At 54.6% G+C, this 125,721-nt stretch overlaps 3 protein-coding genes, 1 long non-coding RNA gene and 2 pseudogenes across 7 annotated transcripts; 4 read left to right on the top strand and 2 right to left on the bottom strand.

Moving 5' to 3' along the window:
• Nucleotides 1-21,311: 21,311 nt before the first annotated feature.
• LOC150014139 (uncharacterized) lies at nucleotides 21,312-22,476 on the bottom strand (annotated as a pseudogene).
• A 34,109-nt stretch (nucleotides 22,477-56,585) lies between these two features.
• Nucleotides 56,586-72,124, top strand: GPR157 (G protein-coupled receptor 157). Its single transcript, XM_090268539.1, has 4 exons — nucleotides 56,586-57,130; nucleotides 67,726-67,939; nucleotides 70,753-70,947; nucleotides 71,433-72,124. The coding sequence occupies exons 1-4, from the start codon at nucleotides 56,748-56,750 to the stop codon at nucleotides 71,625-71,627; spliced, it is 987 nt and encodes a 328-aa protein (XP_090124665.1). The 5' UTR covers nucleotides 56,586-56,747; the 3' UTR covers nucleotides 71,628-72,124.
• A 2,736-nt stretch (nucleotides 72,125-74,860) lies between these two features.
• LOC150014137 (small ribosomal subunit protein uS13 pseudogene) lies at nucleotides 74,861-75,958 on the top strand (annotated as a pseudogene).
• An 8,263-nt stretch (nucleotides 75,959-84,221) lies between these two features.
• Nucleotides 84,222-101,898, top strand: SLC2A5 (solute carrier family 2 member 5). The gene is made up of 12 exons (XM_090268538.1): nucleotides 84,222-84,548; nucleotides 89,927-90,025; nucleotides 90,574-90,734; nucleotides 93,192-93,316; nucleotides 97,232-97,384; nucleotides 99,014-99,139; nucleotides 99,242-99,429; nucleotides 99,516-99,626; nucleotides 100,046-100,147; nucleotides 100,377-100,452; nucleotides 100,889-101,016; nucleotides 101,111-101,898. Exons 1-12 carry the CDS (start codon nucleotides 84,516-84,518, stop codon nucleotides 101,309-101,311), a joined length of 1,503 nt encoding a protein of 500 aa, XP_090124664.1. The 5' UTR covers nucleotides 84,222-84,515; the 3' UTR covers nucleotides 101,312-101,898.
• Nucleotides 101,899-105,886: 3,988 nt separating this feature from the next.
• LOC150014134 (uncharacterized) lies at nucleotides 105,887-124,987 on the bottom strand. Of its 4 annotated transcripts, none has more exons than XR_016509621.1 (3): nucleotides 124,931-124,987; nucleotides 107,540-107,650; nucleotides 105,887-106,014 (listed from the first exon to the last, which is right to left on the bottom strand). It is a non-coding gene; the product is annotated as an uncharacterized LOC150014134 (long non-coding RNA). The 4 variants fall into 4 exon arrangements; XR_016509624.1 differs by having other exon boundaries at nucleotides 107,540-107,647; XR_016509622.1 differs by lacking the exon at nucleotides 124,931-124,987 and adding an exon at nucleotides 107,930-107,983.
• Nucleotides 106,135-124,045, top strand: SLC2A7 (solute carrier family 2 member 7). The gene is made up of 12 exons (XM_090268537.1): nucleotides 106,135-106,229; nucleotides 107,315-107,413; nucleotides 107,510-107,670; nucleotides 109,746-109,870; nucleotides 110,775-110,927; nucleotides 112,288-112,413; nucleotides 112,826-113,013; nucleotides 114,401-114,511; nucleotides 116,301-116,402; nucleotides 119,205-119,280; nucleotides 121,076-121,203; nucleotides 121,740-124,045. Exons 1-12 carry the CDS (start codon nucleotides 106,200-106,202, stop codon nucleotides 121,959-121,961), a joined length of 1,521 nt encoding a protein of 506 aa, XP_090124663.1. The 5' UTR covers nucleotides 106,135-106,199; the 3' UTR covers nucleotides 121,962-124,045.
• Nucleotides 124,988-125,721: the final 734 nt, after the last annotated feature.

Below are 125,721 nucleotides of genomic sequence, written 5' to 3'. Positions count from 1 at the left end.
CATTGGTGGGATGGGGGTAGGGAGGCCTCACCCATCACTTTATCCCCTAGCCTTACACGTGCCTGGTACTAGTAGGATGTAGACAAAGCCGGCATTGAACGACAATTTTGATTTACAATCTCTGCAGAAATCCACGGAGACCAGGAATTTATTCTTCGAGGAGTTTACTCTTCTTAAAAACATTCCTTTTAATTAGATGTTAGGTATTTTAAAAAATCAATCTGCTGCTTTATTTTATTACTTTTGTTATATATGAATTGTGTCCTTGGCGGCTTAGAACTGTAACGAGTGAAGTCTACAAAAACAAAAAAGCAGGCACATTAAAATTGCCAATAACTCAATTCCCAGTCGGGGCACATGACTAGGTTGCACATCAGGTCCCCAGTTGGGGGCGCAAGTGAGAGGCAACCACACAGTGATGTTTCTCTCCCTCTCTGTCTCCTTTCCCCTCGCTCTAAAAATGAATAAATAAATAAACAACTTAATTTTAAAAATTGCCTATGATTGTTAAAAAGTGGGCTCTTCACACCCTCCTGTGGACAGGCCAGGTGTTCTAAAAAAACAAGGAAAGAAGAATAGTGTTTTATTGCGTCTATTCACCTCTGCAATATCTATTCTCCTCTTCTGGTAACAGAGCCTTGATGCTATCCAATATGGCAAGGTACTACTATAACACTACATCGCTGAGTTCTCTTACAGCTAAACATAAACACATAACTAAGTTCTGGCCAACGAGATGAAAGGAAAAGTCATCAGACACAATTTATGAGAAGGGGGACAGACAGAGGGCATGTGCTTTTGTGATATTCTTCCCCTGTCTGCTCCTTGCTTCTGACCTGGAATGCTGATGTGATGGTGGGGCTCCAGCAACTCTATTGGCTCACGAGGCTCTTGTGAGACTGGAAATGATATGCCAAGACTGACAGGAGAGAAAGGCAGGAGCCCTGGTCCTGGGTGATGTTGTGGCACCACCATGACATCCCAGGACTTTTAACCTCGGGGAATTCCTTCTAATGGGAAAGAGAAATAAACTTCTATTTTGTTTAAGTCTTCTTTATTTATAGCTTATGTCATTTGCCCAGTTCTTTCCTGCTACATCTGTTATAAAGGATCACTTCAGCACCAATTTTTATGTTACCCGTTTTGGAAGGAAATCTCTCTGGAATGCATCGCATACTCTCGCCTTTTTAAACCAAGCATATAATGAACACGAGCTTGTAGATAAAATATGATACCCAGTAAATTTGAATTTCAGATAAGCAACGAATACATTTTTAGTAAAAGCGTGTACCAAATATTGCATGGGACATATTGATATTAAATAATAATTTGCTGTTTATCTGAAATTCTAATTTGACAGAGAACCCTGCAGTTTTATTTGCTACGTCCGCCAGCCCGCACTGAACACTGTGTTCCCGCCGTTACCCATAATGAGGTGTCTGGGAGAGCCAGTACGGCTCTTAACCCTTCTGTGAACTGGGCTCGGACGGCCATGCTTTGCATTCTCATCCTGCAGCTGGGAAGGTTTCTGTCTCTTCTTTGGCTATCCGTCTAACAGTCACCCTGTCTGTTGCTCTTGAAGCATGCTCCTCTGTCTGTCTGTCCCAGCCGCTGTCCTGCTGCTGATGTGCCCTCAGCACCTGCAGGCAAACACAGTGCTCCGAGCGCATGCCCTGGGGCTGAAGTCCAGATTCCACCCAGGCTTCCCCCACTGTCAGCTCTCTGACCTTGGGCGACTCCTTTAACCTGTCAGAGCATGGATCCCCTCCTGTGATGGTATGGGCAGTCAGAGCTGCCTGGAAGGTGATAGGACCTGGAGGGCAGGAAAGGCTGGGGCAGTGCCTGGCCCGCACTGAGCACTCAGCCATCGGGGCGGCGCTGTGTGTGCAGGGGGCTTAACAATTGGACAACCAAGCAGAAGAAAGGAGGATCTAAGGAGAAAGCTTCCCAGAGTAAAACGTGAGCGGCAGGAGCGCTGAGGCTCCTGGGAGGAGGGGCTGAGGCCAGCGGAGAGCGGGGGAGCTCAAGCAGCCAGCTGATGATGGGTAGGGAGGTTTGGTGGCCAGCGTGGGTATTGTTAGGTGTCCCCCAAATTTGTATGCTGAAGCCCTAACCCCCAGCCCCTCAGAATGTGACCATTTTTGGAGACGGGGCCTTTGAAGGTGTGATGAAGGCAAAAGGAGGTCACTAGGGTGGGCCCTACTCCAGTACGACTGATGTCCTCATAAGAAGAGGAGACGGGACACACGGAGGGGCGACCATGTGAGGACACAGTGAGAAGACAAGGCAGGGGGAGAGGCCTCAGGGGAGCCAACCCTGCCGACACCCCGCTCTCAGGCTTCCAGCCTGCGGGGCTGGGAGACAAGCAGCCTCTGCTGTTCGTGCCAACCAGCCTGCGGTACTTTATCATGCAGCCCGAGCGGATTAATGCAGGTGTCAGGACGGAAGGCGGTGGAGACTGTCTGGACACCGTCATTCCTCCCCGGGTCCCACAGACATTCCCGTCGTCATTGCTGTTGTTATTGATGCGAAGTGCTCTTCTGGGCGCAGGGAGTTCCGTGAGGGGCGCCACCTGAGAAGACGCAGAGACGAATGTGAAAGGATGGATGAGCCAGAGAAGGAATGGGGGAGGGGCAAGGGGACAGGGAGCTGTCAAAAGAGGCTGTCAGCCCTGGCGGGTGTGGCTCAGGGGCTTGAACGCTGACCTGTGAACTGAAAGGTCACCTGTTCAATTCCCACTTGGGGCGCATGCATGGGGTGTGAGTCAGGTGTTTCTCTCCCTCTCTTCTCTCCCTTGCCCTCTCTCTAAAATAAATAAATAAAATCTTTTTTTTAAAAAGGAGCTGTTAGAGGCTGACACCTGCTGTGGAGTGGGCCAGCTGGCAGAATCTCCAGAGGGAGGGAACTGAAAGGGGCATTTCAGAGACCCCCCAAGAAGGCTGGAGCCGCTGGGGCTGAGCAGGGAGAGGACAGAGTGGCCAATGGGAGGCTGGGGGGATGGGCAAGAAAGGCAGAACCCCGCAGCCTCCTGGGTCTGGGCATTTGCATTTTATTCCAAGCCAAGGGCCGGCTCTGAAGAGCGAACAGTTGCAGAAGGACGGTCCGCTCAGCCAGCCCCTCCTCCCAGCCTGTGCGTCCTGGCTTGGCAGGTGTGACTCCCATGACCATGATCCGCGGGGCTACAGTGTGGGCTTGTGGGAAGCCAGCTGTCACTTACGGGGGACATGAGAAGTCCCTGAGAATGGAGGTCATAGGTTTGCCCAAAATTGAGAGAGAATTCCATCGGCACAGGTAGAAAAGACAGGGAATGTGTTCGCTCATTCATTCACAAATATATCTGGAGCCCTACTGTGTGCTGACACGGCTCTGGTGCTGGGGAAATGCCAGTGGATGAAACAGCCACCTTCTCTGCTTTGGAGAAGTTGCACTTCACTGCAGGGAGCCAAATAATGACAAATCAACCCATACGTGTACAATGTCAGGTGCTGACAGACACACCTGCGCGGAAGGGAAATAAGGATGGATAAGGAGCAGAGTGAGGAGGTGGTGCTGGCGGCCCATTTTGAAGGAGGAAAAGAACTCTAATCAGGGGACATCTGGGCACAGACCAAGAGATGTGGGTTCCACAAGCCAACATGGTCATTCAAGGACCCCAGGCAAGAGGCTGCCTTACGCTGAAAGTATTTTTCATCTGGCAGCTAGGGCTGGGAGGCGTCTCTGTCAACCCTCTGCATTAGCGTCTTCATCCATCTGTAAACACAGGCACCTGTGGGAAGAATCTCAGCTTAAGCCAGTGAACCTCCAGCATCCTGCAGAGATACATTAACAACCCATGGAGGGGAAGCTCACCTTCAGTCCAGTGTGGGCAGAATTTTATCTGTCCATTGCTCTGCACATAGTAGGTGCTCCATAAACACTTTTGCAATGAACAAGGGAGAAACCCCACAGCATGCACATGAAAGCTGGTGGGCTGGGTACTTGAGCGTTTAGAACTCTGTTTAAATATACTGAGAGGCAGATTCGAAAGGTGGGAGATTGCCATCCCATAGCAGATGACGAAGGTGCCATGTGACTGTTTGGAGTGGAAGGGCTCTTCCTAATTATAAAAAGCATTTGGCTTTGTCATCTCTGTGCCCTCACACGGCCAGCCTTGCCCAGAGCAGGATGACTGAGCACAGCGCAGCGATCAGCGCAAACCACCGAGGAGACTCAGGGCGGGAAAAGCCTTTATCTTCCGTTGAAGATGAGAGCTGCCCTCTTGGACCCATCCCGGGTGACAGTGGTTGGGAGAGAAAAGACCACCCAACCACAGGACAGCCATCACAGAAGGCTTTGCTGCCCCAGAAAGAAAAGCCACTGGGATGGATCAATGTTCTCTGGTCCCAGCCCAGAGGTCTTGCTACCTTAAGGTCAGGGACATTGATGATTTCAGAGGCGGGAATGTCCTGGTCAGACGGCCATGCACAGCGCAGCCCTGGCCCTCTCTCCTGGCCTTCTGCCTCATCCTAGAAAGGGCAACCCCTGAAAGCCACTCCGGAGTAATGTTTTAGAACAACTTCCAGAGAGAACATGTTCCCGAGGTCTAACCTGGTTTTCTACAGTTGTTACTAAATATGAGACAGTATGATTATTGCATATTAGCCCCCCGTGGGGTCTCCAATGAAAAAAAACTGGGGCCGTGCCTTCCCCCCCACCCCGTGTGGGCAAACTGCTCACTGCCGTGGAGGAGACCCAAAAGGGAGCAGACGCATGTGCCGTTTATCCAGGCCTCAATCCGCAGGTTGTGTGCTTGCCAGAGCCATGGGAGTCGGGGTAAGTGGGAATCTAACAGGTGTTAGAACTTGTTCCGAAAGAGAGAAAGAATGACCAAGTTCGCTGAAACAGCATGGGCAGAGGTGAAGCCCGAGGACCTCTGGGTAGTTCCAGAGGACCGTCGCTGTTTCTAAGTTTCTCCTTCTTCTCCTTCTCCTTTTTCTTCTCCTCCTCCTCCTCCCTCTTCTTCTATGAAGATTTTATTTATTTTTAAGGAGAGGGGAAGGGAGAAGAAAGAGAGGGAGAGAAATATTGATGTGTTTGAGTTGCCTCTCACATGCCCCCAACCGGGGACCTGGCCCACAACCCAGGCATGTGCCCTGGCCGGGAATTGAACCAGCAACCTTTACGGTTCACAGACCGGCGCCCAAGCCACGGAGCCACACCAGCCAGGGCAGTTTCTTCTTATTTATCGATTTAAAAATGAGTGCTTGTTGCATGTTCATTATTGGCCTGGCAGGTGTTTTGTTAATCGCTGGTGACAAAGCTAGATGTGCAGGGGCAGCTCCTCTCCCTTCCGAGGGTGACCTTATGCGCGGCTCTGCAATATTAACTTTCCCATGGCCCTCCCATGTGTTTCAAGGAAGACGCCCGACGTTAGATCAACACAGCAGCACACATCAAACGTGCCCAAAAATATCCATAAAAGAAACAGATCGGAGAGACGTGGGTTGGGTAGAACATCAAGGTGTCAAGCAGAGAAAGAGCAGCCCCTGCCCCGGCACGTTCCGGAGCCAGAGGCTGAAACCCGGCCACCTTGTGGCCGTGTGACTTAAACCCCCGCTCTTCTTAGTCTCCTTGACTGTGACAAGGAGGTGATAGCGCAGTACCTGCCTCCGAGGGTTGCTGTAAGAATCAAATAAGCCAGCACAACAGAAGCAGTTAGAAAGAGGCCAGGTGGTCCACCAAGCGGGGCCCATGGGACAGCGTCTCTGAAGATTCAGATGGGATTGGCGGCCACCCCGTTTCATTGCTGTTGGCTCTCACATGAAAAACTTGCCCTGGACGGTGCAGGAGGTTGAATAATGCCCCTTCCCAAAAAGGTGTGTCCAGGTGAAACCTGGGAACATGACCTGATTTCAGGAAGAAAAAAAAAAAGTCTTTGTGGGTATAATCAAGGATCTAGAGATGAGATCATGCTGGATTAGGGTGGGTCCTAAATCCAATGACAGGGGTCTTAATAAAAACAGACAAAGAGAAAAGGGGAGAAAACACACCAAGGAGAATGCCATGTGAAGACGAAGACAGAGGTCAATGTGTCTACAAACCAAAAAAACGCCAAGAATGCCAGCAGCCACCGGAAGCCAGGAGGAGGCAAGGGATGATTCTCCCTCTGAGCGTCCGGAAGAGACCCCCCGGCCGACGCCTGGGGTTCAGGCTGCTGGCCTCCAGTACTACGAGTCAAAAAGCAGCTCTGGTTTTTAGCCACCAAGCTTGTAGCCGTTGGTTACAGCAGCCCTAGGAGAATCGTGCAGGGGACAACCTGAGTCTCCAAATCGGAGGGGACTGAAGAGCTTGCTTTGGCTCCCACGCAGGTGCATGCTCTTGCCTGGGCCGATGAGAGAACTACTGGGTATTTTTCTTGCTTTCAGAGAGTTGAAATTCCTTGGCCTAAGTCTGCATATTATGATGAAGGGGAAACTGAGTCACAGAGCAGAGAGGTCATCCTCAAGGTCACGTGAGAAAGCGGCTTGTCTAACAGGGAGCACATGGCCATGACAGGTACAGAGAGATCACAGGATGAAGACTCTGAAGACCTAAGTTCAAATCTAAGCTGGGCATCTTCTTGGCCAGGGGGCCTCAGGGGAGGCCCTGCCATTTCTCGGGCCTTGGTTTCTCTGTCTGAAATGGAGGGTTTGAGCTGCATGTTGTCTGAGGTCCCTTTCACTGTGACACTCCATGGATCTGTAGCCACACACCCCCCCATGCCACAATGTGGGGGCGTGCAGTATGGAGGGGGAACGTGCGGATGGACTGACTGTGGCCAGGCGTTGGACCTGCCCACCAGCCCAGCCCAAGCAGCACAGCCTCACCTGGCTGCCAGAGCCCAGGAGGAAGGCGGGGAGGCAGCGGGCGCCATGCGGTGGCCACGCTGGCCTGGCCATGGTGCACTGCAGCAGCGTGGCCGTGCGTCCCAGGCAGGTCCAGAGCCTCCCCTCCCGGTCTGTTTAGAAACAAGTCACACACCAGGTCTGACTTCAGTAATGAAATGTACATGCAATTGATGGGTGCAGTTGGTCCCTCTGAACAATTTATTTAGGGGGTCTCAGTTGTCTCCCCCACCCCATATTCTCCCTTATTGTCCTTTCTCAGACACTGAGTTTGCACTAAATTCAAAATCAAGTCTGGGAATTCCTTCTTTTCCCCTCACCCTCGTCTGCTTCTTGGTTTATCTATTCTGCATTATCTCTTGTGCATTATATTAGAATGCACTATTTTTAACTACATCCATAATTATTTTTTATTAAATGTATTGGGTGGCACTGGTTAATAAGATCATATAGACTTCAAGGGTACATTTCTATGGTCCAACATCTGTATATTGCATCACATGCCCACCACCCAACGTCAGATCATTTTCTGTCTCCATATACTTAGTCCCCGTTACCCTTTACTGCCCCCCAAACCCTCCCCTCTGGCAACCACCACACTGTTGTCTGTGCCCATGAGTATCAGTTTTATGTCCCACCTACGAGTGAAATCATATGGTTCTCAGCTTTTTCTGACCGACGGGCTTTGCTTTCATATCTGCATTGAAAGTGCTTCTCTCCCCTGGAATTTTGCCAATTAAACTCCTGTCTCCACCTAAAATGACATTGACTAGCATGGAGGCAGGAGCAAAAACTTTAAGAGTCACAGACACACAGGGACAAAACCTGCACTTTGTGGCCATCTTGTCTGTTTCACGTGCATACATATTTTTACAGGGGATCTGGAAGGAAAGCAAACAGATTTCCCAAACTGTCGAAAATTTGCCAGCAGACAGAGAGGAATTTTCCTACCCTCCTTACCCTGGGTGGACCTCTGTCCTCTTTTAGGAAAGGGATGGTAGGGACTTGTCTGAAGCCAATCAGACCGTCGGTCATTGCCTCTGTTCCTTCCCTGGGCACCAGGCTGCAGTCCTCAAACTTCTGAACAAGTCGCACTGTCTCTGAAATGTGGTCTCGGAAAGGAAGGAATTAAGAATTCTGCAGTCCCAGCCTCTCTCTCTCTCTGTCTCTCTCTCTCTCTCTGCCAGAAAAGCATCTTAGGTGAACCAATGTGGGAGGTGGAGCAAAGCCTTGGACCTGGCGGTGAGGCAGCGTGGGGAGGGAGGAGGTCCTTTGGAGATGTGTCTCAGGAGGAGCAGGCATCTTGCAGTGTCAGGGGTTTAAATTAAACAGGGGGGAGGGGGAGAGCCCATCCCCGCCGCCTGGCCTGCAGTGTTGACTCCAGCATCATTTCGGTGCAGGGACCCAGCTGACACTTCTGATTTCTGGGGCTGCCTCCCCGGCAGCCTCCTGCAACTTGCCGGCGCCGGCCCCGGAGCAGGTCGGCAGCCGCTGAGAAGAGGAGAGAGGTAACTTTCAGGGAGGGGTGCGTGGGTTTCTTGAGGCTGCATCTGCTCCTCTTCCATGCTCCTGAGGTAGGCAGAAGGATGCCTTTTCCTTGGGATTTTAAACTGCTTTCTCCACTAAGAGGCTGCAGCCCTCTCCCTGCACTTTGCAGAAACTCTGGGCTCCGTGAACTTCCTCCGGGTCCTTCCCTGCCTGGCTTTCCAGTCGCCAGTGTGCGGAGAGCTGAGTCAGTTCACAGGAGCCAATTTCTCAAAATAATTTTAAAATGCAGCTCAAATTCTTATTTTCAGATGGGTTTCTCGGCCGTGTTGGTTTGCACTTTGCATTTGAATTCAGCTTACAAAGAAGCTAAGTTTGTGGCCGAAATTTGAGGGGGGTGGTGGTGGTTCAGATTTTAAGAAAAATAATTTTCCATTGCAGCCCTGCTGCGGTCCGGCAACCAGGCAGCCCAACTGCAGAGGCTGCCGGGGTGCAGGCAGCCTCTCCGCTTCCCCCCTGCTGGAGTCTGAGCCTCGGGTCCCCAGCCACCTGGTTCTCCAAGGCCCCCCCTCACCCCCGTCTCCTTGCCCACCGACCTTCGGCAAAGGACCCTGGTAAGTGAGCGGGTGTCCGTGACACTTGGGGTTGGAAGGGGAATTTGGACACTGCCGCTTTAAGAATGCCGTACTGCGAAATCTTTCTCCTTCAAGTGACTGCAGAACCGCAGCAGCAGCAGCAGCAGCAGCAGCAGCAGCGGGAGGAGGGGGAGGGGGAGAAAACGGAGGGGTACCCACTCTCCGTCAGCCTGTTGGGTACCCGGGACTGGGGAGCGCTCAGCCCTAACCCCGCAGAATCCAAAGCACCATCAGGACGTTGCTTTGGGTCGGTCTCCCTCCTACACGCTAGGGGCGGCGGGCCCCACCGACTTACTGATGAGTTGAAGCCGAGTCCTCATCTGGGGGTGCGCCTCCCAGGCTGGCTGACCGGCTCCCTAAGCCGTGTGGGATCCAGCTGTAGAATTCGGTCCGATCTCTACTGTGATCTTTCCAGCCCGGCTAGCACCCTGGGGATACAGACGCAGCCTTCGCTGCCTTATTAAATGGAGGTGGAGCTTTTATTCTTTGGGGTTTACTGAGCCGAGCTTTGGAGGGAAACTCAAAACAGTAATTTGTGACTGCAGGGGCCGGGGCTGCAGCACTGAGGAGGGGAGGAACTCCCTTCTGTGCTGGTAGGAGATGTTGCGTGGTGCTGCCCGGGGCGCCAGGCAGTCGTGGGGGCTCCGTAAGGGGCTCAGTAAGCGGGGATGGCACAGGAGCAACAGGGAGCACACTTTGGGCAGGGGCTCTCTCTGGGCAAATGCACAGCCCGTGCCAGGCGTCTAAGCCCTGGGCTTCGAGGTCTCCGGGGCCAGACTCTTCCCACCCAGCCAGAGGACAGCCCCGAAGCCCGTTGGTGCCTCAGCAGGTGCCCGATGGAGGAGCTCCCAGGATGGCGCTGCCAGTGTGGCATTCCCAGACTTACGGAGTGCTTGGAGGGGGGTCGGCATTGGGGTGATGTCATTCAGAGTCCACGGTGGCATCGGCGCAGGTGGTCCCAGGCGCTGGAAAGGCTGAGCTCCTCAAAATTCCTCCTAAAGCACAGAGTTGTCTTCGTACAAAAAATTTAGGGCCCACCATCAGTCAGTTCTCCCTCTCAGGTGCAGCGGCCCTCTTGGATGTAAATATATAAGTGATGCAGGCAAGCCCCCGAACCGGCCGCTGGGCCGAGGCTGGCTGGCGGCGGGTCGTGGCCTCCCAGGGTTCCCGTCTTGTGCTCTGGTTCTTGCTGTAGACAGGAGCCAGGCCCAAAGGCTCATCTTTGGAGAGGAGCTGTTGGAGCTGAAGGTCCCTGGGACGTGAGGCATGAGAGGTGCTCCCCTCAAAGCTGTGTGGGCAGGAGGGCAAACACATCACAGGGCCTTCGACCCCGACCGCACAGTTGCATAGGCTGGGAAGGGCTCTGGGGGTGAGAGCGGCCCTCCTTCCCCAAGTTCAGAGCGTCTTTCGACTTCTCTGCTTTCAAAACCCCCGTTCTGTCCCTCCTCTGTCTGGCTCCACCCATTTGATACGTTCCCTGTCTGTTTAAGGCCACCTCTGACCTCTGCTCACTATCTGGGGCGTGGGTTTGCAGAACCCCTTCGATGATATGCAGCAGCTTTATATTTCTGGACGGACATCCCCACACGTGAAGGGTTTCTAGCTGGATGCATCGTTGGGTCCCGCGCGCCAGGGTCTTTTGAGGTCAGCCTTGTGTGAGGCTGGAGACGGAGCCTCATCTGTGCATCAGGCAGAACTTGCCTGCGGTCCCCCCAGCCCTGCCCCGCCAGGAAGCTGCTAGGAGCTGCCGTCTGGACAAATGATGAGTTTTCTGTCATCAATGGGACGGGGTGGGGTGGGGTGGGGGGGGTTGTTGTAGGTGGCCTCGCCACCCTGGGGCAGGAGGGAAGGGAGCTGGTCTGCCCAGGCAAAGTCCTCTGCCACGCGGTGGGTCCCTGCCCAGCCTGCATGACCCAGGAGCAGCCTTCAGACCTGGAATTAATCCCTTTATTTCTGGAATCAGCCCTGAGTCAGGCCTTGTCAATGGCTGCAAAGCAAATGGTGCTGTTGGCCCCCAACATCTCTGGTCCCCGTGGGAATGCAGGTGAGACAGAGACTTCACAGCATGCTTTGGGGGCGGGCAGAGCGGGAGACCCCTGAGCCCAGGGCTCCGGCCTCCCTGGAGCCGGTGACAGGAGCTGCAGATGCTGCCAGTTGCAGTGGGAAGAGGGGCTTCTTCTACAAGCTTTTTGCTGGGAGTGGCCTCAGGCAGCACTGTCTAGCCAAAGTGACCACATCAAGGCAATCGGGACGAAGCAGCCAAGGTGACACCAGACCCTCAGGGACAGTCAGGCAGGGGAGGGAGGGCCTTAGTGTCTGCAGGCCCTTGGATGCCCTCATCTCTGGGGCAGAACAGGGAAGCCAGCTGCCCAGAGCTGGCCCAGGCTGGCGTTTCCAGGTTATGTCAGCTGAAGAATCTGATGCAACTGGTGACGACCACCACCTGCCACCTGTCCCCCCAGTAGCTGGGGGGCTGCAGGAGGGTGGGAGAGAGGAGCAGATCCCCCCCTGCCTGGTCCTTCCCTCCCCTGGGTACTCAGAGCAGGCTGCATTAGAATGGGTGCGGGGGGAAATGAGGCTGGAGCTGAGCTCGGTGTGTGTGTGTGAGGGGGGGTTGCCTGGAGGGGCATGTTGGATGGGCGGAAGGGGGCTTGGCCGTCTTGGCCCGAGGCTCTGGGCGCCTCAGCATGCACCAGTGCTGACTCAGGGTTTCCCCGCTCTCTCCTTTCCCACCTCATCAACTGCCCCAGCCTTGGCCAGCCCAGGGCTGCTGGCTGCTGGTCCTCCAGTGGCCTCGCGCAGGGGCAGTGGGAGCCCAGGCTGCTGCAGGCCCTCCCCCGCCCCCCGGCTGCCCAGGGCCAAGTCAGCAGTGCCGGCTGCGGGGCTGCAGCAGCGGGTGCGGAGGCCCTGCACCACTGCTCCGGCTGGCGCCTCTGCCGCTTGTCCCCGCGGTCACCTCCCCGCGGCTGCGCACAGCCAGCCTGAGACAGGACCGAGTCCCTGATTGGTGCAGTGAGTGAGCCTCTGGCTTCATCTACACAACCTTTCTTCACGACTCTACTCCATCGGAGTTGAGGGCTGGGACCGGAGGCAGCCGTTCCCGTGGGAAGGATGGTGACAGGGCTCCTGTACCTGCTGACTCCACGCATCTGCTTCCATAGGCACTTCGGTGCTGAGCGCCGACCAGGTACGGGGCACGATGTTCAGGGACCTCTGTGGAGGTGAAGGCTTTGAGATGAGCCGAGGGGAGCTGTGTCCGGAGCCTGGCTTCGGCTTTCCTTTGGATCGTGGACACCGGTCTGGAAAGTGAAGCTGCCTTTCCAGCTGGTGGGTAAAGAAGAGACCCCCAACTCAGGCATTCTCTTGGGTGAGGGCAAAGGCACCTTCTCGGACCGCATCCTTGAATGCTCGCCCTGAAGATTTCTGGGGCAGCTTGGAGACGGTTTAGGTACAGAGGCGGTAGGATGAAGGTTTCCCCCATGCCACGGAGTTGGTTGCAGGTGCCAGTTGGACGTGGAGGGAGTCCAGTCTCCGCTGCAGAGGCAAGCCGAGCCAGCAAATGTGGGTGGGGTCCTGTCGCCGCTGACCCCCCCAGGTGATGTGAGGGCCTTCACTGGCAGGAGCAGGGGCCTGGGGACAGAGGGGGGCAGTCCCAGGCACCCAGACAGCACCGTCTGCCCAGAATAGCAGCCTTCGGTGCAGGGCCTCATTTACGCCGGTGTCATGAAAATGCTGCCTGACTTGTCCCCAGGGGCCTGTTCCTGGCACAAGCCTTGTCTTCTGGCAAGATGCAAAGTGACGTCACGCTGTGCACATGAGCCGCCTGCTCCTCTGGGGCTGTTCGTGATTCTGCGACAGTTCAGAGAGGGACGCCTCTCTGTGTCCTGGACCCCGGACGCCTGCGGGAAGAGCCCCGGCACCAGGGGCTGCTTCCTCCTGTCCCTCGCTCGCTGGCGGGTCTCCGGCTCGGAGTCTGCCCTTGGAGCCTGCGCTGCCCTGGGAAGGAGGATGGAGATGGGGCAGAGATGGCAGGGCAGGGATCGTGGGGACTGCGGACCCTGCTCGAAGCTGATGTCATCAGCTTTTGGAGCTGTGGCTGCCCAGGCCTGTGGCTGCCTCAAAACTGACAGCAGGAGCCCTCTTGCTCAGCCTGGGACAGTGACAGCACTGCAGTTGCCAGACTGCCTGCCAAGGACACAGGGACAGGCAGCTCTCCAGGGGACTGCCTGCACCCTCCAGGCAGAGCCAACTGGCCGGCCCTGAGTCCCTGCGGCTCCTCCAGGGACAAAGGTACCAGGCAAAGGAGAGGGCCAGCACCGCAAATGGTGGGCCTGGTTTTCAACTAGAGATGGGACGCTGATGGTGTTCAGCTGGGAAGGCGGCGGCACCCAGAATCCCGAAGACAGGGACCACCAGGGACGCCGGTGGAGGATGGGGGAGAGATGCCCAGGTGCTGCTGGGATCCGAGGACCAGGGCCGGACCCTGACCCGTGGCACTTTCCCACGGACTGCTTGCTTTTGCTTCTGCACACAATGCTGGGTCAGCAGTTCCTCAGCTGTGCTCCTTCTCTGCAGGTCTGATTAAGGAGCAGAACCTGTCCTTCCTCCTAGGCACGTGAACTTGAGCCTCATGAGCGAAGGATAGACAGGAATCATCCAGTCCAAGCCCCAGGCTCAGAGAAGGGGGACAGCGAAGCCCCGAGATGAACGCATTTGCCCAAGGACACGGGAAGCTCGGCGCAGACCCGGGAGTCCCTGGGCCATGTTCTGATGTGGGACAAGGATGACGTCACCAGGGCTGCACCCATTGGGCACCCTGACTCAGGCGAAACACCAAGGTAAGGAACGTGGGGCCTGGGAGGTGAACCGGGGGCGAAACTCACCGCCGTCTTGGGGAGCTGAGCGCCGCGCTGCCTCTGAGCACGTCTGCAGCGCCTCTGGTTTACGATTCTCGCCGGGCGAAGCGCCAGGGCGAGGAAACGCGGCGCCTTCATAGTTCCTCCTCTTGTCACTTCTGGGAAATTGCGGCCACTTGAGTCTAGTGGCTGTCAGGTTACTAGGGTTGTAATTCAGGCTTTTCCCAGCAGAGGGCGGCTGAGGACGGGGAAGGAAATCCAGCCGCTGGGGCGGGGTTTTCGGGACCCGGGGTTGCGCTTTGCAGGATCCCATGCATTCCGGAGGAAGAGTTTTTCAAGGTTTTGTTTTGACTCCTCCCAACAGAATGCTTGCTCAGAAATTTCCCTGCTGTTCAGGATCTGTGTCATCTCCACGTTTCACTTGGTTTCTTACAGAGCTCCGACGGAACGTGCCGGGGCTTTCACTATTGTTTTCATTTCTGAGAACAGGCTGAGTTCGTTGTGCATACAGCTGTTATCTGAGGACGTTGAGCAATATTCCCAGGGAGGGCTGACCCCCTTTGAATGGGATGGCAAAGGACAGACGGGACAGCCCACCAGCAACGCTAAGCTGAGCATTCTGGTCCATTTGCAAGACCCACCCCCCCCCGCCCCAGGTTACAGGTGGATTCCAGACCTGGCTTGGGAAATGTTACAGAATGACAGTAGCAAATCCAGCTAGGGGTCCACGTGGATCAGCCACGGGGTTTGGTCTCATTCTTTTCCCACCAGCCTGGATGATTTTTCTGTCTTTGTTTGGGGGTTTCCACTCCATGTCTCTCTCAGCTCACTTTGTGCCCAATGAGTTTAATGCTGATTTGTGTTGAGTACAATCTGAATAACCTGGAAATTAACATGCTGTGTCCTCATGACCTTCAGCTACTTGGAGTGAGTTCCTGTGATCAGCTAGAAGACAGCCCATTTTCTTGTATCATGAGAGTTCCTCTCTTCTCGATGGTAAAATATGGTTTCTAGGTTGCAGCATCATCCCCAGGTGGTAACTTCTTAGTCCTCCAGCTTAGGGCAGAGGCTTGTGGCTGTAACAGCTGCCAGACCCCTTGGTTAAAGAGTAAGTGGTACGTAGGTGGACTTAACAGAGGTGGAGACAGTCAACCCAGAGACCTGACTAGGGCCGTCTCAAATGGGACCTATAGGTAACACATAGCTTTTTTGACTCTGGTGGGAGAGAGAGACTCTGGGTCCCTCGGAATGGATGAAGAAACTACTCAGACACTCACCATCTGAGGAAGAAAGGGAGGGGCTTTTTTCTGAGGAAAATCACCCCCATTTCTTCATTAGCCAGGGTTTTAAATCTACTTTCCACACGCGGAACTGCATAGGGGAAGCATGCAGCCCTTCCCCAAATGGTAGGGAGTAAAAGGGAAATGCAGATCATCAATACAGGGTTGAAACGCCCAGGTAATTTACACAAGGTCTAAAGCACTTCCTCTTACTTAATCGTTCTGTTCTTCACATTCTACTGACAAGGATTTGAGGCTATTCAGAGAAAAACAGAGCAGGTTCCCTTTTCCTTATAAGCCACTTTGTATTTCTATTCTATCTTTAAAATCCCCCAGAGGGTGGGATTCATAGCAAGCATGAAGGACAAGAAGCCAGCTGGTTAAGACCCAGGTTCCTGTTTTTGGGCTGGGCTCCACACAGGGGTCCTCAAAGTCTTTTGAACCATGGCTGCCTGTCTCCCACACTGGTGGTGTAAAATTACTCTATCTCCCCCCAAATTCTTTTTTCTTTTAAGATTTTATTTATTTATTTTTAGAGCGAGGAGAAGAGGGGGAGAAAGAGAAGGAGAGAAACATTCTGTTGCTTTGCCTCTGGCACTCCCCCAACTGGGGACCTGGCCTGTACCCCAGGCTTATGCCCTAACTGGGAATTGAAATGGTGACCTTTCAGTTTGTGGGGCAATACGTAATCCACGCGTGAGAAATACTCACAATAAAAACCGGGACACAGGACTTAGCAGCAAGGCAAGGCATTTATTCACAAGTCTGCAGAGTAGGCCGCACCCTCAGCCAGGAGAATGTGCTGCAAAGTAGAGAAAGAAAACTGGTTTTATAATAATGTGATTATCTCCCCCTCCCTAACGTGATTATCTCCCCCTCCCCTCTCCTTCTTCCCTGTTTCTCTGTTACTGGTTACTCCAGTTGGCCCTGGCTGGTTTAGCTCAGTGGATTGAGCGTCGGCCTGCGAGCTAAGTGTCGCTGGTTCGATCTTCCAGTCAGGGCACATCAGAGAAGGAAAACTCTGACTCCAAAAAACCTCCGCTGCCTTGCGGCATACCTCTTCAGGGGAAAGGCTAAGGGAGTAAACCCCGACAGAAAATCCGGAGCCGGAGTCCCTAAGGCGGTTTGACGTTGTAGTCAACACCGGCAACTCCTGCGGCGCACCTGAACCCAAGCTGTATCGACTCCATCTTTCCCTTGGACCCTTCAGCTGCGAAGAGAGGGGGGGTCTGCTGCATGGGCAACAGCAGACCCTCCATATCACCCTGCCCAGGCTCTGTAGCTTCAGCTTCACTGGAGAGGACACTCCAGCGTCATCGCAAGATGTCGATTCAACACGAGAGGAGACAGATACCATGTCACTCCCGAGTCGGACTGCACAGCCATTCTCGGCGGTGCAGATAGACTCTTAGGAAGCTACACCATCGTCTCTTGAGACGGACGGCTGCCAACGGTTACTCCAGAGTTACAATCTAACACAATTATCTAAATGCCCCTTTTGTGATTTGTAAATATGCTACTACTGTCAACTACCTTCTCAGAGATCCTCTAATTACATTTGCCCTTAAGACCCTCTAATTACATTTGTCCTTTGCTACTAATGATTTTCTACTGGTTTGGGAGTCACTATGTCCTTGTTCCTTACATACTGAGCCTCACCAGTCAGGGCTCCTCAAAATTCTTGACCATTCAGTTCAGCCCAACAAGTACTTACTGAGCACCCATTGACATGAGCAACAGGAGGTACAAACAGTAAAAGGTATAGTCCCCCCGCCTTTACCACTCAATAACATTTCACTGTATCACAACACGGTGGTGGAGCCACCCAGGGACAGGGGCTGCAACTCAGTGACAGGGTGGACAGTTCCAGTTCTGCCCTTTCTCCTCCTTCCTCCTTGAACCAAATCCTGGTCAAGTCCTGGTCCAATTCTGGGCACATGGACCCTTGCTAGATCTCTCGAGTTTAGAAGCATGGCGGGTTGACCCGTCCAGCCTGGGGCCTCGGGCTCCGTGCTTTCTTGGGCTATCCTGACCCATGTCGGTCTGCTGGGGGCAGGCCATTCCGCTTGAGTCTCATGTTTGAAAACAGCCTTCAGATTTTTCTTTTAATGTTCATTTTTTAAATGAATTTTTTATTGTATTTGTCCATTACTATTTATCCCCCACCGCCCCGCTCTTCCACCTCCACCCACCTAGGACCTTCAGATTTTTTATTTTTTTTTATAGTCAACAGTCCAATGCTTTTGTATTGGCCGTGTGTGTGTGTGTGTGTGTGTGTGTGTGTGTGTGTGTGTGTGTGTGTTTTAATTTAAATGTTTAAAAAGCACTTTTATAACTAGGTTTTGGTGTTTCTCCCCTTTGGAAACCCGCAGGTCCCCTAAGACGTGGCAGTGACCTGGGTGGCCCATGTCCTCTGAAAGGCCCTGCCACACACAAGGTGCCCCTTATGGTCTGAAGGGCACCTTGCCCATCAGCCCAAATGTTGTCAACAGTCTGTCCGAGGCCTCAGAGGTCCCAGGCTTCCTCCTGTGTCATAAGTGTGTGTTTTTCCTAACAGTGGACCCGGCGTAGGAGGCCACATTGGAAAATACACATTGTTTTGTTTTAAAATAGGAAGGATTAGATAAAATTGGTAAACTTGTCAAATGGGCCAAGCATGTCTTTGGTGCACCCCACAGGAACCCCAGGTCACCTCTGCACAGCGTTTCTGCTCAGCCTGGGGCCTGAGCGCTGTGTTTGCGCTGTGCCAGTCCTTCCCTCTCCTGCCTCAGTTTACAAATGCTGGTGGGGGGACCAGCGCCCATAGGCCCTGGAAGGCACAGGCTCTCTCAGGCATTTCCTGGGGGCCACAGTGCCTTAGCTCTGCGAATCACCCTTGGGAGAGACACCTTGGTGAGGGGTACCTGGGCAGGCCGGCCAGGTGCCCGCAGGTTGCCTGCGTGCACCCCCGACCCTGGAGTTGGTCTGGTTTTCATATTTGCTTTGCTCCTCTAGGTCTCCACAAGCCAACAGCGACTGCTCCCCTGACGTGTTCCTTCCAGGCCCATGGGAGGCCCGACTCCAGCAAAGAAGCCCTGTGAGTGCCCTTATCTCCCGGCCAGGACGCGGGATGCAGGCAGTACCGCCTCTGAGGCTGCGCTAAGCGTTCAGGTCTCTTCAGAAGGGACAGTGGGGGTGGGAACCAGGACTGGAGCCTTGAGGTGCTCCGCTGCTCCCAGGGGTCTTTGAGGGGTGGGACCCCTGTCCTTCCCCCAATCCTTAGGCTAGGAGCATGGGACCATTGTCACTTTGGCCCCATTTCCCTCTGTGAGCTGGAGAAATGAGGGGTACCAGTTACATGTGTTTATGGAAGCTGCCAGTAGCAAGTGGGCCTGGGCAGCCTCACCTCTCTGCACTTGAGGGTGGGGGCCTTTCACTCCTTCCAATAAACAGAGGGGTCTCCCCCTGGGCAGCCCCCTTGTCCCATAGCGGCCCAGCGTTCGGAGGCCAACTGCCTCTGGGACCCAGCACACATCCAATCCCAGGTCTGTCACTTACGAGCTGCATGACCTTAGACAAGGACATGGAATTGAAGCCTCCCTGAGACTCAGTGCAGTGCCTGCTAAGTGGGCACAATTAGGGATTTCATGGAGCTGCTGGGGGATCGAATAAGGTGAAGTCTGCAAAGCACCCCACAGTGCGTAACATGTATGACAAGGACCTGATAAATGGTAGCTAAATAATGTATGTGTGTATATGTATTCAACAGTGACTGATCAATCAATCAGTCCACAGACAGATCTCTCCTAAGAATAAACTGACCTCTCTCTGTCCTCAGTTAGGAAAAAGGTTGATTTGACGCGTAAGCCAGAGTGACTTCAGGGAAATAAACAGAACCATTAAGCTATGTTTAGCTAAAATGCCCCATGAGCACAGTGATGAGGAGACACTTCAAAGTAATCCTCCCCTTTGTACAGCATTTTGGCTTCTTACATTTATTTGTTATTTTTAATCTGGGGGTGATTTCTTCACCAGCCCTGCAAGTCAAGTTGGGCTTTCTTAGTTAGACGTGAGACCTTAAAAGTTGTGTTTGTTCACACAAGGACCTGGGAATTGCTAGGTGGGCTCCCTGGACATCCCCACATGCGACACACACACACTCACACACACACACACACACACACACACACATATCCACTGTCTCCCCAACCCCAAGCGACTCTGATGCCAAGGCTACAATGAGGAAACCCTTTTCCCCAAAGGCCCCTTTCTGCTGCAGGCACCAGTCCAGGGCCCTGAGTCCCTATAGTTCTGTCTTCAGGGGGGTAAGAGACAGGCTGCCCTGGCCTCTTAGCCACTCGTCCCTGTGGCAGCCACAGCCGAGCTCCTCCAGGGACAGGCTGCAGCCACAGGGTGCCTGACCCTCCTGTGTCACCAACACCTGGGTTAGAGCTTCTGCATCAGGCGGGTTAGCGTTTGTCAGGAATGCCTGGGCTTTCTGGTGACCTGCTGGGTCCATGCCATGTGCTTCTAGCCAGTGAGGAGGAACTGTGGCTCCTTTCGTTTTCTGCTGAGATGTCGCTTCCCTACCATAAACTTCGCCGTTTAAGAGTGTACAGTTTAGTGCGGTTTAGTATATTCACAAAATCACGCAACCCTCACTGGGTTCGAATTCCAGGACCTTGTTATCCTTCTTTGTTTAATTCACGTTCTTGGACAAGAGGGACCCACAGGCCGACTGGGCAGTGGGATTCTTTGGGGCTCTGCAGTTAAACGCGGGGCCTGAAGGCCTCTGGGACTTCAGTTCCGCCGCTGGGGTGGGGGGGCGTGGCCAGTGCACACCCGGGCCTACATCAGTTGTCAATGCTTCCCTCGTAGCTTCCTTTCTCTGTAGCCCCCCTTTGCTTGAAAGTTAGGGGTGTATATATGTCCGGGTTCTGGATGGGTTCCAGAGGAAATAAGATGGGCTTGCTGTCCTCGCACCTGGCGGGGCTGGAGAGCGATGAGCCAGACTCCAGCATATCGAGAGCCCTAAAACTGTCCTCGTGTACACCAAAATGCTTAAGGGGGAAAAAAAAAGAGGCCTGGATACGTTTTGGCCTCTCAGGGGAAAAGTAGAAGAGAATCTGGTTACTTCAGTTCTCCCGTTGCCAGAACAGGTGCCTCCAAAGCACATTCATTGGTTACGTGTCCAGGTCCCGGCATTTCGGGGCTCTGGGAGGAAAGGAAGCGTGGGCGGGGCTCATGGGCGGGGCTCCCTGCCAGGAGCAGCCCCCCTGGGGCCTGGCCTGTAGGGGTCCCTCAGGTGAGCTGCTGAGGGCATGGCTGTGGCTGCCGTGTGCAGGAACTCCATCCGGTGTGGTCCTCACCATTACCCCGAGGGGTGGGATGTCATTCATACATTCATTCACTCGCTCGTTCATTCCACAGCACTTATTAAATCCATACCATGAGCCCGGGGCCGTCAGCACAGCTGCGCGCACTGAAGCTCGGAGAGGCTGCGCAATTTGCTAAATTGAGGCAGGATGGCAGGTGCTTAAGGAGTGAAGCTTGGGGTCTGGGAGGCATGGATTTGGGACCTGGTTCCACGCATTCTCCTCCTTGGTAGTGGCCAAGTTGTCCCTTTCTGGTCCCTGGTTTCCTCGCCTGTCAGTGCAGCAGTACTAGTACCTGCGTCTCCGACCTGTTTTGAGGACGAGATTCTCTGGGGCCGGGTTCAGGATGATGCCGGGCAAGCTGAGCACTTCATGCAGCTGCCAGTACAGTCATTGCCCAGGTCCCACAGAGAGTCGGGATCGAAGCCCCCTCTCCTGCCATCACCAGGCATGCCTCCTGAGCCTCCTGCCTGAGGGGCCTTCTTCTCACCTACCCCATGGGACCGTCCCTGTCCCTGCCCTGCTGGTGTGGGGACAGGCAGGCCAGCCTGCAGCCACCCACCTGCATGTGGGTCTTCTCACCCGCTGGTGGGCTCTCTCCTCCTCTGTTCCAGAGACCATTCTCGAACCCCTGGAGAAGTGTGGAAAACGTGGGCTCCATGCAGACACATCCCTGTGAGCCTCCAGTTCCTCATCCCTCTCACAGGACAGGCCACACTGGGCTCCAGCTGCCCCCACATGTGATCACACACAATGCCAGGGCCACTGCCCGCTGTTCTCCCCCTCCCCCAGGACCACTGTCTCCCAGTGCAAGAGGGACGAGTGTCCCTCTCTCATCTCAAGAGGCCAAGACCTGGCCCTTCAGTTTTGTCTCGTGGAGGACACAGTGCCTACCAGGTCCCCCTGCGATTATGCCACAATGTGAATCTGTGGGGAGGGTTTGCTTTTGATGAACCAACTTCTGTCCTGCAACGACCCCCAGCGCAAAGGGAGGCCCAGGGGATTCCCTGTTCCTTCAACCTAGGCGCAGTGGGGCAGCTTGTCCCCCAAGGGTCCGGAGGTTCTGCCGGTGAGACTAGCTGGGGTCTGCGAAGGCTGGGGGCGGAGCTTCAGGGCCGGCCCTGAGCTCACTTGTGTCCTCCAGCTCAAGGGGCCGTCCTGCCCTCGATCAGGGCAGTGTGGGGAACTGTGGGAAAAGCGAGGTGCGCCGCTCGAGGGCTGCCCTGGTGCCTTCCCGAGGCTCGGTGCTCAGTACCCGCGACCGCGTTTGTGTCTGGGGGAACCTTTATGCCAGATGCTGGTGGGGAAGGATTGCTCCCGGCCCCCCTGTTGAGCTGACACCCCCAACCCCCAACCCTGGCATGCTCAGCTCCCAAGCGCTGCGGCTCGTCAGTGCCCCCTGACTGCCTCCTGCGCCCCTGGAGGCGACGCGCCAAGCCGTGTCACCCCAGTGTTGGGCAGCACGGAAACTTGGGGGCTCGGTGAGTGAGGTCTGGGCGCCAGGCTGGCGGGCGGAGGCCAGGTGGCCAAGGCTGGGTGCCTGTTCATGGCACCAGGAGTCCTTTCCAGGCTTCTAGTGTTCGGGGTTTTGTGGCAACTTCGAGCTATCCGGGCCGGCAATGTCGTGGAGACCACACAGGTCCAGACCCGGAACGCCTTCCTCATCCTAGCCCGGGACACGGGTTTCTTTTCCCCTCTTCCAGGGGAGAGGCCCGCTGAAGCGCCCCCGTGGGTTCTCTTTGCTTTCTTACATGCCCCACTCGGCTCGTCCGGGCTTCAGTCCCGTCCCAGAGGGAGAGGAGCCCCCGAAAGAGTCGCGATGGCGGTGGAGCCTGGGACATCGGCTCTGGGAGGCGCGCCCCGGGACTCCACTGCAGGCAGAGGCCAGGGGCGCTGGGCAAAGTCCGCGGCCTCGCCAGGGAAGCGTACGTAGCCCAGGCCCAGGCGATAGCAGCGGCGCAGGGGCCAGGGGCCCAGGCTCTGGGTCCTGGGCCGCGCCCCATAGCCGAGCTGGTGCTCCCGCGGTCCTCCCTGCAGCGCGCATAGCCCACCCCCCCCAACGTGCCCCAGGGGCCAGTCCGCTGCGCCCCCGGCCCTAATCCGGCTTAGGCTGGCGCCGCCCCCGTCCTCCTCTCCTTTCCCCACCTGGGTCCTTTTCCTTTTCAGGTGGAGGCAATGCCCACGTCCCGTGCGTCAGGGGCGCGCCAACTGCCCGGATCTTGGGCGGTAGAGACGCGTCTCCCGCCCAGGGTGGCGCGCGCAGGAGGGAGGACCCAGAAGCGGGCTCCGCCTGGGCTTGCCTGGGCTTGTCAGAGCCGGGCTTCTTCCCTCCGTGACCGTGCAGAGCCGGGGGATTTCGAGATTTTGCAGGAGCCTTGCAGCCGAGCCCGGGGAAGACGGGGCTGGAGTCCACGCGACTTGCTCGCTAAGTCCAAGAGTGAGCGCAGGTAACCGCTTCTCTTCTCAATCCACGTGAAAGTTCCTAAGGAAGGAGGCAGGAACTAAATGAAGTACTTTGAGTATAATAATAATAATGCAAACCCTGTTGAATTGTCTGGTCTCCGAGTTGTAAAGAGAAGAATTTCCAAGGAGCAACAAAATGCTCTTTGATTTCATAATCTCTGGAGAGAGAAAGGGCTTCCTTTTCTGGGTTATGCATGGCTGGTTATTTCTTTCTTCCCCGCGCTCCGTCGCGGGTGCAGGCGGCCCGCTGGTCTAGGAGTGGAGGTGGGGGCTCCGGTTTTACTGCCTCTGCTCACCCGAGTGAGACTGGAGCAAATACCTCGACCCCGTGGGGGTGGGAGAGGCGTTGAGACTGGCTTCCCAACGTGGCTGCGAAAAAATCTCAGGGGATCTGAAAAGTGCAGTGGTCACTAAAATAGCGTGATGGAAGAGGACGCGTCGCCCCTTGTGTTTTAAAGAGAGGCACGTGAGCAGGGTTTTCAGCCTTCCCCTCTCCGAGGTGCAAATGAGCGCTACCTTCCCTTGCGCCCCGCCCCCACCCCCACCCCCACCCCCACCCTCGCTCCGCTGGCTGGAAAACTGTCGGGCTTGGGAGCTTGAGGGAGGGTGTTTCTCAGAGTTCATGCTTCTGGGTGAGATCTTCAGGCCGGGGCATGGCGGCGCCCGTTCCCTAGGTTAGGTGGATGTGGCCAGGCAGCAGGGGTGGGGCACATGCTCTGGTCCTGGGGAGGGAGCAAGGGGACCATCTGGCTGTGCAGAAAGCCCAGGGCTTGCGCCCTCCTGATCCATCAGCGCTGGTCCCCTGCAGCAAGGGGTGGCTGGGCTTCCTGGAACAGGGCGCATGGAGCTCTTTAACAGTCCCGTCAAGGGGGCAAAGTGGGCCCCTGTAATTTATGCGGGGCCGTTCCGCTTCTGCCTCCAGGTTTCAGAGCTCTGGGACAATGAGTGAGCCCCGGGGGCCATGCAGTGGGGCCCAGGTGGGTGGGCTGAGCAGGCAGGGAGGCTCTTGGACTCACCAACATTCCCCTTGAGGACCTATCCAGGGGCGGAGGGCTGATGGGGCAGCATCGGCTGGGGGGACCCTACGGCCCCCTGGCATCTGCTGCCCTCTGGGTTAGTGGCCTGTCTCCTGAGCTTCCCAAACCTGAGGACTGGCCGGGACAGGCCTGTCCTGCTCTGCCCTGCCAACCAGCTTTCTCTGCAGCCTCAAGGGTCCCTGGACTGCGCGTTTGCTCCTGCCCCACGCCCTTGGTGCACATGGCAAGTCAATGATGCTACACCCAGGCCGGCCTCCCCGTCCTCATCACAGCGCAGCAGGCTGCACTTCCCACGGGTCCCCTAATCTGATTGCCACCCCAGCCTGAACCTGCCCTTGGGACTGGCTCCTGGGCTAGGAGGTGGGGGAAGAGGACAAGATGAACAAGACGCCCCTGGTTCGTTACTCAGCCTCAGGTGAGAGGAGATGGGATGTGTCTGGGAAAGCCGTGGTTTCCCACCAGTGGGCTGCAAGAAGTTTTAAGACAGGCAATGCCTGACTATTTATCTCTGTAATGAGGAGACAGACAGGACTCATTCATTCATTCATTCATTCGTTCAGTCGACAGATATTTTTCTGAGTCTTTGCTATGTGCTGGTGTCATTTCAGCATTGAAACTACATCAGTGGAAGACAGGCCTCTTCGCTTGTGTGGAGCTTGTCTTGCGATGGAGGAAACGAGATGAATGAACAGAATAATATTTAAAACAATGTTAGGTTGTGATTAGTGCTGTGAAGGGGTGGGAGGGTGAAGCGGGCCAGGGAGGCGGCGTTATTGTCCATGGGACAGGGGTTCAGGCATTGAGGGGAAGGGAGGGCTTTCCATGCAGGCGGGCCAGCCGATGCAGATCCTGCATTTGGTGCATTTGAGGCGTTTGCCAGGAAGCCGGTGAGGCTGGCGGTGAGCGGTCACAGGGGAAGTCAGGCAGGAGTCCGGTCCTGGGGCGCTTTGTAGGCCCTGAGGCCTGAGCGTGAAAACCCAAAGTGTGATGTGCCGCAGCCTTTGGCGGGTTTTGAGCTGCAATGGTAATGATCTTATGTTTTAAAACGGTCACTCCGGCCGTTGTGTACAGACTCTGCCGCGCTGAGAGTGGCAGCAGGGACACCCTCTGGAGGCTGTTCCTGGGTCCAGCTAGAGACCACAGCGGCCTGGGCTGGGGCTGCAGTGTGCAGGGGTCAGAGGCAGGAGGCTTTGAGGGTAGAGACGACAAACAGTCCGGGGGGCAAAAGAAGCGACAGCTGTTGCTGCCATTTGTGGCTTGCACCGATGGAGGACATGTTTCCTGAGATGCGGAAACTGGGAAGGAGCAGGCTGCAGAGGTTTCTGGGAGATCCGGGGCCCTGACTTGCCTCATCAGCTGCCCATTAGCCCCCCACGAGGGGAGGGGTTGGGTGTTGGAACCTGGACTGCAGGAGAGAGGTCGCTGTGCCTAAGACGGTAGCGAAGGCCGTGGGAGTGGGGGGAGACTGCCCGGGGGGTGGGCTGGGGGTGGGGCAGAAGGTGGGGAATGGTCATCGTGGAGAATGGGGAGAGAATGGACAAGGACAGGGACAGGACAGCACCTGGCACAGGGCAGCGGCTTGATGGGTGTCGGGTGGGTGGGTGGACAGGTCACACGCCTGGACCTAGCGGCCAGCTGGGGAACATGAGCAGCTAGTACGGGCTCTGGGGTCTCAGGGCGTCCCAGGGCTGGGGGAGGCCGAGGCAGTTTTGGGGACGTAGAAAGGATTTGATCTGGGCCTGGGAGAGCAGCCAGGATTCAGACCCAGCTGGAGCGAAGGGAAAGGTACATGGAAGGGAATGGCATTAGCGAAATTAGGAGTGCGTGAGGCCTGTTCACTCTTCAGCTGCCTGTCCCAGGGAAGGGTGAGGGCATGGGGGGACTAGAGGGCTGAGGGGTCAGCCAGGTACAGAGGGGGCCTGCCCCAGAGGCCCTGTCTTCACTCTCTGGCCTCCCACCTCTTGGGTCCTGGGCGACCCCACCGAATCTGAGCAAACCTGGCCCACTCCTGCCGCCCACCTGGGAGAGCCATGCGGCCTGGGTGTGGCACCTGGGGGCCCATCTCTGGTCTCTGTGAGGCAGGGAGGCGTAGGGATTAGAATCCTTATTTTTCACAGGTGAAGAGTGAGGTGCGGGGAGGCCGGGCCGCATCTCCCGAGGGGGCGGGGTGTGGGCACAGGCCACCCTGGGCTCCCCAGCTGTCCTCGCACCTGTGGCCTTTGCCGAGGGGCCCGCCTGGGTGAGGAAGAGTACTGACTCCACAGCCATTAGAAGTCACATTTTTTCTTTTAGGCTGTGGGGCAACAGGGCTGCTCGTGTGTGTGTGTGTGCGTGTGTACAGTTGGGGAGGACTGGCAGGGGTCCTTTAAACCCCAACTTCAGTGCTTGAAGCATCTTGGTGATGAAAAGGGTTGGTGGCCAGCTGTGGGCTGTCCCCTCCCTTTCTGGGCCTGGCCGTAGGTGCCCTGCAGAGGCTGCTAGATGCCAAGGTCTAGCAGGGGATGGACGTTTCATCTCCACTGAAAGGCACCCCCATTCCCCACTGGGGCTCCCATCGTGCATGAAGCATATGGCTTCCGGTCAGAGACTTCCTTCCCAGGCCCATCTCTGTCCCTAGCTGCATGAATCTGGAAGATGACTCACCTTCCGGGTTTGGTTCCTCGTCTGTAAATGGGGTTTGATGTGAGGACCCAGTTCATAGTCTGGGATGAAATAAATCCGATAATGGGCCTCCGCTGTGGGGCAGGACGCTATGGCTGCTGCAGCAGGTCCCGCCAGGGACAGGGAGCCTCGCTTTCCCAGACGTGTAATACTGTCCCTGCATCAGGAGAACCTTCCTCTCCACTGAAACAATCTAGCCAGGCTTTGGGGGTTTTTGCTCAGTTTTTGCATTGCAAATACTCCTTGTGTACCACTTCCTAAAAATCAGTGCGTCCCTTTGTTGTTAACTAGCACTGCAGAGATGTGAGTGCAGCCACAGGCCTCTGGTTGAGGCAAAAAGATGCCCCTGCTCCCGCGTCCCTGGCTGTGGGCAGGTGGTAGGTAACCCCAAGGTGTGGAAGGAACCCACTGACTACCAGGCTGCACCCCGGGCCCCTCTGACCTCATGGTGCTGAGTGACCTCTTCTGCACTGACACTGGATGCAGCCTTGAGGGCTCACACACTCCCCCCAGGCTTCCCACCTCACCTGCCCGATTCCCAGGGACTCCCCTCCCCACCCCACCCCTTTGGAGGGCTGGCCTATCCTTCCTTGGCTGATCAGCCTCGGGCTGGGTGCCAGGCTCCCTATGAAGAAAGTGGAGTTTCAACACTCAGTAGATGGAAAGTGGGCGGAGGAAAGGGAGGGTCCACCCAGAGGAATAAGAGTTGGCCTGCAGTGGGGGAAGGGGCGTCCCTGTGGGGGCGGGGTGTTAGTGGACTTGAGCTGAACTGATTCCTAATCCTGACATTAAATATATTCTGAGGCTGTCACATCGTCTCACGCCAGAGGGAGTGACAATGGACTTGGAAGTGGGCAAGACTACTGTCACTATTGCCCCCCATTCTTCTGAAACCCACCACCAGCAATGGGATGAAAGCGACTTTGAAATCCTGGGCTGGGTGATCGACCACTGATGGATGCCTCCTCCTCCAGGCTGACCCCCAGGCGAGCACTGGTTCCAGAGTAAATTCAAACCACTACCTCCAGCCCCAAGGGACTGGGAAACAGTTCTTGGAAATCTGTTGACAAACAGCTGCCCAGGGACTTGGGTACCACCTGCGATCTCCCTGCCCGGGGAGGGATATGGCGTGGGAGCTAGAGAGCCTTCCAGGGTAAGAAGACAGCTGAGTGGTGGCCTTCTAACAGGGAGAAGGTGGGACAGGCCCGGAGTAATATTCCAGATGGAGCCTGTGCCAGTGGGCTCGACAGCCCTCCAGGCCCCCCACCCCCCACCCTGGCACCCACCGAGAACGTTCCTAGCTGCTCAAAAGCCATCTAACCCCAAACTGCTTCAAAACTTCCATCCCCTTAGCGCCACTCCTCAGCCACGGCGTTCCACACTGAATTTCATTTAGAAAAGCAAACGCTTCCCTGCCTGTCTCGTTCTCTCCCCATCCCCAGAAATCCCACTTTCTCCCAGATGCTTCCAGAAGTGCAGCTTTGTGGACACATAAGGCTCGTTGTATTTGTGCAGGTGAATTACTTCCACTTAAGCCTCATTACTGCCCTGGAGGCTCACTCGTGGGCTTGTCCTTAAATCCGTGTCCCATTAACTTCTGTCAAGAGTGAGACGGTCCTCGTTTTATCCCTCGTTTCCTCGGTTGTACTGGGCAAGAATTTAACATCTCTCAACCTGTTTTCTTATCTCGGAATAAATTATTTTTGTCCTGCCTACCTCCCAGAATCACCATGAGGGTCACACGAGACGGGCCATTCCTTCACCGGTAGGCCTTGGTCTACCTCAAGTTCATGGCTCTGTGCAGCAGTCGGCAGGACAGACCATCGCAGCACCTCCGACTTGACAGTGGCCCATCAGGACAGCAGAAGGTAAGTGAGTGATGCAGAAATAACAAACACTCACTGAGCTCTGGCTGTGTGGCAGGTGCTGTTTCGTCCTTCTAAGAAGGCCGAGCGGAAGCTAGGAGTGTATCCATTTTTCATACAAAGAGACCGAGGCCTGGGGGTGACATCGCTGGGCAGTCAGGACTTGAAGGCTTATAGCGTGACTTAGAGTCACTCTGCTAGGACCTCTGTGGACTAGGCCAGCCAGGTCCCCCGCGCAGGAAGTGAAATGGCATGAAGGCACTTTGAGAACTGTTACTATGGGAGTGATGTCCAGCCACCTTCGCCACGTTCTGTTGGTTAGAAGGAAGTCACAGGTACCTCCCACCCTCATGGGCTGGGCGCTGCGTAAGGGCGTGGACACCGCCACGGAGCCACGGTAGGGTCTGTCACAGTTTCTGATTCTATTTGTGGACCTTTTGTCCTCATGGTGCCTTGTTATGTGAGGAGTTTATAACCTAAAAGAATTGTAAGGACGCCAGCAGCACTTCTTACGTTTTTTCCTGACTGCCTGGGTTGTGACGACCTGCCCTCCTGGGAGTTCTTTCGGTCACATCATGGCTATTGGGTAGACGGTCCCGGGAATTTTATGAAAGAGAATCGGAGCCACAGACACTGGGCGTAGAGAGAGAAGGGAGAGCCCTGTGAAGAATTCAGACTTTTAGTCAAAACTCTGAAATTCTTCCATTCTTTTATTTATTCCTTTCTCCGCTCACGTGTACGTTTACATGTGGGCGCATCCTGTGGGCTCCCTCTGGGTGGTGCGTCCAGTACCGTGCTGGGTGCTGACGCAGACATGGCAGACATGGCCCCATCGTCCCCCCCCCCCACCACCACATCCAGGGCTGAGTCCACAGTGAGGAGAGGGTGGGGCACCTTTTGCCTGGGACGTCCTGGGTGGCTTCACGCCCTGAGGGTGGGGGGACCACCCTGGAGTGCACTGCGGGGACAGGCAGACAAAGGGAACCGTAGGCTGGCTTAAAGCCGAATAAACACAGTTTACCTTTTTCTGCTGAGTCCATCACTCCGAACCTCTGGGCTGTGCAGCGGAGGGGGTGACAGTGGCCGGAGGGCCCCGGCCTCGGAGCACCGCGCCCTTCTGTGTCATCGGTGTGTTTCAGACGTCTTCTGCTGTCCTCTGCCTCTCCCTTGTGGCTTTGGTTTCGTCTGTGAGTCGGGCTTCTGCAGCCCTTTGCCTCCCTTCTGAGCGGCTGCTCCTACATTACCAGGCGTCAGAAACACCCACGCCGTCCGGTTAGCCTTTGGGGATGGAGTGAGCTAATACGGAGGGTCTCCAGAGCAAGGCTGTCCCCACCCCCATGGCACAGTGAGGGAGGGGCAGCCTCTGAACACAAAGCGTGCTTTGATTATTGCTTTTGTTTCCTCTCAGTCCTGTCGTTCCCTTGATTCTGAATTTGAGCTAACTAAAGCTGGGGTGACGTGTTTATTCAGGGAGATTATAGATCAACAGGATATAAGGATATTGACAGAACGCAATGTTGGGGGTCACGGTACGACCGCAGGAAGGGCAAGAAATGGTCACTGGAGCTGGGCTGCTCAGAGGCCTCCTTCTGACTCCTCCCGCCCCCGCCCCCCAAACCCTTGCTGCGCCTCCTGTTGAAATTGATGAGTTCATTGACGTCCCCAGGAGTGCATTGGTCTCCGGCGGCTGCTGCTACAAATCACCGCAAACTGGTAGCTTAAGCCAGCAATTCCCTCTCTCACGGTTCTGGGGGCCGGGACTCCGAAATCCAGCAGGGCCACACCCCGGCGGGGGCAGCCTGCGTCCTGGCCTCTCCCCGCGGCTGGTGCCCGCCTGGCATCCCTGGGCTGGGGGCTCCCTCGCTCCGATCCCTGCCTCTGTCTTCACCTGCCCTTCTCTGTGTCTGTCTCCTCTTCTGCCTTTTAACCCTCCTTCTGCCTCAGTTTAGAAGGATGGACACTTGTCATTGGATTTAGGGTCCCTTCAGATGACCCTCATCTCAAAACTCTTAGTCACATCTGCAAAAATGCTTTTTCCCAATGCGATCAAATTCACAGGCCCCAGAGATTTGAGGTGGCCATCCTCTGGGGCCCGCGTTTCAGTGCACAGAACAGTGCCTGGCGCATCGTGGGGCCACTTGGTATTGGTGCTGCTGCTTTTGGGAGACTCATCCTTTCGTTCGTTCACTGAGTGTTCAGGTACCTGCCACCCCTGGCCTGCCGCCGTGCTGGGTGCCATGACACAGGAGCGAGCTAGGGCATGGCCCTGCCCTTGAGGGGGCACCGGCAGGTGTTTCCAGATGTCTGAGGTCGGCTCTGAGCACAGGTGCTCGGTTAGCTGGGTGTCCCAGGCGGGGTCTGTGCTCCTGCCAAGACTTAGGACGGCGGTTCTCAACCTGTGGGTTGCAACCCCTTTGGGGGTCTAACGACCCTTTCACAGGGGTCACCTAAGACCATCGGAAAACACATGTATAATTATCTATTGTTTTTGTGATTAATTACTATGCTTTAGTTATGTTCAATTTGTAACAATGAAAATGCATCCTGAATATCAGATATTTACATTACGATTCATAACAGGAGCAAAATGACAGTTATGAAGTAGCAACGAAAATAATTTTATGGTTGGGGGTCCCCACGACATGAGGAATTGTATTACATGGTCGCGGCATTAGGAAGGTTGAGAACCACCACTGACTTAGGGTGTTGTCACTTTGAGATGTGACATTCCAAACACCCGACTTACAAATACACTTACGAAAAGCCCAAACCACCGTGAACTTAGAAATTGGGTTTCCGACCACTTTCCCACCAGCTGCCTCACCCGTGCTGGGCAGCCTCTAGAACAGACGATGGGCCGTGGCCAGACCCCGGGGCCTGGGGTACCCGACTGAGCGCAGGGGGGCCGGTGGCCCTGACCATCCTCTTCCGCCCTTCCGTCCTTCCTCAGACCTTCCCTGGCATCTGCTGTGTCCTGTCTCCTTCTCCTGTGCTGGGTGCTCAGCAAGTTCACCCTGAGGAGGGCAAGACATGGGTCGGGGGATGCTCGAGGTGGGCGCTGGAGCCCACAGTAGGGCGTACACCAGGAAGGGGTGTCTGGTGAGGCTGCCGGGGAGGGGGCCTGTGGCGGAAAGACAACCCTGCAAGGCACAGAGGCAGGAGGGTGAGCATCCCCGTGGGCAGAAGGTCTGTGATCTCAGGGGAATCTCCCCCCCACTGCTGTGCCCACCCCAGCTCCTCCGTGAGCTCGTTTGGGGCTGGAAATGAGAAATTTGAGCACCGGCCTGCAAACTGAGAGGTCGCCGGTTTGATGCCCGGTCAGCGTCCGGGCCCCAGTGGGGCGGCACCTCTGTGGCATCGAAGTGACTTCTCTGTCCAGTCCACTGGGAATATTGCTTTTGTTTGCCTTAGTGCCCGTCCGGGGTGCGGCAAAAGTAGGTTTACAGTCGTGAGTACATGAAGCGGAGTTTATTGCTGTAGTGTTATTTATTAATTATTGTATTATTTTCCATATGGGCAGCCGCAAACCTGCTTCTGCCCCACCCCGTATATTCTCTAGCTAAAGACGCGCACACAAACTTCAGGTGACTTATTTTACCCGCCGATCCATGTGCACTGTAGCATTGAAGGGTGATGTTGTTACGGCCGAACATCGCTTTGCTGGTGTTACTGCTGACGTGAGTGGGAAGCAGACGAGAATGTGGGATGCGTGGGACGTCCCAGCCCTTGCCCAGGTCCTCCCCTGTCCCCCAGCTCCGGGCCCGTCTCTGGGTATCTGGGTTTCCCTGGCAGGAGAGGGGCGCCAGGGGAGGGGGCAGGTCTCAGAGCCCCCCTGCCTGTGTGTGAGCTGTTCGCCAGGCTGCGGGGAGCAGAGCCCGCGGAGGGGGGAAAGGCTGCAGCTTGGTGGCGACACCAAGCCTCGGGCCTGGAGAACCGGATGGCCGCTTCCAAGGGTCAGGGAGAGGGACACAGAGGTGGCTGGCACGGCAGTTCCAGGTGGCAAGAGGGTGCAAAGCTGAACGGTGCTGGGAGGGGGGTGCGTGCATTTCAGTGCCATGACTTCCTTCCTCATTGTGAACCTCAGGGGCGAGGGGTGGGTCTGGAACCTCGCTGTGGTCTGAGGGGCCCTCTCTGGTAACGGCCACCTGCGTGCGGGTTTTGGGAGGAGATGTGGGGGTGTCGGGCCCTCAGCCTCCCTCCTGTTTGGGCGCCGGGCCTGGTGCATGAGCCAGTTTTTCCCGTGTCCTGTGCTCAGCTGGGGAGAGGCGGGTGTTCATCCCCCCCGCCCTGCCCCGTGGCCTGTTTTCCCGGGTCTGCTGACCCTGAGCGGCGGTCCGTGGGAGGCCACAGTGGGAAGTTTTCTGCGCAGGTGAGCAGCGTTCCCAGGCACGGAGATGTGGATACAAGATATTCTGCCCTCATTCTTTCTATTTTTAAATGTCTTCTTTTTTTTTTTTTTTAATTATAAAATCTGTAATAATACCGATAAAAAGTCTAACAACCCAGAGGCCAATGAAGTGAATGGGTTGGGCCCATTTCTGACCTGCCCGTCCGCCCTGGCCCATCCCACCTCCCACGGACAGCCCCTGTCAGCCCTGGGCGTGTGGCCACCCAGCTCTCAGGGTGTTGTTGACACTCCGCTGCCAGGCCTTGCTGCGCCCCAGAAGATGCGCCAGGACTGCGGGGCGCTCCTTGGAATCCCAGAGCCCCAGGCTCTTTGAATCCTGTCCCTCAGTTGGCACCGCTACTCGGTTTGTCCATGGAGGTCGGGGGAGCTCGGCCAGCTCCCTGCTCCCCTGCCTTCCCGTGACGTGACGGTGGACACGCGTTCCCCCACCCCCGCCCCCGCCCCGCACACTTGCATGGGACGCCCCTGAGTGCTTTGTTGGCCTGGCAGGTCCGGAACGCAGAAAGCCTGCTTTGATGGGTGAGGCTTTTATTTATTCAGGCGAGACAAGGGATGTGAGAGGTCAGCACTGCCAGGGAGGCACCTGCCGCAGCTGAGGCGTCCGCTGTGAGGGTGAGAGCCACCCTCGTCTGTCTCGGCGGTGTTCACCCTTCTCAGGCACGGTACGCGGACACTAACCACTCAGATACACTGTTTGCCGAGCTGAAAAAAGTCAGCGTAGTTTTGATTCATTCACACTGGATGGCGATTGTTGTGTTGGCTGTTATTATTTTTTTATCCTCGCCCAAGAATATGTTTATTGATTTTTTTTTTTAGAGCAGTGGTTCTCAACCTTCCTAATGCTGCGACCCTTTAATATGGTTCCTCATGTCGTGGGGACCCCCCCAACCATAAAATTATTTTCGCTGCTACTTCATAACTGTAACTTTGCTACTGTTATGAATCATAAGGTAAATATCTGATAGGCAGGATGTATTTTCATTGTTACAAGTTGAACATAACTAAAGCATAGTGATTAATCTAAAAAACAATATATAATTATATGCATGTTTTCCGCTGGTCTTAGGCGACCCCTGTGAAAGGGTCGTTCGACCCCCAAAGGGGTCGCGACCCACAGGTTGAGAACCGCTGTTTTAGCAAGAGAGAGGAAATGGTGGGGCCGAGAGAGAGAGGGAAAGATCAATGTAAGAGAAGCATCCATCAGGTGCCTGCTGTACAGGACCACGCTCCAACCAACTGACCCACCTGGGCAGAGCTGTCATTTTTTTTGACAATCTAAAGGAAAAAAGGTCAGTACCCCAGATGAAATAGTCAGGCACTGCCTGTGGCACACCAGTGGCAAATCACCGTTCTGTGTCCAGTGCTTCACGGTGAGTTCTTCAGAGCTGACGGACAGGAACCCTTGGCCAGGGTGAGCTTGCCTCTGTGGGGGTGTGGGGGTTGGGGGGGGGGGGCTGTTCCCAGTGGCCCCTCCTGAGATCCTGACCCTGTTCTCACCTTGCTGCACCGCAGGTAGGACGTGTCCCTGGCAGTGGCCCTCGGGGCTGAGGCACATGTCCAGTGTCTAAAGGAGACTGTTTGCCCAGGACTTTGTAAAGAAGAGAAGAATAGTTTTTCCTTGTAGCACAGCCGCTTCTCAATGGCAGTCCTACTGACGTCTGGGCCGCGATGGCTGTCTGCCGTGGGGGGCGTCCGGTGTGCAGTGAGATGCTGAGCAGCCCCCTGGCCTCTACCTGCTGGGTACCAGTAGCACCCCCCCTCCCGTATCTCCAGACATTGCGGAATGGGGGACGGAATCCCCCTCCTCCTCCCGCTACTGAGAACCCGTGGCTTCAGGATTCAGGGTTCAGAAGGGGGCTTTCTGGAACCACTGCTTCCGCACCGTCATGAGCTGCTGCTGGACCGCTTGCCTGGGTGGTTTTCTTTGTTCTTTCTCCAGAACGCTGAGCTCATGGGCTCATTTGTTTGTTTGACTCACCCAGCTCTAACCACAAGCAGCCTTCTTACTTTGGGGGATCCCGGATGAGTTATCACGGGACACTGAACGTAAATCTAAAAGATTCTTGTCTACTAAATCGGAGGCAAAAACCCTCAATTTCTTTTTTAGCTCCTCTTGGTAAACACTTCCCTAAAGTATCTAAGAGCAGGCAGCGCTCCTGCTGACGATTCCGCGGTGAGCACCTTCGCAAGTTCAGTTTTCTGAAATTGCTACGTGTTTCTCTCCCATTACTTTCGGTCTTAGTCTGGTGACTAGCTGGTGATCTCAGGACCAGGGCGGTCTGAAGCTGGCTGGTGTTTGGGGGATTTTCTTAGGGCCTCTGACCCACCACTGGCCAGAGGAAGAAGGCAAAGGACTGGCTGCTGGAGAGCTAGAAGGAGGGGTCAGGTCCCAGAATGGAGCCACCCGGGGTCACATTCTCACTGCTGTGCATGGGGCTCCTTGAGCAAGACCCGGCCTGCTTGCTGGCCCCTCTGGGGTCACAGAGAGGACTGCTGGCTTCACCAAGCAGAGTGTGGCTGTGATGGTGGACACAGCCCTGAGGTCGGAAGCCACGCCCAGCCCTGCCAGGCTAGGTGAGTGGGACTGTAACTTGGAGGACGGAGGTGGGGTTGTCTGAATTCTACCTTGTCTGCTTTAGGCTCGTTTTTCTGCCTCACTGTCTCCTTAGAGAAGGGGGTTCTGGTTTCCTAGGAGGAGGAGCAGATCTTAGCGGCCACCTTGCACTTGAACTTGAGTTACCAGATCTCAGGATGCCCACAGCTCCTCTGTGGTGTCTGCCGTGGCCCCCAGCGGCTCGGTTTAATTGGCTGCCTCTGAAGTGCACGGCTGGATGCGTGCAGTGGTCGGGATGGCCTGTCGCACCCCCTCCCCCAGGCACGTCTGTGACCTTGCCACCCCCCTGAAGGCATGTCTGTGACTTAGCTCTCAGACAGCCATGAAATCCACTGTGCCTGACGGGCATCGGGGGCCACAGGGTGAAAGGGAAGTGAAGCTAGATCTGGCTGCCAAGGACTCTTAGTCCTGGGTGGCAGGACACTAGGAGTGACACCACCGGCCCTGAAGCCACCAGCTCCACCCGCTGTGCTCATCAGCACCCTGGTTAATGCATCAAGCCAGGACTGCCTCCCCAAACCAGGCAGTACCCCCCCAGGAGCCCAGGCTGGGGACAAGCAGGATGGGTGGGCCTGCGTGTGCTCAGAGCAGCATTTGGGGGAGGGGGCAGTGCCTGGACTTCCCTTTGCTCCCAGGGCTGCTCGTCCTGCCTTTCCTTATGCTGGGGCCTGGCTGAGCTCGGAGTCTTCCGGGTTCTGGTGTCCGCAGTGGCCAGTCTATTGCCCGCTGGGGTAGGGCTGCTTTCCCAAAATAGCGACCCAGAGGGCAAGCGCAGCCCTGAAATTTGACCCCGATGGGCACCCTGATGGCCTTGCCAGGCTCCTGGTCCCACCCAGCCGCACCTGCCCATCACAGGGGCACTGGTGGGTGTGAGGGCCGGGTTTTTCCTCTCTTCCCCACCCTCTTCCTCTTCCCTTCTGTTCTTTCTCTTTGCCAGCCTCAAGTGTAGAGTCCAAATGACTCAGAACCCATGTTCCAGCGCCTGATTGGCTGGGCAGCAGGTCACAGGGGGGAGCAGCGAGGAGAGGGGCCCTGCGTCCCTGCCCCTCTCCGCAGGTGAATGCACACCCGTGGGGGGGCCGGGGCGCCGTGCCAGTCCCAGAGGCGGCAGCCAGCCTGACAGGTCGGACAGGTGGAGCCAGCCCCTCCGCTGTGGGGCCACAGCGCAAGATCTGCTCCCGGTCCTCCTGCGGCGCACGGAGCAGGTAACCTGCCTCTTAATTTTTTCTGTCGGTTTAGTTTGCTGTCAACTTGAGAGAAAGACCTTTGGAATTAGCAGGGGAAATCATGAATTTGTTTGGAGAGGATTTACTGTGTCTTTGCGTGGCAAATTTGGCCTTGGTGTTAGAAAGGAAAGGAAAACAGTCGTCTGGTCCTTGGCTCTGCAAAGCCAGTTTTGAATGGAGCCATTAATTTTTTAATGGCCAGTTGGGAAGGCAAGGCCCAGAAATGAGGAGATTACTCACAGCTGCTGATGGAGAGCCTGTGGAAGGATTTGCCACGGTGAGGGGGGCCGTCTGTCTTGGTTTCACCAGATGGCGCCCTCAGTCCCTACTCAGAGAAAGACGGGGTCACCGGGCTTCTTCCAAAACTGAAGTTGATGTTACAGCCCCTTGGAGTGGATTTTATAGTGAAATTATTAAAGGTGCTGAAATCACCTGTTGTAGTGAGAAGACTCAACTTGCGTAAGGCCAGGCTCTAGCATTTCATTCCTGCTACCTAGCTTAGGGAATGTTCCCTTCACCGCCTTCCGGGGGGTCCTGGCCTGAGGACAGGAAGGGAGGGAGCACCTGTCTGAAGCACAGACCCAGGGCCCCACACCTGAAACAGGGACTGGTTTTGTCATCTTTGGCATCGTTGGACAGGTCTTTCCTGCCTTCCTGGGCAGATGCCTCCCTAGGAAGTGAAACGCTGCCTGAAGTCCCCTTGCACGTTGCATTTGGCCTGATACAATTTTTGAGACTGAAAACATCCAAGTCAGTCTTTTTTTTTTTTTTTTTTTTGTCCCATCCCTGAGACCTCCACTCTTAAGGCAGGTTTCTCTCCACCCCGGCTCCACCCTGCAGACCCGGGTGGGTCTCTGAAGCTCCTCTGAGTCTCTGTCACCTTTCCTCTGTCGGGTCAGGGTTTCCAGATGAGATCAATGCAAGGGCAGAAGAATCCTGTCCAGCTTTCGATGTCATTGTGGAATGCAAGAGGACACTCAGGGCTGGTGTCACACATTGCTGGGCAGGGGCACGCATGAGGTGAAAATGTGACCCATTCTCCAGACTCAGCTTCCTCCACCACGGCGGGCCCTGGAGAAACACTTGCTCCCGTGCTTCAGACCGGCTCCCAGTGGTAATTTACATGTCCGTGAGTTCTTCCTGCGCAGCACCTCGTCGTCTGTGGTGGCGGATGAAGGGTCCAGCCGTTCTCTCCAAGGATGTGCTGTGGGATTAGGGGTCTTCCTGGGTGCACCCCCGCATCTCCTGGACGGAGAGGGCTCCTGCTTACCCTGGAGTCAGGCCATCTGAGGGCCTTGTTACTAGAACCCACTTTTTTGTTAGCGCTTAAAGCTTAAGTGCTGGGAACATAACACTCCCCCGGTAAAGAGGACTTCTGGTTTTCCCGGGTTCCTCTGGTTCCCTGGACCAGCGGTGCTTACCCTGCGGCAAAGTGAGTCAGGCCTGGGGCTCAAAGGCCCCGGGAGAAGGGACGCGCAGACAGGGCCGGCTCAGGATGAGCTCCAGGACTTCAGGCGCCTTGTGTCGCTGTGACAGGACCTCACCTGGGAACGGGACCCGAGGCCTTTCAGCCAGAAGGACGTATCATACGTGTAAGCCTGAATTTCTTCATGCTGACCTCAGGCTGTGATCTTCCGGGAAAGTCGGACTTGGTGTGTTTTGTTTTTCATGCATTGACTGATTATTGCCCTCGCCTGAGCCCTGGCCTCCTCGCTCTGACTGTGAAGCTCGTCCCTAAAGTCTACTCCTGCAGCCTCTGGTTAGGAAAATCATCCCAAGATCACGGGTTCCTCTCTCTGTCTGGACAGATTGTCCCCTCTGTCTGAGGGCCCTGGCTGATCATCCCTGGTGCCCGGGAGGCAGGTAGCCCTTATGTGTAGACATCTTCACCCCCGGTTACTGCCTCGATGCAGAAAATGGGGCTCTGCTTGGAAATTAGGGACTGGGGCTGCTTAGCAGTAGAAGGGACATCTGGCCTTGCTTTTTTGAGCCTGACGGTGGGCTGGCAGGTCCCTGGTCTTCACCCTCCCCACACTGTCTCAGTGCCTGCTGGAGGCCTCCGCTGGGTGCAGAATGGAGGGGCTCTAAGGAACACACAGGCCTCTCACGGATGCCACAGCAGTGCCACGCGTGGGGTCTGCAGCCCACGAACGCTCCCAGGGCCCGCATGGCCAATGTCACGTTATCCCTACGTGCCTACCTTCACATCCAGAAGTCCGCCTCTGTTTTCAGCATTCGGGTGTCCTCGACCTGGTCTGGCCCAGGCTGGACGTTGGGCTCCTGCGTGTCCCTGTGCTCACCTGAGGACACGGTCGCAGGCCTGCCCGATCAGAAGCTCTGGGGTGGGACAGGAGTCTGCGTTTTTCACGCCCCCACGTGATGCTTAGTACAGGGAGGCTGAGAGCCAGGGTGCTCACCGAGAAAGGGGCTCTGCTGGGATAAAACTGGACTTACAGGAGGCGTCTTTCCCACACTAACAAATAATAACGTACGTCCAGCCTGGCTTTGCCTCTTAGAGCATCACAGATCCAACCTGGGGGGACAGAGGACGAAGGTAAGCGCAAACTCCCATGGGCTCGCACTGGGCATTTCGTAGCCAGAAAGGACAAGCCTGTGTCCCGCGTCCTGCCGAGTTGGGGGGGGGACTTTGTGCTCTTGGGCAGAGGGATTGTGCTGGCTTGACCTACTTTTGTCTGGACCACTTACCTGGAAGTTAGGTTCCTGAGACCTGTGCAGAGTTAGAGATCGCATTACTTCTCCCAGTCCCCACACCCACTTAGAAGAGGAACTCTTCCATCAGCTACCTGGATCTAAAGCTGTCACCGGGTTTCAGGCAGCCCCTGTGATGGTCAGCATAAGGTCCACTTGGTCAGGATGAGGTACCCAGTGATTCAACCACACACAACTCTAGTGCTGCTGCAAAGGCATTTTGCAGACGTGATCAACATCTGTAGTCTGCAGACTGGAAGTCAAGGTGATCCTCGAGAATGTGGGTGGGCCTCACCTGATCAGCTGAAGGCCCTCAGCACAGAGCTAGGGTTTCCCTGGGGAAGACGAAGTTCCGCCTGTGGACTCAGTGTGAGCTGAGACGTTCCCGCCTGCCCGGCTGCCCTCCAGGCTCCAGCCTGGCCTGGTCGCACAATCCGCTTCCTTGAAATAAATCTTCATCTCCATCCCCTTCTGCCTCTGCTCTTCCGGCAGAACTCTGACTAATACACTCACTAAATGGTTCCCGGCACGGGGGAGAAGTCAGCACTGCTTTATTCTGTTGGTGAACGCTCCTGTAGACACGTGGGCTCTTTAACCACATCATGTCCTCTCTTTTTCTCTTCCAGGGAGGCGCTGGCTTATTTTATTTCCTTGTCGGCTAATGGTGGACCAGCCCTGTCCCGATCTGTGGCCGGCCTCAGCTTTCTCCTCTCTCCCCTCTCGTTCCTCCCCAGATCTCCTTCCTGTCCACAGGTCCCAGGGAGCGGCAGGACAGGCCTGCCCCCCGAGTCACCGCCGGGGCCAGCTGTGAGTGTTTCTTTGGCAGTGTCTTAGCTGGTTGTTGTGAGCAATAGTGAAGGAAGCAATCAGCAAGTATACTGCCCTAGAAATGCTACACGTTATTGCGCTCGAAAGGGTGGGACCAGCCCAGAGACGCCCGAGCCCGCGTGAGGCGCCAGGACGCTGGACGCTCGGCTGCGCCGTGTTGGTTGGTGCAGGTTGCTGGGGGACGAGCTCTGGGGGCCCCGGAGCACCCTGCTCACGGGGCTGAAGGCAAAAGGCAGCACGCTGGGCATGGCGGCTTCTGGCGCGGGGGAGGCCTGCACGCAGGGGTATCTCAGCCAGCACTTTAGGAGCATGCGCTGTGTAGGCCCTCCTGATCTCAGCGTTCTGAATGTATTGCCTGATGAGCAAGAGTCTGTCATTCCGTCTTACACGGAAGAAAACAGTACAAGAAGCAAAAGTAACTACGGATGCAGAAGTAACTAAGCTGATAGAAAGGCGAGGCTACGTTCTGAACCCAAGCAGCCTGGTCATGTCCTTAGAGAAGGGCCTAGGGGGTGTCCCTACCCTGTGGGCCTGCTTTGCAGTGGCTTGAACACACATTCGTTCTCTCTCCCCGTGAGGCTTTGGGGAATGTGCCTACGTGGGCACTGGGCAAAGTGTCCTCCTTGGGGGGAATTTTTCTTCTCAGCCGAAGCCAGGCCCAGGGTGGGGACAGGAATGAGAAGGTGGTGGCGTGTTGGTCTCCGTTGGCTGGTAGGAATGGTTCCTCCGAGGGAGCTCGGCTGCAAACAGTCCAGTTCTCTGGGTGCCACCAGATGCCACCGAAATTCCAGTTCAGTGAACTATGAGGCCAGCTGGATTGCCATGGCAATGGGAAGTGGGCCCAAGCCACCAGAGGATGCAGAGTGAGGACACAGTGGTGGCTTCTCCTGTCAGCCTGGGACAGCCCGTTAGCAGGCCCTGTGCTTCGACAGGGCTCACTGAACCCGGTGGTGTGTCTGTGCTCTGTGACATGAAGCCCTGATTACCCCAGTTCTCGGTCCCACGGGTTTTTCCCATGGTTCCTCCAATCTAGCGCTTACAGAGAAATTCATCCAAGTCCAAGAGGTGAGGCTGAGTGTCTGTGGCTTCCTCCTCTGACCCCGCTGACTAAATCAAATGTCCAGGATCCATGAGGTGATGGGACTGCCTATGCCTTTGACACTAGCCAAGGACAGCCCCTGCCATGACCCCCAGCCTCCCCAAGCCCCACTGCTGCTTCCCTTCCAGCCCCTGCCCAGGGCGCCGCCCCTGCCCCTGCCCACCTTTTGCTCTGTCTTGCCTGTCCCAGTGCCTCCTGGCGCGGGTGGGGAGAGGAGCCTGTTTCTGTTATGAAAGTTGGAAGGCCCCTGAGAGGTTTTTTTGGGATTCAAAGTCTAACCTTGGCCTTGGCACACTCTGCTGACAGGCCCTCCTCTGGTCTTAGCCAGTCCTCTTCTCTGTGCTGGAGAACAAAGCAGGCCCTCTTGAGTGAACTGGATTCCTGCAGGAATTGTTCTGTGCCTCCTCAGAGCTCAGAGGGCCTGCCTCCGAGAGGGTCCCTCAGTAACACATGTTGGGTTGACCACGCCCAGGGCCACTTGGCCACAAATTCCTTTGGGCTCCCCAGCCTCGGAGCCCAGCTGGGTGTGGGCTGAAGTGGGGCCCATGGAATGCACGGAATGCTGGCTGCAGTGACAGGCACTCCGATCCCTCACCGGAGCTTTGACCAAGGCGACATTTGGGATTGCTTCTGAGCTAGTCTTCACATTTTTCCCATTTTCAGGCAGAAGGAAAGAATGTCTGCCTTCTCCCCACCAATTGACTCAGGGTCCTGAACTTTTAAATTCAAGGGAGCGCTCACTCTCTTGGGTTTTGATCTAAATAACCTATTAGGTTGAGTTCAGGTAAAATCATTGGCAAGTAACCTCTTTTTCTATCTTACTTTGCTTTTAGTTATGTCATAGCAACAAGAAAAATGGTCCTCGACGGGGTTCACCTATGGCTGTTCCAGGCTATAAATAAGGAAATAGGAACAGCGGTCTCTGCCTGAGTTCAGATCTTTGATAAAACAGATGTCTTTGTGGCAAATTAGTTTACTTCTGCAGTCTTTAAAGCAGATATATAGGGTAATGCGGCCATCTTTATCTCTGGTGAGTAGAAGAAATGTGCTTGGACAGATATCTAGCTCTTTATCTTTCTAGAATTAGGAGACAAGAAAGCAGTGTTGGCTTCACGGGAGTGAATTTAGAGAATGGATCGAGACAAAGAAGGGCCATGACTTTGGGAAATTCCAAGCCTAGTACTCTGAGGACATCTAGACGCACAGCAGAGTGCACTTCTTCTTTTAGGAATGTCCGCGGCAACTGAACTCAGTGGTTGGTGGGCTGGAGGGAGGGACCAGGAATTTCATAGGCTGACTTGAGTTTGAAGGCAGGTGGAGTTAGATGCAAATTTTATGTTCTGAGGGAAAGTCTTTGATCGTCTTAGCATTTCCTGCAAATCTGTAATTTCCAAATAAAAAGCGAAAGCTTGTATATTTATATTTGGCTAGATGCTGTGTGGTAGGTATCCTAGATTGGATCCTGGAATTGAAAAAGGACATGAGTAGAAAAAAATGGTAGAACCCTAAAAAGGTCTTTAGGTAAGAGTGATATACCAATGTTAATTTCGTAGCTTTGACAAAGGTGCGATGGCTGTGAAAGGTGTCAACGTTAAAAAAAAAAAACTGGGGGGAGGATGAGAGGAAGTCTCTGCCGTCCTTTACCGCTTTTCTGTAAATCTAAAATCGTTCCAAAATAAAAAGATTAGGAAGAAACGTGTGTGTGTTTATGTGCACGTGTGTTGTCAACTGATGGTCATCGGCACCGATGCAGACGCCAACGGGAATACCCAGTTTGGGATGCAGCAAAGAAGGAAACTACCTGGCGCAAACAGCTCCCAGCATGGCTCTGAGAACGGATCAGCTCCGTAGTGCTACATGGTGGCCCATGTGAAGACAGCACCGCCCTGAGGCTGCCCCAGGGCCAGACCCCTCTTTGGCTCCCGTGGTCTGCCATCTGCTTCGTGGCACGGGTCTAGTCCACCCAGACAGACCAGACATCTCCTGCATGAGAATCTCACGCCTGCGTTCCGTGGAAAGTGCACTTGATTGAGCCCGTGGGCAGCTCGCTTATATAGGCAGAAGTCCCCGCCCCTAGTCCCTGATTGGTCAGAGTACAGCTGCTCTGATTGGTCAGAGCTGCACAGCTCCGATTGGATGGGGTAAGCTTCCATCCTATTGGTTGAAATAGGATTCCAGGACCTCCTTCATAAAGGCTGCTCAGATGGCAGAAACACAGTGCAGGGTGCAGGCAGGTTATCAAAGAGGCTTCTGGAAGTTTCGTTTGTGTAGGAGGCTCCTGTGCAGAAATGGCTGCTAGGCTCTTTTTTTTTTTTTTTTTTTTTTTTTTCTTTTGAGCCTAATGAGCCACCAGGAGCCCTTCTCAGTAGGTGTCTTTTTTTTTTTTTTTAATCAGGGCTCACAGTATTATGTTTGAGCACATCTATGCACCCCGTGTCCTTAAAAGTACATTTTCTTTAGATGAGATGTCAAAGGGTGCCTCTGAGGTGGGTCGGTAACTAAGGGCCCTTCTGGCCAACAAGCTGCACTATCATTTCACTCCCTTGTTTGCATGTATGGCTGGAGGGAACCCTGCAGGGGTTTTAAAACCCAGTAGGAGCCCTGAATCCTTTCCTCACACATTAGGGAGAGTTCATTGTAATACAGTCCTAGGTTCAGATCAGAAACTGAGGTGCAGACAAGAACTGAGGTCATTAGACTGATTTCCTGGAATATGTAAACCCAAGTTCTTACTTCTCTGTTTTCCAAGCTTGTGCCTGTAAATGTACCAGAGGGGAAAAAAAATCTGTTAACTGTAGCTGTTATGCATTTAAGGGGGAAAAAAGGAAATGACCTTTGCCACTCTTTTCTGCGCTGCCCTCAGGACCAGTGGTTAAATTTGGTGGGGAATCCAGCCAAAATGAAAGTGCTGATTCAGCACCTAGTCTGTGCCTTGCACATGAGGGTGCTTCCGGAATACCCAGGGACTAGTGGGCAGCGGGTGTTTTTACTGCCTCACATCCGCTGCGAGGAGCACCTGCCTGGACCTTGGGGGAACCACTCACCTGACCAGATGCAGTCTAGGGGCTCCCACCAAGGTTTCTGCCACCCACTGGCTGGCGTGGGCCATCATGGCTCGGGGTGCAGCTGAAGCATGCTTGACCCCCCCCCTGGTCTCGCTGGGAAACTTCAGAGTGGGGTGCTGTCATTCCAGGCACCTGGGTTGCCCCTGCTCCTAGCTCCTGTCCTTGCCTTAGTGTTCCCGCCTCCAAGGAGCTGCCTTATGTTCCAATAGATGTCTCTTTGCTAGAGTTCCTTAGAGTCCATCTTTCACTGAAACTCACAAACACCTCCCGTGGAGGGAAAGGGCTCCCACTCTTCATCCCAGTTGCCTCTCACTGTGCCCGCCCTCCAGGGCTGGGTGTTACCTGGGGCCACTTGGACAAGCTCCTCCTTCATTCTTCTTTATTGGGACTGGGAATGTTAACGTAAACTGTCAAATCTGAAGGCCCTAGTACTCTTCAGCCAGGAGGCGTCTGTGCTCCTGAAGTACTAACAGCAGTTGATCAGGCTGGTACTGACCCCCCGCGCCGCCTCAGGATCCTTCATGTTACTGCCCCCACCCCCCACCCCCAGAATTCTTCATGTTACATCATTCCACAGCAAAACATCAAGTCTTAGTCTAATTTTTGTAACACGTGGGAATCGTGGATTATCCTGTCTCTAAACGAGAGACTTTACAGTCGTCTTTTTCTGTTGGAAGTCACTCCTGAAACATGGAATCCTGGTGAGAGAGAAGAGATGAAACTTGACAGTGTGAATGAGGCATAGACGCTGTCTCCCCCATGTCATGGTCTAGAAGTTTCCACGAGGCTCAGATCAGAGAGGCAGGCAGGTGGTTGATTTAAGGCCCTTGTGGCTCCTAGTGACATCACTGTGCCCTGGACACTCTGGCCTTCTCGCTCCTCTGCGGCTCACAGCAGAGCTGGCTTCATGGGTGCACAGCCTGTATGGTCCACAGGAATCTGCACTTAGCAGGACTTGCATCTGGCTGCCATCATTCTGAAGTTTGTAAGGATTTTTGAGTAAGGGCTCTGCATTTTCCCTTTGCACCAGGGGCCCAGGAATTCTGTAGCCACTCTGCCTAACGGCCTCCTGGAGGCTTTCGGGCAGCAGGTCGCAAGGTCTCCATTGGTGTGGTTTTGGGACTTGGTGCTGTCTTCCCAAGAAGACCTGGCACAGAAAAGGAGCTCCAGCAAAAGGTGGCACCCAACTGACCCAGAAGGTTAGGGTGAGTGGGGACAGGTGGGACCAGACTTCTCTCTCCAGCTGAACCCAGGGCGGCCCAGGGTACACACACAAATAGAGAACTCGAGTCCCATGCATGGGCCGCCTCTGGCGGTCATCAGAAGCAGTGGCTCATCAGAATTCAGGGAGGGACTTCGTGCATTTGGGCGTTGTATGGTCTGCTAGGGCCGCCATAACCTAAGACCACAGACAGGGCTGCCTGAACAGCACAAACTTGTTTTCTCAGTTCTGGAGGCTGTAAGTCCAGGATCAAAGTATTGGCAGGGTTGGTTCTTTCTGCGGCCTCTCCCCTTGGTGTGTAATGGCCACCTTTTCCCTGTGGCTTCACCTGGTCTTCCCTCTGCTCTTCTGTGTCCAAGTTCTCCCTTCTTCTAAGGACACCAGTCAGAGTGGATTGGGGTCCACCCCAATGGCCTCATCTTAATGACCTCTTTAAAGACCCTGTTTCCAAATATAGTCCATTTTGAGTAACTGGGGGTTACTTCTTCAACATGTGGGTCTTTTTGGAGGGGGGTGGGTGGGACCCAATTGAGCCATTCATGGGGATTTTTCTGGACACTTCAAAATCAAGTGTTCACAGTTTAACAGTATCTCCCTAGTGTGAAAAGCCGAGACGTTGTCAGCTCCAGGGTCTGTTCTCCGTCTACAGGAAGGGGCACCGTCAAACTCGGCTGCCAACCGAACGGAGCCGTGGTGGTTGCTTAAGGGCGCAAGGCGTGGGTTGCTTAATACCGGCTTTCGGAGAGACACAGGAAGAGTGACTGTACAGAGGACGAGAGCCAGCTGTTCCCCAAGTCCCGCGGAGCCTGAACAAGAGGAAATGAGTGTGAATGGAGGATGGAAAAGACCTCTGGGCAGGTGGGGGTCAGAGGTCAAGGTCCTGAGAGCCAGGAGTAAGTAGTAATGTCTGGAGACCTGTCCTCGGTCACCTGGGATATCCCGGAGGTGGTGCCAGGGTCATAACAGTGGTTTCCAAACATTCAGGAGCGTTCTAAGCGTAAAGACTCTGATTCCTCCATCTGGGACAACACTGGGGCATCCGTGCTCTTAGAAAGTTCCCCAGGCGGGGCGGAGATAAAATCAAATTGCTCATGTGCCATAATTATTGAAGCTGGCTGATGGCTCCCTGGGGGGTTGTGTGCTTTTATTTTTCAGTAACCAAAAGTTTAAAAAGAGAGAGATGGAGAAAACGGGAGAAAGCTCCCGAGAGGTCCTGATGTCAACCTTGCTCAGGACAAAGCTAGAAGGATAGGAGGAAGGAAACCTGAACCTGCCCTGGGCTTCCTCTGACATGGGGGGGAGCAGTGCCTCCTGGTGGCGAGAAGTCAGTACTACACACACGGTGTGTCACCTGGCGTCTGGGTGTGAACCTGAGACCAGGAGAGTGTGTAACACAGCTATGGCCTTAGAGGCAAATGCGAGGCACGCCCAGGGAGAGGCTCTTCACCCTGGTTACACCACGGGTCCCTCTGCCAGGCTAGCGATGCCCGTGGACCCAAAGGATAAAGGCAGATTTACAAAGCAGCTCAACTAGAGTGTGATAAAATTATCAAAATAGTTGATAAAACCAGATTTGTTTGAGAGTAGTACACATGCCCCTTATTAGCACATTTCGTAAGGTCCCGCTGGTCTAATAACAACTATAATTTAAAGGTAGAGATGAGCATGAATAGTATTTTGAGAAATCTAAACAGGATATGAGAATATCTGTGATTTCTATTGTTGACAGAAGCAGAGATACTGCTTTAAAAACAAAAACAAAAGCCTTCCAGAACTGTGGCCCCCTCACCTCGGTAGGTCAAGGAGATGCTAGGTTCCTGTGCGAGACTGGGTACCGGGTTGCCTGCCAGGTGAGCGGCCGGCAGGTAAGAAACCTGCTGTAGAAAGGCAGTGGCGGGGCGGGGCGGGGCAGGGGGCAGGGAGACACTGCGCTTCCCTCCCCAGGGCCGAAGTGGCTGTTGTCTTCCCATCATTTGTTCCACAAACAATGATCGAGGGCCTACTGTGTGACAGACATGTGCACTACGGGGACTAGGTCCCTGTCTTTCCAAGCGTGCATGCCTCAGAGACAGATGATAAACAGTACACAGAACCGACAGAGCACGCTCAGGATTCATCGCGTGTTCCTGTTGAATATACTCTGTAATATATAACATTTCCAGTATAACTGATATATAATTCCTCTTATTGAAAGTTTGAATCCCATTTGCTTCAAAGCCAGGGTTTTCAACCTATCTTATCCACGGTCCCTTTTTGTGAAGCAAAAGAGACCTCACATTCTCTGGAATCCTGAAGGGCTTCCAGGAAGGAGGGATGCTCCTGTCTCTCCAAACCCCTATTAAGAATCACTGCTAATTCGTAACAGCATTATTCACACTAGCCAAAAGGTGGAAACAGCCCAGGTGTCCATCAACAGATGAATGGATAAACAAAATGTCATCCCATGGAAGGGTGTTTGGCCATAAAAGGAAATGAAGCACCCATAGATGCTGCAGCGTGGATGAACCTCAAGACGTTATGGGAAGTGAAAGAAGCCAGACACAAAAGGCCACCTATTTTCTGACTTCACGGGTGTGAAATGTCAGAACAGGCAAAGCCGTAAGGACAGAAAGTAGATTGGTGGTTGCCAGGGGCTGGGGACAGGAGGCCATGGGGAATTATTGCTTAAGGGCACAGAGTTTCTGTTTGGGGTGATGAAAAAGTTTTGGGAAATAGTGGGGGTGGTTACACAATCTTGTGAATACCACGGAATTATATACTTAAAGCAGGCAAAATGGCAATGTTTATGTTAATCTACATTTTACCACAATTAAACAAAAAGAGTCACTGCTTAAAGACTTGTTTTCGGCTGGACACACTGACGCACCCCCGCCCCAGTCCCTGCAGTGCCCCGGACTCCCTTTGCTGAGGTCCCCTCCACACTTGGCCTCTGGAGCTCTCAAGTTTCACGGCTTGGGACATCTCTGTGCCTCCAAATTTCTGTCTCCAGATAGGATCTTCCCAGAAGTCCGAACCCTCCATAAGCCCAGAACCAAGCTTCTGTGGTTGCCTCCCCATAAATGTGTTTTCTTCCATGAAGAGCAGCTCTGTCCTTTCATCTTAGAAAGCTAGAATCTTCCCTGATGCTTCTTTTGTTCACACTGACATGTGATCCTTCAGTAAATCCCGTCATCTCTGCCTCTGGAACATGGCCATGACCCTTCACCTAGATGACGCAGTGGCCTCTAAGCTGGCTTGATTCTTTACAGGAAGCCTGTGGCATGCCTCTGCCCAGCCCCCCAGTGGCTGCCCTGTCCCTCTGTGTAAAAGCTAAAGTCCTCATGTTGACTGGGGTCCTCAGGTGACCTCCTCACCTTTCTTCCCTCCTCTCCCACACTGCTCCAGCCACAGTGGCTCCTTGCTGGTCCCTGAACACATTGGCCATCCTTCCCCTCAGGGCCTTTGCACATGCTGTAAAAACACGATATAAAAGATTAAAAAATGGAACACCTGTACAGGGCACAGAGCACAAATGGAGCTGGCAGGACCGAGGCCTAGGATGTCCCTGTACACCTCTGTGGACCTTCTCAACATTGTATGCTTAAATACACTCAACTTCTAAAATAACACAAGATTAAATCAAGCACAAAAGAAAATTATGCAATGAAGAGACATGGTAAACATGGAATGTATGAGGCTGCTGCCATGTAACACAGCACACTGCTGTGCAGAAAAGTTTCTGTGTAAGTAAAGAGTATGCCTTCTCTAACATAACAATCAACAGTATGGTCTAGTAAAGCTATAAACCAGTAACGCCTTCATTTATTATCACTAGTGTTATATACTGGACATAAGTCTATGCGCTATACTCTTATAAGATTAGCACAGTAGGTTTGTTTACACCAGCATCACAAGCCCGAGATCAGGGCTCCCAGATCCCACTTCCTGGCATGTAGACAGCCACCCTCTTGCCGTGTCCTCACATGGCAGAGAGGGAGGGAGCGCTGGTATTTGTTCCTCTTCTCCCAAAGGCACCAACCCCATCATAAGGGCTCCATCCTCATGGCCTCTTTCAGCCCCAAGTACTTTGCAAAGGCCCCACCTCCTAACACCATTACGCTGAAGGCCAGGGCTTCACCATGCAGAGTCAGGGGCGGGAACAACACAAACGTTCAGTCCACAGCAGGCCTTTAATTACATCTCCAAACCCCCCCCCTCACAGCAGTACCCGGATTAGTGGTTGACTAAATAACCAGGGGATCCAGCCAAGGTGGAGGCGTAGACAGACACATTGCTCCTCCCTCCACAACTAAGAAGGAATACAACTATCTCAAAACTGGAGACACCCAAAAGTCCCAGAAAAATTGAGCTGCATGGAAGTCCAACAATCAAAGATATAAAGAAGAAATACTCATCCAGACAGGTAGGAGGGGTGGAGCCGGGGTGGAGAGGACCCGGTGTGGTGGCAGCAAGGCAGTGGCTGTGGCCAGTGGCAGAAAGAGCAGTCATACATTTAAAAAGTAGGGAGGGACACCTAGGAAACACTCCCAGCCTTAGACCAGACAGCAACGCTTACAGTTCCAGCGTTGGGGAAAATCAAGCCTCATTGCTCCTGACTGTGCAGACCAGTGGGGGTTGGGGCGGAGGCAGAAACTGCTGGTCTCTCAGCAGAGTCCGCTTGTTTAGAGGCCCCCACGGTCCTAGAATGTCTGCAGACCCACCCACTCTGGGAACCACAGCCAGGGCAGCAGCCAGAGGGGCATCAGTCCCATACGGAAGTGGGAGAAGTGCCTGGAGAAGGGGCGAGTGCTGGGAATGCGGCACTGTTCCCTCTCAGACCCCCCCCCCACACACAGCACCACAACAGTGGTGAAACAGGTAGCCCCACACAGACAAATGCTTAAGGCTCCACCCCTTACAATGTAACAGGTGCAACAGCTCTACCTAAGACACAGAGGCAAACACAGGAACCTGTAAAGATGAGGAGACAGAGAAGTATGGCCCAAAAGGGGGAATGGATCAAGGTTCCAGTGGGAGAACCAAGCAATGAGGAGATAGCCAACCTAACAGATGTAGGGTTCAAAACACTGGTAATAAAGATGCTCACAGGCTTGACAGACAAGATTAAGTACAACAGATACATAAGGGAAGAAGTGAAGGCTATGCTAAGTGAAATGAAGGAAAACCCACACAAAACCATTGGTGAAGGGAAGGAAACCGGGGTTCAAATCAATGATTTGGAACAAAAGGAAGGGAAAAAGAGTCAACCAGTACAGAAGGAGGAAACAAGAATTGAAAAAAATGAGAAGCTTAGGAACCTCTGGGACAACTTTAAACGTGCCAACATCAGAGTCATAGGGGTGCCAGAAGGAGAAGAGGAAGAGCAAGAAATTGAAAACTTATGTGAAAAAGTAATGAAGGAAAACTTCCCTAATTTGGCAAAGGAAATAGACATACAAGTCCAGAAAGCACAGAGAGTCCCAAACAAGTTAGACCCAAAGAAGACCACATCATCATTAAAATACCAAAGTTTCAAGATAAAGAGAGAACCTTAAAAGCAGCAAGAGAAAAGCAGAGAGTTACCTGCAAAGGGGTGCCTATAAGACTATCAGCTGATTTCTCAAAAGAAAGTTTGCAGACAAGAAGGGACTGGCAGGAAGTATTCAAACTGATGAAAAGCCAGGACCTACAACCAAGATTACTCTATTCAGCAAAGCTATCTTTTAGAATGGAAGGGCAGATGAAGTGCTTCCCAGACAAGGTAAAGCTAAAGGAGTTCATCATCACCAAGCCATTATTATATGAAATGTTAAAGGGGCTTATTTAAGAAAAAGAAGACCAAAACTATGAACATTAAAATGACAACAAACTCACAACTATCAACAACAAAATATAAAAAATAAAAACAAAAACAAACTAAGCAAACGACCAGAATAGGAACAGAATCATAGGCATGGGGGATCACTTGGAGGGTTATCAGCTGGGAGGGGGAAGGGGGAGAAATGGGGAAATGGTGCAGGGACTAAGAAGCATAATTTGTTGGTACAAAATAGACAGAGGGAGGTAAAGAATAACATAGGAAAGGGTGAAGCCAAAGAACTTATATGTACGACCCATGGACATGAACTAAGGGGGCTGGGATTGCTAGAGGGATGGGGGGTACTGGGCAGAGGGGAGCAAAGGGAAAAGAAATTGGGACTACTGTAACAGCATAACCAATAAAACATACTTAAAAAAATAACCAGGGGACAGGAATCTTGCATTGGGGGATCTTTAGAGTCCTGCCCACCAGTCATGGCTGGGACAGAGATGCTGGACTAGAACCTGGCTCTCCCACTATATTACGAGACATCTTTCCTGGTGGCAGTAGGGTGCTCTAAGCCGGTCCTACCTGCAAGCTGGGTCCCCAAGTAGAGGTACAGAGGAAAATAGCCTTTCCCTTTAGTGACTTAGCTTCTCTTCAGTTGACCCGGGTGGCTGGGAACGATGGTGCAACAGCTGCCCCAGGAGCTGGTGCGAGGACAGAACCTGTCAGAACCTGTGTCTTCAGGGTTTCTGCAGGCAGGAGAGCCTGGTGTGCGGCAAGCTGGGGGCAAAGCCTTCAGGGCTTTGGGTGGGGAGGGGACTCGGGTGAGTTTAAACACATCCCACTGAGACCCGAAGGCTTCTCTTACAGGAAAATACATCCACCAGATGGTGCCCTTTGAAGAGGAGGCCCCCGACTTCAGAAATGTGGCTGGTCAGGCTTGGCCTGGGCTTTCATCTGTGTGTCGCAATGGTCACCTGAGCACGCCCAGGGGTTGCACCGCCTCCTCTGGGGTTGCTGGGGGTGGGGAAGTATGGAGAGGGGCTCTCGTGGGCTGGTCTCCTCTTCCACGGCCATTGCTCATTGTGGTACCTGGATAGGAAGGGGCAGGACGAGCAATGCTGACCTTTAACTAAGGACATGAGAAAGGTGGCCAGTCCACATGTCTACTGACCACATGAGGGAAGCCCCTCTTCCCTTCTGGGTTTATGAATCGCATACGTGGCTTGTTACTCAGGTTGGAGTTGAGCTCAGAAAATCATAGAGTGCCTTCGATTTAGAGACTCTTTTGCAATTGTCAAAGAGGAATCTGGTGCCAGCTTCTGGGGGGAGGGGGAGGGAGGAAAGAGCAAACCAAAGCCAATCTGCTGCTGGGGCCAGCGGCCACGGTTATGGGGCCTCTCTGGGTCCGGGCCTTAGATCTGCAGCCAGATAACTTGGATACAAGGGAGGCTGTCACAATGTGTCAGGACCTTGGACGTGGACACGGAGCCAGAGACAATTAGCAGCTGGCCTGGCGTGGATGCTAGAGAAACAACTCAGGGTCAAATGAAGACTCCATCTGGGTTTCTTACCAATTCACCCAAAGAGAAGGAGGGAGAGAGGGGACCAAGAGGTCAGAAATAGAGAAATGTAGCTAACAGGACACTGCATTTCTCAGGGGTTCCACATGGGGTGGCACCGTTGGGGGCAGCTTGGAGCCTGGGTTTCTCTGGGTCTGCTGTTGTTGGTCAGGCCTCCAGCCCTTGGGATCGGAGAAGCAGAGCCCAGGCACTCTGATGACAAGCTGGGAGTCAAACTCGCTGGCTCCCTTTGGTAGAGGCCACACTGGGTCGCTTACGTTCTGCTGAACCCCAGGGCCCCCCTGGGCAGCATCAGTGAGCTCGGACTGTGGGAAGTCCACTTCAAGTTCAGATCTAAGCGACATGAAGCTACTTCATCATTGCATCTCCTTCCTATTTTCCCCCAGCCGTGGGATGTTCTTTGAACGTTGTTTTCCAGGGCAAAGAAAACCAAGCAATCTCCTGATCAAACTTGCCCATAGAACAGGCAGCCACTAACCTGGGGAGGGGGACAAAGTGCTTTCATCTCAATAGAGCAGGAAAGATAGAGTCAGGCTGGATATACACGTAGATCTCCCATCCCCCTACCTCCCCCAAACACCCTAGGGATTCAGTGACTATGATCTGGGGAGAAAGTCCATTCCAGGCTCTGGCCCAATCGCGTTCCAAAGCCCAGGGCTAGTTGCACAATCCAAGCTTGAAACGGGTCACAGCAGTAAAAAGCTGAGAGGCTTCATCGACAGCCGGCCTCTGCTTATGGCCGGGGGTCCACTCAGGAGGAGGTCAGCAGCTTCTGAAAGTGACTGGGAAAGAGGGCAGCTGTTCTTCAGCTGTCGGTAGGGCCAAGTTCACGATATGCTGCTCAAATTGCTGAGAATTGTTTTTAGTAACTATGTTCTTGATTAAGAAAGAATATATACTCATTCCAGCATGGCCTGTAATAGCTGAAACCTGGAAACAACCCAAGTGTCCCAAAACAGTAGGATGGATTTATTATTCATATAATGGAAAACTATACAGCAATCAAAATGAATGAACTGCAACTTCATGCAAGATCATGGATGACTCTCACAAACGACACAGTTTTGTATAGGGATGCATATATGAATGGTTTTTTAAAAACAAGAGAATGACAGAGGAGGAAGAAAGGTTTGGGGAGAGGTTTCTGGTGTGCTGGTAATGTTAATATTTTTTGCTCTGTATGGGTAATTGCTTTATAATTATTTATTAAATTGCACAGTTGTATTTTAGACACTTTGCAGTATGCATACTTCATAATGTAGTGATTTTTAAAAAATAATTTATTTGTTTATTTATTTTATTTTTAGAGAAAAGGGAAAGGAGGAAGAGAGGGAGAGAAATATCACTGTGTGGCTGCCTCTCACTCGTGCTCCCAACTGGGGACCTGACGGGCAACCTAGTTATGTGCCCTGACTGGGAATCGAACCAGCGACACTTGGCTCGCAGGCCGAGGCTCAATCCACTGAGCCACAGCAGCCAGGGGCTCATAATGTAGTGATTTTTAAGTTAGATCCAAAAAGATAATCTATGCCTATGATAATCTGCCTTTTAGGACTCAAATGCAAAAATCTAATGTACACCAAACCTACAGAACATCACTGAAAGAAATTAAAGATGACTTAACTAAGTAGGAAAACAGCTGGTGTACATGGATAAGAAGATTTAACATCATTCAGATAGCATTATTCCCCCAATTTATCTACAGATTCAACACAATCCCCATCAGAATCCCAGAGGGCTTTATTTGCAGAAATGGAAAAGCTGATCCTCAAATTGATAGGAATGGCAAGGGAGTCCAAACAGCCAAAACAATACTGAAAAAGAAAAGCAGTGTTTGTCCCAGATTTCAAAACTTACTGCCATGTTACAGTAACCAAAACAGTGTGGCACCGGCAAGAAAGAAACCATAGAAGCGAATCTTCCTGATTTTGGATTAGATTCTTAGATATACGCCAAAAGCATAGCCACTAAATAAAAAAGTAGGTGACGTGGCCTCCACAAAATGAAACGTTCTGTGCTTCAAAGCACACTATCAAGAAAGGGAAAAGATAACCCACAGAATGGGAGAGAGATTATGTGAATTAATCTGATAAATTTCTAGAGTATCCGGAATATAAAAAGAACTCTTACAACTCAATAACAAGACAAACTCAAAAAATAGGCAAGGGAATTGAATGGACTTTTCTTCCTAGAGGATATGCAAATGGCCAGTAAGCACGGGAAAAGATGTTCCATGTCTTTATCAGAGAGACGCAAATCAAAACCACCCTGAGACCTCACTTCACACCCACTAGGATGAAGCGTTAGGAGAATGTGAAGAAGCTGGAACCCTCACACACTGCTGTAGTAACAGAAAATGCTACAGCCACACCAAGCTAAACACTGAGTAACCATGTGACTCAGCGATTTCACCCCGAGAGAAATGAAAACGTATGTCTGCACAAAAACTTGTACATGAATGTTCATAGCAGGATTACTCACAATAGCCCAAAACTGGGAACAACCCAAGTGTCCATCAACAGATGAATAGATAAACAAATATGGTCTATCCATAGGAGGGAATATTGTTTGGCCACTGATAGGTGCTACAAAGCAGATGAACCCTAAAAACATGCTAAGTGAAAGAGGCAGGTCACAGAAGGGCACCTACTGTCCGATTCCATCTATGTGACCTGTCCGGGATAGGCGGAGCCGCAGACACAGAAGGCAGGTCAGCTGTTGCCGAGAGCTGGGGGAGGGAGGAATGGGCAGTGACCACTCACTGGGCTTCTTTGGGGGGTAATGAATATGTTATGGAATTAGACAATGATGATTATCACACTAATCTGTGACTATGTAAAACTACTGGCATGTACACTTAAAAGTGCCAATTTTATGGTATGTAAATGCTATCTCAAAAATAAGAAATTATGAAAAAAACAATAAATCGGAACTGTTTCTTTAAAAAAAATTACACCTAATAAAAATAAGTTTTTTAAAACAGTGTGCTCATTGTTAGAAAAATTATCAACACCTCCTTCCAGAAGTAGCACCGCCGCCCTGGGAACGCTCACACCGCTGAATGAGGAAGGAGGATCACAAACCTCCAGTTGTTTTTGTTGCCAGCGTTAGGGATGCCTCCATCCCCACCCAACACACTCACACGCACGTGCGCGCCCGCGCGGCTTGCTGGAAGGAAGCGAGGTAATAGTAGCCCTAAAAATGCAAGTCCTTAGCGCCCCCTGGCAGACGTCCCAGCCACGGGGCAAACGGAGGGATAGCCCCTCGGGCGGGCGGGGCTCAAGACCTGAAGCCCGACCGCGGACGGGACGTAGGGGCCAACTCGGTGAAACATGAAAGCGCAGGGGCGTGGTGCGAGGTCCTCCGCGGAGCTCGGGGGCGGGGTATAGGGCGGGGCTAGGGGCGGGGCATGGTCCAGGGGCGGGGCCGGGAGCCGCGGACCGGACGTAGGGGCCAAGGAGATGAGGCGCGGAGGGCGCAGGGGCGTGGTGTAAGGGCGGGGGCGGGGCATGGAGCCGGGCCCAGGACCCCGGGCGGGGCGCGGTGCCGAGGCTCGCAGGGCGGAGAGGGTCCGGGACGCCAGCCGGGGGCGCGTTGGTGCCGAGTCGTCGTCGTCGTCGTCGGTGGCGGCGGCCGCCCTGGCGGTCCTGCTTTGGTCTTCGCGGCGCCCGCGCGCTTCGGCCCGGGCCCGGTCTCTCCTCGCCCGACCATGCCGCCGCCCGCGCCGCCCACCGAGCTGGTGCCGTCGGAACGCGCGGTGGTGCTGCTGTCGTGCGTGCTCTCCGCGCTCGGCTCGGGCCTCCTGGTGGCCACGCACGCCCTGTGGCCCGATCTGCGCAGCCGAGCGCGACGCCTGCTGCTCTTCCTGTCGCTGGCCGACCTGCTGTCGGCCGTCTCCTACTTTTACGGGGTGCTGCAGGACTTCTCGGGCCCCTCGTGGGACTGCGTGCTGCAGGGCGCGCTCTCCACCTTCGCCAACACTAGCTCCTTCTTCTGGACCGTGGCCATCGCCCTCTACTTGTACCTCAGCATCGTCCGCTCCACGCGCGGATTCCGGGCTGGGCGCCTCTTCTTGGCCTCCCACGTGGTCAGGTGGGTGGCTGCGGCGCTGACTTTCCTGGAGACCCCCGCCCGACCCCCCCCCCTCCCCCGGCGTCTGGGCCCTTCCTGCTTCCCCTGTGGCCCTCGCTACACTTCTGCTCACTCCCCAGGGCGCTCTGGGTCAGCGGGACGATGTCAGGCTTGCCTGAGAGGGGGACGCGTCCTGAGCATCACTGCAGAGGGCGCCCCTCTTTGCTTGCGTCCGCCTGAGCCTCATGGGGGGGGGGGCAGGGGCGGGGCTCAGCTCACACCTGGAGCGAGAGCGGCCAGAGCTTGTGCTTAGACCTCAGCCCTGGTAACTTGGATGCACCCGGGGAGCTGAGAACAGTCTGGCTGCTGCGGCTCCCACATCATTGCGTTCCGGCCAGCTGTGCTGCACGTGGGGAGAAGCACCTGGATCCCAGGCCAGGGAGCTGGGTTAGGTGGCCGCCGCAGGTTGGAGAACCTGGCAGCTCCCAGTTCCATGCCACCACCGGCACCTGTGGCGTGCGCCATTCAGCCACTCCCAGGCTGCTCCTCCTTCCAGCCCTCTGCCGAGCGCAGTGCCTCAGCTGTGACATTTTCAAAAGACGGACTCTATTTTCTCTTTGCTCATCTCTAGACCTCAGGCCCCTGTCTGTTGTTGTGTGTGTTCTAGATGATCTTAGCTTTCTGGAGTTGAGCAACTCTGAGGTTGAGGCCAGGGACACGGGCTGATCTGGAAGAGGGCCAACCAGCTGCCTGGAATATCTGAGAACAGGGAAAGCAAAAGCCTTGCCCTGCCCTGCCGGGCCCTGCGTTGAAGCATCCCATCACGTACCCCTCACCTGGTGAAGGAGGTTGCCCTGTTCCCGGTGTCATTTCAAGATGCAAGCATCTGGTGCTGTCCTGTGTCGAATGGGGGCAGGAATCTTATAGGGCACACATTTTCTCTTCTCCCTCCCCAGATAAGCACACCAAACACTGTCCTAATTATAGGTCCTCTCTGTTAAATGCTTGAGTGCTTTCCAAAGTCTGAGGACAGTCAGCACTTCAGTAGAGACAGGTCACCTGAGTGTCACAACAGTGAGGTCACAAGATGGCAAGAGTCACTTGACCCCTTCTCAGAGCTGTGGGATGGGGGCCAGCTGGTCCCTGGGAAACTTGATAACCTGCTTCTCAGCTGTTCAGGTCAGATTTGAAGCAAGTTATTCAGGCAGTGCCTGGTGGCTGCAGACACCCACAAACAGTGGGGCTGCCCTTTCTCCCACCTGACCTCTGTCCATTTCAGAGGCCTTGTCCTCGGCAGGCTGGCTGGGGTGGGTAGTGTGGACACCAGAGTTGACGTGTACTTGAGAAGGTGCCCAAGACCTTCTTTGCAAGAATCTCTTCTCTTTCCCCCCTCTTTTAAAAAAAATTGAATCCAGTATATTTTGTAAGCGATAAAGATACACTGGGTGCAGCTCCTCTAGAAGAGACAACTTCCCGAAGAAAGCGGAGTTGGACGTTCTTTCTGTTCACTTCTAGCAGGGGTTTCTGTGATGTTTAGGGAAGGCCCCCTAAGAAAGTCTGCGTGTCCCCTTCTGGCCATAAAAAAAGAGGCAAATTGTTCATTTTATTTTTTGAATGTGATCCATCTGCTTCTTAAAGAAGAAAAGAAAATACCTGTGTCTGAGCTACAAAAGGACTTTGACAGTTTATTCCCTTTCAGAAGTTAGTGCTCACATTTTATGTGACTAAGAGAATTGGTAAAACCTGCCTGACAGCTTCATCTGTTGACCTAGGTCTTCCCAGACTATGTAGCTAATAACCTTACTAGAAAGGACTCTCCACCGTCTTTCTTTGGAGAATCAGTTTATTGTTGCTTACGTGTCTGTTGGTGTGAGAAACCCCATCCTTAGACGTAGGCTAGACAGTCATCCCTTGTTACCATTTCAGACCACTGAAAATCAGTCTGCTTCTTCAAACCTTCTAGTCTTAGACAGTATTTTAAAATAAGGTTGCTATCTTTATTCAGTAAAGAGTTTTATGAATTGATTTCTTTTTTAAACTGAAAAATATCCTGATGAGTGCACAAAGGCCATATTTAGACAAAATAGTAAAAGTTGGTAAATATATGTGGGAAAATGTTTGGCCCCATTAGTACTCAAAACAATGCAAGTTGTAACATGGAGGTATCATTTTCTCATTAAATTAAGAAAAAAAATAGTAAGGCAGAACACGAACGTGCTAAATGCTGAGGAAACTGGTATTTTCCTACGTTATTCTTGGCTGTGTAAATTAGAATAATCCATGTGGAGAGTATTTGGTTCATACTCCTTGATCCAGTAATCCTATTTATAGAGACATAGGCTAAGGAGAAAATTCAGAATGCCATATGTGCCAAGGCGTTTGTGAGATACTGTTCCCACGGGGAGAATCTGAAAGCAACCTCGATGTCCACAAGATAGGGAACAGTAAGTTACAGACCGCAACCCCCCCAGAGATGTGATGCAGCCGATACTGTCTGTGAACTCCATACATCCTGTTTGTAATGGTATGATACAATGTTAACCGAAAATAGCATCTATAAAACTGAATGCATCCATGCTCAGCAGGAGGCTGGAGAGAATCCAACCCACAGGCAGACTCCCAGAAAGCACCTGCTCCGAGGGCCCCGTCCATCATGGGTGCTTTTGCAGCCTTCTTTTTTCTCATTGGATAAGAAGGGCAGCTTATTATTTTTGTTTTATTTTAATGGATTGATTGGTTTTAGAGAGGGAGGAAAAGAGGGAAACATCGATTTGTTGTTTCACTTATTTTTGCATTCATTTGTTGATTCTTGTATGTGCCCTGACCGGGGATCGAATCCACCACTTTGGTGTATGAGGGATGCTCTACCCAAAAGAGCTACCCGGCCAGGGCAGGGCAGCTTAGACTTTATTATTCTCAGGGAAATTGTATCTCACACGAGCTGCATCTGGTTCCTGAGCTCTTGCACAATGCTGTCCCATTCCTTAGTTCACTGGTCACCAGGAAAGGAAGGGACAGGATGATCACCCTTGAGTTGATGAGACCTGCCCAAGGCCATAAAATGGGAGGCTCGGGGGTAGAACTCCAAGGTCCATCCTCCTTTTATGGTTCCATCTTGTCTCTTAACATCAACAATCATTTTTAAAATTGAGATATAATTTGACAATGATTTATGAACCATTCCAGAGCAAGTCAATTACAGACCTGTTGTCCTGAGCGTGTTTCCCGAAGACAAGGACAGTCTCTCAGGGAAGCCCAGAGAGGCCTTGCAGAAGCAGGAGGTTAGCAGGGAGCAATGCTGTTAGTGGATTGTGGATCGTACTGAGATCTTGCCAGTCTTCCAGTAACGTCCCCGATAGCAAAGGAAAATCTTGGCAACTGTTAACTCAGCCTCCTTCAGCCTGGAACAGTTCCTTCGCCTTTCCTGGTGTCTCCTGGCGGTGACTTTTTGGAAGAGTGCCAGCCATTATGCGGTAGTGTGTCCCCTGCTTGGTTGCCCAGCGTGGCCTCCTGGGTGGGTTCAGATTCTGCGCTGTTGGCAGGAATCTCGCAGAAGCCTGTTCTCTCCACTTCCTCGCAGTGCCTTTGATTTGTTCCGTTCCTGGCGATGTTCCTTTGATCGCTTGGCCAAGGGGTTATCAGCCAGTTAGTTCTCCACTGCAGTTACTGTTTTTCCTTTTGTAATTAATCAGCGTCTTGTTGAGATCAATGTCCTGTTGCTCCTCAGACTTTCCGCGTCCACTGGCAGCATTGCGAGTGAATTTCCTGGCTGTGTGAGAATATTCAGTGTTCAGGGGAAGGCCTGTGTTACGTCCCTTTCTACCCTGTTGAGCCTGATAAGATGCCCCATATTTTACGTCCATGTGGATATGCGCCTGCGGCCACCTGCTACGGGCTCACCTGAGAAAGTGCTGGGAAGCTCAGGCCTAGAGCTGCTGGGTGGGTTGGTTCCCTTCCCGTACGATCAGTGATCAGCACGTTGGCACATTGGCGTGAAGCCCCCCCAATCCCCCGTGCCCCTGCCGTTGTCAGCCCCTCCTCCCCCGCAAGGCAGTGGGCTCCTCCCGAGCGAAGCCGGAGCTGGGTCAGGCTGGGTCAGTGGGCAGTCCCCCCAGCTGCAAGCCCGCGGGCCACCGCTGTGCCTCGCATCAGCCCGCGTGCCCTGTGAGGCTGAGGGAGAGTTGGGACGGGGAGCCTCATGACAACAGTAGAAGGGTCCCTGGCAAGCGGGCCACCGCCAGCGGTCTTAGGATGTCTTCTGGCCCCAGTGAGGTTGGGGTGGGTGTGGGCATGACCCCTGACCCCTGACCCCTGACCCAGGTGTTCACCTACGCTCTTGAGTTTGCTTGAGGGTTCTGGAGGAAGGAGCCTGTGGCACCACAAGTTCACCATAAAAACAACAAACAACAAACAAACAAACAAAGCCGTGCTGTGGGGAGTGGGAAGTTCTAATCCGAGAAAAGGGGAAGCAGGAGCCTGGGCGGGAGGGCCCGCTAAGCGCTCTAACTGGAAACCAGCACCCGGCCGTGGGGCGCAGCCACAGGGCCCCAGACAGGCAGTGTCTCAGGGAGGGACAGATGGACACAGGGGCTGCATGAGCAGCACCCCACGGCACTACAGAACAAGAACCGAGCTGGCTTTTTTATGACCTCTGAAACGCTCTCGGAGGGCACCAGCGAGTAGCACACGGTCCTCTGCACGGCCTGTGTGTTCGCGGGAAGCCCACCGTGGGCGGTGAGGGCAGAGGCTGCCCGTCCACCTTTCTCCAGGGCAAGGTCAGACCTGCCCTTCTTACCTGGGCCGGGACCAGGTGGGCAGGAGCACCCCTGAGCACTGCAGGATGGGTCCCCAGTGCCCACCAGCCCCGGGGCTGCAGGCGATGGTGCCGGGGGTGTGTTTAAAATTTCCTTTGGGCACCCCTCCCCCTGCTGCAGCCACAGCTGCAGAGTGACCTTGCGGTGGCCTGGCCAGCGGCTGACTGCCTGCACTTCTCCCGCGTCCTACCCCTCTGCCCCTCACTTAACAATTGGTGCCCATTGTTCCGGAAAGAGCCTGGCCGCAGCGTGGCCCTTGTGATTCCTCTCACCAGGCCTGGCTGCCCCCGCTGCCTTTCCCTGGGGCCTCCTTCCTGCTCCCAGAGCTTTCTAAATTGGCACATTGTTGCCTTAGAGTTTTGTTCTCAAAGCGGTTTTTTGTTAGGTTGGCATTCAAGGCTTTCCGTAGGCCTCGAGGCACATAGACAGGGGCGCTGCTGTCTAACCTACAGAAGGGGCAGAGACCCCTTTGTTCCCTCCCCGGCCAACTCCCCTTCCCCCACCAAGATCTGTAGGAAGGGTGAGGTTTGGGGAGAGGGAAGAGTGTGGGTGCCCAGCAGTGGGGGCAAACCACTGAGCAGACCTGGAGCCCCCGCAGGCTGACCTTCATGCCTGGCGGGCGGGGGTAGCTATTCCCGTCTGCATGGGAAGTGGGAAGTGGAAGTGGCTTTCTGTCACCACGGGTGTCCCTCACGCTGACTCTGGGGGGAGAGGTTCCCAAAGGTCCCCAGCTGGGCAGAGCCGGAAACTCTGAGGGAAGCCCAGAGTACCCGCTGTTCTGGGACAGGCGCCTGTTTGAGGTCAGCTGACAAATGCCAGGGAACCGGAGATGGCTCACTTCCCACCTGGCTAGTCTGGTTCCACTTTCCTGGAGGAGATCTGAAAACAAAAAGGACACCAGTTCTAAGAAGAGCTAAGCTCCTGGTGACAGATCTGAAAGCCTTTGGCCAGCTTCCCCCTCCCCCCAGCTCCGCCAGGTCGGGTGTGGCGGGCTGGGGTGTTTCCCATATGTCCCGTGTCCTCTGGGGGTGGGGTCCCCAGGAGCCGGGTGTGACCTCTGCCCAGAGCTTGTCTCTCTGCCCCACAGTTTGTAGAAGACCCCGGTAGCAGTGTCCTGGGTCATATCTAACGAAGTGCCACAGACCGGGGGGCTTAAACAACACAACTCGGTTCTCTTGTGGTCCTGGCGACTGGAAGTGAGGTCAGGCTGGGGGCCGGGTTTCCCTCAGAGGTCTCTCCTTGGCCTGGAGATGCCTATCTGTACCTGAGTCATCACACGCTGGTCCCTCTGCGTGGGTCTGTGTCCTCACCACCTCTTCTGGGGAGGACACCAGTCAGATTGGATTAGGGTCCACCCTAGTGACCTCATTTTACCACAATCACTTCTTTAAAGACCCCCCTCCAACCACAGTCACCTCCGGAAGTCCTGGGGCTTAGTGCTCGGACATATGAGGTCCAGAGTCAGGGGACACGGCTCTCAGCCAATGACAGCCTCTCAGGGTGGGGGACACGGACCTCAGTTTCCAGACAGACATAAGTGAGAGCTGGGGCCCAGGCACCTCTGGGAGAAGCTGTTGACGCCCCTCCGAGTGGGGGATTCTGCTCAGGGTGTGGTCTTCAGGCTCCTTCCATCAAGGGGACCCCCCCCGCCCCCCACCTCCCTGAAGTCTCAGAGTCAGGGGTTTGGAGAGAAGGGGCCTTATCATTCACCTGCTTTAGCCATGCCCCCTCCCTGCCCTCCAGTGCCTGTCATTGTGTCCCCTGCCCATGGCCCTGTGGCTTCGGTTGGCTCAGGATTGAGCAGGACCCCCCCTGCCCTGTCTTCTAGTCATCCCGCCCTTTCTCCCCGGTGGGACCTTGTCAAGAGTCTTTAAACATTTCAGACCAGCTCAAGGCCCAACTTCTCCTTATGTGTCGGGCTCTGGGGCCAGCTTCACAGCCTCATGTTGAGATGTGGGTCACAGGTGTCCGCACAGAGGCAGGACAGTTCCCTGGCCATCTGCTCCGCCCAAGTCTAGGCACCAGGGCAGCTTCTCCGACCACACCGGTTTCTAGGTCAAAGCCAATGGAAGCCCTTGGTCTTTCCCACATGCTGTTGCTGACCTGTATCTTACTCGTTCTGCTGTTGTTTGTGTTTTGAGTGATGACTTCTGTGGAGGAATAAAGACTTGTTAGGTGGTACACGTCAGAAATCGGAAATAGACATTTCTGGAAAGCAGGGATTGCATCACCCATGTCTGTGTGGGGTGCCTTCCAGATTCACGCCACCCACAGCTCAGGGTGGCCTCCTGGCCTGAGAACAGCTGGGCTTATTATCCGAGGTCGCCAAAAATACCGCTTTCTCCTCGCTCTGTAGGGGGCGAACTGGGGGCCTCTTCAGCTCCCTGTCCTTTGCCTTTTCTGTCCACACTTGGTGTCCTGCAGCCGGCTGCTGAGACCTGACGATGGGTCGATTTCAGGGCATTTTGTGAGCTGATTGTTAAATGCAGCCATTATTAAAAATTAGGTTATACAAACTTAAAATTAAGTGAATTACGAGGGGGCCCCCCACAAAACGGAATTTATTTATAAAAAACTGTGTATTTCTTCTTACATGTTTAAACTTCAGTCACCTTCAAGGTACTCTCCACGTGATGCAATGCATCTATCGAGACAATTTTCCACGGCTCAACACAGCTTTTGAACTTGTCGTCTGTGATGCCGTTTAGTGCTTCTGCCATTTTTTTGTTTCACCTTTTCCACATCGGCAAAACGTTTCCCTTTGAAAACTTTTTTTTGTCCAGGTAAAACAAAAAAGTCAGAAAAGTTAGCTGGGGCGAGATCAGGTGACTAGGGAGGGTGGGGCACAGGGGTCACGCTGTTTTTGATGAAAAACTGCGGAACACTCAGCGCGGGGTGGGCAGGTGCGCTCGGAAGTCACCCATCATGAAATGGGCAAACACAGTGAATAAGTCTTCAAAGAAAATTCGCTGCAGCCTCTCTCAGCCTCTCAACAACGCCGGCTGGTGCACCGATCCAGGGGGACTCCAGTTCTACAAGGGGCCCGCCCTCTGGAAGATAATCCTGTTTTTTGGGGGGAGGACGTCCTCCCTCATATATTAAAAACAAAAGTCATAACAATACTCAGAATTTGATTACATCCTGGTTATTTTACTGCCTTTTCCTCTGTTTCGTGCACTTGAGGTATGTGCGCTGTTGTGTCCGTGTGACAGACATCCTGTCTGGCGGTGTGCTGCTGTGCGTCTGAACCGGTGGCTTGAACTTGGCCGTGGTGGGAGTATTTACACCATGGAAATAGGCAAACAGCACAGATCAGGGCTTGATTTATTGGTTTGTTGAATGTGTAGGGCCGAGGTCAACAGACTTTTCCTGTAAAGGACCAGGTAATAAGTATTTGCAGTTGCCCGGGCCACGTGATCTCAGCTCGGCCGCAGCAGCCTGCAGGCAGCCACAGCCACTGTGTTGCAATAAAACTTTATTTAAAAAACAGACCCTGGGCCGGACTTGGCCTGAGGGCCATAGTTCGCTGGACCCCGATCTGGACTTAAGAAAGTGATGGAGAATACGTTACAGGCAAAGCTTAAACTCAAGCGGGTTACTTGTCTCTGAACTCAAGCAGAGCTGGCAGCCACGCTGGGGCAGGCAGGAAGCTGGGTATTTCAAGACAAGGTGATGAGAAGACGCGGGATCACGGAGCAGGACAGACATGCTCTTCCAGGGTTGGACAGTTATTATCTGATCCCACAAAGAAGTTGCTCATGTCACTGTCAAATCTGTGAAGTTCTGGCATCATCTTGTCCCTCTGTCTTTTGTATTTCACTTTCCTCTCGCTTGTTAAGGAAAAAAAATAAAGACTAAATAAAACAAGAAAAATGAAAATATGAACCAGCTTCGCTCCTGGAACTACTTCCTTTGCCGACGGCAGCCATAGAGCGGCCGCACGTACCAGAGATCAGGAAAACCTACAGAAAGCATTCCGTGAAATTCACTTGGCCATATGGAGTTCACAGTAAGGAGTTTTGTGTATTATTCCTTACAAATGGTGCTTCACATCTTTTATACCAGTGAGTTCTGTAACAAATGTATACATGCATGTTTACATGCATACATATATGTGTACAAGTGCATTTTTCTGGAGGGCCAGTTTTAAGCATTACCCGTATCCATAAGTTACAAGTCCGGTTGAGCCTGCTTTGCTGGATTAGTGGACGGTCCCTCCTGCTTCCTCCCACTCCATTCCCACCGGCTCCCTGGCCTTACCGCTTGTCACCACCTCCTACTTAAATACCTCTCTGAGCAGCTTCTGGACCCAGCGGTACCTGCCATCTGTGCTCAAGTTGAAACAACAGCTCTGATGGATCAGCCCACGTTCTGAACCCCCTCCAAGGCCTCTCTCGGCCTCTCTGGTCTTCTCTCTGGCAAGTCCCAGTGCACCCTCAGCTCCGGGCACAGCGCAGCCATCCAGAGGAAACGCGGCACTTGCAGCTGCCAAAGGACTCGCCTAGAGTGTCAGGATTTGCCAGTCGCGGTTTGGTTCCCTGGTCTCCTGCCAGGGCTGTCAGGACACTGAGCAAGGGGAAGGATCGCCGGGCAGGGTGCCCTCATCCTGTCCCCCCTGCTCCTCCTTCCAGCCTGAGTGGGGACCCTGCTCTCCAGCCTCCTTCGCAGTGACCGTCCCTACACACGGTGCTTTTCCCTTTCTATAAAGTGATGAGAAACCACACACGTAACTTCAGGATTGCTGTTTTAGCCACTTTAAAAGCCTCTTCCTTCCTTTTCAGTAATATGCGTGCAGTGAATGTTTAAGGAGTGAATTGGGGAAACCTCCCCGTCACTTGGCTTGAAGTTCATTCATTCGTTCGTTCATTCATTCAGCAGGCTCTTCTTTTGCCCCTTCCCAGTGACAATGCTGAACCAACATGGCCCTCACCCTTATGGGCTCATAGCTGGGACGTGTTGTCCTAAAAAGGTAACCCTTTACTACAATAAAACAGTTTGACACTAATATACAGGGTGGGGCAAAAGTAGGTTTACAGTTCTTCGTATGGGAAAGAATATAACAATTAACAAATAGTAACAGAAGAATAAACTTTCACATAATCACAACTGTAAACCTACTTTAGCCCTACCCCGTATATTAACTTACCAGGTAAATAACTTTGCATAGAACCAGCGTTTAAAATGGACAAACTCCTGGGTGTAATGTGATACCTTTCTCACAACCCTTGAACTTCTGTGGCCCCATCCTGCACCCCCCCCCCCCCCGTTGGAGGAGTGGACACTGGGGGCCCTGGAATGGGGACTCCTTGGGGCTCGGGGCTCGGGCCTCAGACCTGCTGTGTTGCTGAGGGGTAGTAATTAAGCTGCGGAAAGGTGAGCCTGGCGCTGCCCTGGGCTTTCTGCCTTAAAGGCCCCTTGGACCCTCGCTGGGGCACTGCCCCTTCCCACAGAGCAAGGAGGCCTCAGGCCCTGTGGGGGAGGGGGTCTGCCCCAAGCCCCCATCCCCTTCCAGATCCTGCTGCAGGTACCCGGACCATGGGCCTCCCTGTGCAGGCAACCCCAGGCCATCAGTCTGTGCACCCCTAGACCCAGGCTGCCCAGGGCTGGCTGTTTGGCATTGCGGTGGGCTTGGCGGAGCTGGGGCAGAGCGGGCGGGGGTTGTGAGGCCTCCCGCCCCTCTTTTCTCCAGGAGACTTGGAGGGCGTGGTCCCTTTGTCTGAAGAGCATCCCGGCCACTTCACCCTGGCCGGCTGGGCGGGAAGCGGGGGCCTGACCTCTGTGTCTGTGTGCTCCCGTCCTCAGCTGGGGGATTCCACTGACCATCACCATGACGGCCGTCGCTCTGAAGAAGATCGGCTACGACGCCTCGGATGTGTCCGTGGGCTGGTGCTGGATCGACCTGGAGGCGGAGGACCGTGTCCTGTGGATGCTGCTGACCGGGAAGCTGTGGGAGATGCTGGCGTACATCACGCTGCCTGTGCTGTACCTGCTCATCAGGAAGCACATCACCAGGGCGGTAGGTGCCCGCGCCTGCCCTCCCCGGAGGCCTCGCTCCGGGCTCCGTGTGGCCACTGTGCCCGCTCTGGGCAGGCCCGAGTCCTGGCGTTGGGCTCGGCCACCTTCAGGGACAGAAGTAGTCACGGGGGGCTCGCTGTGCGTGAACTATACCCATTGGGGGCTGTCCTTTTTGCTGACTACCCAGCCCTGTGAGGAGCGGGCCCCGTGACCCCCTTTGTGGATGAGGAAAGGGGGTCTTATAGAGGCTAAGGGTTCCCCAAACCTCAGCTCGGGAGGAGAGAGGGCTCCCTGCGTGCGCGGCCACAGCCCTCTACTGCCCCCTCCTGGACAGACCACGGCAGCGGCTCGGCCTTGAACTGGGAGGGGAGGCCAGGAATCTCCCATCAGTGGTATGATAACTCGGCTCATCGTCCTTGCTGATTAAGATTAAATCACGAGTGGTGGACTTCCCAGGCATGCAGGAATTCGTCCATCAGCATGCCAGACCAGCTGGCCAGAGATTCTCGGAAAGGATGGTTTTTCTCTCAGTCTGGCCAGTTGTTCCTTGTTCTTAACTACCCGTTCTGCAGGTGTCAAGCGTGGGCTTCGTCCTGGCCACAGCACACTGCTGCCAAAAAACCCTCATGTGAACCCACCGGTCCATCTGCTCTACCACTCACTGAGTACATTTTTATTGAGCACCTACTACCCACAAAAGCGCTGTGTGGCAGTGGGAGTTTATCCTGAGAACTCAGATGGGGGTCCTGTCCTAGAAAGAGGCAGAAGTGTAATTACAGTAGAAGAGAAAAGGTGACGAGTGGCTAGAGCAGAAGAGAGGTTCCCGTGAAGCTCTGAGTGCGGACTCGCAGGGTCACTGGTGCTGCGCCCCGAGTTTTCAAGGCTGGAGCAGTAGAGGATGCGTCCCCGTCGTTCCGGGCAGGCCGTTGGCGCAGCAGCCGGCACTGAGTTTGCAGGGCGCTCCCGGCAGCTTCCTGCGACACCTGATCCCCACCCAGTACTCTCCCTCCTGCATCGAGACTTCTGGTCCTTGTTTTACTCAGAGCTGAGCTGATCCTCATCCCTCCCTGCGGCCCCTCGGGCTCAGCTGGAGAGATGCCTGCAGGGCTTCCCTACGGGTCCGAATCCTTCTTTGTCCTCTTGCCTGGGCCGGGGATGCCCTCCTCACCTCCTCCTCTTTCCACTGCCCTGGAAGCTTCTGGGCTCCCTGAACTCCATCAGGCTCTGCCCAGCAGCCCCTCTGGAGCTGCCCTTCCTGTTATGGGCAGAAGCTTGGGGCCACCAGGCCCGATCCCTGCATGTGAGGATGGGTCCCTGACTCTGCAAGTGTTTCCAAGAAAAGGAAGAAGAGCAGGCGGGGAGGTGTTGGCAGTTGTTCCCTGCCTCTAGTCAGGCAGGGGAGCGAAAATTACAGGAGCTGGAGGGGCGGACGGGTTCTGTGCTGATGGCTCAGCTCTGGAAGGGGCTGCTGTTGAAGGCCCCGGGGGGCGGGGGACAGGTGCTCTGAGCAGGAGCCTTCCAGCAGCCCGTGTACCCAGAGAGGCCACGGGGTGCAGCCGCTCCTCTCACCTAGACTCTTAGCGTCCCCGACACAGGGCTGGGCTCTAAAGCGCATCTTTGTTGCAAGTAGTTTGGTCTATTTTTACAAATGCAGCGATGATCTGCAAGTGGGGCCTCCCCCTCTTCTCACTGAAGGGCGTTCCCAGGGGCGGGGGAGCCCAAGCTGATGCCTGCGCACGTCTTCTTTGTGCCCTAGCTTTGGGGGAGCCCCTCCCGTGAGCTGCTCCTGGGGGGCGGAGGTGGGGGCATCATAGGCAGTCAGCCTGCTCAAGGGAGAAGGACGTCTAGGAAGGAGGAGGCAATGAGCTGTGAAAAACAGAAAGAAAGAGCCGGCTGTGGGCTGGGACTGCAGGGGAAAAGCCTTTGCAGTTCGGGAAGGTGGTCGGAGGGGCCTAATTCAGAAGGTGAGTAAGCTTGGGAGCAAGGCCTGGGAAATGGTGAGGGGATGGGGACGAGCGTCCCAATAGAGGGGACAGCTGGTGCACAGGCCGTGGGGTGGCGTGTTTGGGCACTAACACGGAGACCCGTGTGGCTGCAGCAGCGTAAATAAGGGGGAAGCAGTTGGAGTGAGGCCGGAGCCAGCCTGGGGTTGGAGACAGTGTAAGGAACTTGGGAAATGGAGAGGCGCCGAGAGCTTGGAGCGGAAGCCGGCCTCTGCCGGCCTCAGGTTTTCAAGCCACCATGCTGCTTCTGTGCTGAGAGTAAGGCCGTAGCGGGGGGCGCGGTGGGGGGTGCTGGTGGTGAGGGTGACAGAGAGAGACCCGAAGGGGCGGCAGCAGCTGTCTGGAGAGGCTGCGATGGGGCTTGGACCGCGCCGGGGCTGGGGACAGAACTTTCAGGTCCTGGGTCTCTTTGGAAGGTAAAGTCCCCGGGACTTGTCCTCAGATGGATGTGGGCTGTAACGAGAAGAGAGGAATCAAAGACAAGCCCCAGCACTTGGCCTGGGCACCTGGAAGGGAGACGGGTCCATGAGCTGAGATGGGGAGGCTTCAGGTTGAGGGCAGGCGTTCTGTTTTCAGAGGGGTGTGGGCCTCCACGTGGAGATGCAGCACAGGCCGGGGATCGAGGAGACGGGAGTTCAGGAGAAGGACCCGGGTTAGGGGTGGGAGCCCGGACGCCAGCGTGCTGCGGGAAGGCAGCGCACGCCTCACTGCTTCCTCCAGCGCGCGTCTGAGTCCCGGGGAAGATGGACGCCCGTGGGCAGCAGGCGGGCAGCCGGCCCCGCTCACGTGTGCACTTGGTGTCCCCACGCAGCACGAGGCGCTCTCCGAGTACCGGCCCATCCTGTCGGAGGCGCACCGGCTTCAGCCCCACAGCTCCATGGCCGATAAGAAGCTGGTCCTCATCCCGATCATCTTCATTTGCCTCCGGGTCTGGAGCACCGTGCGATTCGTCCTGACCCTCTGTGGCTCCCCGGCCGTGCAGACCCCGGTGCTGGTCGTGCTGCATGTACGTGTGTAGGTCTGCCCTCCCCAGCCCCCCTGACCCGGCAGCAGGGTCAGGTCACTTCCCCGAGCAGAGCAGGCATGTCCCCACGCATCAGCCAGCGCGGGGTGGCAGGGGCTCGGCTCCGCTGTGCCTTCCTTCCTGCCCGCGACGGGGAGCCTTGGCGAGAGAAGATGGAAGGTCAGTGGCTCTAGAGCAGCCCCGGGGTGTGTCGAGGTGCTGCTGTGCATCGGCCTGGGAGCAGCCCCGGAAGAGTGGACTGGTCCCAGGTCCTTCCCAACCCAGAAGACCCGGAGACAGTGTGGGCCACGTCTGCACATTCAGACCTGCCCAGAGCTCTGCCGCAGGCCCCCGTGGCAGGGCCCCCACAGACCAGCCCCAGGGGTGGAGGACGAGGGTCTGGGGTCCGCAGCACTGGCCAGCCTCCTTGCATGTGTGCCTGAGACCCCCTGCAGCCCTGGAGCTCATACTTCTCTCCTTCCTGCCAGGGAATCGGGAACACGTTTCAGGGAGGGGCCAACTGCATCATGTTCGTCCTCTGCACCCGCGCCGTGCGGACTCGGCTCTTCTCTCTGTGCTGCTGCTGCCCTTCCCAGGCTCCTGTGGAGAGCCCAGCCAGCCCACCCAAGGCTCCTGCCCCCTCCCAGTCCGAAGACTCAGAGACCCAGGAGGACCCCCGCTGAACGTCCACGTGCCTGAGCTCGTCCCTGCCAGGTCCTGTGCTCGGGGCTCCCTCCCGGGGAGCACAAGTGGCTCAGAGGCCTGCCGCAGGAGGCAGGCAGGGACGTCCGCCGCACCGGATGCCTTCCTGCTATGCACGATCTGAGCCGAGAGCCCCAGAAGCGACGGAAGCCTTCCTGCTGCTGTGGAAGCTCTGACCCAGTTTGGGGGGGGCAGCCGAAAACTCAGCCTCTTCTACCTCCTAGACCCTCAGGTGGCACGTGTGCACACTGCATTGGGGGTGTCCGCATGAGGGTTGGCAGTGAGACTCAGGGAGACCAGTGGTGCATGACCATTGCCAGGTTGCCTTGTGGTCCAATGGCCATTGGCTTCTGGGCCACACATCACTGTTTACAATCTGAGCACCCACGCCTGTGGGAAAGCATGACGAGAGATGTACACCAGGTCCCCAGCTTAAATAAAGCGTCAGTGGGTACCAGAGATGCATCCCCTACCTAGATATCATGGAGCCGATTTCCGGTTTATCATCGTGTTGACATTCCCCGGAGAGCATGGCCTTTCTTGGAGGGCTTTGCTAGTCAGCAAGAGCCAGTTACCTTGAACCAGGTTCCCTTGAGGTTTACCCTGGTGGACATCATACGCCCAGCCCAACGCAGCTGCCCGGGCAGCGGGGCTCCTTGGCACCTGCCCGACTCTCTGTTGGGGGTGGCCACTGCATCTGAGTCTAAAGCCCAGGCCGGGATCCAGACCCCTGCCTCCACCAGTCCCTTCAAGTCCAGGTTCCCTCCTCCAGGGCAGGGGCGGGGACAGGAACAAGAAAGGCCACTGCAGGGACTCCCTGGGGATGCCCCACTGTCTCTCGGGTCTGTGCTTGTGGGCACTGGAACGGGGTGTGTGGGGAGGGGTCTGACCTAGCCGCGTCCCAGTTTAGTTCTTACAGGGGAGGTGAGCATGGAGTTCACGAGTGGTCCAAACACTGATGCCTCCCCGCGGGGACAGTTTGGGGGTTGGGTGGGGGAAGTGACACATGGGTCACGGCGTGATTATTTACATTTAATAGGAAAAGGGTGTAAAGTAAGCATCTGTATCTCTGTCTTCTGTGGCTCTTCCGCCAACCCTATACTCCATTTCAGAAAACTTCCTATGTGAAGTCACAGAAGCCATTGGCTAGGAACGGGGGGTGTGAATGTCACCGCCAGAGCCTCGGGTGGAAACATACACTTTACCCGATAGGTGTCCCTCCCTGGTTTCCTGAGAAACGGTTTGCGGAACCTATAAAATGGCTCTGCATTAAAACCAAAGGCACGCTGTACTGTGGATTCCTGTTTTACTCCCAAAAGCAAATCTGCCACAGGAAGAAAATCTGAAAGGAATAGTCATCTGCAAAACTCGGTCCAAAATGCTCATTTTTTGGTTTCCTTCTAAAGTTTATGAAAATCCCTGTCGGGCTCCAAGAAACTCGGGGCTGCACTGCAGAAAGCTAACCAGTCGGGCACTCTCCTTACAGAAACGGCCCATGTAAGGGGGTTCGGGGCCCCCCCAAAGGTGTTAGAGCAGGTCACAGGCACGTAGCTGGTCAAGACCCTCACGTTAGCTTCTAGAAGGCAGCAGAATTTAGGAAGCTGCTTGCTGCAAAAAAAAAAAAAATTGACAGCTGAGGTTGAGCACGGGCTGCGGAGCAATGCTGCCGGGGAGTCCTGCTCAGGGGGGCCCAGATCCTTAGCTCGGACGCCCGGGGGCGTGGCCTCCCAGGGCAGGCCGGACCCGAGCTTCCCCAGGCAGGCCGCAGTCAGAAAAGGCCGGCAGAGGGTGCCCGGGGCTCCAAGTTCTCCTTCCACTTGTTTGATGTCACCGCTGTGCTCTGCTTTTGTAAAAGCCTCCCGACAGTTAACGCCTGGGTGTTTCCGTCTCAGCTTCCCCGGCTGCCCGTCCCGTTTCTGCAGCTGGTGAGGGCATCACTGTGGATGGAGGAGGCCGAGTGGGCAGCGGAGGGGCTGGGCCTGAGGCCAGGGGCCCACCTTGAACACAGCTTCCCTCTTCCTTAGAGCTGTCCAGCTGGGTCGGGGAGCCCAGGACTGGGGGCTGCGTGAGGCCCAGGGAGGGGGGATCCCCAGCGGAGGAGGCAGGTGCTCTGAGCGGGTGCACACAGCAGAGTGTTCCTTTTACCCTTTCTCCTCGGGCGGTGTGAACGTTCATGCACCTCCATCGCTCCGTTACAGACGTGTAACCTCAGCCGGCAGAGGGGCTCTGGTCTCAGGCCCTCTCTGAACCTTGACCTTTTCATTGGGTTTACCAGGCACTTGGTGCCTGTTTGCGCTTCGGAATCGGTGTTTGTTGATTTGTTTTGTTTTAAATAACTATTATTTGGCTCAGACGGAGGGTGCAAACAGAGCTCTCCATGTGTCCCGGACAAGAAAAAACACCTTCACCAACTCCCTGTTACGGCATAGTAACATAGCGTGGGTTTTTTTTGCACATGCAGAATTGTAATGAAAACCCTGACCGTGTAGGTTGAGGTCAAAGTCCTGCTATTTTTAACGGAATAAAATAATTATTTTTCTTTTATGCGTTTGGTAAACTGATTATCCGTGATGTGGGGAGGTAGGGCAAGGTAGCTCTGATGGAACCTGGGCTTGGGGGCCTCTCCAGAGCCTTCCACGTGGGGACCTGGAGGTGACATCTGGACACTTCTCTGTGGGGAAATGGAGTTAAGCAGGTGGCCACCCTGCTGGCATAGTCTCTCCCTGATAGGATCACCAGTGTAGGGGATGGGGGGCTTAGAATGCAGGATCCCCTGCCCCGTCCCATATGAATATCAACAAGTCCAAGTCCCAAGAACCCACGGCATGGGGCTAAACTCTCGTGAGAGTGACGCCCCAGCACTGAGAACATCCTTCACTTTGTCACGACACACCTGACCCACTGCCACAGCAGCCCCAGGCATCCTGGGGGCCAGGGACAGCAGGGACCCAGGGCTCTTCTCCCAGGGGGGCAGCTGCCTTGTTTCGTGTGGGTCTGCACGGCCCACGGAGCCCTGTGTTCCAGGCTTGCTTTTCTCTCTCTCTTTAATGGCCATGACTTGGGAACTTGGCTCCTCCACAGTGTTGCCTGTTGATTTGTTCCACTTTCTGGTTTTTGAGAAGTTAAAAATATGTTAATCATCAAGAAAAGGAGGAGACAAGCCACAGACTGGGAGAAAATATTTGCAAAGGCATCAGCAGATCCGCACGAGACGATGGGTATTGACCAAGCCTAGTGCAGAAATCACTTCACTATGCTCATAAAGCAGCCTGTCGTGCTGTGTGCCCTAAGCCTGTGCAGTGACGTAGGGCAATTATTTCTCGACTCATCAGAAAAAAACACATTTGATAAAGGACTGTTATCCTAAATATACATGAACCCTTAACAATTCAACAATAAGAAAACAACTTGATTAAGAAACGGGCCAAAGACCTGAACGGACGCCTCACCAGAGAAGATACACAAATGGCAAACAAGAACGTGACGGGATGCCCCACGTCATATGTCGTCAGGGAAATACAAACTCAATAAGCACCACTGTACACCTCTCAGAATGGCCGACAGGCAGAGCACTGACAATCCCAAGTGTCGGTGACCATGAGGAAGAACGGGGACTCTCACTCATCGCTGGTGGGTTGCACCAGCCATTTGACAGTGCCTTACAAAACGAATTCTCATACCAGAGGATGCAGCAATCAGGCTCCTTGGTATTTACCTAAACTTGGAAACTTATGTCCACACAAACACCTGCACATGGTGGTTTATAGCAGCTGTATCTATAATCGCCAAAACTGGGAAGTGACCGAGCTTCCACAGGAGGCCTGCCCGCCGTGTGTCTAGCAATTCCTGAGACATTCTAGCACATTCGTGAGTGCTGAACACCAATATCGATGGGTGGCAGAAAGTAGCCCTGGCGGTCACTACAATTAAGGGTGCAGGGTGAAGGTGAAGACAGGCACCTGCGGTGTCGAGGAAAGTAAATGCGGGCCTCGCCTGGAGGGCAGGCGGGCGAGCTCGCTGGGGGTGAGGTGCGGTCACCATTACACAGAATCCACGTGGTACAAGATCCCGGACTGGTTCTTGAAGAGGAAGAAGGACGTGAAGGATGGAAAATGCAGCCAGGTGCTGGTCAGTGGTCTAGGCAGCAACCCCCGTGAAGACCCGGAGCAGCTGAGGAAACTTCAGGCCCACGGAGGGCCGTGGCCACTTCTGGGGTCTTTGTGTTCCAGGCCAGCACGCCGAGACCATGGGCCACCAGCGTTGCGCTGGGGGGTGCCCAAGAAGAAATAAATCTGTAGGCCCTGTCTGTTAATAAATAGTTTGTATACCTTACAAAACATAAAGCAACCAAGATGTCTGTCCTTCAGCAGGGGATGGATAAATAAATCGTGGTACATGCAGACAATGGAGGGGAGCTATGAAGCCATGGAGACATTGGGGAACCTTCAGTGCACATTGGCTCAGTGAAAAGCCAAACTGAAAAGGCGACCTGCTGTGTGATTCCAACCACATGACATTCTGGAGGAGGTAAAACTAGGGAGACAGGCTGCCAGTGGCTGCCTGGGGCCAGTGGGGAGGGAGGGACGAATAGGTGCATCCCGGGGAGCAAACTTACCGCTCTGGAGGAGGATGTTGATAATGAGGAAGGCTCTCTGTGTGTGGGAGTGGGGTGCATATGGGAGATCTCTGTACCTTCCCCTCGGTTTTGCTGTAAACTTAAAACTGATCCAATTGCTGTTTCAGCCTCTCCCAGAAACAGAATCTTAACCAGGCAGTCTGGAATTATCTAGTCAAGCAGGAGCAAGGTCATCTGTCCTGTGGGCCCCTCCATCGCCCGTGGAAAGAAGAGGTGTCCTGCATGATAACAACCCTTTCCTCTCTCTTCCCCCAAAGAAAAGATGTCCTGGTTCCCAAATAATCCTTTCTTTCCCTTTGTCACTAGCGCCCTCGCCCCATCCTTGCTATAAAAACATTTCCCCTGGCACAACGCCGAGCGCCCTCTAGCTGCGAGATGGGATGCTGCCCGGGTCATGAAACGCTTCTTAAAGCCAATTTATTATTATACATCTTCACATTTGCTGTGTTGACCTTTTTTTAAAAAAAAACAGAGTAAAGAGTTTGGGGTATAAAATGTCACCTGATAATTTGTAGTCAGGAGCTGTCAGATGTACGGATCCCAAGAAGATTCATTTGATGTAAACCCGAGAAGGAATTTATCTGCTGAGACGGACTCCCCATGGCCAACAGAGAGCCCCCACATTCTAGAAATAGTAAGTCTCGTGACCAGTCGCTGACAGGGCCTTCTCATATACTCCGTGTGCTCCCGTGTGGAGTGCCGCGCAGTACATGGAGCGCCTGAGAAGACCCTCAGACTCTAACCGCTTGGCTTCCGCACGATGCCTGCTTATTCATCATGTGATCGGAGTCAACTCCTGCAGGGAAGTTCTGGTCTCATCTGTCCACGAATAGACTGAGACCAGCCCCATCCAATCAGAGCTACGCCTATTATCCCTTCATTTGCATCTATACCGACCAATCGGAACTGCGTAATTGGCAGTCCTCATTTGCATACATTTGGGACCTTGGGTGGGAGCTGCATAAAAGATGGCCCCCCCTTCGTATCAGTAAACACCATTTCCGTTGCTGCCTGAGTGTCTCCTGAGCTTACAGCTCTTTTTTGCTCAAACAGATGCTTTTTATTCCTTACTACGGTCTAAAATTAAGTTAGGTTTGCAAGGGTTCCTGGGAGGTGGCTGGAGTGAATAATAGTTATTTTTAACATGTCTTTCTGGGCCAGAATCTCCTGTGGGTAGTAATGTGAGGGTGATGAAGGCAGCCATGTCTTCATCAAGCCAATCATGGCAGACAAGTCACAGCTGCAGTCCACGGCAAGCGCTCAGGAGAAACAGGTGAGCCCAGCAACCCAGTTTGTGAACAACCAGGCTCTGGAAGGAGAGAAAAGGGGTCAATCTAGCTCTGCCATTTATAACTATATTACTCGGGGCAAATATTTGTGATCTCTCTTAGCCTCTGTTTTATCTAAAATGGGGATAATGAGACTGAAATAAGACCAGGTGCGTGGCAAAACCATGGGCTCTGTAAACCCCAGCAGTCATTATTATCAATTAGCCCTTAAAAAAAAAAAAGTATTTATTTTTAGAGAGGGGAAGCGAGGAAGAGAGGGAGAGAAATGTCAATGTGTGGTTGCCTCTCACGTACCTCCTACTGGGGACCTGGCCCACAATCCAGGCCTGTGCCCTGACTGGGAATCAAACCAGCAACGTTCTGGTTTGCAGGTGGGCACTCAATCCACTGAGCCACATCAGCCAGGGCTCAGTTAGCCTCTCTTGTATTATCTAAGTGACACTGAAGATTCTATTCCCTGTCCCATCCCCCTGTTTCCAGTGCCCCAGGCCCAGCCTCAGCCTGCAGCCCACAGTGGCCCTGGGAGGGAAGAATCTTAATTCTGGCTGGGCAGCCCCGTTCAGCAAGGACCTTGGGAATGTCCCCTGGTGATAATGTCAGAAGTGGGGCAGACTCTCCCTTCCTCTAACCCTTTCTGTGGCTTTTCTTCTCCCCACCTTTCTGACAGCAAATCCCTGGATTTGCCTGGGCTCATGGCAAGGGGAGCGCTTCTCAAATCTCTCGGCAGCCGTCCGTCTCGAGAGACGATGGTGTAGCTTCTTAAGAGTCTATCTGCACCGCCGAGAATGGCTGTGCAGTCCAACTCAGGAGTGACATGGTATCTGTCTCCTCCCGTGTTGAATCGACATCTTGCGATGACGCTGGAGTGTCCTCTCCAGTGGAGCTGAAGCTACAGAGCCTGGGCAGGGTGATATGGAGGGTCTGCTGTTGCCCATGCAGCAGACCCCCCCTCTCTTCGCAGCTGAAGGATCCAAGGGAAAGACGGAGTCAATACAGCTTGGCTTCAGGTGCGCCGCAGGAGTTGCCGGTGTTGACTACAACGTCAAACCGCCTTAGGGACTCCGGCTCCGGATTTTCTGTCGGGGTTTACTCCCTTAGCCTTTCCCCTGAAGAGGTATGCCGCAAGGCAGCGGAGGTTTTTTGGAGTCAGTTTTCCTTCTCTGATGTGCCCTGACTGGAAGATCGAACCAGCGACACTTAGCTCGCAGGCCGACGCTCAATCCACTGAGCCAAACCAGCAGAGAAAACATGCTTCGGCCAGTATTCGTCCCCTCCCGCCTGCCACCTGCCACCCGGAGGGAGGAACCACAGACGGTGAGTTCTGTCTGAAGTTGGCCAACCAGCATCCGGATGAGTGCCAAGGGCCCTGGGGGTGTTATGCCAGGCCAGGGGGCAAGTCTTCCCCGGCTGTGTACAGACCTGGGGGGTCTTGCTGGTGGGAATGTGGGGTGGAGCTACTGCTGTGGGAAACGGTTGGCAGGTCCTCAGAAAGTAAACCGCAGGCTTACTGCGTGGCCCGTTTCAGAGGAACCTTATAGACACGGTGCTATGTGAAATCAATCAGTCCCCAGGAGACAAACACTATACGATGCCACTTGTATAAGGCACCTAGACTAGTCAAAATCACAGAAACTAAAACGTACAACAGAGGTTGCCAGAGCGGGGGGAAGGAGAAGTGGGGGGTGGTTATTTAATGGACACAGAGCCTTAGTTTAACAAGATGAGAAAGTTCTGGAGGTCAGTTGCATAACAATGTTAAATATAGTTACCACTACTGAGCTGTACAGTTAAACATGGTAAATGTTGTTATGTGGGGTTCTTTAAAACAACAGTTTTTAAAAAAGTTGTCTACCCAGATTAATGTGTAACCAACAGAAGCCACTGGAGTCCCTGAGGAGCCTGGTGAACCCCGGGCTCTCACACTTTCTGTCCGTGATTCTGAGGGACACGCCCTTCTGCGCAGGTGCCTCCTGGTAGGTGAGGCCAGATTCTGTACTTGGTGAGGAGGCATAGGAACCTTGTAATGTTTCTGAAGTTTACTCACCAGGCGTGTCAGGGCATGACCGGCAGCCTCCCAACCTTGGGGACACCTGATAGCTCTTGGGCTGGGTTCCAGGGTGGCAGAGCACAGAATTAATCTATGGGGCAAGAAAGTTAACTTGGATCGGGCATCTTCTCTCCCTCCTCCTCGCACCACATGGCACAGTTGGGTTCTGATGGCTTGGCAGCAGGCTTGGGAGGGGTGTGGCTGGCCCCCCTGGGCACCGAGCTTAGGCTTGGGAAGTCTTATATCAACCAGCTGGAGGACCCCCTCCCCCCACACCGCACGAGGAGGGCTGTAGTTGGATCCATGCTGAACCTGTTAATTACTCCTTACTTACCTCAACCTGGAATGGGGCTGACCCAGAGGTCTGTTCCTCCCTCCGCCCAGTCCAGCGACCTGCAGACACACCGCCCCTCCGGGGCATGCAGGCATTCTGCTCTACGTGACATATGCTCCTGAAGAACCCACATTCTACCACGTGGGTCACACACATAGCAGGGATTATGGGGGAAGTAGGGTCGGGCCAGACCACTCAGATCCCCTGCGGCTTTGTCATCAGAACGCTAACGAAAACAAATGCAATTTAATGATCACAGTGGTCTGGGTAAGTCTCCCCTGACATTCGCACCTAACAGCTCAGGGGTTCACACTTTTGCCTTTAAAACAAGGGCTGTTAGGCTGTGCGCTTCCAAGGGAGAGCCGTTTCGTCAAACTTTAAAATCTGATGTAGGCTGTAGTCAATGAAAACGTCTTCGCAGCTTCTTCAAGGGTTGGCTAGAATCCTAACAGGTCTTTAGGCAAGTGTGTGATGGTTCTATCGGTCACAATTAGGCTCAGCTGCACGTGACAGAAAACAAAAGGGAGAGTATCCCCTTCCTGTTAAGTTCAGGTGGTCACCTGGGCCTGGGACGGCACTCCACAGGGCAAGGGACCCAGGCTTGGCCCAGGCTCCTCCCGTCGTGCGGCTGTTCCGTGTGGCCTCAGAATCACGGTCCCTGCTGGTGGCAGCCTCATTTCAGGCAGCAGGGTGGAGAAGGAGACCATGAAGAGAGCAAGCTTCCTAGAAGCCACCATGTGACACTTTTGCATATGCTGCATTGGACAGAACCACGCCGTTTGTCCATCCACGCACAGGGGCGATGGGGAAACGCCGTCTTTATTTGGGGCAGCTGCAGGGTCTGCCACAGTCTATTACTATTGTAAGGGACTGAGCAAATGGATTTGGGGGTGGGTTGTCACAGTCTACAAAACAAGCCCATGGCAAAACTTTAAACTTCCAGAACATTTCTAAGTGAAGTTCTGATGCTGATGTCTGGTCGCAGAAAGCCCAGGGATTTGCCAGCTGGCAAATTCAACATTCTACCTTCTGGTTAAATTTTCCTATATAAACTTTTTTTTTTTAATTCTGAAAAGTTTCATTTTCAAAAAGATCATTTTTAGTTTTTGTTTTATTCCAAGAGTAATACAGAAATTCTTTTTAAAAAGCTTTTATTTATTTTTAGAGAGAGGGGAAAGGAGAAAGAGAGGGAGAGAAACATCACTGTGTGGTTGCCTCTCACTCACGCCCCCAACTGGGGACGTCACGTGCAACCTAATAATGTGCCCTGACTGGGAATCAAACTAGCGACACTTGGCTCACAGGCCGACACTCAATCCACTGAGCCACAGCAGCCAGGGTCCACTGGTCTCTTTTAAAAACACAGAGGTGATCACCCTCCAGCACTCTTAGGGCCTTCTCTCTGCTCCTAGAAGGAAAACCAAGTTCCTTAAATTAACATGGCCACAGGGCCCGCCCATCTCACCAGCCTCCCTCCCCTCCACTCTTCCGCTCTGTCCTGTGCTCTTGAGCCACGCTGACCCTACAGTGTCTTGATGGCAGCACACTCTCTTCTACCACAGGGCCTTGGCACACACTGTTCCCTGTCAGGCAGGCTCTCTCTGCACCCCCTCACCCTACCCCCTTCGCCTGGCTTAGCTCTTCTCCCCCTCCCTTCCCAGCTCAGCTCAAGCTCGATTTTTGAAGGAAGCCTTTCCTGACCAGCCCCACCCCACCCCGGCCTTCAGCGCCTTTTTCTGGTTATAAATTCACCCATGTGTTTATTGGACCACATTCTGGTTCGTCCACGGGAGTCGAAGCTGCATGAGGCCAAGGCCGTGTTCATCCCTGCATCCCGAGGCGCCCTCCACTGCGACAGGGGTAGGGTCAGTAAATGCACATGGAAACACGCGCTAGGATTAACGTGATCCGTCCGCTCGCATCCCAGAACAAGCACTGTCTTCAGATCCTGATAAGTCCTCTCAAGTTGTGTGCTAACATATTTACATTTTATAACATAATAAACATCAGTAATAGACCGTGAAAACGATTTGGGAGTGGAGAGCTGGGACCCAGATCTGCATGTCAGAACGCTTGGATTCTGGGCAGACCTCCTCCCTCCCGAGAGGCTCGAGAGGACCTGAGGCACACACAGTAGGCCCACAGGCTCCGGATCCTTTCCTCCCTGGGGATCGAATCCTACTAGGATTTCCCTGTAACGACCCGAAGGTCAGGAAGGCCCTGCCTGTGCCGCGGGGACCCTGCACCTGTCTGTCCACTTTCCCTGGATGTGACAGGCGCTGCTCATCAGAGGCCGCTTTAACACACAAACCAGTTTCTTGGAAGTAGGAATACGTGCCCCGGAGACACGCCTCGGCCGCTATCTGCAACGAGGCAAGAAGTCGCTGGGCTAATCGCTGTTGTTTATCACGGTCGTTTTAAGCCCCAAGGCAAAGACAGACTTCCCTCGGCAGGTTCCCTTCCAGTCCGGACTGGGTGGGGAGGGCGAGGCCCGGCAGGTCAGACCCAGGGTCCTGGGTGACCCAGCTCCGGTGGGTAACAAACAAACGGGCAAGGGCCGAACACCAGAAAGACCCCTTGCAGGGGGCCAGCCTGACACGGGGGCCTCGGCCGGTAGGGACAGTCCCCACCTCCGACCACTGGGCCCCGCCCCCCGCGCCCGGCCCCGCCCCCAGTGCCCGGCCCCGCCCCGCCCCGTCTGGCCCCCACCCTCACCCCCGCGCCAGAGCCCCGTTTGTCTCCCAGAGCCTAAGGGCCGCCTGACCCGCCTAACGGCGGCCTAAGTACCAGAGGCGGCTGTGTCCAGTCCGGGGCTGGGAAGGACCTGGCAGGGGACACAGGGGACCTCGTAGGGGCAGTCCCCAAGCTCCCGGACCCACTCACTACTACCCCAGGTCCCGCTGGAGCCCCCCATTAGACCTGGCCACACCTAATGGTGTCCCGGGGAAGGGTGGAGGCCGCGGGGTGGGGTCCTGGGCCAGAAGGGGAGCGTGAGCGGCGTCCGCACCCGCGCAGCATCACCGCGGCCAGGCCATCCTTCGTGGGGGCCCCTGCCTCCCACGCTGCGCCCTCCCAGCCTCGCGCTGCTCCCCCGCGCCCCTAAGGCGTTGGTGACGTCAGGGCCATGCCTGCGCTGCCCTGGGACCGGCAGAAGCCAGGTACTGCGGCCCCCGCCTCCCCAGAGAGTCACCTGTGGGCCTCGTCTCCAGCTGGGGAAGTCGAGGTAGGGGTGGACAGTGTCTGCGTCTGCCATCACCCCTTGGTGTTCAGTTCCCCGCTGGCCCAAAGGCGTGCAGGGGAGGACGTGGAAGATCTGGGCCAAGAATGGGGTCTTCTAAGTCTTCCGGTGTCCTCCCTGCCTGACTTTTGCAAACGTCAGAGCTTTTCTATTATTGCACCCCTGTATGCCCTTCTCCTCCCTCCCCAGGAGCAGACACCTCTTCCTCGCAAAGGAAGTGCACTTTCTTTGGAGAATTTTTCATAACTTTGAAATCATGGGAAACCTCTGACCTTGCCAAACTTTAGCGGGAAATGATTGCATTATGCCTGGTCAGTCCTCCCTTGTGAATAGGGACATAGGGATCCGCGCCCCCGCCCACCAACACACACACGGGCTATTACACTGTCACCCTCTCCACAGTCCCCCCCTGCCGTGGAGTCTGGTTGGTCACGGTTCCCCCCATTTGCTGCTGAGGCCAGGAACAGTGCCTGACTCTCAGGTGACCTCATTTGGAGGTGGAGGAGGGGAGGAAATGGCTAACCTAGCTGGATTTGTGCCTCAGCAAATAAAACAGGGAGTATGTCCCGTAAAGATGAAAGTCTGCAGGCCTTGGGGGACTTTGCTCTGGATCTTGGTCACCTGACCTGGGATGCCGCAGGGCAGCTTGAACACGTGCTCCGCACGGGGGGCTGGCAGTGGCCTGGCCATGCATGGTGGACCCAGACCAGCAGCTGTGACTCACGCTCCTTGCCCGGCCGATAAAGGAATTTGAAATATTTACTGCTTTTTCACTAGTGATGACCACACAGAAAATAACCATTCTGAGTTCCTTAAAAAGGAAAATAAGAAACTCGCCAAGAACATGCTGTGTGGTCATTTGGGCAAAGGCTGAGCCTCCAGTAGAGACCCAGCTGGAGGGTTCCTAACAGAGACCACTTCCTAGTGACCCTCTCTTGCCGCCATACTGCCCTGGTGGCAGCTGCTGCTTTCCATGTGTTTGTGACAGAAATAACCCTCCCAGTCACTCTGCAGGGGCCTGACTGGTGAGGCTCTTGCAGGGAGGAAATAGCACAGGCTGTCCCAGTCAGGAAGGCGCTGTGCCTGCAGTCTGGGCAGGGGCTGGGGGGCCACCGGCTGAGCTGAACCCCAGACACTTAGAAGAAGTGAAAGAGTGACAGATCTCTGGGTTCGCGAAAGGGTTATTCTGCCTTCGACTGGCTATAAAAACGCTATTGGCCATTACTGGGCCCGGCCAAAGTGCAGGCAGGATGCCTTCTGTCTCCATTCAGAGCATTTGTTATTCTGGCTGAGAGGGAGTCGAAGCGCCTCTTCCCAGAGCAAGGATGGAGCCAGAGCCTGAGATCAAGAAGGAAGGGGTAAGTGTGGTCCCGGGAAGGGGCGTGGAGTGGCGCACTCCAGGCCCCATGCAGCATTGGAGGGGGACTTCCCTGGAGCTCTGGGTGACTTGTCCGTCACAGTTCACCCAGCAGCTGGACTTTTACAGGGACTAGGGAAAGGAGACGCTTCAGAGACATTTAGAATGAGAGCGTCTTTGGGAATCATTCTGCTGCAACAGCCTTTCACGCATTGCGTACAGGTGGCGAGAATTCTCATGATTTCTAAAAGGCATTTAAATACCCCGGTACACAACGTGTTAACAGTGCCTGTAATCAAATGGGAGAGACCCGAGGGGTTAATCTGTCCCCACTTCCTGCACTGAAAGAAATTGAGGGGAAGGGATTCCAAAACCAGCCACGAAATTCTTAGACATTGCTTGTGAGGTGTTTTTTCCCCCCTTGGTTTTGATTTTGGCTTCAGACTTTTAAAATTAACCTTTTCAGCAAATGACATAGCTAAGTCGGCAAGAATTTAGACTCAGAGAAGCTGTTGCAAGATATGAGCGTCATTCAAATCTGTAGCAAATCCCCCGCCTTCTAGATGATGAGACTCCCTCTTTTTTAGAGACCAAAGAGATGTTTCTGGACCTGCTGATATACATTCAGAGTCTCTTGATTCAGGGGAATGCATCAAGACAGAAAGATAATTTGACTTTATTAATACGTTTCAGAAAATTGTATCTTATTCATCACAAGCATCTGCTTGTATTTATGGGAGGAGAGGTACTTATCTGGGACAATCATTATTTATTCAGTCATGGTCGTGAGACCCTTGCCATAGGCACATTTGGAGCATGCGTTGTAGCTCATTGATTCAGAGCAGGTTTGGGAGGTAGAGTTACCTGGAATTCATTCCTGGTCTGTCCTGGTCTAAATGGGGGAAGTTGGGCAAGTTATTTAACCTCCCTGTGCCTCGGTTTCCTCATCTGTACAATGGGTATGACAACCATGCCATCTCACTTGGGCACTGTTGACACCTGGGCCGGATAGGTCTTGGCCATGGGCCACTTTCAACAGCATTCCTGGTCTCCCCTCCCTGGCTGTCAGTGGTGCTCTTCACCTTGTCGGGGACTCCTGAGCCCCTCCCCCCGGATTATCTCATTTGGTTTTCACAACAACTAAGGAGGTGTTAGTCAGGTTAAGTGTTAGCCCCTCTATTTCATAGAAAAGGGACTGGGAGGTAGCAAGAATGTAGGGGCCGGGGTAGGGGGTAATCTGGGGAGGCCCTCATCTGGTCTGTGCCCCCCTTTCAAAGAGCAATGTGCCCCCAGCTGTGTCCCTAGGTGACTGCAGAAAATGGAAACGCCCCCACATGGTGGTACCTGAAAATGAGCAGTACATTTTGAAAGGAAATGATTAAAATAGTCACATGCAAAAGGCAGGGGCTGATCACAGCTCCCTGCCCCCTTGAGTCCCCAGGGAAGGAAGCCTCCAGCGCCCAGCACAAGGCAGGCTTCCCGGGAGGGCAGACCTGCCCCTTGGCTCCCTGGGAGACAAAACAAAACTATCCCACTGGTGGCTGACTGCAAGAGTCTGCAAACCATGAAGCGAAGCTGAGGGGGGATGTGGCAACTGAGGAAAAGTGGAGGGACCAGCAGAGGCTGCAGGGAGCAGGGCTGGGCTGTCAGGGGCTGCTCCGGGGGGGTGGGCGGGGGCTGCTCTCTGTCCCCTGATGACTGCGTCGCCCTGGCCTCTGTGGCCTTTGGGTTCCTCATATGTAAAAAGAAAAGAATCTGTCCGATGTTCATCAAGGACCTTTCCTGCCAGGAAAGAGATTCTTGGCCTAAAGGAAAAAAATAAAATGGATGAGAATAAAAATGCCAAAATGCTTTGGAAATGAAAATGCATATATTTTTTGTGGGGTGCCCCCTGCCCCCCCACAACTAGTTCAGTGTTGCTGAGCAAGTCACTTTCCTGCTGGGTCCTCACGGCTAATAATAATGATGGCAAACCTGTGTGTAGCTTACTGCAGGCCAGGTGCGGCTCTCCACGTCCTCTGTACGGGGGCAGGGCAGCAGTAGGGTTACTGGTGACAATAAAGAACTCTGCCAAAATGTGCTTGTGTGGAGCAAGTAGACTACAAGGATGTGTAACAATGAAGGCCAGCAATGACAAGATTGTACCTAAGTGCCCAGTGCCATTGTGACATTCTTCTGAGTTAATAAATTGGAATAATCATAATCGACATGTCGTTCTCCATACGAACAACTGTCAACCTACTTTTGCCCATTCCTGATGTGAACTCATTTCTTCTTCTTTTTTTTAATCCTCACCCAAGGACATGCTTATTGATTTTAGAGAGAAAAGAAGAGAGGGAGAGAGAGAGAGGGAGAGAAACATGGATGTGAGAGAGAACCATCAGTGGGCTGCCTCTCCTACGTGCCCCGACCGGGGATCAAACCCACAACCCGGGCATGTACCCTGACTGGGAATTGAATCCAAGACCTTTTGGTTTACTGGATGATGCTCCAACCAACTGAGCCACACACAGCCAGGGCATGAGCTCATTTATTCTTCACATCAGTCCTGTGAGGAAGGTAGTGTCGTTGTCCCCGTTTTGCAGGTGAAGGAACCAACACACAGAGAAGTTCAGTAACTGGCCCCAGACCACACAGGCAGCAGCAGGAGAGCCGGGATTCGATCCCATGTTCTTGGGCTGCAGCCGCTGTGCTCTGACCGCCCCCCCCCCCCCACAACGACAAGACAGGGCACCTCCAGCTCTGAGATTTATGATGACTCTCCCCGCCTTCCACTTAGACCTCAATGCCTGTGTGCAAAACTGTGAGTTCCGTAGTGTGATAAAGTGACTTAAAGGGTTGATAAAACTCGTCCCTCCAGGGATATTTGCATTCTGCCTGGAGATTCCTATCAAGGAGAAGTCTTATACTGAGGGCGTCTCTCTGATGGTGGAAGTGGAGAGTGGGGACAAATTCCCAAGGGAGCGAATGTAGACAGGGCTTCCTTCCCTGTGGCCTGGGTCACATCCTGCCAGAGGGCCAGTCCTGGGGGTGGCTGCTTGGCCAGCCTCTCCACGTTCTCCACATTATGAAAAACAGGGAGCTGGTTTACCGTGGGCATGAGGAATGGGGTTCCGGTTTCCCCCAAATCCAAAGAGTGCAGGAAAGGCAAGAGAGAAAGAGAAAAGAAAGCTGAACCCTGGCTTTCTTTTCCATGCCTTTTTAAGTACAGCACCTTTGTTGGGAATATAACATGCAATTCGTTGTTTACAGGACACAGTTCAGTGCGTATTTACAGAGCGGTGCCACCAGCACCGCCATCAAGTTTAGAACATTTTATCGCCCCTAAAAAACCTGTGCTCACTTTTAGTCACTTCATATTCCCCTTCATCCCTTCCTCTTCTCCCTCAGCCCTAGGCAACTGCTAACCTGCCTTCTGCGTCTGCGTCTCCGCCTACCCCGGACAGGTCACATAGATGGAATCGGACAGCAGGTGCCCTTCCGTGACCTGCCTCTTCCACTTAGCATGTTTTTAGGGTTCATCCGCTTTGCAGCACCTCTCAGTGCCTCATTCCTTTTTATGGCCAAACAATATCCCCTCCTGTGGATAGGCCACATTTGTTCATCTATTCATCCGTGATGGACACTTGGGTTGTTCCGACTTTGGGCTACTATGGATAATTCTGCTATGAACACTCATGTTCAAATTTGTGCGAACATGTTTTCATTTCTTTTGGGTGTACACTTAGGAGCGGAATTGCTGAGTCACGTGTTGACACTGTGTTTAATTTTGCGAGGAACTGCCAGACTTTTCCAAAGGGGATGCCTCGTTTTACGTTTCTCCCAGAAATAGCTGAGGGTTCCGAGTTTCTCCACATCTTTGTCAACACTTAGTATTATCTGTCTTATGATTTCAACCATCCCCGTGAGCGAGAACTGCCACACCTCTCCCACACCTCAGGCGGGGTGTGTGGGGGTGCGGACATGCCTCCCGCCTTTAGAAAATACAGAGCAATGTGTCTATGGCCCTGGAACCCACCTTCCCTCCTGGGACCGTCACCTGCTCCCCCATCCTTTGTCACCCCCCCCCCCCCCCCCCGTGCGCTGGTCCGGGAGGCTGGCGAGGACTGAGGACTGGGCACCAGAGCCCACTGCTCCTGCTTCCTCACCAGAACCTTCCTGTTGAATTAACCAACTGTGACGCATTTGTGGGCAGAGGACGGGAAAGTGAACTTGTACTTGTGGCTGAACTTGACCGGGGCTCCTTGCAGGTCTGCTCCTGCTCTGCGGAGGCTGGCGAACTCCTCTGCCTTCTCAGGCCTCGCGACAAGGCAGCAGCGACCTGTTTCTCTGCCTGTCTTGCTCCTCATGTCTCCCCAGAGGTCCTCTTTAGGTCAGACAGGACACTGCCCACAGGGAGGTGGAGCCTCCCCGCTGGCCCCCGAGGGGCTTGTATCCCACGTGGCAGGGTGTAGGTGGATGAAGCTGCTTGAGCGGCGGTTCCAGCAGTCGCGGCCCGGCCCAGCCCAGCCCAGTCAGCGGACTCTCTCTGCGGCTGGAGGCTTTTATAAAAATTCATCCTCGCAATGGCTCTAGGGAGTGTTATCATCCCCATTTTAAAGACGAGGAAACTGAAGATCATATAAATTAAACTAGAAGGTGGCAGTGGGCACATTCGAAATGAAATCTACAGATTCTAAGAGCGAAGCCCTTTCCACTTCTATTTGCCTCCTGCCTGTCGTGAGGGATTGATTGTCTTAAAGGAAAGCTCCGTTTTCTCATGTGTCAGAGGGGGTTAGCGTCCCAGAATGTGTGCGTTGAAGAGTCCCCAGTAGCCTGTCCTGAAACGGTTTCTCACGGTGCCGTCTGCCTGTTACAGCAGAAGTCCGAGGCTAACGGAATTCATCAATGGCCCTGAATAATTAAAATGGTTTGCATTTTCCTCTTTGATTTTTTAGGGGAGTCCGTGTTTAAGGAGGTGCTTGAGGGAGTTCACTGCAGTCGGTAAAGTAACAAATGTGGCAGAAACGTCACGGAAGCGTTTCAGACGTTAGATGGGTCCCTCGGTGTCTTTCTGACTGAACGGTTCTCTACAGGGGGCAATTCTCCACCCACCTGGGGGGACATTTAGCAACGTCTGGAGACCTTTGGGTTGTCACGGGTGGGGGAGGGGTAGCCCTATGATGCTTACAGGACAGCCTCCTGTGACAGAGTTCCCCGGTGCTGAGCGCTGCCTTGGAGAAGCCTGTCCTGACCCCGGCTGGGGAGAGGGCAGGTTGCACAGTAAGAAACTCAGGAACAACTAAGATCTTCAGATTCCAGTCTGTCCTCCGACGAGACGGAGCCATGAATGGGGACCCCTCGGCCTCCGAACCTAAACTGAGACCTCTCCTCCTGCAGAGGCTGACGCTCGTCCTCGCCCTGGCAACGCTGATCGCTGCCTTCGGGTCTTCCTTCCAGTACGGGTACAATGTGGCCGTGATTAACTCCCCGGCTCAGGTAGGTCGCTGTGGCGAGTGAGACGCAGTCCCAGGAAACAGGGAGGTGGGTTTGGAGCAGCCAGGGCCCCCCAGGGCTGGCCCTCAGGGTGCGATGGTGCCCGTGCAGGGCACACGGTGGGTCCTCAAGCAAAGGGACAGGGAAACACCCATGAGACACAACACAGGCCCCAGGGGACTGGCAGGCACGGGGCTGAGGGGATGAGCCAGGTGCCCGGGCCTGGCCAGACACACAGAGGGCTGGTCCCTGATCATCTACCGTCTTACAATGTACGGAGGGGCCCAGGGGGCAGGGGTCACCCAACAGATGGGCAGACTGGGGTCATTCCTTTCTGGTATTTGAGATGTCCGGGCAGTTTGCCTACCAGAGGCCTCACGGCCCTTCCCAGGGTGCCCCCTGCTCATGGCTGTTACCACAACTTTCTTCCGCTTAATAATGTGGACATCCGCATGCCAAGACTGTCCCACTGTGGGCCCAGCGACGTGCGTCGCTCCTTCTGCAAAACCAGGCCACACTGTTCTGGTGTTCTGTTCTGCTTTGTCCTCCAGCTCATGAAAGAGTTTTATAATGAGACCTACTATGACAGAACCAGCGATTACCTGGGAGACTTCTCCTTGACCCTCCTGTGGTCTGTCTCTGTGTCCATGTTCCCCTTTGGAGGCTTCATCGGCTCCCTCATGGTCGGCCCCTTGGTGAACAAATGTGGCAGGTAAGGGAAGGTGGACTTTCTGCTCCGTAAAGCCACCGGGCCCCATCGGAGCTTAAAACCTAGGCCTGAAACGGAAATCCTTCTTGTAAGACTAGGCGGTGCCTCTGAGATGAGTTGGTTTCTAATGTGGCCTTAAGACCAGACGTTGACCGGGTGTTCCGGGCCAAGGCAAGGCCTTCGGGCTGGGCGTGTAGGTGGCGGGTCTCAGGGCAGGGGGCTCCCAGAGAGCGCCTCGGAGGTCAGCCCTCACTCGCCCTGACTCCGCTCTCCTGCCCTGAAGCTGTGTTCTGTCAATATTGTTGTTGTTTCATCAAAACCAAATCCGAGTCCTCGCTTCCTTTTTTTGCCTTTGGGAGAGTCCAGCAGCAGAGACCACGGCCAGGAGGCCGGCCCCAGTGTAGGCCAGAGCAGGGTGTTCTTGCAGCCTGCCTCCTAAATGAGCACAGACCGGCCTCTCTGTTCTTTCACCTCGAGAATAAGCAATAGGCACGATTTAGTCCAAGTTCCCGTGAAACTCTGCAGTGGCTGCGATGGCGAGGCGCTTCCCTGTGAAACCCTGGGGTTCCGGGGGGGCTCTCGCTCAGAACACAGTGAACGTCAAGGGCAGGGCTTATATCTTTGCCCCTAATTCTGTATCTGATTCCAAAAGAAGTTCCTAAGTCATTGCACTCCCCTGTGTAAATTCTGTGGGCATGAGAGACCAGCCTTGTTATCAACAACACAAGAGTCCCTCTCCTTCCCCTGACCGGTGTAGCCCCATGGGTTGGGCATCGTCGCGCAAAGCAAAAGGTTGCCGGTTCGATTCCCAGTCAGGGCACAGGCCTGGGGTGTGGGCCAGGTACCCCGTTGGGGGCACGTGAGAGGTAACCGATCAGTGTTTCTCACATCAGTGGTTCTCTCTTTCTCCCTTCCTTCCCCTCTCTCTAAAATAAATAAATAGGTAAGTAAATAAATAAAATCTTTTTAAAAAGAAGAAAGAGCTCCTCCCCTCAACCTGCAGCACCCGAAGGCTGAGTGGGATCAAGTTCCCCTTCTTGGCCACAGATCTAGTTCACTCAAGGGTCACAGCAAGGCCAGACCCAGACCCTGGTTCCTTCTCCAGTATTTTCACAAAGAGTCTGAGACGAGGGACCCATAACCTCTGGCCTGGGATCTAAGATCCTGCGGTCTCCCTGGGGGGCTGGTAGTGGGGACAGGCCATCAGTCAGGCCACAGTCAGACCTGCAGGGCCCTTCCCCTTGAGTGAGGGACTTGCAGTCTGGTCCACAAATGGAGTTAACGGTTGCTTATTCGTCAGTCTGCTTGGGAATGTGACAAATGCTATTGAGTTGTGTATGGTTTTCTTAACGATTTGTAGGTGTTTCTTCAATACCAGCCTTTGTTGCGAGGTTCCTGGGTGCCAGGCTCTATCCTGAGTGCTTTTAGGGTTGTTTATTCCTCTCTAGTCCTTACAAAAGCCCCATTCACTTTTCAAAGATGGGAAAACAAGGCACAGAGAGATGCTGGAACCACAAAAAGGTCACACAGCTGGGCGGAAATTTCACTTCTGAGCACATCACCACCCCACTGTCCTCGGTTGCATTAGGCAAATGTCTTCTCAATCTGTTACTTTATTTTTAAATCATACCTATAGTAGCATCTTGTTTGTGTAAAATGCTTAATTGTTCCAGTGGTCAATTTCAACTCTAATTTATACTTTTTGCTTTTTCTGTCCTGAGCCTTTCCTTCCTGGAGTCATAAGGATAGTAGTCTATCATTTAAGAAATAATTGAACAATTTTGCTTTTTCCAGATAGATCTGGAATTTTATGTTATATGGTGGGTGATGAGAAAGAGCTAATTTTTTTCTCCATGTGAAAAGTCAATTGTTTTACATTTGTCTTAGTTATTTATGTTCTTTTACACTTGTGTTAATTTTTAAGGGAACTTATCAACATCCCTGAAAAAAAGACTCTGTTTGGCATTGCTTTGGTGTTTATTGTAGGTTTTTAGGGGATATCACCTTTATCAGCTTACATAAGCTCTATTTATAGCTTGTTAAACCTGTTGTTATTTTTTTAAATCATAATGGTATAAAATTATATTGACTTCTTTTGCAGCTTCAATTGATAATCTTATATTTTCCACAGTATAATCTTTAATATGGTGTTTTTAACATTGAAAGATTTTTATATGTGCTGTAGAGTTCAACCTGCTAGTATTTCACTGAGGACTTTCACGTCTATGCTGATACGTGAGGGTGGCCTATACTCTCTTCTAACATGCTTACCCAGTTTGGGTTTTCGGATCTCACAAAGTTAGTCTTGGCTGGTGTGGCTCCACGGATTGAGTGCCGGACTGTGAACTGAAAGGTCCCACAAACTCCTGTTAGTCTGTGACTGCAGACGCCTTGTACTGTATCCGGGATACTGGGTGCTGCCGTCCCCAAGTAGACGCTTGTTGTTGTTCTGTCCCGCAGGAAAGGCACCTTGCTGCTGAACAACATCTTTTCCATTGTGCCCGCCATCTTAATGGGATGCAGCGACGTTGCCAAGTCTTTTGAGATGATCATTGTGTCCAGGCTATTGGTGGGCATATGTGCGGGTAAGCGATGCTGCGCCCGGGTTTAGAACAGTCCCGAGGCGGGAGGGCAGCGCCGGGGTCCAGCCAATCACTGTCATGTGTGATGCTCAGGGCACTACGTTTGTCTCTGTCTGGACAGCAGGCAGATCTCCCCTGTGATGCTTCCTGCAAAGGAAGCTGTTCTTTGAAAGACTGCAAGACAGAACCTTCCAACCCAATCCTTTATCTCTGCGTTTTCTAAACAGGAGGTCAGGACCAGTTAGCGGGTGGTGGCAGCTATGTTGTGACCAACATTTTCTTTTTTATTATTTTTTGAAGATTCTATTCATTTATTTTCTTAGAGAGAAGGGAGGGAGGGAGAAAGTGAGGAAGAGAGACATAGATCGGTTGCCTCTCACCCGCCCCCAACCGAGGACCTGGCCCACAACCCAGGCACGTGCCCTGACCGGGAATTGAACCAGCGACCTTTTGGTTCACGGGCTGACGCTCAATCCACTGAGCCACACCAGCCAGGGATATGTTTTCATTTTTAAAATAGAGTCCATTGTGTCACACGCAGGAAAGGCAAGGGTTGTCTCTGGAAACTTTGGCTTCAGTTATTTCTCTGTGTATGTATATGATACTCGGGTTGCAATGTAAAGTGTATTTCTGCAGCTCTTACTGTGGGTCATGGTCAAAAAAGCCTGAGAAACAACTAGTTTACGGATCCCTCTCACGGAAGGAGTTAATGATGGCCACCGCTCCACCCGCACAGGGCATTTAAGTCTGCAAAGGGCCTCGACGCCCACCTGCCGAGGAGGGTGAGGACCAGCCTGAGTCTCTCCCCTCATAAACCCGTAAACCCCGGAGCTGGTTTGCAAACCTTGCAAAGCTCAGCTGCCTGGGGGGGCTGTTCTTCATCCCGGGTTGGCTACGGGAAACTCCCCGATGGCTTCCGACTGGAGAGAGCTGGGTGAAGCCCTGCTGTGGCCTTCCCTCGGGTCCATGTTCTCTGGTGGGCAGCACTTGCCAGGCCGCTCAAGGTGGGTGACGTGCCTGGGTGAAGAGTGAGGAGGTGTCACCCCGGGGCTGTGCACCTGCCGGTGGACACCCAAGGGTGCGTGCTCTGGAAATGCTGCTCCCCCGGGCACCTCACATGTCTGCTCCATGCGGCCCTGGCATTGCCAAATAACTCAGTTTCTCCTTCCAAACACAGGGACAGGGACAAATGGCCAATTTGGCCAGATGTCAGCAAACTCCTTAGCTGAGAGGACTGACCATGGGGAGATGGACAGGATCCTGGTGTTAAGGGTAGTGACGAGGACCCGCAGGGTTGGGGAGAAGTAGAGGAAAAGAAGAGTCCTTGAGGGGAGGATGACGACTCCTTGGCAAACCTCCCTTGTGATCTGCTTTCCCAGAGGGCACCTGGACAGGTCCCTGCCACCTTGGCCTGAGCCCCCAGGGCAGCTGGCCCAGTTCTCCCTGTCCTTCACTCATCCTGCAGGGGGCTCAGCTTTATGTAAAAGAGATGGCTCCCGGAAGTGGTCAGCAGTGACCAGGCGCAGTCACTTCCCTATTGACCATCCAGTGATGCAGAGCTGGGTCTCCCAGAGAAATATTCAGCCCTGATGGACAACAGATCACAGCTGAAAACCCCAACCTCTGCTCTTCAGTGAGCATCACTTTAAGGCACTGGCTCTCCAACCGCTGGGCCTCAGGACCCCTTCACGCTCTTAAAATTATTAAGGGCTCCCAAGAACTTTTGCTCATATGGGTTTCTATTGATCAATATTCATCATATTGGAACTTGCAACCAAGAAATGTATTAATTCATTTTAAAAGAGCCATAATAAGCCCTGGTCAGTAGCTCAGTTGGTTAGAGCATCATCCAGACACACCAAGGTTGCAGGTTTGATCCCCAGTCAGGTCACATACAAGAATCAACCAATGATGCATCAGTAATCGGAACAACAAATCAATATTTCTCTCTTTCCCTCTCTCCCTCCTATTCCTCTCTCTCTCAAATCAATGAATATAACTTTTTTTAATTTAATTTTTTATTTTATTTCTGTTTAATCACAGTTGTCCCAATTTCCCCCCATCGCACTCCCCTGCCCCGCCAACCCCCCAAACCCCACTCCCACAGTCAATCCCCACCCTATGGTCCAAGTCCATGGGTCCTCTATACTTGTTCCTTGACAAAAAAAATTTAACTAGCAATAATACGCCTGTTACATGTCTTTATGAAAGTAACTATTTTCTAAAGCAAAAAATGTGTGAGAAAGGTGGGTGTTGCTCTGCATTTTTGCAAAACTCTTTCGTGTCCGGCTTCACAAAGGACAGCCCGTTCTCAAACCTGCTTCTGTGTCCTGCGGGTTCTGAGGCCACGTGGCGGGGGCTCCGGAACACCCCACTGTGTGCGGATGAGAGGATGAGAAAGCAGAGGACAGCTCAGGATCGTCCTGAAAACAGTCTGATGGCACAGGTCCCCTGGAGAGGTGCCAGGAACCCCTGGGTCCTCGGGGACCGTACTTGGAGGATGCGTGATCCATGTGTGGTGAATTCTCCTGAGAAAGTCGGGGAAGTGCAAAATCAAGCTCCTTAGACACCCTACGGAGGAGGCACGCAGTCACTGTGACCCGGGGCGGGAGAGAGGTGCTGGCTAGCTGGCTGGCTGCTCCTTGGGCGCCCTGGCCAGCGCACTGGTGCTTTCCCTGGAGGAACTTAAACATCAAAGGCCACTTCTCGGACTCCGGTTTCAGCACAGGGTGGTGGGGGTTGCCGGGTGGAGTCATTTTAAAGAGGAAATAGAGATCGCTTTCCGCCAACAGGAGGGGAATCCCATCTCTTCACAAACGGCCCGATGTTTCACTTTTCAGTGTCCGTCCTCATCAAGGTCAGAAGTCCTTGACTTTCAGATGAGGCCACCAGGGCCTGAGTGGTGACCGGGGGCCCTGCCCAGTCTTTTGGGCACTGGGCCTGTGGGGTGCCCTCCCCCCAAGATAACTAAGAGCTGCTCTAGAGACTGTATCTCTTTGTGGTGAAAGTCAGGAAGAATCGGTGGTGATGAACAGCGATGTCTCTTTCCAGATACTAAGCAGAGACATCCTGGGGCAGAACTGCAAAGCCCGGGAGCTGGCTCCTGAGTCCCCTCCGGTCTCGGTGTTCTCCAGTTCCTTCCACGGCCAGCAGCTCTGGCCTGCACTCTCCCCAGCTCCTCTTCCTCCTGGCCCGCCCCTGCCCGGAGCCTGGCTCTCAGACCCGGCATCTTCCTGAGCCTCCGCTGCACCGCACGTGGGCTTAGCGACGGCCCAACAACCTTCCCGAGATTCCCAGCCTTCCGCTGGGCTCTGAGCAGAATTAAATGGGATAATATGTGTGCAAAACCTTCAGAGCCTGTAAAATTAATTCCCCCTGTTCTTAAAGGGATCAGGTGCTAGTAAGCTGGGAAAACTTATACATTTAAATATTGGGGATTCTGAAGTGGTCTGGGCATTACATACGTCCCAGCTAACAGATACTCCACAATATGGTTTTCTGTTTTTAATGCTTCCGGTAAATAGAGGGTCTACGAAGGTATCTATGCATCGGTTTCTTATGTAATATACTGTCTCAGAAGGTGAAGCTGGTCGGGAGGGGACCTTGACCTTTCATTAGCAGATTCCCCTCAAGAAGCAAGAGAGGGGAGTGCCTGGGCCGCGCCAGTTAGAGGGGGAGGCATGTCCCCAGGTGACCCCAGTCAGAAAACAAAGGCACCTGTCCATGAACTTCTTTGGTCAGACTGTATTCTCTTTCCTCAAAGTTTAAAGGACCAGGAATTAAAAGCGGTGTTTGCTCACTTCGGCCGTTTAGTTTGACAAAGTTTCAGCTGAGTAAGCGTAAGTCCGTCTGAAAACGCGGCCTGTCCCTGCCAGACTCCTGTTTCCTGACAGTGTTTGTACTTCCACCTCCCCCTAGGTCTGTCTTCCAACGTTGTCCCTATGTACTTAGGGGAGCTGGCCCCCAAGAACCTGAGGGGGGCGCTGGGGGTGGTGCCCCAGCTCTTCATCACCGTCGGCATCCTCGTGGCCCAGATCTTCGGTCTTCGGAGTATCCTGGCAACTGAGCAAGGTAAGCTTGGGGCGCCTCTGGGCCCCCAGCCCGCCCCCCACCCGGCCGGATGTTGCTGGGAGCCGGCATGTCCCCTGGAATCAGCTGTCTGTCCTTTGGGTCCCCCACACTGCCCTGACCCCACACGTTGAGGGGGATGGATTGGCTGGCATTTTTCAGTCCCTCTCAGAACACTGGTGAGGTGGCTTTGGGTGGTCAGGCGATGCCATTGTCTGACTCCCCCTTGGCCTGACTGACGGTGGCTGTCCATACAAGGGCCGGGGCCATGGTGCCAACGGCCACCAGCGTGCCGGGCGCAGTGCTATGGCTTCCAGGCACCGCCTCTCAGCAGCGCCACCGCCAGGGGGCTGTGGGTGACCCCATTCCATGTGACCCAGCCCCTGTGGGCAAGGTGGGGAGTCACAGGGCCACCCAGATCCTGACTTCAGAGCCACACACCCCTCCCTAAGAGCCAGGGCCTGGCACCTAGTAGGTGCACATAACTCCTGTCTGTTGGTTTTGCATGACCTCCTGTTTCTTTGTCTTGGGTCTCAAGCCTCTGAAAGGGAAGTCACCATTAATAACACCAGTCAAAGTATATGAAATGCTTGCTGGGAGCCAGGCATAAGGTCTTCTGTATGATTTCATTTAATCCTCCAAGCGACCCGGGAAGCGCATACTGTTGTACCCATTTTACAGATGTGGAACCTGACGCTTAGAGACTGGATAACACGTTCCAGGTCTCCTTCAGACACAAACTCGGGCTGCTCAGGCCAGGCCATGCTTAGCCACCACCCTGTCCTGCCTTCCAGCACCGTCCCCCCCCACCCCACCCCCGGAGGGAGCGGGCACCAGGAGGGAAGGAGCTAGGTCCCTGTCTCCTGGTGGTGGCGTGTGAGCCCCTCAGCCACGGCCTCCCCACCCCAAAAGGCACCCCCATGCCGACATTAGCGACCGCCTCCTCCTCGCTGTGCCCTATGGTTTCTGCACCAGAGACAGCGTTCGCCTCCCGTGTCTGGAATCTCTCCAGTGGGGCCCTCTGTGTCGCTGATGGCACCCAGCGTCGCCTCTGTGAGACAGGCTCCTTCAGGTGCTTCATTTTCATTGCAGTTAGAGTTCCATGTGACCGCACCGCGATTTACCTACGTCGTCTACCATGCGGCATTTGCATTGTTCCCGGGTTTGAGTCTACCATCAGGGCTGCTCTGCCCATGCTAGTTGGGGTGTCCTGGGGGTGCGGGCATGAACCTGAGCAGGACGGCTGGGTCGGAGCAGGGAGGGTGTCCAGCATCACCAGCTCCTGCCAGGTGCCAGGCGTCCACACAGCGACAGTGTGGAGACCTCCCGTTTGCTCACATTCTCGCCAGCACTTGGTGGTGTCAGAATTTTTCATCTGTCTGCCTGGCAGGTGGGCACTGGCGGTTTGTCGCTGTCTGTTCTGTACGTATTCGTGTTAGGCACCATCCTAGGTGCTGGGGACATGAGGAATGAGAGAGACAAAGGCCTGTGTGACAGCTCCAGTCAGAGTAACAGGACAGGGTGGCCGGCTGGGCACTGTGGGCACTGGAGGGGGAGGCAGGAGTCTTGGCTGGGTCTCTGCCGCAGGTGGCCTCGGAGCCGCTCTCATGGACGTCGCTGGCTTCCTTGCAGGCTGGCCCATCCTCCTCGCCGTGACCGGGATCCCAGCAGCCCTGCAGCTCCTGCTGTTGCCCTTCTTCCCCGAGAGCCCCAGGTACCTGCTGGTTCAGAAGAAAGATGAAGCTGCCGCCAGGAAAGGTGAGGCTGTCCTGCGGGAGGAGGGGAAGGGACGGGGTGCCTGCATCATGGCTCTGGGGGAGGGGTGGCCCGCCCTTAGATGGCCCCTGGCCCCCCCCTTAGCGCTGCAGAGGCTGCGGGGCTGGAATGAGGTGGACGCTGAGGTGGAGGAGATCCGACAGGAGGATGAGGCTGAGAAGACCGCGGGCTTCATCTCCGTGATAAAGCTGTTCAGGATGAGGTCCCTGCGGTGGCAGGTCATCTCCATCATCATCCTCATGGCCGGCCAGCAGCTGTCGGGAGTGAACGCGGTAGGGGGGCAGCCGGGGGCCGGGGCAGCGGGCTGTACGGGGGCCGTGGCCTGGCTGGCCCCACCAGCCCCTGGGCTTCCTTCCAGATCTATTACTATGCCGACGAGATCTACCAGAGCTCGGGGGTGAACAGCGATCACGTCCAGTATGTGACAGCAGGCACGGGGGCTGTCAATGTGGTGATAACCATGGTCGCCGTGAGTGCCCGGGGCTGCGGCCCGTCAGCTGCCAAGGGCGGGGTCAGCTCGAGAGGGGGGCCCTGGCTGAGAAAGGAGCCCGGATCTAAGGCAGCGATGACTGCCCCTCGGTCCCCTCCTGTGTAGCCTTGGGGCCCTCCTCCCATAGCAGCTTCTCCGGGGGTGGGGCAGCCTCTAGCTCCATGGTGTGAGCTGGCTCTCGGCTCCTTGGAAGCCGCTGGCTGTGCCAGGCCCCTCACAGGGCAGGAGCAGCTGTGGCCCCTGGACTGGGCGGTGCTGTGGCCCACTGGCCGCTCGGGGCTCTCCTCCGGGTGCCTCTCAGAAGTGGGGTGCTGCACGGGCTCCGGGCAGGGGTGGGCCCAGCGGGGCCTGCGGCTCCTGAGCCCCCTCCTTGCTTTCCCACGGCCTCTCCCCTCCAGGTGGTCGTGGTGGAGCTTCTGGGAAGGAGATTCCTGCTCCTGCTGGGCTTCTCCACCTGCTGCACGGCCTGCTGCGTGCTGACCGCTGCTCTGGCTCTGCAGGTGAGGGGGAGGGTGGGGCCCGGCGGACCGCGGGCAGCCCCCACGCCCCGCCCCCAGTGGCCCGCCGCCCACCTCCCACCCGTTTTCCTGGGGCATCAGGCGGCACTGCCTGTGGAAGGAGGAGCCAGGCAGAGCAGCTGGCCCGCTGGGAAGCCGGATTCCTGGCGCTCCCTGCCCCAGGCCGTCTCTGCTCCACCAGGTGTGACCCTACTCTGTCTTCTCCCCACAGGACACGGTTTCCTGGATGCCTTACCTCAGCATCGCCTGTGTCATCACCTACGTCATAGGACACGCCCTTGGGCCCAGTATGTACCCCAGAGCTGCTTCTGCGCTCCCGTTGCCCACCACCCCGCGCTGTCAGCCGCAGAAACTTCCGACCTGAGCTCCTTGGCGGGGGCCCAGGGGGGCCCATCCTGCTGTTGCTGTGGGGTCTGGGCAGAGCGTTATGTGAGAGCAGGAACGGTAAAGCCGTCTGTGCGGGCTGAAGCGCGCTGTCCTGTGTGATTGGCACCGAGAGCCTTCCAGGTGGTCACAGGCCCCTTGTAGGAATGTCATAGGGTGTCACTTCCTGTGCTGAAGTCGCGCTTTGGCCATCTCTCACTGCTTCTGCACAGGACAGGAGTCCTGGAGACGCACCGATCCCCCCTTGGGCCACGTGCCTAAGGCGGTGTGCACATGGCAGGGGCTCGAGGACGCCTGGTGAGCTGGCTCTGCCTCCAGCTGTCCCTCTGCCTTCCCCAGGTCCCATCCCTGCGCTGCTCATCACTGAGATCTTCCTGCAGTCCTCCCGGTCGTCCGCCTTCATGGTGGGGGGCAGCGTGCACTGGCTCTCCAACTTTGCCGTGGGCTTGCTCTTCCCCTTCATCCAAGTAAGCGTGACCCCGGGGGCTGTGCATTCACAGATGGCCAGGCAGGGAAGGGAAAACCTTTTCAGGGACGTGAACCTGGCTCGCCTCCCCGCAGGACGGCCTAGGCGCCTACAGCTTCATCATCTTCGCCGTGATATGTCTCCTCACCACCATCTACACGTTCATGGTGATCCCCGAGACCAAGGCCAAGACATTCATGGAGATCAACCAGATTTTCGCCAAGAAGAATAAGGTGTCAGAGGTGCACCCAGAAAAGGAGGAGCTGAAGGACCTTCCCCCTGCTATGGAGCAGTAACTCAAGAGGAAGAGCGTGTTGAGTGGGCCTGTGTGGCGCTCCCTTCCTGGGGGCTTTTCTCTAACAGCTGCCTCTAGGTGCCCAGAACCAGGACAAGTCTGGTGTGGAATGCAGGCCCCACTGGGACTGCCCAGGGGCTTCTGTGCAGGTCTCCAAGCCAGGCTGTCTCTCTCCACTGACCCATCGCCAACCCCGAGCCCTGGGAGCAGCTTTCCCTCCACTGTGACTGGGTTAGCTCTTGTGTGGCTCCTGCAACGCCCGCTCTTGTAACAGAAATCATTACTCTGATGGTCAGATAGAGAGAATCAAATTCGGCCGGAGAAACGAAGTCCTCGCCAATCGCACGGGTCCTCTGGGGGCCGTGGGCAAGTGTTCAGAGCAGAACTCAGCCTCTTATCAGCTCCAGCTCCAGAATCACCACCCTTGGCAAGTGTGATGTCACTCACAAGTAATGACATCTAGGAAGCTGGGGAACAGGTCCCTATGGAGACCTTAACCAAGTCAGAGATGATTGACCCTAAATTATATTGTTAGAGGACAATGGAGTTGCCTCTGTATACCCAATAAAACAAATATGATCACTTCCACCGAGATGCGCTTCTTTTCTGTGAGCAGGTGGAAGGAGGAGGGTGTTCCCTGCTGCCCCAAGCAGTTTGCCTGCACTGGAGTGTCAGCCCCTGCAGGACACGGGTTTGGCCAGTTTTGTTTAGCCCAGAATCCCCACTGCCTAGAGCAGGCATGAAGGAGGTACTCAGGCAATTTCTTCTGAAAGAAGGGAGAGGAAGAGACCAGGTGGCTGCAAAGTTGTGCGTTTTTTAAGTTTAAGATTGAGGAAGCCTCTGCATGTCTTCAGGTGCATAGTGAACAGGGAGGGGTCCTAAAGGTGAGACAGGGAGGGAGTGCTTCCCACAAACACAGCAGAGCTGGAGGCTTTGCGTTAAGAGGGTGTGTTCAAGAAGGCAGAGAAAACTTTGCGGCATGGGAAAGGAATGTGGAGGGAACACCTGCTGAATAGAAAATCTGGTATTGGGGGAGTGGGGCAAAGGCTCGGGACCAGGCGGGACTGAGGTGGGATTGGAAACAGCTTTTGTGAGGGTAGAATGATGAATTAAATAACTTATATATAGAGCATTAAGGGCACAGATGAAGTACATAGCAAAATGCTGGGGTTGAACCATCCTTGACCTCCTGTAGCAGGGGTCTGCAGTGCAGAGGGGCCACCCAAAACAGCCAAAGCTGGAAGCTCCCAGCTCCGAGGCGCGGTAAGGCTGGAATGTGAGAAGTCAAGAGACTGTGGCCTTCTTAATTCAGTTCACGGTTGCAGGCAACACCTCACCCACAGGAAGGCTATGGAGTTCATGCCCCTGGAGGTCTGCTCCCTGGGGTTAACCTTGGTCCTGCCACTTAGTAATTGCATAAGCTGGCTTTACCTTCTGGCTCTTCTGTACCTCCGTTTCCCCTTCTGTTAAGTGGAAGTAATAGTAAATGTATCACGTGGTTGGTCATGAGAACTAAATGATGTGTCTGTAGCATTTAGATCCGTGCCTGGCATGTACTAAGTCTTCAGCTGCTTTATAAGTCCTTGGGAATGAGCTCTGACCTTGAGAGCAGATAAACCCACAGGTAAAATACAGCCAGAGACCTGTACTGTACATGTAAAGGTGAGATGCCGGGGTGGGGGGGAGTGCTCCCCGCAAACACAGCAGCACTAGAGGATTTGCAGGGAGACCTGAGATCAAGCAATCAAGTAAAGGGACGGCAGGTGGTGGGAACCATCTCATTGTGGCCATGGGAGACTACAGGTAAGCCAAGCGAGGGAGTCTGGAATGATCCACGTGGTAACAGGTTCCAGGTGGAGATAATGGTGTGAGCGCATGGCCAGCGTATTAGAGACGCAGGCGCTACACATAGAAATACTTGTAAGTATGTGTCTTACACGGGCTAGGAGACGTCAACAGGAAGAGCGAGGTGTGGGCCTAGCGCTATGGCTGCACTGAAGGAAGACGTGGAACCAGGGAAGAAAAAAGGAATTCTCCAGGTGGAGGAGCAGCCGCTGGGAAGTGAAGGGTGGGAGTGCCAGGGGAGAGGGGCAGGTGTTTAGGGGAACTCTGGGTAGTTTGGTCTGAAAGTGAAGCCAGGAAGGGGGCTGATCTAGAACCTGGGGGTCCCAGGAGCCGAACTGAGTCAGATCTTTGTCCCCCAGACGACCCCAGCATTTTCGTGATCACTGTGTTTCCGAGACGGGCGTGGGAGCAACAAGGAGTGGAGTGACTTGTGTGGGCAGACCGGTCGACAAGAAATAAGGAGGGTCCTGCAAAGCCAGCCATGGTCAGCCCAGCCATGAGGGAGACTTCAGAGAGAAACTCAAGCTGGGTTTAGGGACCACTAGGCCATCACAGGTGCGGTGTCTGGTGTCCCTGCCAGGTTTCTAATGCAGGCCAATGGGGAATGGTTTGGGGAGCTGAGTGGCAGGTTTGGGGAGAGGACAGTAAAAATGTTGGACACGCTGAGACGGAGAAGCTCACGGGGTGCACAGAAGATGTCTAGAGGGAAGTTGATCGTATGGCTCTGGAGCTCAGGGGAGCAGAAGTATAGATCTGGGGGGAAATACATACATTTGTTGAGCACCTACTGTGTTCCAGGCACTGGGGCTACAACAAGGAAGAAAACCACAGTGTGAGGTGAGAGGGGTGATAAGAAAAATGGAGCAGCAGAAGGGGCGACAGGAACGGGGGGACGGGCTCCGTGGTGAGGAACGGGGCCAATCAGGAGAGAACCTGTGCTAGCGTGGGCCCGGCCAACGGAGCAGCAGGTGCAAATGTACTGAGGTGAGAGAGGCTGGCCACGGCTCTGATAGCAATGAGGACTCGGGGCAGAGAGGGAGAGGGGACAGGATGGAGATGTGGGAGGCCAGAGTCTCCCAAACTGATCTGCAATTTCGAGTTATTCCAGCTTCCCTGGGTGAAGATCAGACCCTTTCCCAAAGATCTCCAACGAGGTGAAAGCCCCAAATCTGCACCAGAGCGCCCTGCTGTGCACACGGGGAGGACAGTCATGGGGGGTGGAACTCTGCCAAACAAAGGGCACAGGAGCCACCAGAGGAGACCCAGCCGCCAGCTCTGCCACTTTCTGGGCCCGGAAAGGAAGTGTCATTGGACTTGATGACTCAGCACCCTCGAGGAGAGCCGGTTTGGGGAGCATGGGGGTGGAAGGGAGACTGCTAGTTTGGTGGCGGAGAAAAAACCCAAGAACCTACATTTACCTTTATTTCTCCCTCCCTTCCCAACTCCCCTCCGAGTGTGTGTCCATGTACGTCGCTTATAAAGACAAATACGCACACACTGGAGACTTGCGTTCAAGATGTTATTACTGATAGATGATCTAACGGGAGAGGTTTGGAGACCAGGGGGCTGAGCTGACTACGAGGCAGGTGAAGCTGACGGAGAAATGACGCTCTGGGAGAATTAAAGTGTCAGATGAGTGGTCCCTTGGATGCTGGCCCATGCCAGCCCAGGTCAGGGCGGTGAGCAGGTGAAGGTGATGGAGAAGAGGAGGGGCTGCCGACCCCCATCCCTCACCGCTGCGTCCCTGGTGTGGGGAGGAGAGCAGTGGCAGCACACGGCAGGGGCTCGGGGAACGTGTGGAACGGATGAGACTTGGCGGGGCCGGTTGGGACTGGCGAAGGCAGAGCAGGATGAGGCCGAGCCGCGTCGGCAAGGGCGTAGCTGGGGGGACATGGCCAGCCTCACCGTGACCCGCTCGTCGCCCGGGCAGGCAGTCGAAAGGCAGCCTTCGAGAGTGGTTTCCGCTCTCCTGGGTTTCACTGACCCAGACTGGGCGATCGAACATTGGGCTGCCTACTTTTCAATCTGCAAGCCAAGACACTAAAAAATGAATAACTCCCAACGACTATCATAATGAGAAATAGGCGATTTATTTTTTTTTTAAGATTTTAATTATTTATTTTTAGAGAGAGGGGAAGAGAGGGAGAGAAAGGGAGAGAAACATCAACATGTGGTTGCCTCTTGCACACTCCCAACCAGGGACCTGGCCCACAACCCAGGTGTGTGCCCTGACTGGGAATTGAACCAGCGACCCTTCGGTTCACAGGCTGGCACTCAATCCACTGAGCCACACCAGCCAGGGCTTTTTTTTTTTTTTCTTTTTAAGATTTTATTTATTTAATTTTAGAGAAAGGGGAAGAGAGGGAGGAACACCAACACATTTTTTACGTAGGCACCCATGTCTATTTTGCTTTGGTGACTTAACATAATGTTCATAAGATGTTTCCAGTTTTTATGTAATTTTCATAATTATCCTTTGTAACAACAGCCTGTCATACATAACTGAGGCAGTCGCTCCCCACTTTATCTTTTCTTCTTGGAGATAATTCTGAAATGAACAGCTTTGTTCAGATTTTACTGATTTATTTAATGCCAATAGATGTAATTAGAAAAGGTTGTATTTCTTTAAAAGTATTTTGTTTGCTCTTCCTCGCAAATGAACAATGAGTCCAAATGTGTAAGCGGAAACGCAGAGAACTGACCCAGGAGCAGGGGATCGGAGCGTCAGGGGATCGGGCCCGACCGGGTTTCGGTGGACCGCTCGCTTCCGGGGGCCGATCGCAGAGAGCGTTCTCCCCCACTTGGTGCGACTGCGGAGCTCTGGTCTGGGGCGTGGTGGAGGCAGAGACAAAATTCATGCTGCATGTGAAAATTATCTTATCAGCACATCCCGGGAAAACGTGCTCCTGGGGCAAGTCGGCAGGCAGGGTCCAGAGGCCAGAGGGGCAATAAAGCCGCACAGGCCAGGGGAGCACCGGCTGGTGCGGCGCGGACGCCGGTGTCTGCCTGGGAGGCAGAGCGCACCTGCTTCTCCCCCGGACAGGATGGAAATGACCAGCCCACCCAGGAAGGGGGTAAGCGCCAAGTCTAGGAAACTGCCCCTGTTACTGCCCCTTTTCTACCAGAGGGGGGAGCTGTTGGTGGGGGTGGGGGCTCCTGAAATGCTTGTGGCGAGGAGAGGCTTGCTCTGGCCTGCCCTGCCCTTCCTGGGGTCACCAGCCCCAGGAGACCAGCATGGGGACCGTGGCTTCCTCAGACATCCCAGCTCAGACTCAAGAGCGGGAGGCTGAGGCCAGCTCTGAAGAGGTGTCGGGGACTGGATACTGCTGGAGATGCCACCCTTCCTGCAACCCCCAGCCCCTGTCCCTGTCCCTTCCCCAGCCTCTGAAGGTGCCGGGACCTTGCACCCTGCACCCTGCCCTTCTCTGCAGGGCTGGCTCCCGGGCACGCAGGGCACGCAGCTGGCGGTGGGAATGGGCATTAGGGTGCAGTTACCAGGCAGGCAGAGGGGTGGGGGCTGTGGCTCTGCATCAGCCAGTTTCCTGGAGTCCTGGGAAGCTCCCACTCAGGCAGCCGCAGACCCGGCCTCAACTCCGCCACCCCCGCCCCAGACTTGGACTGTAGGGCCGGTGCCCCTGAGCTGCCTTGGATGCCAGGCGATTGCCTGGGCTCTCCAGAGCGCCTGCCCAGGAGGGAAGACACGCCTCGGGGGTGCCTCGGGGCCTCTGCTCCGGCTGCCTCCACTTGCAGCCCTCCTCCCCCCGCGCTCACGGGCTGCTCCCTCATCCATTCAAGGCTCAGCCCAAAGGCACCTGCCCAGTCCACCCAGAGGAACACGGCCCCCCCTCCACCCTGGCTTCTATCTTGTTACCCTGTTTGTCCAGCTGGATGCTGGACCGCTTTCCGAAGCATCCCCTACCTCGCCCAGGGCCAGGCCCGTGGGTGAAGCTCAGGTCTAACTTCAAGGAGGGAATGAGTGCCCGTGAGGGACAGGAGACAGTGCCATCCACGCTCCCCACGCGGCCCCTCGTCTCAGAGTCCCGAGAGCCCCACCCTCCCTGGGCGTGGCTGGGGTTGGGGGGGTCCCCCCTACTTCCCCACTTCTGGAGGTCTAAGGACCGACTCCCAGAGCCCCTGACCGTAGACCTCGGGTCCACAGAGGCTCCGGCCCACGCTGGTGCTGGCGACCCTGAGCGCCGCCTTCGGCTCGGCCTTCCAGTACGGCTACAACATCGCGGTGGTCAACACGCCACACAAGGTAAGCCCAAGGGGACGGGGTGGTGGCCGCCCACTCCCTCGCGTTCTCGCGGAAGCCACCTGCTATTCTGGCTACCGGTGGGGCCCTGCTTCCTAGGTCCTGAAGTCCTTTTACAACGACACCTACTTTGAGCGACATGGGACGTTCATGGACGAGAAGGACATGCTGCTCCTGTGGTCCTGCACGGTGTCCATGTTCCCCCTGGGTGGCCTGCTGGGCTCGCTGGTCGTCGGCCTGCTGGTGGACAAGTGCGGCAGGTAAACGGGACGTGTGCTGGTCTCACGGTTCACGCCAGGAAGCCGCCCTGTCTCCTGGTGGCTGTGCATGTGGTGGGGACTGGGCGCGACCTTGAAAAGTCTAGTCCCCACTTGGCCACAGACGTCTTGCCCTTAAAGAAAGTCCCTGAGTGTCCCGGGACGTCTTCCCTTGTCGGTGGCTCGGGAACAGCGGTCGCTCCATCCCCAACCCCGTGGCCCCCGTGCAGCCTTTGAGAGCAGCGTTCCTGCCCGTACTCACCCAGCGCCTTGTCAGCGCGTAGCAGGTGCTCAGTAAATGCCAGTAATTCCTGGCCAGGTGACCCGCGACGCCACGTGCTCACAGCTGCAGCCTCGCCCTGGGCGGCCCCATCCACGTTGTTGCTCTGAGATTTGGGGTTCGCGCTGAGTCAGTCCCTCCACACGCCCCCGTCCCATGTCTCCTCTGAGAACGAACAGGAGCTCTTTGTACTTTGCTTGGCTTGCACAGAATCCCTAATCTCTGTGTCTAAACCCGGGTGCTGCCGAGAGGTGACCCCGCAGATAAGGAAGGGTCCCTGGGTCAAGGTCCCCAGGCAGGGAGGGTGTGAGCCGAGGTCCCAGGGTGTGGCACCGGGGAATGCCACTCTGGAATCCAGTTACACTTGGACTTGATGTGCCGAGGCCGGCAGTTTGTGGGTGTGAGGGAAAACCCGGTGAAGCAAACTGACTTAGAGAAGGTAGCAATGCCGTGCTCATGCCTGGAAGGAAACGTGGGCAGTTGAAAACCAGTGATTTGTTAAAGCGGGACCACTGGGACCTCTTCTTCTAGATGCTGGATTAACAGTGAATTTGCCGTGTGTTGTGCGCCTGAAGGAAGAAGACGTTCAGCGTGTTGTAATTATGCCCAAATCCGGGCTCTTTTGTCGTTCAGACTGTGCTCTTCTCAGCTACACCCGGAGTGGCTGGGCTCCTGTGGAAGCCCAGCCCGGCCTCCTCGCGGGGACCCACAGCCGCAGGACTTGGGGCCTCAGAGATGGTCTCATCGCCACCCTCGTTGGGCAGATGAGGACGGCCCCTGAGGCCGGCTTATGCGGTGGAGCTGGGCTTGTCCCAGCGGGGTCCAAACAGCCCCGGGCAGGAAGGGCTGGGGGCCAGCTAGGCCGGCGTGGGCTGTCTGTCCCTTTCGGGTCTCAGGGCTGGCTGGCTGGCCCGCTGTGCTCAGCCTGGGCTCTGATGGCAGCTTTCTCGGGGGGACAGCTACCCCAGGAGAGAAAAGGGGCAGAAGAGAAACATTCCGTACCTCTGGTCGTCCGGTGCTGCCTCGCCGGGGGCTTTCAAAGGACTCTGTGGCTGCCCCTCAGGAGGGCTTTCTGGGTTTCTGCTCCTGGCATAGAGCCCTCAGCTCCTCACCTCCACCCCCCTGGCCCAGTCACTCAGCACAGGGGGGTCCTCAGAGGTGGGTGGAATGTGGGCAAATCACAAAGGCTGGGGCCCTCCCTTCTCCCCAACCATCCGCTATTTTCTCCTTTGGCAAAACCCAAGCCAAAGTGGGGGACGGGTGTCAAGACAGCCATTGATGGAGGTCAGCAAGGGGCAGAGCACAGTCTGGAAGGTGGGGGTGGCCCCTGGGGACAGGGCAGCGAGTTCTCCTTTTCAGACACCGCCTGCCTCTCCTTCATAGACTCCCAGGTTGTCAGCCTTGCCAGGGGGCTAAGAGGTTGGCTAGTCTAACTCTGCCTCCACCTGCTGTGGGAACCTCCTGCTCAGCATCCCTGGTCCCGGTCACCTAGTCTAGTCTCTGCTGGAATATCACAAGGGACAGGAAGCGTCCCACCCGAGGAGGCAGCCCGCTCCTTCTTCCTTCCCTACTGTTCTCTCAGCTCCAGCTGTGAGCACCGCCCCCCCACCCCCCACCTGGACCTTCTGCCTTCCTGGGATGTGGGTCCCTCGATCTGAGCTTTTCCTCTCTTCCCGGCCACCAGCCTTCTCAGGCACTTTCTCGCTCCGCTGTGACAGTTGCCTGGGAGCAGGAGTCGCTGTCAGGACAGCTTCTGCCACCTCAGGCCCCTGCCCTCTGGGCTCTGCTGTCCTTGCAGAAAGGGGACCCTGCTGATCAATAATGTCTTCGCCATTGTCCCTGCCATCCTGATGGGAGTCAGCAAAGTGGCCAAGGCTTTTGAGCTGATCATCTTTTCCCGAGTGGTGCTGGGAATCTGTGCAGGTACCTGGAATGATAGACGAAGCCCCAAAGTGGTGCTCAGGTTCACGGGGTGGGGGTGGGATGGGATGGGTTCAAGTCTGACATGCCCAGCGCCGTGGGCCGAGGCCGGAAGCAATGGGGACGAGGGTCTTCCTGGCCCTGCCCGGCCCGTGTCCCTTCTGGGGCCTCCTCCTGCCTTCGTCCCCAGGCCTTGGCTCTGTTTCCCCTTCCCTGTAGTTAACAAAATCTTCTATCAGGGAAGGTCTTCAAAAACATTTTTGGGTGAGGAGCACACAACAGAGTATGCAGATGTATTATAAATTTATATAATGTTATTAACCAATGTTGCCGGAATAAATGTAATTTTAAAACTTTTTTTAAACCCACACTTTTACCTTGAAGTATAAGTAACTGATAGGTGTTACAAGGTGTTTTCCGAGGAGGATGAACTGTGTCCACTGAGGATGACGTGCTTTAAGGAATATAGAACGTGGGGTCTTGGTCAGCAGGGGAGCCAGGTTTCTTAACTGTAGTGGTTCCTTCTGTTTAAAAAAAAAAAAGTGACGCAAATCATCTGTGCTTTAGAAAAGTCAGAAACTAGGTCAAAACAAGAGTCGTCTTGAAGACCCGCTACCGGGGCTGCGGCTCTGCAGTCGGGAAGGACAGGACATGGGCATCGCACGCTGCCGGTGGCCCCTGGGGGTCTGGGAGGGGCCCCTCATCAGTGCAAACTAAGCAGCCCATGGGGCTGCTTCCATCTCCCCGGAGGGAGGCGGGGGCTGGGCGAGCCGCCCGTCAGCCTCCCTGACCCCTCGGAGGAGCGCAGGGGCCCTGAGATGGAGCTGAACTGTGTGTCGGGCTCCCAGACCCTGGGAGGCTGGGCTGGCTTTTCTCGTCCCCTGATTTTCGCTTTCCTGGGACCCAGGCATCTCCTACAGTGCCCTTCCCATGTACCTGGGAGAGCTGGCTCCCAAGAACCTCAGGGGCACTCTGGGAACGATGACCGAGGTTTTTGTCATCGTGGGAGTCTTCCTGGCGCAGATCTTCAGCCTGCAGGCCATCCTGGGCAATCCTGCAGGTACGCGTGGCACGCCGAGGGCAAAGGGGAAGGGATCCTCGGGGCTGCGTGGGGGTCGTGAGTGCCAGGTCTGGTCCTCCGCTCAGCCTTGCCCGTGTGACTGGCGGATCAAATCTGCTGAGGCCACGAGCTGACCTTTGGGTGTGCAGTGTGCAGCGTGGTGGACTCAAGGGGCCTTGATGAGGACAGTTTTGGTGCGTGATGGGGAAGAGAAGACTGGAAACAGAGGCGTGGCTTGTACACACTCTTGGGAATTCTGCTGTGAAGGGAGGAGAGAGCTTAGCAGGTAGCTGGCAGGAGGAGCTGGAAAGGAGAGGCTTTAGTCAGCTGGGAAAAGGAACGGTGTCCCCGGCAGCTGAGGACAGTCCCGGAGCACGGGATGCGGGTGTGGGACAATCACACAGGCCACAGTCACTGTGATGCAGGTGGGCGTGGCCCTTGTAGACATTTTCTTCCGGTTTCTTCTGTGTCCTCAGTGAAACAGGAGGCAAGGCCATTGCCTGAGAGTGGGCAGGGGCTGGGGGATGGTGGGGAGTTAGGAGACGGGGCTGGAAGGTGACCTGGACGGTCTTCTGGTGGCATGAGCGCAGTGGGGGCTTGGTGCTGGTTTTTTCATTTCACGCCTTTTCACATTACATACATTCCTTAGGGGCTGTGACAGATCTCTGACCTCCCCACAGCCCCTGGAAGGGACGTGGAACCCAGTAGGTGCCCCGTCAGAGATCATTAGTATCGGTGATTCCCAGACGGCCCCGCACGGGTGACAGTTCCACACTAGTCACGGAAGGGGCCGAGTGGAAGTCCTCCCTCACTCACCCGTGGGCATGGTGCTGCGTCATCATCATGTGGTCATCTTTATTCTACCGAGGAGAGAGCCGGGGCGCAGAGAGGTTACATAACTCGTCCGGTCCCCAGCGGAGCTGGCAGGCATTCTCGGGCTCTCAGTCCTGCCTGCTTAATGCAAACCTTCCAGAAGGAGCTCACGACCCAGCCTCTTGAGAGGCAGACGTGATGTCATTTCTGGCCATAAAATTAGAAACGAGACATGGCTTCGTTTTCTCTAGGGCTCACACTTTTAAGTCGAATGCTTTTCCTGCTAAAGGAATTCGTAACCTATCTTTTTTAAATTACCACTGTTTTCTTCATTTTTAAATGCGGAACCCTGTGCGGGTGGGTCCTGGGCAGCCAGCCACATCTTGGCAAGAACTAGGTCCCTGATGTCCTTGGCTCTCCCCGCAGGCTAGCACATCACGGGCAAGTGACCTTGTAGGAGGAGAGAGGCAGGACAGCAGGAGGGAGCCCCGATCCCCCAGGGGCCCTGACCGGTCAGTGTCAAGGTCTCTGTGTTGGTCCCTACCAGGCTGGCCTGTGCTCTTGGCACTCACCGGGGTCCCCGCACTGCTGCAGCTCCTGTCTCTGCCCTTCTTCCCCGAGAGCCCGCGGTTCACCCTGATCCAGAAAGGGGATGAGGATGCCGCACGACAAGGTACTGGGGTGCAGGGTGCTCCATCCAGACTCTCACCCCTCCCTTCCGCGCTGCCTCCCACGCCTGCCAAGATGGCCCTCCCTAGCGTCCAAAGCCTGGGACAGGTGGGTGGCCAGATGGGGAGAGAGGCGCCACGAGGCAGGGCTGATCGGAGAGGACGGAGGGGCAGCTGGTGCCGTCCCGTCTGCGAGCGCTGCGCGCGGTCCGCCGGAGACCAGGGACAAGGCCTGCACCACGGCTGACCGCTGTTGAGAGCTGAGAGCCCAGCCGGGGAGGGGTGTGGTTGGGGTGGGCCACCATCCCATTGGTGGGTCGTGGTGGGAGTCAGGAGCAGAGGCAGGCAGAGCGGGGGGCGGGGGCGGGGCTACCCTGCCCCCCTAAGCTGCAAGTGGGGCTGCTCCGCTCCCCGCAGCGCTGAGGAAACTGCGGGGCTGGACCGACGTGGAGGACGAGATAGAAGAAATGCGCGTGGAGGACCAGGCTGAGAGGGCGGAGGGCCGCCTATCCGTGCTCAACCTGCTCACCTTCCGGCCGCTGCGCTGGCAGCTCATCTCCATCATCGTGCTCATGGCCGGCCAGCAGCTTTCCGGGATCAACGCGGTACCTGGGGCTGGGCGGGGCAGCCGTGGGAGGGTGACACACCCCGCAATCAGGCTGCGGGGGTGGGGGTGGGGGGTCAGGCAAGGGTCCCGCTCAGGACGTCTGGTCCACCTGAGGGCCACCTGACTCGATTAGACCTTCGGCGTTCACTGAATTGCCATGAGTAGTATCGGTATTAGGACTGTGGTGTGCATGCTGTTGCCAAGTTCAAGGGTGCAAAGCTGAGTTCTGCACCCAGAGGGAACGAGAGGGAGAAGCTGCAGACCCAGATGGCGCGTCAGAGCTGCGATCAGCCAGAGTCCTAAACTCAGGGCTTCCGGGCAGCCGCGCTCTATTACACGGGGCGTTTGGTTTGCCAGGAACCAGGCCCCCTGGGAAGAGCTAGAGCCAAACCAGACTGAATTTACAGAAGCAGCCTGGGGATGCAGCTGGGTGTCAGGAGCAGCCTGAAGGCAGGGAGCGAATGTCACCAGAGAGCTGGGGGGAGGGGGGTCTGTCCGTGTCCCCACGCTGCTCTCCCACGTGGCCGCCTCACTTTTCTGCTTCGACGGAGCCTTTCTTTGCTTCCCAGTCCCCAGGAGGAGGTGTCTCCTGCCAGCAGTCCTGTCCCCTCTCTGCCGGAGACCAGCCGGCTGTGATGAGCTGCACAGCTCCTAGTGCCACATTCGGGCTTCCAGGGCAGGGTGGTTAGTGGGCACGGCTGGGTCAGAGGCCCCTGGGACTTATTCAGCCTTGACCGCTGGTGGCATTGCTGTCTGTGAACCCGGTTCTCTGGCTGTAATGGGATCTGTTGAAGGTGTGGAGGGAAGAGTGAAGATCTGGAAAAAATGGGGTTTGGGTGGAGGGGTTGCTTCCAGAAACATCCGTGGTCAGACGGGTAATCCAGGTACTGGAGGAAAGTGCCAGGAAGAGGTGGCGTCAGGGACCTGGGGATGTTTAACAAGTGATGTTCGGGGTGGGAGGCAGCCCTGGCAGGAGCCACCAAATGGGCAACAGCACGCGTGGCTTCCGGAAGGGCTGTGTGCACCCACATCCCTGGGGCATGGCCCGGAACAGGAGGCGAGGGGACCGTCTGTGGGGCCTGAGATCGTAGACCAACAGAGCGGCCGAGGGAGAAGCCGAAGGGGCGTCTGGTCCAGACCCCATTTTACAGATGCGGAAGCTGAGGCCAGGGGTGGAGAGGAGCTATGATCCCCCGGGGGTCCGGGCAGGGCCGGGCTCCGTCCCCCAGCTAACTCCCAGCCACAGCGCTATTCCCCACCTCCACTCCCTCCTTCCTGGGCGAGGGTCGCCTGGGCTTCCCAGACTGTGTGTTGTAGACTCGGGAAGGTTAAGCCATGGCCTCCGCCTTGGGCCTGACCCCACCGCTCCTGGGCTTCTGTTTTAGATCAACTACTACGCGGACATGATCTACACATCCGCGGGCGTGGAGGCCGCTCACACCCAGTATGTGACCGTGGGCGCCGGCGTGGTCAACATCGTGATGACCGTCATCTCAGTAAGTGACCTAGAATATCTTTCCCACTGGGGGACGGGGGGGGTCCTGAGCAGGTGCCCTGCAGGCAGACGGGAGCCCCACAGAGTCCGCTGAGGGGCTAGTGACACTAGTCCCGTGTCACTAGAGGGACGTGGACTTTTGGATGCACACACGCCAGTTTCTTCCTCTGTGAACTGTTCCCAGTGACTGCAATACCCGGTATGCACACGTAGGTGTTACTTATTGGTGTGAAGCTGTTATTACGCAGTTTTATATTTAAAGCCGGAACCATGGTGCCTTGTTATACACACTGTGCTAAAAAGTCACTCGAAAGGTATGCTTGCTCATCTACAAGGCCAGGTGCCCATGACGCTCCTTTCTCTAGAGCTTTCCCCATAGAAGTTACCTCACCGTTGGTTTGATTTCTGCCTCTTGAGTTCCCTGTGAGGGTAAAGGCATTTTACAAAGTTATCTGTTGCTTGTTTGGAGTGGGGGTGAGGCCCCATTCTCACCCCTCCTGGGGTCTGTCCCCCTTCCTCCTGCTGAGTCCCTTGGGCAGATCCACCCTCTATCCTCAGAGCCCGCTTGTCTAGGGGGCATTGTCATCCCTGGGACCCTCGTCCCCGTGTTCGTACCCGGAGAACCCGGTGCAGCATGCAGGGGAGCCTCCTCCGTCCCTGGGAGCAGGTCTGGGCGCTGAGCACAGGAGGCGGTTGGCCTCCTCGCTCAGCCTCTGTAGCCGGTGTTGGCCTTGCGTCTGCAGGACCTCGCTGAACGGCAGTGACCATGGCGGGCCTGCTGCGGAGTTGGCCCCAGGGTGGCCCTGTTGTGGGAGCCGGGGGTAGGGAAGGAGTAGGACTGGAAATGCTCTTAGAGCAGGAGACAGGAAGGCAAGCCAGCCAGGAGCGTGGCCGCATTTGGAATATTCAAGAAGGTACGGGCTGAGGGAGAGGTGCATGTCCGGGAGGCGGGAAGGGAAGAGTGTGGGGTGACTGGGCCTCTCGCAATGGTTCTGAAGGTCACGATGAGAATGGGAACGGGCAGGTAATGGGAGGGGCTATTTTGAAAGGGAGGTTTCATTATTATTCAGGTATGCTGAGACCGAAGGAGCAGTAGGTGCTTGCCATTGGAAAAATAGCTGTCCCTCAAAGTTCCCAACTGTGAAAGGATGAACAGAGGGAGGGACAGGCCACGCCACCCACACGGCCCCGCAGGGAAGCCCCAGGGTCACCGAGGAAGCAGAGGGAGCGGGAACGTAGTCAAGGGCCTTTACTGCGGTTTGCGGGAAGGAACGGGCGAGGTGGGGGAGCAGACTCAGGACCGGGCAGTGGGAATCGTCACAGTCGTTCTGGGACGCTGTCTGGTACCCGTGCTGGGTGAGCGGGGGCTGGTGGCCCTGAGTGTGAGACCCCATAGAGGGGGCGGCTGGAGGGGTGGGCCCCGCACGGGTTTGTCGTCGTCGGCAGCCGTCGGTCTCGAGAGACGATGGTGTAGCTTCTTAAGAGTCTATCTGCACCGCCGAGAATGGTTGTGCAGTCCGACTCGGGAGTGACACGGTATCTGTCTCCTCCCGCACGGGTTATTTCATGGGAAAGGCACAGTCACAGGGGACCTGTTTGCTCCCTCTGGACACTGGATAGCCTCGGAAGGGACAGTCTCTCCAGGGGCGTCAAAGCATCAGATTCAGACTAGACAACGTGAGACAGGGCCCTCAGGGAGGGGCCGGGGGAGGGCGTGGCGGCACCAGGTCCGGAGTTCTGGGCGCCCCCTGGGCCACGGGGTCCCCTCACTGTCCCCCCTTCCCCTCCAGGCTGGAACCGTTGAATGGCTGGGGAGACGGCGCCTCCTGCTGGTCGGCTATGGCATCTGCGGCTCGGCCTGCGTCGTGCTGACGCTGGCGCTCCTCTTCCAGGTCTGACCTCGTCTGTTTACCTGCCCTGGGGGTGGGATGGGACGCGGGGCGGGGACCGGGGCCGGAGCGGGCGTGCGGCGGGCTGGGAGGGTGCGGGAACAGCCCCAGCCCCAGCAGGCCTGGGCGCTTCTCGGCCGGGTCCGCGCCACACCGGCTCCAGTGCGCGTACTTCGTGGCGCCCGGTCCTGCAGGGTGTTCGTGGGCGGCGTCACTCACCCGCACACAGACGTGCCGATAAATAACTAAACGTAACGCCCTCACCGTAACGTAAAGGAGAATTTACAATAAACTACGTATTTCAAGCAGAGAAGGAAAACTCTGACTCCAAAAAACCTCCGCTGCCTTGCGGCATACCTCTTCAGGGGAAAGGCTAAGGGAGTAAACCCCGACAGAAAATCCGGAGCCGGAGTCCCTAAGGCGGTTTGACGTTGTAGTCAACACCGGCAACTCCTGCGGCGCACCTGAAGCCAAGCTGTATCGACTCCGTCTTTCCCTTGGACCCTTCAGCTGCGAAGAGATGGGGGGTCTGCTGCATGGGCAACAGCAGACCCTCCATATCACCCTGCCCAGGCTCTGTAGCTTCAGCTTCACTGGAGAGGACACTCCAGCGTCATCGCAAGATGTCGATTCAACACGGGAGGAGACAGATACCGTGTCACTCCCGAGTCGGACTGCGCAGCCATTCTCGGCAGTGCAGATGGACTCTTAAGAAGCTACACCATCGTCTCTCGAGACGGACGGCTGCCGACGACGACGACGTATTTCAAGATGAAAAGGCTTAGGCACAGCTGCCCCAGCGAGCGCGCACCAGTGAGGAACGGGAGTGGATTTCGGAGAAGGAAGGTCATTCCGTTCACGGAGAAGAATAAAATGAGCACCGTCGCGTGGACAACAGCGTAAACTCGTGTTGGGATCAGTAGGAACGACAGAGCAAATGTCCTTGTCCTGACAGAGGACAAGGAACATCACCTTAGCGGTGGCATGGACGACCACAGACGGATCAGAAGGCTGGGACGGAGGACGCCATGGCCTTGGTCTGGCTTATAAACGTGTTGTTAGAATAACCACCCCGGTTACAACACGGAGCGGAGCTCTCTCGTGAAATCCTGCTGCACTTTTAATATCGGTCTCCGATATCCAGAGGGGCTTGGGGAGCTGATCAGAAATGAAGTGCGAAAGGAAACGAAGATGAGAAGCTGTCAAGTAATTGGGAAGCGAGTGAACCGGGCCAAAGCAAGCTTGAAACACAGAGAAGAAAGGCGTCATTTTCACGTGTCAGTTTCTCAAGCATGTATTTATTACGCGTTTGACAAGAATTTCGGAAATACATTGGATGGCCATAGCAGGAAGGATTCTGAAAACAACCAGCAGGGGTCCCCCCTCGGGCCATTGTGGCTTTTGTAGCTGCTGCGCGCCTGCGACAGAAACCCTTTACCCACAGTGAGAGCGCGCGAAGAGGCCATTCTGGAGTTCAGGGAACGCGTCTGCCTTCTTCGCCTCTTTCCTAAGCTTTCCTCTCGGCAGTGACTTCCCCCTTAATGATGGGCCGAGCGCAAAGACCTGTAGGTGGACAAAGAGACTGGACAAGGGGGTCCGTGGAGGACCAGGCGAGCAGGGACAGGGGGACAAGGCTGGCGAGGAACGTGCTAGTGATTTAATTAAAGTTTTCCTTTTAAAGACATTTTTTTTAAATTTTAAAACTAATCTTGACTGTTTACATTTAGGGAATTCAGGCAAACGGAAAGAAGTAAATAAAACTAGAGAGAGATCATCGTGAGTTGCATTTTGGAAACCTAAGTGACGCCCCCAGCAGTTCTTTCTATCTTTTACTGTCTCTATGCAAACATCGGCCCGTCCTGCCGGCCCTGCCTGCAGACGTCCCAGCAGCTGCTCGCGAGGCACCGTGTCCAGGACGGCCCTGCAGGACGACCCTCAGACATCCCCTCTTTGGCTTCAGCTATGGAAATGGTCCCCAACCCCCCAGCCGTCTCTATTGAAACATGAATCAGAGCTTGTCACGCCTCTGCTCAGGAGCCTCGCTGACTCTTCATCCTCTGTCATCAGCATTCCGGGGGCTCTTTCTCCCCTCTCGTCTGTCACCTGTGGCTTGGGGGCAAGGTCATGGAAGGAGGAGTTCCTGGCCCACCTGCGCCGGCCCCTCCTCCGCAGCGTTTCATAATTGTAGCGAAATAGTTACCTGCGCAGTTAGGCGGGCTGATGTCTGTTCACCTGGTTTTGCGCTGGCCGTTGTCCTGGCTGTGGGGGCCACGGATGGTCTGCCAGCTCTCCTGGTCTCTTGGCTTCTAGAAGGATCCTCTCAGCTAGTGTGGAGCCGGGTCCCAGCGCCATCCCTGCCGATGGTCTGACTTGGGTCATTGTTTGAGCCCTGAGGGACCAAGTGTCCTCCTGGTCTGTGCTCCGAGTCCACATGGGTAGGATTGAAACAATACTGCCCTTGCTCACGGGTGCCATGGAGATTGATAGGCTGGCATCTGGGATGGGCAGGGAATAAATGAGCGGCTGGTGCTCCTCCTCTGACCTTCCTCTCCACCAGGTCAGGCCGGTGCAAGCCCTCTGGACCAGAAGGCTGGGTGTCGGTCCCTGGTTTCATCTCCCCCCACTCTTGCCCGCAGAGCCCTTGAGGCCCACGGGGCTGCTCAGAAGCCCAGGTGTGGCCCCTTCCCATGGCAGGAAGGGCGGCCTGGGCGCAGGTGGACTCTGCCTGTGGGCTCTTGGCCTTGAGCTCTCAGAGGTCCCAGGTCAGGTCCTGTCAGGCACCGACTGCCCTGCCTCTCCCCACAGAGCACGGTCCCGGAGCTGTCCTATCTCGGTGTCATCTGTGTCTTCGCCTACATCTCGGGACATTCCATTGGGCCCAGTGAGTACTGATGTGCACGCACTGTCTGCCTGCCCGGGTCTTGCCCGGAGTACCTGGAGGGGCTCCGTAAATACCTGTTGACTCTGGGTGTCCTTGACTTGTGCTGCTCCCATGGTCACTGCACCTTTTCCTCTGCTCCTGTACAAACCCCACCCACATTTGAAGGCCAAGTTCAATTTACAGTGGGACCTCGGTTCTTGAACTTCACTCATTCCTGAAAGAGAACCACATTGCTCGAGATGGGAGATGTTCGAGAACCGAGGCTTGACTGTACCTTTTCCTTAAAGGTGATTCCAATTCACCTTCCTCCATTCAACAAACACTTACTAAGTGCCAGCCAGTGCCATAGCCAGGCCAGTGCCCACCAGTCTCCTGGGGCTCCCGGGAGTGTCCAGCCTCAGGTCCTGCACCTGACAGGGAGCTGGGCCACTGCAGGGGGAGCTCATGGCAGCCAGTCCCCCCTGGGGGCACCTGCGTTCACATCCAAACCCTCTCCATGCCCCCTGTAACCTCCAAGCACACAGCCACCTGAGGCTCAGTTGTCACACGCCCTTGTTGGCTTATTCCTGTGTCCACATGCCAGCAGCCTCGGGCCTGCACCCGGGCCTACCTCTCGATCAGCCCCCAGATGGCAGGCTCCTCCTCTCTGTGTCCTTCTGAGAATCAAATTCTGTTCTCACTGCCTGGGGAAAAGCGCCTCTGATTCCTAAGCCTAGAATGTTCCCTGCAGAATCCTGGTTTTGAAAGCTGTTCATAAACCAAAATACTGATCCATTCAACACACGAGGGTGGGTTACCTGCTTAGTCTGTGCAGTGCTGGGCCCTGGGGACACAGCTGTAGATGAGCCGACACTGTCGTGCTGAAGGATATTTAAGTGGGATTTTTAGCATGTGCCCTGAATGTGGGGGCAGGGGCGTCCCGCAGGAAAAGGGTCGGCAGATGTCGGAGATCCGGGTTCTAGGCTGTTCTGCCCCTCACCCCCTGTGTCTCCTGGAGCAAGCTCCTCCGGGACTCAGCTCCTGTTTGAAGGACATGGACAATCAGTTGAGCTGGCAGATTGGGGGTCAGGTTCTAGACTGGTGTGACAAGTGGGCCCGTTCCCCTAGAGGTCACCACTGAAGAAGGCCCACTCACAGGGGTGTAGGAGTTTCCCATTTGATGTCCCAAGGGAAGCTCATTCCTCTCCATCTCCACCTACTGAGACTGCATTTTCCACGTGGTGCTATCACCCCCAAGAGTTGGAAACTGGCTGGAAAGACAGAGCCTTATTTATTCTTTTTGCGTATAAAGCCATAGATGGACTTACAGTAAATAAACAGATATACAGTGTATCTGTGTATTCAGTTTTTTATAGGGCATGAAGATTAGGAAAAAGTGGCTCCAGGCAGTTTAGACAGGTGTTCTTTATGAAAAAAGACAGAGAAAAGGACCCAAGACAAGGTGCCCGCAGCAGGTGCCTGCCATTCCCCAGATCTGCCACGGGAGGGCAGCACTTCCCAGGCACAGGCGCTGATGGGGCGCTGCGGAGAATTTCAGGAGGACGCCAGCGCCAGGGGAGAGTGGAGTCAGTGTGACCTGGAGGCCGTAGGAGGGAGGCTGTCCCCCGCCCTGCTCCGCGCAGCCGTGGGTGTGCCCAGGAGGCGCCCGAGTGGAGAGGAAGCAGGGCGCTGGCTGAGCGGTGTCAGCTCCTTCCCTTGGCCGTCGGGCCCGGCGGCGATCGGAGGGCCTGGGGTTGGGGGTAGGGACCTCCGAGCCCCGCTCTGCTCCACTGGCCCTCTGCTCTCTGCCCTCCAGGTCCCGTCCCCTCCGTGGTGAGGACCGAGATCTTCCTGCAGTCCTCCCGGCCGGCCGCCTTCATGGTAGACGGGGCTGTGCACTGGCTCACCAACTTCATCGTGGGCTTCGTGTTCCCCTCCATCCAGGTGAGTGGGGCCCTGGGCGGGGTGTGCGGTGGGCTGCCCTTACCCAATTCCCTGTCCCGCCCCGCGCACCCCGAGGCAGAAGGAGCTTCAGGAAATAAGCTCCAATTCCCTTCTGCTGAGAACATCTGTGAGTTCGCCAAGGGGGCAGCTGGTGGACAGGTCTGAGATGAATGGGACAGATGTGATGCCACATTGGCCGAACTCTGTGATGGGCCCGTTTCCCACTTACAGTCGGGAGCCCCCTCACTCAAAGGGGGAAGGGCTGATTCCTGGGGCCCCTGGGTGGACGCTTCACCTCCACGTGCCCTGTACCTCGAGGCCACAGGACACTGGCTCCCTGTTGTAAAAGCTAAAGGGCTCTTTCTGAGGGCGGGGGGGGGGGGGGGGCAGGATCCAATTTTCTAGCTATTTCACTCTTCTGGGAGTAAAAATAAACTGGCCACCAAGAAGCTCCTTAGGACTCCCAATGGCCTCCCCTCAAACTGCCCCTGTCCTCGCTCCTCCGCTCCCTCCTCTTGTCTTGTCTCTTGACCCAGGAGGCCATCGGGGCCTACAGTTTCATCGTCTTTGCCGGCATCTGCCTCCTCACCGCTGTTTACATCCACTTGGTGATCCCTGAGACCAAGGGCCGGACATTTGTGGAGATAAACCGAATTTTTGCCAAGAGAAACAAAGTGGAGATTCCAGAGAAGAAAGAAGAAACTGCAGGTGTTGAGCCTCATGTGCCATCTCTGCCTGCCAAGGAAACTTCCTTTTAATGGCCCTGCATGTCCCCAGGTGCCACATCCAGGCTTCCTTCTCTGAGAAAGGGACGTCTTGCCCCAGGCCTCAAGGGATGGTCACAGCTCTGAGCTTTTTGTGTCCCCGGTGACAAGATGAAGGCTTTGGAAAGATTAGTCCCTGATTTGGTTGAGACATGGTTAGTTCTCAGCGCCAACCACTGGACAGAGTGACTCGGGAAGATGGGCAGGTCCCTGAGCTTTGATTGGCAGCACTTGATTCTCTGACTCTCTGTTAGCACCGAAACCCAAGTGATATATGGACGCACTTTCAAGTTCAGCTGTTGGTAGGGAGCCCCGAATCCCAATTAGTGTATTGATTTGAGAGGGAAAAGGAACTAGAGGCCTGGGCCCTGGGGCCTACTGTCTTCCTGGGAAGGCTTCCCCTCACACTCCATGGCTGTGGGTTGCACGTGACCTGGTCAGCGTCACAGCCTGTGGGGGCAGCTGGGCAAGAGAGGCCAGAGAGTTCTTGGGACTGTGGAGAAAAATGCCCTCTCTGGGTTGGTCCGTTGATATCTGCCTTGGAAACAGGAGAGCACTATATTGAAAGATACAAAGTAACAAAGCTCACTCAGTAGGAAGAAGATAACCTGTGTAGTCCTAGGTCAACTAAAGAAACAAATCTGTAGTGAAAAACCTCCCCACAGAGAAAACTCCAGGCCCAAGTGGGTTCTCTGGTGAATTCTACCAAACATTTATGAAAGAAATAATACCCACTTGACACAAATTCTTCCAGAAAATTAAAAAGGAAGAAATATTTCTCAGCCTACTATATGAAGCCATCATTATTCTGATTCCAAAACCAAACTAAAGACATTGCAAGAAAACTGCAGACAAGTACCCCTGATGAACATAGATACAAAAGTTATTAGCCAAATTTTAGCAAATAGAATACAATAATATAAAGATATTATATATCCTGACCAAGAGGGGCTTAGTCTAGGAATGCAAGGTTGGCTTAATCTTTCCCAAATTTATCTATAGATTCAACACAATTTCAATAAAAACTTCAGCTGGCTTCTTTTGGAGGGGAGGGGTAGAAACTGACAAGTCAATTCTACAATATATGTGGAAATGCAAAGAACCTAGAATAAACCGAACAACTTTGAGAAAGGTGAAGTTGGAGGACTTATTACCTAATGTCAACGCCCATTATACAGTGACGGTGATCAGAACAGTACAACATAGCAGCTAGATCAACAGAACACCGTAAAGAATCCAGAAGTGAACACACACACAGACAACTGACTTTTGACAAAAGCAACTGAATGGTGACAGGATAGTATTTCCAACAAATGCACTGGGGTAATTATATGCATATGTGGAAAAAAAGAACTTTTATCCATCCCTCACATCATCTATAAAAGTAAACTCAAACTGGATCCTAGACCTACATTAGAACTTTATAAAGCTTCTAGGGTAGAACACGGGAGATGAACATTTGAGAGCATGGGTTGCACAAACACCAGGCCAAAAGCACAGTCTACAAAAGAAAATATTGGTAAGTTGGACTTCGACACAATGAAGAACTTCTGCTATTTGTGAGACACTGTTAGGAGGATAAAAAGACAAGCCACAGGCTGGCACATATGTATGCAAACCATGTACCTGAGAAAGACTGGTATGCAGGTGGATAAATGTGTAATGTATAAGGAGCTGTCAGGACTCAATAATAAGAAAACAAACAACTCAAGTTCAAAAATGGGCAAAAGAGTGGGATAGAGACTTCACCAAAGAACACGTGTGATGATACATAAGCACATGAAAAGGTGCTCGATGTTATTAGTACTTCGGGAAATAGGAATTAAAGCCACAATGAGCTACCCCTACACACCTGTTAGAGCCTAAGCTTAAAAAGGCTGACTACATCGAGTGTTGACAAGGATGAGGAGAAACCGGAACTCTCGTCTACCGCTGGGAGGGATGTAAAATGCCACAGCCCCTTCCACAACAGCTCTCTAGTCTCTGAAAAGTTATAAACATCTCCCGTGTTAGCCAGCATCCCGCTCCTGAGTATTTACCCGAAGAAATTAAAGCACATGTCTGTACAAAGGCTTGTACGTGGATGTTCCTAGCAGGTGTCTTTGTCACGGACCAGAACTGGACAGAATATAAGCGTGCACCCCTAGGGGAATGAACGCATTCAGTGCTGTGCGTAATTCGAAATTTGGATCAACATGAGAAAAAATTATATCAATATATGAACTGAGGTACAAAAAAAGAGAACAAAACATAAAATATGAATTATTCCATTGTTATTTACATCTATGGCCATCGTAAAAAAGTGTTGCTGGGAGTGATGCTGGCACTTTTGGGAAAATTTGTCAGCGTTGCTCCCAGCGACGTTGGCACTCAAAGGGTGAATAAATGGATAGTGGTCGCTCCGTGCCATAGCGTGCCACTCAGCAATGCACAGACACAAACTACGACTATGCCTCAGTGTGCATGATCCTCCCAGCAATTCTGCTCAATGAAACAAGCCAGACCAAAAAATACATACCGTATTATTTTAATTATATAAAATTGTTAAAAAAAAAAAAAAAACCAACTAATCTATAGTGACAAAAAATGGATCAGTGTTACTAGGGGAACCTTTTGGAATGATGGGAATGTTTATCATCTTCATTGTGGTGATACTGCGGAAGCATACATATATCAAAACATCAAACTGTACATTTTAAATAAAAGAAATGATTAATAAAAAGTATTTTAAATTTCACATCAGGAAGCCGCCCTGTCTCCTGGTGGCTGTGCATGTGGTGGGGACTGGGCGCGACCTTGAAAAGTCTAGTCCCCACTTGGCCACAGACATCTTGCCCTTAAAGAAAGTCCCTGAGTGTCCCGGGACGTCTTCCCTTGTCGGTGGCTCGGGAACAGCGGTCGCTCCATCCCCAACCCCGTGGCCCCCGTGCAGCCTTGAGAGCAGGGTTCCTGCCCGTACTCACCCAGTGCCTTGTCAGCGCGTAGCAGGTGCTCAGTAAATGCCAGTAATTCCTGGCCAGGTGACCCGCAGCGCCACGTGGTCACAGCTGCAGCCTCGCCCTGGACGGCCCCATTAACGTTGTTGCTCTGAGATTTGGGGTTCGCGCTGAGTCAGTCCCCCCACACGCCCCCGTCCCATGTCTCCTCTGAGAACGAACAGGAGCTCTTTGTACTTTGCTTGGCTTGCACAGAATCCCTAATCTCTGTGCCTAAACCCGGGTGCTGCCGAGAGGTGACCCCGCAGATAAGGAAGGGTCCCTGGGTCAAGGTCCCCAGGCAGGGAGGGTGTGAGCCGAGGTCCCAGGGTGTGGCACCGGGGAATGCCACTCTGGAATCCAGTTACACTTGGACTTGATGTGCCGAGGCCGGCAGTTTGTGGGTGTGAGGGAAAACCCGGTGAAGCAAACTGACTTAAAGAAGGTAGCAATGCCGTGCTCATGCCCGGAAGGAAACGTGGGCAGTTGAAAACCAGTGATTTGTTAAAGCGGGACCACTGGGACCTCTTCTTCTAGACGCTGGATTAACAGTGAATTTGCCGTGTGTTGTGCGCCTGAAGGAAGAAGACGTTCAGCGTGTTGTAATTATGCCCAAATCCGGGCTCTTTTGTCGTTCAGACTGTGCTCTTCTCAGCTACAGCCGGAGTGGCTGGGCTCCTGTGGAAGCCCAGCCCGGCCTCCTCGCGGGGACCCACAGCCACAGGACTTGGGGCCTCAGAGATGGTCTCATCGCCACCCTCGTTGGGCAGATGAGGACC

This window comes from Furipterus horrens, unplaced genomic scaffold (assembly GCF_987537825.1).
Source record: "Furipterus horrens unplaced genomic scaffold, mFurHor1.1.pri manual_scaffold_3, whole genome shotgun sequence".
Classification (NCBI taxonomy): domain Eukaryota; kingdom Metazoa; phylum Chordata; class Mammalia; order Chiroptera; family Furipteridae; genus Furipterus; species Furipterus horrens.
This window is presented reverse-complemented; position numbering and strand designations above follow the sequence as displayed.

Coding starts and splice junctions, on each gene's coding strand:
- GPR157 (XM_090268539.1), top strand. CDS start 56,748: ATGCCGCCGCCCGCGCCGCCCACCGAGCTGGTGCCGTCGGAACGCGCG. Junction 57,131..67,725: donor TTGGCCTCCCACGTGGTCAG/GTGGGTGGCTGC, acceptor TCCCGTCCTCAG/CTGGGGGATTCCACTGACCA. Junction 70,948..71,432: donor CGGTGCTGGTCGTGCTGCAT/GTACGTGTGTAG, acceptor CCTTCCTGCCAG/GGAATCGGGAACACGTTTCA.
- SLC2A5 (XM_090268538.1), top strand. CDS start 84,516: ATGGAGCCAGAGCCTGAGATCAAGAAGGAAGGG. Junction 99,140..99,241: donor TGAAGCTGCCGCCAGGAAAG/GTGAGGCTGTCC, acceptor CCCCCCCCTTAG/CGCTGCAGAGGCTGCGGGGC. Junction 99,430..99,515: donor AGCTGTCGGGAGTGAACGCG/GTAGGGGGGCAG, acceptor GCTTCCTTCCAG/ATCTATTACTATGCCGACGA.
- SLC2A7 (XM_090268537.1), top strand. CDS start 106,200: ATGGAAATGACCAGCCCACCCAGGAAGGGG. Junction 107,671..109,745: donor CTGGTGGACAAGTGCGGCAG/GTAAACGGGACG, acceptor CTGTCCTTGCAG/AAAGGGGACCCTGCTGATCA. Junction 113,014..114,400: donor AGCTTTCCGGGATCAACGCG/GTACCTGGGGCT, acceptor CTTCTGTTTTAG/ATCAACTACTACGCGGACAT.